Source organism: Brachypodium distachyon, chromosome 3 (assembly GCF_000005505.3).
Source record: "Brachypodium distachyon strain Bd21 chromosome 3, Brachypodium_distachyon_v3.0, whole genome shotgun sequence".
NCBI lineage: Eukaryota > Viridiplantae > Streptophyta > Magnoliopsida > Poales > Poaceae > Brachypodium > Brachypodium distachyon.
In genome coordinates this window covers 28210031-28331546 of record NC_016133.3, presented here as the reverse complement: position 1 = coordinate 28331546, position 121516 = coordinate 28210031, and the positions used below count along the sequence as shown (strand labels likewise).

The 121516-nt window shown below is 51.6% G+C and overlaps 6 protein-coding genes and 2 long non-coding RNA genes across 17 annotated transcripts; 5 read left to right on the top strand and 3 right to left on the bottom strand.

Annotated features, from left to right (window-relative positions):
• Positions 1 to 630: 630 nt before the first annotated feature.
• LOC100840947 (ras-related protein RABF1) lies at positions 631 to 5516 on the bottom strand. Of its 2 annotated transcripts, none has more exons than XM_014900774.2 (8): positions 5330 to 5516; positions 3286 to 3449; positions 3056 to 3139; positions 2823 to 2917; positions 2556 to 2661; positions 1934 to 2023; positions 1744 to 1830; positions 631 to 1090 (listed from the first exon to the last, which is right to left on the bottom strand). In XM_014900774.2, the coding sequence occupies exons 1-8, from the start codon at positions 5352 to 5354 to the stop codon at positions 1049 to 1051; spliced, it is 693 nt and encodes a 230-aa protein (XP_014756260.1). In that variant the 5' UTR covers positions 5355 to 5516; the 3' UTR covers positions 631 to 1048. The 2 variants fall into 2 exon arrangements, with proteins under 2 accessions (XP_014756260.1, XP_003573975.1); XM_003573927.3 differs by having other exon boundaries at positions 3286 to 3359; positions 5330 to 5515.
• An 8932-nt stretch (positions 5517 to 14448) lies between these two features.
• On the bottom strand, positions 14449 to 15252 carry LOC112271473. The gene is made up of 2 exons (XR_002964470.1): positions 14966 to 15252; positions 14449 to 14868 (listed from the first exon to the last, which is right to left on the bottom strand). It is a non-coding gene; the product is annotated as an uncharacterized LOC112271473 (long non-coding RNA).
• A 9627-nt stretch (positions 15253 to 24879) lies between these two features.
• LOC100840648 (heavy metal-associated isoprenylated plant protein 3) lies at positions 24880 to 26641 on the bottom strand. Its single transcript, XM_003573926.4, has 4 exons — positions 26333 to 26641; positions 25909 to 26213; positions 25709 to 25787; positions 24880 to 25595 (listed from the first exon to the last, which is right to left on the bottom strand). Exons 1-4 carry the CDS (start codon positions 26484 to 26486, stop codon positions 25108 to 25110), a joined length of 1026 nt encoding a protein of 341 aa, XP_003573974.1. The 5' UTR covers positions 26487 to 26641; the 3' UTR covers positions 24880 to 25107.
• A 16214-nt stretch (positions 26642 to 42855) lies between these two features.
• Positions 42856 to 46574, top strand: LOC100826456. 6 transcript variants are annotated; one of them, XR_002965399.1, is made up of 5 exons: positions 42862 to 43320; positions 43503 to 43554; positions 43672 to 43795; positions 44629 to 44748; positions 46075 to 46574. XR_002965399.1 is itself a non-coding variant. In XM_024462091.1 (4 exons), exons 1-4 carry the CDS (start codon positions 43203 to 43205, stop codon positions 46132 to 46134), a joined length of 357 nt encoding a protein of 118 aa, XP_024317859.1. In that variant the 5' UTR covers positions 42856 to 43202; the 3' UTR covers positions 46135 to 46574. The 6 variants fall into 6 exon arrangements, 2 of the variants coding, with proteins under 2 accessions (XP_024317859.1, XP_003571820.1); XR_002965398.1 differs by having other exon boundaries at positions 42862 to 43382; positions 43703 to 43795; XR_001406690.2 differs by having other exon boundaries at positions 42863 to 43382.
• A 3689-nt stretch (positions 46575 to 50263) lies between these two features.
• Positions 50264 to 53514, top strand: LOC112271880. The gene has a single exon (XM_024462090.1). The coding sequence runs from the start codon at positions 51464 to 51466 to the stop codon at positions 52493 to 52495; it is 1032 nt and encodes a 343-aa protein (XP_024317858.1). The 5' UTR covers positions 50264 to 51463; the 3' UTR covers positions 52496 to 53514.
• Positions 53515 to 58174: 4660 nt separating this feature from the next.
• LOC112271830 lies at positions 58175 to 59932 on the top strand. The gene is made up of 2 exons (XR_002965306.1): positions 58175 to 58982; positions 59071 to 59932. It is a non-coding gene; the product is annotated as an uncharacterized LOC112271830 (long non-coding RNA).
• Positions 59933 to 62915: 2983 nt separating this feature from the next.
• LOC100840338 lies at positions 62916 to 65527 on the top strand. Of its 4 annotated transcripts, none has more exons than XR_731539.3 (5): positions 62916 to 63382; positions 63517 to 63620; positions 63834 to 64046; positions 64122 to 64181; positions 65339 to 65527. XR_731539.3 is itself a non-coding variant. In XM_010236461.3 (5 exons), exons 2-5 carry the CDS (start codon positions 63585 to 63587, stop codon positions 65431 to 65433), a joined length of 336 nt encoding a protein of 111 aa, XP_010234763.1. In that variant the 5' UTR covers positions 62916 to 63382; positions 63517 to 63584; the 3' UTR covers positions 65434 to 65527. The 4 variants fall into 4 exon arrangements, 1 of the variants encoding a protein (XP_010234763.1); XM_010236461.3 differs by having other exon boundaries at positions 63902 to 64046; XR_002964353.1 differs by lacking the exon at positions 65339 to 65527 and adding an exon at positions 64810 to 65007 and having other exon boundaries at positions 62917 to 63382; positions 63912 to 64046.
• Positions 65528 to 71499: 5972 nt separating this feature from the next.
• On the top strand, positions 71500 to 81173 carry LOC100840033 (transcription factor-like protein DPB). The gene is made up of 9 exons (XM_003573924.4): positions 71500 to 71895; positions 72746 to 72822; positions 73066 to 73109; positions 74940 to 75017; positions 75091 to 75237; positions 75323 to 75391; positions 75908 to 76006; positions 79823 to 79893; positions 80533 to 81173. The coding sequence occupies exons 1-9, from the start codon at positions 71666 to 71668 to the stop codon at positions 80762 to 80764; spliced, it is 1047 nt and encodes a 348-aa protein (XP_003573972.1). The 5' UTR covers positions 71500 to 71665; the 3' UTR covers positions 80765 to 81173.
• Positions 81174 to 121516: the final 40343 nt, after the last annotated feature.

The following is a 121516-nucleotide window of genomic DNA, read 5'->3' as shown; positions in this document are numbered from 1 at the left end:
TGCCGCCTGAAAGTCACTGGTGGTGGGAGGCAGACGGAAGAATAGTGCACGACGAATCCGTGCAACGACCAGACCTGTCGGCTATGGCGTTGAATTCAGATGTCGATGCTTGTTTTCAACTTTTGGTCCTGGCCTACTGTGCGGTGCAATTCTCCGGTACAGCAAACTAGCAAAGGATGCTCACATGGAGTCGCGGAGGCTTCAGCTCTTCGCTCTGGGCTACTACTCCTGGCTCTTTCGGCTTGGGTGCAATCGGTTGCTAGTCAATTCAGATAATGAAGATGTATTATGGTTGATGATGTAACTGCGATAACGAGCTAATAATATCTGCTGTAAAAGAAACCGAGAAGGAACTAGCAACCCAGACAAACAAACAAAACCCAACTAGGACTGACTATTTCACGATGCCTTCTCCCTCTTGTGATCACACTTATCTCTTCGTTTGATCCTCCCTTTCAGTATCCAAGTCAAATGCATAAGTGAGTGTCTATATCTTAGGGGAGTAAGGAGCCAACTTGGTTATCCAGAACCGTGCTAATCCAAGACGATGTCTACACATAATAAAACAGCCAGGCAGCAGGATGATGTCAACTGGGTGGCCATGCTGACACAATACAGGGAAGGAACAAGGAAGGATCATGACCCATGGTCAGCATGATTTATTATTGCTGCTACTACTAAGTCGAACTACTCATCATCGGCGACATGGACACCTCTGAAACTTGAAGCCTTCTCATACCAGCCCAACTCGGCTCAACAGCAGAGTCAAACTGAAACAAAAACAGAGCAAAATCATGGAGAAGTTCAGTAGTCCAGTCCAGACCATCTTTTCAGACAGGGTGTGTTAGAGCTGATCTGCATTATCTCCACCATTCAGCCTCGTTACCACAATGGACAGGCTTTACATTTCCAAACATTGCTACTAGAGATACAAATGGCTTGACCTGGCATGTTAAAAATAGCCACGAGGTTCCAGGCTTTGTAAAACCAATATCGTACATTACATGTCGATTGTGCTGTCTAGTATGCGGATGCTGATGACGGTTAATCAGGATGGCGGTGTTGGCCTGGGAAGCCTCTTCGCGATTTCCTGTCATAGAATATATAGTCTGTTTAAAATGATTTTGTGGATATCTCTGCGCGGAACAGCAGAAAAACAACAGGAAACAACATGGAAGAAAAGGTCCTGCCATTCAAGGTGTAACAGAGCTGGCATTTTCTTTTTGGGTCAAGAATCAGTACAACAATATAACATGATGAAAGATCAAACTGCAGTGAAACTGACAGGAGATGCAAAGGTGGACCAAAATATCGATTTTTTGTGAAGACTTTTTTTGTGAGACTTAAATGTCAATTGAGTGGCATGTAAAAGTTTTTTATGGACTGAAGTGTTGGAATTTCATTTAGATGGCCCGATTCCAGCAGCCAAACCAATTTCCAGATTTCACATAGCAGAAAACTGCAATGCCATCTTTTGGAAATTCAGACCAGAAATCTGGACCTACTCCCAAGTTGGAACCAGAGGTTTCTTGGATGAAGAGAATTGCTGAACGTCGTACTAGAGAAACATGCATTGATCACATCTGTCGCCCTGCTAATTGGGTGGTAGATCTACTTTTCATCACTCGGCAAGAACTCTCATGAGCAGAACTAAGGTGATTTTAATGCTTTTGCCAGGTTTGTCGCCATATCTCCTTTTGCAAAAGCAAATAGCTCACTATAATCCTGATTTCCGTTACATACCTCGAATAGTTGGTTTATATTATCTGCTGTTTTTGCTGATGTCTCAACGAAAAACATACTGTTCCTTTCTGCATACTCCTGTGCATCCTTCAGAAACCAAAACATATGGTTATATATACTCCTCGTAGTACACTCCGCAGCAATATCTCAATTAACAAATTGATGCAATCTTTCAGAAAAATATGCACACCTGAGAAGATACAGTGCGTTTTTCATGTAGATCAGCCTTATTTCCAACCAAAGCCATGACCATATCCTGGCTACCATGTTTTTGAAGTTCCTGAAGAAAAAAATAAAGAATTACAAAGGGGAAACATCATACACTTTACTCTGGTAAGAGCAAAACTATTTTTGAAACAGTTGATCCTGAATAAACAAAAGCTGCAGAACACGTGCATAATTGAGATCATTTAGGTGCATCTGCCATAAGGCTGCTCACAGTTATCTTATGATTCTTTCGAACAAAATGCTGATGATGGTCATTTGGTCAATACATTCGTAATTATTTAGAGTTTCATATATTGTTTAGAGTTTAGACGAGCTCGCATACTAAACAAAACCTCAGAGTGCAGAGTTAAAAGAGGAACTCATATGGATAACCAAAAGTGGAGAGACATGTTTTCCGATTATACAACAAATCTAATTGATTGACTGTTTATAAGCATGCCATGGTAAAATAAAAAATTAGTATAACAAGCTAGATGCAGAGAGGCAAGGCTAACAAGAAACCCCAAAAGAATTCGCTACAAATGCTTCAGCATGAGTTCGCTAACTTGTTCGCATGGCAGAGCAGAAGGAAAAAGATGATATACCTTCACCCAATATTGAGCTTTACTAAATGACTCTGCACTTGTTATGTCATAGACAACAACTGCAGCACCAGCTCCCCTGTAGTAAAGAGGTGCTAATGCAGCATACCTGAAAATTGGGTAGGTCTAATAACTCCTTGTGTGGTAAGAAAAGCATTATAAACACTTGCATACTAAATAAATCAGGTAAAGATGGTAAATAAATTTTCTACTTCAATCAGTGGAAAGATGCACTAGAGGTAAGATTTAACCAAAGATTCTAATGTATACCTCTCCTGGCCAGCAGTGTCCCATATTTCAAACTTTACTGTTGTGGAGTCCTCAAGTGCCAATGTTTGTGACAGAAATGATGCACCAACAGTTACCTAAATCCATTGCAATTAAACAAATTGAAGTTAATAATATAAAATCGGACAAGAGAAAATATTTTACCATGGCATGCTTATAAACAGTCAATCAATGAGTATTCAGGAAGCTGAAAAAAGTTCGAGTGTTTATTTTACCTTTGATGTGGGGTCAAACTGACCACGGACAAAGCGAAGAACAATGCAGCTTTTCCCAACTCCGGAATCTCCCAATAGCACCAACTACACAACAAGGAAAACAAGACAATGGGAATAGTTTCTTATTTTGATTCAACTTGATGTCAACAAAGAAGATGGCAAATACTGATGTTATAGCACAAATATGGAACCATCTTTATAAATAAACCAGAGGGGAGTGTATAGAGAACCTTCACTTTCAAGTTCTTTGAATCAGTTGCAGAGTTCTCATTGTTGATATTGCTCAAACCTCCAGCATTGTTAGCTGAATAAAAAGGCCATTTGTATGCATTAGTGTGAGAACAGAATAGCTTGCTTCCCAGCAGCCGTCCAATGGAGAGAAAAATGCTGAATTCTGGACACACGTGACAAATCAAAGAATAAAACAACCGAAAAAAACTATAGGAACCAAAACTAAAGGGACTACTGAATGTGGATACTACATTCAAGCAGCAATAGCAGTTTTGTTATAGCAAATTAATTGAGATACCAGGTGGGATTTAACAGAAACATACGAGAAAAGTCTATTACATACCATACACAACTCCATAACAGTTAGTTTCATATGGTTACAGCTTACATGCAACTCACAGAGGTAAAATTACTAGCATCAGCATCTTTCTTCACACTGATCTCCTACTCCCAACCATGAGCCTAAACCACCAGACCTACTACATGTAGTATTTAGATTTTGAACATGATACTGAGTACAAGCATATCCCATTTTTTGGTATAAAGACAATTAAATTCCTTACTTTCTTTTAAGTAAATTTCAAAGAAATCTAGCTCTGGGCACTTTAAAAAATATCTAAGAATTATTTCTTACTTTAGTACTCCCTCCCATCCAAAGTTAGTGTCGTAATTTTGAACTAGTTTTGAACTAAGCCTAGTTCAAAACTGCGATACTTATTTTGGATCGGAGGTAGTACTAGTGAGTTGATGTTGTTTGTTCAATGCACAGCAGGGAACTGAATACCAGTTCCCTGGATGAAGCCAATTTCTGTGCTCATACTTTAATACTACTACGATCCAATGAATCAGGTTTTAGAGCTTGTCATCCAAGTACCCAATCAAGCAATATACCTTACAAGGTATGTTATGGGTGCCTGTTAGACCTTGCCATACAGGTGCATTTGGTGCAATTCTTGATGCCTAGCTCTCCAAAGGCAAACAACCAGGCTAAGGTCTTTACCTCAGAGAAAAAGGAGGCCAAGGACCAATCCTGGACAAGCATCAAATGATCTCAGAAGCTGTACTAAGAGGGGCCTGACTAGGTGCCTCTCCGTCATTGACTTGTAGATATTTTTACCCTTGAGGCCTTGATTTATTCTGTTTGGGGGTATATTCATTTTTCGTGTGAGAGAAGCACTGTCATTACCACCTTTCCACTCCTCATTTTTTGAGGGAATTTCTACTCCTCATTTGTATTACTTACCATATCATACAAGTGCCATGCACCAAATTTGGTGTGCCTTGGTCTTTTGGAGAATCCATAGCCCTTGAGGGTTTTCTCACGCGTATACCCTGGGGTAGGCGCATCAACAAGACTAAGGTGCCAATTTGTAACCCCAACCTATACATGACCAGATAAACCCTTCTCTACACATGCCTGCAAACAGGCAGATGTCTATCATTATACGTTATTGTTCCCGCAATAGCAATAACATGATCGCTCAACCAATACAACTAGTATTTGATGGAGTACTACATAATTTTGGGGAGCAATTTTACAGAACCAACATTCCAAAAAACAGTTGGCATCGGTACATATGCCCCATATCTAACTTCAATTACCTGTGAGAAAATTCACAATTTGAGATCTGACCAATCTAAAAAAGATTGAACACTCCCCAACATAACAACCTCGACGATCACAAATCCAGTCCGTTAGGTTCTATGGAACAAATCATTCGACTCCAAGAAATCCTAAACACCTGCGCACTAAATACGGATAAAAACCTCATCAATTCAACAAACTTGCTGCCCGGTCACTGTCGCCATTTGCGGGCGGAAGATTTACCCCCAAACTACACCAGCATTGACCTGCCTCCTGGTTCCTAATCGAAGCCCAAATCACAACATCCAATCCAACCCTACAGAAACTTCCTACCGACCTCAGATTTCGGGACCTAAAAGCTTTCCATATGCGGAGGAACAGAAGGAATACAAAAGATCCAAAGGCCAAGAAGGGAAAGTACAAGATTGTCTCGGCCCGTTGATGAGAAGGAGGCCGACCTGGCAGAGACGAGGAGCAACCCATGACCACCGAAGGGGCACCGGTTGCGGATCAAGGCGACGGGGCGACGGCACGGCGGCGGTAAGCGGCGGCCGGCGGTGGAAGTGGGGATTCCCTTTTGGCTCGCTTGCAACTACTGTACTACTCCGTAGTTGGCTGTGTGCGTCGGCCGCTGGACACGTAACGTAAGGCTCCAATGCACAACGATTAAACGGTTAAAAGCAGGAGGGTATATTCAAAAGGTTTCTTTCGAAAGAGTATTCAAAATGTACGGTATTATCTATTACATCTGTCTACAGCTATCTATCTACTACACCTAATAATAAAAGAACAGTGTTTTCTTCGTCGGTAATCGTGTGTCAAGTCATTTGAGCTTCGGCGTGGGCCCAGCCCAAATGGGGGGTTCGGTTTGTTCGGCCCACCGAACCACGAGTCCGAAAGAATAAAAATCACTTCCTCCGTCCCTGACGCGCGCGAGATGCTGAGCCCAACCTCAAATCCGCATGCGCGCCGCCAAATCCGCTGCTGCACTACCTCCCGCGCCTCCGGTGGCTCCCACGAGCCTCCGAATCGGTATTGTTCTCTTTTCTACTAATTAGTTGGAGCCCGACCTCAAATCCACACGCGCGTCGCCAAATCCGCTGCTGCATTGCCTCCCGCGCCTCCGGTGGCCCCCATGAGCCTCCGAATCGGTACTGTTCTCTTTTCTACTAATTAGCTGGAATAGCAAGATGTTTTCATGATCTCTTTGTTACTGTAGGACGTTTATGTTTAAGAGTCTGTGACAACGCACGGGCACTATACTTGTCCTCTCTAATTTTAGATACATTGAAAATCTGACTGAGTCATTTGATAAGTCTGGATTAAAAGACCTCTAGCAAATATCAAAAAGAGTCCCAATCCGAGAAATAACCGACAGTTTTTGGTTTTGGGCACAAAAAACGACCCGAATAGATACCGAAAATTTGCGGAATCCGTAAAAAAAGATCGGATCAACCAAATACCACCCCCTGAGCCTGGGGATCATCGGTGTCCCACACGACCCGAACAAGCCACCTGAACTTCAGAACAAAAACGGTTGGTGGCAATTATTCCTTCCCGCATCGTCTTCCTCCTCTCGTGCCGCCGCTCGCCAGCGCTGCTGCCGCCGGCCCATCCTCGACCCTGGCCACCGGCGGTCGGTCCCTCGCCCTTGGCCACCGCCTCCCTCGTCCCTGGCCGCCCCCGACCTCGCCCCTGCAAACCTCCCTCGTCCCTGGACGCACCCGACCTCGCCCCTGCCTGCCTCCCTCGTCCCTGGCCGCCACCCCCGACCTCGATCCTGTCCGCCTCCCTCGCCTCTGGCTGCCTCCATCGTCCATGGTTGCCCCTGACCTTGCCCGTCCACAGCTCCATCCGGGCAATCGTTTCCCTGAATCGGCTCGTGGATTGATGAGGATTGAATCTCAGGCTTTAGTTTGAGGAAAAACGGTTTGGAATTTGAAGATTGGATGGAGATTTAGTGAGGCATACGTGTAGTGTTCTTGCCTGTTCTTGTCGTGAGCGAGGAGAAAGATGAACATGAGCTGGGTTGGGCTGGGCTAGATGGGCCATGTGTAGAGATTCGGTTTTACGGATTCGCTATTCGGGATCTGGTCCACGTGGATCAAGTTGGAACCGAAAAACACGAAATCGGTAGACCGAATACGCGTTATAAGGTACTCACCCTGTCCCATATTAAGTGTAGTAATATTACATGTATTTAGACATATTTTAGTGTAAAAATACGTCCATATTTAGATAAATTTGAGTCACTTAATATGAGACGGGGGAGTATAATTTCAAAATATTCTCCTCAAAACACCTCAATTTTTTTGTCAATTTCAAACGCTCCACACACTCCACCAATCAAGTGTTTTATGGTGAATAGGGATTTGACAGTCTTGGCTCATGGCCGGGTCCTGTAGGCTTCAAGCCAAGATGAAGTTGCGCGGCCGTTTCTCAATCTTCCTCTTTGGCGAGTCTGAAAGTTTCGAAATGCATGCACCTTCAAGGGAGCCATTCCGATTGTCACTCGACTCGTTGATGACATCTTTACTCAGGCTAACTTGTGGCATTGCCGCCAGCGCTCGTGCTCTCAGCGCAAGCCTGGACCTAGCTCTCTCTTTGTGCATTTGTCTTTGGCTTTTTTCTTTCTTTCTTTTCTTTTTCTTTTCTCTGAGCCCTCTTTGGGTTTCATTTTCTGTTACCTTTGTTTGTACTTGAACTTTTAGTTTTCCAATGTTCTTTATTTCTCCTCTTTATAATTAAATCCTCCAATTGCAAAATTGTTAGGATCTATGCTCATTGTACTTTCCACTCTTCCAATGTTCTTTGTCTGTCCCTTTTAAATTAAATCCTTTCTTCGTCCTTGGTAGCTCATACCCTAGCTATAGCCGGACAGGCAGTTGGGTCTCAATGTATTGATCGGCTTGTGGATGTTTGAACTTTATTTATGTTTGTTGGCTGAAGATGTTAGATTGTTCAAAATAAACAGAGATGTAAAACAAAAGAAAAAACACCGAAATGTCTGCTGTTAGGCGGGCCGGTGTTCAAAAAGGACAGTAGGCCTCAGATGAGAAACCTACGTCATGGGCGTGGTAATGCTTCTCCCAATTGTGATCTCTAGGCACAACACCCAATTGTGATCTTTTGGGAAAATATCTTAGACATTTTGCTGACATGTCATGCTAATTAATGAAGAAATAGAGAAAGATTTGTTGGACGTGGACACAGGAAAAAATATTAATTTCCTGAATCACATAAAAAGCATAACTCCTAAATTCATTCTTGCAGCTTTGCTTATTGACAACAATTACGAGACAATGCGTTGTGAAGTTTGTCTTATAAAATATAACAGCATATATAGCTTGCTAAGAGACAATGTATTGCGAAAGTTTATTTTGATATGCATTATGAAGTTCATCTCATAAAATATCACCATCTAAAATAGTAGCATGCTAAGAGACAACGTAGGTCGTTTTCTTTTTCGGACAGGGAGTAAAGGTTCGGGTTTTTACTGCGTGTTTACTCGCTGCGTAGGATTCTTGGGCCGGTGTTAACAGTGGGCCGGAAGGGCGAAGTGTTGCACGCTGGCCATAAGTTCCCTTCGGGCTCGAGGTCTGCATGGGCCCACGTAATGCTGACCGTCTGTAATACGTAGTACACGACTACCCGAGATGCACGACCCATTGAGCCCTAAACCTAGCAGCCCACATGCGGAAACGCGCGGATCGCGTAGTGTGAGCTCGTCTCGAATTCTCGACGCTCCAGGAGCTGATCATACGCGCACTCCATTTGTCCTAAAAAAAAAACGTTCACTCCATTTTGTTTTTCGTCTCAGGCACGCGACGCGACTGTCCTTGACGCTACGTGCTAGCCTTGCCATGCCCCACGATCATGACGGCGTGGCCCAGTCCATCGATCCACGGCAGATTCAGATAAGCTGGCAAAGTAAGTACGGGTGCATCGCGCCGAGGCACGCCTGCGTCAGTGCATCATCAATGTCAAACAACCACACTAGCTCCGGACGACCATTCGTGGCAAGCGGCAGCCACCAGCCGGTCTCGCGCGCGCGCAGACAGGTCCGAAACCACCACCAAACGGCGGCGGCGGCGGAAGCCAGCCACGGAATCCGTCCGATCGGGCTAACGGGATCGGGCGTGCAGGCGAACGCGTACCAGCAGCGCGCCCGGTTTGTGGAAAGGCTTTTGCGGTGACGCCTCCAACTCTGAGCCTGGGACCTGTCAAAATCAGGGGAAAAGGACGCACGGACGGGGCCGAGCTGGGCCAGTCCAACGAAACGAAACGAGCGAGCCTGCTGCCACCCACGGCAGCGCCCACGTTGGATTGGGATTTGGGAGGTTTCCTGCTTTTCTCCGGTGCCTGCTCCAGATTTCAAAGACCGGACTTTTCTTCAGAGAGAGATATCCAAGACCGGACGTCTCGCCGGCCGTAAAGGAGTAAACACGAAAACATATGGCGTAATTGTTTTTCTCCATAGTTTCGATCTATCCGTAAATAAACCCTGTGGAGTCGGACGGCGTCGGAATTCCTTTCTTTTAATCGTCCGTCATTCACGCTCGACGACAGAATCATTTCGAGACTCCCGCGCTTAGAGGATGCACGTGTGCTGAGCCCGAGTGATTCATGGCGTGACTCGCATTCAATTCAGCCACCTGAAGATGCATGCTCTGAACTCTGAAGGGTGTACACATGCATACGCCACGATCTGTCTATCAGTAGTCTATGCGTGATGGTTTGGTCACCAAACGCCATTTACTGAACTTGCAAGTAATTGAAGCTAAAACCGGGAGAAAGTCAAACCAGCTAAGCTGCGCGCGGGACGATACGGATTGCGACGGGCCACGGCCATATCGTCCTATGAACCCCTTTTTATTGGGACAAAGTTGTAAAATATAGGTGTGATTCGGGTATTTGGTTGGATAACGTGACGTTCGCCACAAAGAAACAAGAAAAAGGAACAATTGAATTAAATAAGTTGGCGATAATAAAATATCGTCGTGTGGCGTGTTTCAGACCTTCCGCCCATTTTCCACATAAAAAAAGTAGATCGACGGAGGCAGACGCTTTGTAATTAAGGAAGAAAACAGATGACATATGCAACCACGTCGATAATTAAGTCTGAAGAAGGTTCTAATTAACAAAAGAGAAATAACGAAAACTCTGAAGACGATTATGATCGACTCCGGTGTACGTCTCGTTCTTCCGACCTCCGTGAGATAGCAGGAACCGATCGATCGGGCTAACTGTGTATATGTACAAGTGGAGACGCCCGTCGAGTTAATTGGTCCATCCACTGTTCCGTAGTACGTGACCGCTCCGTGCTCGATCCGAATAGTTCCCGTCGCTGCCGGCTGGTCGCGATGTTAAATGCGTCGTCGATCGACGCGACGGCGCACCGGACAAGGCTTGCATCGATCGGAGACTGAGAGCGCGGTGCACAATCGCAGCTCTGTTGAGAGGGCACACACGTAGCGCTGATGGACCGGACGAATCTGGGCTGCACCGAATACGACGCGCTGGCTAACACCCGGGGGGATCAATCGTACGTACTGTGTACATGTCAGGGCTCAGGAGGAGGTGTCGTCTCCGTTGCCTCCAATGCTTTTTTCTCGAAATGCTGGGACGGCTTTGCTCTTGTTGGTATCTCGGGAGAGGCCTTCCAGGTGTGAGCGTTGCTTTCGTTCCGGCTCTTGCTACCCCTGCCTCCGCGAGAGGTTGCCGCTTGTCTCGTAGTCTAGCCAGCCGCTCTAGCTTTTTTTTCTTTTTCAAAAGGAATCAGATGGCTCTGCAAGTCCAGTTTATTCGTGTGTCCAGTTTATTCGTGTGTGGCTGGCCAAATCGACTTCTTTAACTGATTTCCCTCTCGAAAAATCGACGTCTCCATTGGTGCAATATATATGCATACGTACGCCCGTATATATGTTAGTCAAATAAACATGACATTCGGCTTAAATTTACACGGTTGGGAGGGGTGTTGCTATTGGAGTTAACAGGAGGCCAACAGGAGTTATGTATTATACATAGGCCGGTTATGCCTTTTCAAAGCTCATATAGCCGCGATCATATGCGTGTAACCACGTGTGCTTAACTGCTTATGCATAATGCATTTGCTTATGTTAGTTCAATGATTCGTTACGTGAAAGGGCACATACGTACATGACATGATTTTGAGCCGGGGCACGTGGGCTGAAAGAATGCATGCCGGCCGGATATGCTAACCAGCTACGGAAACTTAATTTCATCACAGTTTATGCGTGCTTAGACGACAGAGATTTTTTTAGGGTAAAAACAGCCAATTAACTGGAAATAGTGCCGGGATTACAAAGCAAAAGATCTAAGTCCCGGACAGGCCTAGAATGGATCCGACAAGCAAATCAGAAGTTCCAGTGGTTCTAGCGAAACTAGCCAGGTCATGGGCCATCCGGTTACCATCACACCCAATCTAGCCAATCTTAAAGTCAGTGCAGTTACGAAGCCTGCCCTTTAGCTCCTCTAAGAGGAAGCAGATCGCCGACCGGTCCCCCTTGTCCGAGGACAGTCCAGCCAGATGCTCTTTACAGTCCGTTTCAATGCACAGCTTCTCAATAGGGTTGCAGAGCAGCACTTTGATTCCCCGTTGGCAGGCAACCGCTTCAGTCTCCAGGGCAGAATTGCACACGTCAATGCGACCCCAGGCAGATGCCACAATACTGCCGAGCGAGTCCCTTAGCACCCCGCCCCACCAAGCCTCCCTCGTCTGCTCAATGTAGCTCGCATCGGAGTTAAGCTTCAGCCAGCTAGGCTCCGGTGGTGTCCAGAGGGAGTGAGGGCCAGGAAAGGCACCAGCAGCAGACGACTGAGAAGGCCTGGGCTCAACTGACGAGAATCCTTCGAGCCATCCGAGCTGTCGAAGCAATCTATAAGATCTGCATCACTGCTTTTGAGGTTTTCCACGGACGGGGAGTAGCTTCTAATGAACTGTGCCGACTCTTCAATCTTGGCATTACCCAGACTGAAAACAACATCATTCGTTAGGTGCCATGCTCGCCACGAGGAACAAGAGACGCTGTCTCGTAATTGCGTCGACTGCATCCAGAATAACCAGAACCCAATCGTCTCCACTTCGCAAAAGATCAGATTCCGGGGGGAGATTCCAATCCAGTCGCATTCGCCGGCGCAGGCACCTCACCTTAGGACAAGACATGACAGCGTGGAAACTGGTCTCCTTCTCCAAACCACAGATGGTGCACATAGGGCTGGTTTTCTTCAGTCTGTGCGCAAGATGTACCTGCACACCGAGGGAATCATTAGCCAACTTCCAGGCAAAAACACGAATTTTCGGGGGCACATTTGTCTTCCATAGAATTTCCCAGAATTTCCGACAGCCATTCGGACTTCCGCTCGAACTACCACAGTCTGCACTAGTCCTCTCATCCAGAGCGAGCCGGTAAGCAGATTTCACAGAGAAAAAGCCCAACTTTTCGGGGAACCAGGCAAGGACATCATCGACACCACCAGAAGGGATCTTGAGCTGAATAATAGCATCAGCGTCATGAGGGTAGAAGATGCGGCGAATGAGCTGTTCGTCCCAACTATTCTGTCCGGCTATCATGAGATCTGAGACTTTCCTAATCCTCGTATGTGTGGCTCTCCCACTGACTCGTAGGTTTCCCCTCGAGAGCCAATTATGCCGCCAAATGTCCACAGAGATGCCATTCCCAATGCGCCAAACATAGCCTTTCTTGAGGAGATCGAGGCCATGCACAATTCCTTGCCAAACTGGAGAAGCCGACTGGATGAAGGCTGTATCAAGCAGGTTGCCATGCGTGTAACCACGTATGCTTATGCATAATGCATTTGCTTATGTTAGTTCAATGATTCGTCACGTGAAAGGGCACATACGTACATGACATGATTTTGAGCCGGGGCACGTGGGCTGAAAGAATGCATGCCGGCCGGATATGCTAACCAGCTACGGAAACTTAATTTCATCACAGTTTATGCGTGCTTAGACGACAGAGATTTTTTTAGGGTAAAAACAGCCAATTAACTGGAAATAGTGCCGGGATTACAAAGCAAAAGATCTAAGTCCCGGACAGGCCTAGAATGGATCCGACAAGCAAATCAGAAGTTCCAGTGGTTCTAGCGAAACTAGCCAGGTCATGGGCCATCCGGTTACCATCACACCCAATCTAGCCAATCTTAAAGTCAGTGCAGTTACGAAGCCTGCCCTTTAGCTCCTCTAAGAGGAAGCAGATCGCCGACCGGTCCCCCTTGTCCGAGGACAGTCCAGCCAGATGCTCTTTACAGTCCGTTTCAATGCACAGCTTCTCAATAGGGTTGCAGAGCAGCACTTTGATTCCCCGTTGGCAGGCAACCGCTTCAGTCTCCAGGGCAGAATTGCACACGTCAATGCGACCCCAGGCAGATGCCACAATACTGCCGAGCGAGTCCCTTAGCACCCCGCCCCACCAAGCCTCCCTCGTCTGCTCAATGTAGCTCGCATCGGAGTTAAGCTTCAGCCAGCTAGGCTCCGGTGGTGTCCAGAGGGAGTGAGGGCCAGGAAAGGCACCAGCAGCAGACGACTGAGAAGGCCTGGGCTCAACTGACGAGAATCCTTCGAGCCATCCGAGCTGTCGAAGCAATCTATAAGATCTGCATCACTGCTTTTGAGGTTTTCCACGGACGGGGAGTAGCTTCTAATGAACTGTGCCGACTCTTCAATCTTGGCATTACCCAGACTGAAAACAACATCATTCGTTAGGTGCCATGCTCGCCACGAGGAACAAGAGACGCTGTCTCGTAATTGCGTCGACTGCATCCAGAATAACCAGAACCCAATCGTCTCCACTTCGCAAAAGATCAGATTCCGGGGGGAGATTCCAATCCAGTCGCATTCGCCGGCGCAGGCACCTCACCTTAGGACAAGACATGACAGCGTGGAAACTGGTCTCCTTCTCCAAACCACAGATGGTGCACATAGGGCTGGTTTTCTTCAGTCTGTGCGCAAGATGTACCTGCACACCGAGGGAATCATTAGCCAACTTCCAGGCAAAAACACGAATTTTCGGGGGCACATTTGTCTTCCATAGAATTTCCCAGAATTTCCGACAGCCATTCGGACTTCCGCTCGAACTACCACAGTCTGCACTAGTCCTCTCATCCAGAGCGAGCCGGTAAGCAGATTTCACAGAGAAAAAGCCCAACTTTTCGGGGAACCAGGCAAGGACATCATCGACACCACCAGAAGGGATCTTGAGCTGAATAATAGCATCAGCGTCATGAGGGTAGAAGATGCGGCGAATGAGCTGTTCGTCCCAACTATTCTGTCCGGCTATCATGAGATCTGAGACTTTCCTAATCCTCGTATGTGTGGCTCTCCCACTGACTCGTAGGTTTCCCCTCGAGAGCCAATTATGCCGCCAAATGTCCACAGAGATGCCATTCCCAATGCGCCAAACATAGCCTTTCTTGAGGAGATCGAGGCCATGCACAATTCCTTGCCAAACTGGAGAAGCCGACTGGATGAAGGCTGTATCAAGCAGGTTGCCATGCGTGTAACCACGTATGCTTATGCATAATGCATTTGCTTATGTTAGTTCAATGATTCGTCACGTGAAAGGGCACATACGTACATGACATGATTTTGAGCCGGGGCACGTGGGCTGAAAGAATGCATGCCGGCCGGATATGCTAACCAGCTACGGAAACTTAATTTCATCACAGTTTATGCGTGCTTAGACGAGAGAGAATAGTGAGTGTGAACTGGAGTAGCTAGTCGTAGTACTGGAGTACTACTTATTTTGGAGTGAGTATGAAGCTAGTGTTCTGACATTATTCGGCGCAGTTTGGGCTGATCTTCTAGCAACACCCCAACACTGCGAATACCTTGGCACTCACTCCACCCACCAATCGAGGCCGGGTTCGAGCAGATCGAAGATTCCGTTCCAGCACGTAAGAAAAGAAAAAGGCTTTGTTGCCGTGCCGTGGTGGTGCAAACACACGCCAAAATCATCTGTAGCAATGCAATCCTGGGTTACAAACCAGCTACAGCCTTTGAGGGTAACTGTAGTTACACTGGCAGATAAGAAAAGGCACGGTGCCGTACGTACCTGCGCAAAGACTGCAGGCGGATCATGCGCAGCCGAAGCACGGCCGTCTACTGCTCTCCTGCCAAGCTGCCATCATACGTACCACCGGCGACGACGATGGGGATCGCATGCAATCAAAGGTACTGTGCAGAAATATATGGCTCCAGAGGCCGGGGGAAAGGGCTGGCACAGGCATGTACAGAGGTCGCCGCTCGCTCGGAAGCACCGGAAAGGGAGGAGGGAATAATGGAAAGGCTGATGCTCCTTGTCTCCATCCGCCCAGGCTGGCTGGCTCACGCGCGGAGGAGGTTTCCTTGAAGTGGCAACAACTAAAGATATGCGCGCATGTGATAAAAGTCCGCTGCCCTGCCCCCGTCGCACGAGCAGCGACAGTCTCCCAGGGGCCCCAAAGGAGGGGTGAAGCTGTGTTGTCCGCTTCCCCCGTGTCCGGCCTTTTGGTAGATTCCCTCGTCAGTGTAGGCGTAGGTAGGGGATCCCCATGCTTTCGTGATGATGATGAGACGAGAAAGGGCTGGTTGTGCAGTAGGGTTAAAGGGAAAGAGAAAAGGGAAAGCATAAAAGGAAAGGATTTTTGCAAAGGGAATTGAGGACGGGAATCAAAGGACGACCGTCTTTCTTTTCTTTTTCTGCGTAAAGGAGCGAGTGATGTCCTCCTGCTTCTTTTCGGGGGAATTTCCATGGTTGCATGCATGATCTCTGACCCTCCAACTTGCGCGCCAATCTTGCACTCAAAATCCTTTGGTTAAAAGACCGTGGCAGCTCGTAAATCTGTGGCCAAGATGATCGCAGTGGAAGAAAATGCTCTCTCGACGTAACTGACATCTGAAATGTGCATGCATGGCCGCGAAAGCTCTTTTCTGCGCTTTTCATTCCTCTCTCGTCTCTTCCTAGCCCGTAGTTTCCTCTCGATCGCTTGTCCAAAGTGAAGACGGGTACAAATTGCAATCGTGTAATTTCCATTTCTTCTCTCTCCTTTTCTCTCTGTTGCGAGAAGTCATTTCGTTTCCCGACCTTCGCTTCACTTCACTTGTCAATGTTGTCATCGTGTGGTGCGTGCCACTGTAGATCAGCAGAAAACACACTAGCCGGCTGCGGTACAATGCAGTACTGGCCGGCCGGCTGTCACGCGCATTCAGTAGCCAGCCCAAGTAGGTACGTGGTGTTCACGGTTGGAACTTGTGTTGGACCTTTTCCTCCTTGTCCTTCCTGCTGCTGCATTGGTTGCACTTGCACCTTTTGGTATACGGCAAGTTCATCAAAGGTCCCCTAGCTCGTTCGTCATGAGCCACTGCGTAGCGAGTCCTCCTATTTAACACGGTGATTTAATTAATTAGTTGGCTCGCTAACGGCGTGCATGAGATGAGCCGGCCACGCGCACCGGATGAGCTCACAGTCCTGGGCGGACGGCACGATTAGCTAGCTTTGCACCAATGGATATATGGATGGATGGGGTCCATAAATGACGAGACGAGTCAAACGCATGCAGCGATGATCATGGATTAGGTTCGGAGATGATGAACTTATATAGCGCGACATGTGTGTTTCAGTACTACGCCTCGATCGATGATGTTGATTGCGGGCATCTCGATCGATAATGATTCACACGGTGTGCTGGTCGGCAGAACTTCTTGTGTGCAAAACAAAGTATTGTTCCGAAATTCCTGCTAAGATCGTTCAACTCCTCCATGATTGAACACGGTTGGCTAATATCCACCGGATATACATAACAACGTGACAACCTGACAGGCATGGGTGTTTTGAGACGAAACAACTCTCTCTGGCTCGGGACATGTGCTGGAAGCCACCTTTTTGTGTAATTATTATAAGTGTGTGGGAAAGCTTGTCAACAAGAGAGAAAAAAACACACTTTTTTCTTCTAGATTGAGAATGAAAAAAAAACATTTGTAAAAGAAACAAAACATCGATATTGTCTATATATCTAAACAGAAAACCCTTGCTACCTGATTTCTTGCAACATGAAAATATGCTACTTCCTCCGACTTATATTACTTGTGGTTAAGTTAGTACAACTTTGTACTAAATCTGCGACAAGTAATAGGTGTCGGAGGGAGTAACTCAATTCCGGATGGCACCCGGCCTTGTCGGGTATGGGTAGAGCTCAACCATATCTGTATCCAACTCTCAACCGCAACACGTACCCGTACCCGTGGTCGGGTATGTAATTTTACCATACCCGCACACACCACGGATACACGCACTCGCGTGTATTTATACCTTACCTGCTGGAACTCAAAACAATCATCAAAGGATATTGGGTTGCGCTTGGGCATCCGGAGTTGGGCCTTAGGAAGGGGTTAATGGGCCTCCTGTACTGGGCCGACAACTGTAGGTGCGGGTACACGGGCAGGCGGGTTTGGGTTGAGTCTTCCAATACCATACACGTACCCGCCAAACCCGTCGGGTACAAGATTTTACCGTTTACGTACCCATGGGTATTTTTTTTACCAAATCCATATCTTTTAAAGGGTAAAAACCCATTGGGTATGTGGGTATCAGGTACCCATTGCCATCCATCACAAGAAGTTATGCATGTTTTTTTGTTCTTCTACATTTTTGAATTAATTAGTGCATTCAAACTATAACATCTCATCAATTCAATAATATTTTTTTTCTTTGGAATGTAAAACTTTTTATACATCTCGTCACATATTCGTTTGTTTTATTGTTTTCAAATGTAAAACAAGAACAATTTTACATATTTTTCTCATTAGTTTTAGTTATTTTTAATCATCTATTTATGCATTTGTTTTAACAGGATTCCGCAGCAATGCACAGGGCATCATCTAGTGTTATATGAAGACGAAACCTGCTATGCAGATTTTTGAGGAAATATAAGAAGGATTCTGTTATGGGGGAAAAGATAGCAGAGAGGAGGATTGTTGTTGTCAATATGAAGCTTTATTTATGAGGAAAAACAGTACGGATAGTCTATCTTGTCGCAACACATCTGTTTTGGCTGCGAACGACAAATTGAGTAAATAATACAGAACCACACATATTGCGCGGCGTATCTGGTGATAACAACTTTATGCTGAAAGCTCCGTGAAAACCTTTGTAAAAGGTTTAAGAATTCTAAAAAATAACATAAGTTAGAAATTGATATTATATATGCATAAAATTTCAAGTCCAAACTCAATCTCATTCAGCGGCAGTGAAAAAAAATACAGGAATTACATAAAGAGATAATACTAGAATACAGAAACCAGGGAAAAGGTAGAGCAGGACATCAACGTTCCAGCAAAATAAAATAAAAAGGGACTCGACAATGTACATCCAACTCAAAGCCACATCCTGCATGCAAGGGAAGACGTCGAAAACGCGAACTTTCCGTCCCTTAGGTGACGGTCTGTACACGTGTAGGGCGACCCACAGGCGATTCGGCTCGGCTCGCTCTCTCACCGCCGATTTACTATTCTGGGGGGCCGTCTCTGCTCGGGCTTCTTCTTTCCCGTTCAGCTCCCTCTGTCCAGCTCCTCTGCCGGTTCTTGTCCTCCCCTGTTCTCCTCAGCTCGTCCCCCGGGCAGGGTCCTCTGGCTGCAGATCCAGATCCAGATTCTGGTTTAGGTAGCCACTCTCCTCTGCCTTCAGCGCGTTGCTCAGGCGTGCGGTCATAATACACCTGGTTTTCGAGTCTCCCATAGTGAATAATGGAGGTGGAAGGGGTCGAGGGGCTGCTGCGCTCGCTGAAGCTGTCGGAGGTGGAGACGAAAAGCGTGAAGATTGTTATCAGCCGGCCCACTGAGAAGGTTGATTCTGCCCCTTAGCGGTGGGGAAGTTGTTCTCCGAGCACCCGGCCTTGGCGGAAGCGCTGGAACAAACTGTGGGATGGATTTGGTGCCCAGGGAAAGGAGTGACTTGCAAGGCCCCTGGGGACAACACGTTCCTGTTCACTTTCTCTCAGGCAGCAGGGAAGAGAAAGCCACTGGAAGGGGGGCCATGGAACTTCAACAATGACTTGCTGGTCCTAGAAGATTTTGTTCCGACGAAGACCATTAAGGAGTATTGGTTTGAGAAATTCCCGATTTGGGTGAGAGTTTTTGATGTGCCTTTAGGGATGATGGACAGGGAAGCTGGTGTTGCTATAGGAGGCTTAATTAGGGAAGTGCAGGAAATTGGCAGGGACGAGTCTGGTTCAGCTATTGGCGGTTTTTCTGAGAATTAAGGTGAAGATCAACAGGTCTGTCCCCCTAATGCGTGGAGTCTCTTTGGAAGTGGAGGAGAAGGTGAGGGAGGAGAAAGATGAGTTGGCCGATGCTACGAGAGGTGACCAGGTGCTAACTGAGGAGAAGAAGAAAAAGAAGAAGGATCGCTTTTGTCGCATTGAATATGAACACCTTCTGGATTTCTGCTACTCTTGCGGTATTCTGGGCCACAACAATCGAGAATGCAGCATCAAGGTGAATGATGGGGAGGAAATAGGCTGGGGGAGATGGCTGAGAGTGGAGGCGTTGAAAAAGAAGGGGGGGAGAGCAGGCGAGATCACGATCAGGCGATGCGCGAAAATAGTTTTTGGAGTGGTTCCCTATCTGGCAGCCGCTCAGGTTCTTGGAGGAAACAGCCAGAGATAGGAGGTCTTGGGAGTAAGGAGAAAGCAAGAGAGGAAAAGGAAGTCACTAGTCCGCTGAAATTACTGCCGCCTAATCACAACCTGAGGCTAGCGAAGAACACTGAAATGCAATTTGAGGTGTCGGCGTCAGGAGGGACACTTGCGGGTAGCTCTAAATTAGCAGGCTATGAAGATAAAAAAAAAGAAGAAAACATCTCTTACTGAGACTTCAAAGGTTGTGGCTCAGGCAGAACAAAAACAAGTCCAGAACGGAATAAAGGTGAAAAGAAAGCTAGCGACGAAGAGGGCCTCAACAAGTGGAGTTGTCCCTGTGCTAGGGGGAAAGAGGGGCCTAGATTCTATGGAGGTGGACGAAGGAGAACTGAAAGAGGCCCGTCTGGAACTAGAGACGATCATCTCACCAGGCAACAACTTAAACATCTCTGTGGGGCTGTCGGGACAACCCCGCCTTGACCAATGAAGATTGTGAGCTGGAACTGCCGGGGATTGGGCAATCGCCCGGCAGTTCGTAGACTTCTGGAGCTCCAGAAGTCGGAGAATCCGGACATGGTGTTCTTGAGCGAAACTAGATTGGTGAAGAGCAAGCTTGAGAGAATTCGTTGGATGCTCGGGCTACCAAATCTCTTGGCCCGAGATTGCGACGAGACAGGGGGAAGGGGTGTAGCCCTGTTCTGGCGTAGTGATGTTGATGTGGTGCTACATAATTATTCTAGGTACCACATCAACGTTGAGGTGACTGAATCTAGTGGTTTTGTGTGGCGTTTCACAGGTGTGTATGGAGAATCCAACTCTGATAAGAAGCATGTGACTTGGAGGTTGATGAGGCTGATAATTGCGCCAGCGGTTTCAATGAAATTTTGTTCTCGCATGAGAAGGAGGGTGGGAGACCGAAGAGTCAACAAAAGATGGAACAATTCAAGGTCGCCCTGGAGCAGTGTGTGGGTTGCATGACTTGGGCTTTGAGGGGGACCGATTTACATGGCGCAACAACAGAAAAACAAAGGAAGATTATATCAGACAACGGCTAGACCGTGCGGTGGCCAATAGTTGATGGTGTGCCCATTTTCCTAACTCCGCTGTCCATAATGGGGATCCTCGCCACTCCTATCACAGACCGGTGATCATCAATACTGAAGTGGGAGTTAAGAGAGAAAGGTGGAAGGGCGTGTCGGGCAATTTCAAATTTGAAGCAAGATGGCTTGCGGAGAATGACTGTAGGGGGATTGTGGAGGAGGCATGGGAAGATGCAGCCGTGATGAGTGGGTCCTCAGTTTTGACGACTCTTAGAAAGGTGGCAAGAGATTTAAGGTCCTGGGATCGAGATGTCCTTGGTGACCTTGAGAAAAGGCTGAACAAGGCTAAAGCTGACTTAGAGAAATGTCGCAGAAGAAACTTAAATGCTTATAATGTGAGCCAAGAGGCGCTGTTAAGACGTAAGGTCGATAAGCTGGAAGAAGAGACGGACACTTTTTTGGAGACAGATATCTCACACTGATTGGCTTAAAATGGGGGACCGAAACACGGCGTACTTCCATGCAAGAGTCAAAGAGAGGTGCAGAAATAATACTATCGGCAAGCTTCAGAAAGAGGGAGGGGGCAGGGCTGTCAAGGAGGAGGAGAAGAAGGAGGTCGTGGTTAGCTATTTCAACAATCTGTTTCGCTCCATAAATAATGGCCAAGCGGAAGCGATTTTGGAGACAGTTGAGACTAGAGTTATTGTTGAGATGAACTCTTTTTTGAGTACCCCATATACTGAGAAGGATGTGAGAGATGCGATTTTCTCTATTGGGGACATGAAGGCTCCCAGCCCTGACGGGATGTGTGCCATTTTCTACAAGAACTTCTGGGATATTGTGGAGGAAAAATTTACTTGTGAGGTGTCGAGTGTTATGAATGGTGGTCAAATCCCCGAGGGTTGTAATGATACTATCATTGCGCTTATCCCAAAAGTGAAGAAGCCGAGCAATATCAAAGATCTGCGGCCGATCAGCCTTTGCAATGTCATCTACAAGATCATCGCCAAGATGACAGCGAAGCGCTTGAAGCTCATCCTTCCGGACATTATTTCTGAAACCCAAAGCGCCTTTGTTCCTGGAAGGCTCAGAATGGATAACGTCCTGATTGCTTATGAAATGTCCCATTTCTTGAGAAAATGGAGGAAAGGTAAAGAGGGCTATGTAGCTATCAAGCTCGATATGAGTAAATCATATGACTGGGTTGAATGGAGATTCCTAAGGGCAATGATGCTGAAAGTTGGCTTTTGTGACACATTTGTGAAATTGATAATGGAGTTTGTGGGCTCGGTCAGCTATCGCGTGAAAGTTAATGGAGATCTCACTAGTGAAGTTGTCCCTGGGAGGGGTTTGAGGCAGGGAGATCCTATCTCCCCCTACCTCTTTCTCTTCTGTGCGGAAGGACTCTCGGTGCTGCTGTTCAAGGCTGAGAGTGATGGTCTTATTCAGGGCGTCAAAATATGCGCCGCTGCCTCGCGTATCTCACATATGTTTTTTGCAGACGACTCCCTTATATTGTGTCAAGCGAAGGAAGGGGATGCAAGGGCCTTAAAAGCAGCGCTTCAGGTGTATGAGTGCTTCTCAGGCCAAGTGATTAACAATGATAAATCGGCTATCATGTTTAGTCCTAATACCAATGCTGCAGATAAGGGGGCTGTTATGAACACCCTTTCCATCCATCATGAGGCTACAAGCGACCGCTACCTAGGCATGCCTGTTCATGTGGGGAAGTCGAAGACCAAGGTGTTTAATTTCCTTAAGGACAGGGTTTGGGCTAAAATTCAGGGATGGAAAGAAAAATTGCTCTCTAGGGCTGGGAAAGAGATCATGATCAAGGCAGTGGCACAGACGATCCCAACTTATACTATGAGCTGTTTTGACATCTCCAAAGGCATGTGCGATCAAATCTCAACTATGATATGCTGCTACTGGTGGAACCAACAGGACAAGGACAATTCCATGCACTGGCTAAGCTGGAAGAAGCTGAAGAAATGCAAGATGGAAGGTGGGCTCGGGTTCAGAGATGTTCATGCTTTTAACCTGAGCATGCTCGCGAAACAGGGTTGGCGCCTTGTCCAGAATCTCTATTCCCTTTGTGCTAGAATCCTCAAAGCCATATATTTCCCTAGATGCGATGTTTTGGAGGCGATACCAACTGCGGGCATTTCATATACTTGGAGAAGCATTTTGAAAGGGATTCATACTCTGAAATTGGGCCTGATTTGGCGCGTGGGAGATGGTCAAACTATAAAAATCTGGGAGGACCCATGGATTCCGAGAGACAGCACTAGGAAACCAATTACGCCGAGAGGTAATTCTAATTATCCGTCCTTGGTGTCTGATCTGATTGACCCGTTGTGTTGAGTTTGGGATGAACATCTCATCAGGCATGTTTTTTGGGAGGAGGATGCTGACTTGATTCTTAAAATTCCAATCCACCTTGCCTTCAGTGATGTAGTGGCATGGCATTCTGATCCAAAAGGGCTCTTTTCTGTAAAATCCGCTTACCACTTAACTGCTGCCAACGAAGAAAAAGAGAGCACTAATGGGGGCGGCGGCTCTGCTGGAATAAGCTCTGGAATTCTTGCGTCCCTAACAAGATCAAACATTTTCTCTGGAGGCTGGCCCATAACACGATTGCAGTGAGAATGAACCTGAGATATAGAGGCATGGACATCGATTCTAATTGTTTGTTCTGTAGTTGCAAGTTTGAAGACACAGGCCATCTGCTGTTCAAGTGTAAGCAAGTGAGACAGTTGTGAAGTGGTCTTGGTCTAGAGGAAGAGAGGCTTGTGTTCAGTACGAAAACCAATGCCCATGATGTTTTTGAGATCCTTCTGAATATGAATTATGGTAAGCTTGTCCTGGTTGCCTTCCTGTTGTGGAACTGGTGGCTGCAAAGAAATAAAGTGCGGGATGGCGAGTCCTTGCGCCCTGTCGAAGACCTTATTTTATCTGTCAGAAATCAAACCAGCTCCTTTTTGGAAACTTCTGAGAAAACCAACAGCAGAAGCAGCAGACTCTTAACAATGTGGCAGAAACCTAAGATGGGGTGGATTAAAATTAACTCTGATGGATTCTTTATTACGGATTCTAACGGTGGAGGCTGGGGTGCTGTTCTGCGAGATTGCAATGGATATGTGGTGGCGTGCGGGGCTGGGAATCGAACTCATTTGCTGAGTGCTCTTCAGTCTGAAGCTCTGGCTGCTAATCAAGGCGTGAAGATGGCAATCGAGCTGGGCATCCAAAGAATTGTGCTGGAAACTGACTCTTTGATCCTCAAGGCAGCTCTGCTCTCATCGACCATTGACAAGTCTCTTATTTCTATGGTGATTGAAGAAACCAACGAGCTCCTGGCCTCTTTTTTTTCTTCTGATTTTCAAGTTGTTAATTGTGGCAGGAGCTGTAACTCTGTAGCACACAGTTTGGGTTCCGTTGGCCGTAACCTTTCTGCGGGCACCGGCTTGCGTGTCGATGGCCCTCATGCTACTGTAATTTCTCTTGTGGCGAGCGATCAAGTTTCGTCCACCAGTTAATGCATCTTTGCATTCAAAAAAAAGAAAAACTCAAAGCCACATCCCACCTCTCAATCTCTCAAAAAAAAATACCCCTCAAAAGCCACAAACCTTCCTTGGCTGGTTTCAGATCGAGCTGCATGCTCAACATGCCTTGAGAATACCATGCGGTTGTCTGTCCCATACCGGTTTTGTACGCATCTCAGAAGCTCCTGAGCACAAGTTTGTTTCGAAAACCAGCGGACAGATAACACCATGCACAACTTAAGAAATCGCCTTCAGACAATGGGATACTCCACCATCAGATGGAACAAACAAAGGCAGTTAATAATACTCCTTTGATATCCCCGTCACCGAGCTCCGCAGAAGAGACCAATGTTGCCCCTGCGTCGTCTGACACCGACGTTTTTCTATCTTCAGCACCAAGAACGGGGACAGGACGAGGCGAAAGAATTATTTAGCACTAAACAAAGGTCTAGAGATATGCTTAATTAACAACTACACTTAACAACACTACGTGCCGCCGCATATAAGACACGTCGTAACCAAGACGCAAGCAAAACCATCGACGTCGTCGTCCCACGGTAATCACCCGATGCTTCCAGATAATACCAAGCCCCGGCCTGCGTTTGAACGGAGAAGAGAAAAGAAAGAAAACCGCGAAAGCAAAGGGCCGCCGTCTCGAACCATCCCGAGGGCGAAAACGGCAGGCCACCGACCGACGTCGCTGACCTCACCGTCGACGGCGACGAGTCACCAATTAATTGATGGAACCGTTAATTTGACACCAGTGACGACTAGCATAATTTAACGATGATGGTAGTACAGTACTTAATTAACAAGAGCAGGACAAAAATTTATCGGGTGGACGGACGAGCATTACATGGATGGAACCGTACGTTCTCACTATCGTCATTTACATCTCTGCTAAAATCTCAAGCTACAGTACTTAACTAGTAGCTAGCTAGCTAATGGTGAACTAGGATCCGCCATGTTCTGGCACACCGGGTGCAGGAACGGCTCATCTCACATGACAGAGCAGGCGTTGGGGTTCTCGTCGCTGAACATCTGGGGCGCGTGGGCAGGGTACGCCGGGTAGGGCGGCGGGTAATGGGCGCCGGCGTTGGGGAAGAAGGCGGGGTTGGGCGGCGGCGGGGCGGCGCCGTAGTAGCCGCCGCCGGGGTGCTGATACGGCATGTAGCCGAACTGCGGGGGCATCTGGTACATGCTCGCGTCGCCCATGGGCATCGGCGCCAGCGACGCGGAGGCGGCCGCGGACTTGTCCTTCTTGTCCTCGCCGCCATCCTTCTTCTTCTCGCCGTCCCCAGCGCCCTTGTCCTTCTTCTTGTCCCCGTCGGCGCCTTCCTTCTTGTCACCGTCTTTCTTGCCGGGCGCGACGACCTCCACCGGCCGACTGAGCTTGTCCCGGAGGTAGCCCGGCAGGGCAGCGGCGTCCATGGTGCCGGTCACCTTCACCAGATCCTTGGCGGCGTCTACGGCCACATCCTTCACTCCTGGAAATTTACAAAAGAAGGAAGTGTCAGTTCTGGCAAAAAGTTCAAACTAATCGTTATTAATGGTTTTTGATTCCAGATGGGGGAATCTGCTCCGCCGCAAAGAAACTCACCTTTGATCTTGTAGACGCGGCGCTTGATGCGGTCGATGCAGCCGTCGCAGTGCAGCCGGATCTTGAGCGTCACCGTCTCCTGATGGAATTAAAAACAAAAGCAGAGGAATATGAGACCATGCTTTTTTTTTTCCATTCTTGAATATTCATGGCTAGACCGCTAGAGCAGATAAATTCCAGTCGTCGGGTGGGTCACAGACCTCTTTGGGTTCCTTGGGCTTCTTCTCCTCCTTAGGCTTGTCAACGTTCTTCTCACCGCCGCCGCCGCCGCCCTTCTCCTTGTCGGCCTTGCCCTTCTCTTTCTCCGGCTTCTTCTCGCCGCCTTCCGCCTTCTTTTCCTTGTCCTTTTCCTTCTCCTTCTTGGGCGGCGGGCCGGAGCCTGCGGAGACGATCTGCACGGGCTTCTTGGCCCTCGCCTCGATGCGCTCCTTGAGGTCCGTCGCGTCGGCGGCGCCGGTCACCACCACCTTGTTGGCCGCGGTGTCCGTCTTCACCTTCTCAACCCCTGCACACAGACAGAGCACAGAGCAAACGGTCAAAAACTAAAAATCAAACAAACCAACCGCACGGCGCGGCACGGCACGGATGGCTGATTCAAAAAGCAAGGGCTGGCGCGGCACGTACCAGGGGCGTTCTTGATGGCCCGCCGGACCTTGCTGGCGCAGCCGGAGCAATGCAAGTCGACCTTGAGCACGATGTCCTGCGCCACCGCGTCCTTCTTCTTGTCGCCGCCGTCAGCCTTGCCGCCGCCGGCCTTCTCCTTCTTCTCCTCTCCCATGGCTTAACTCTCGATCGTCTCACCGAACTCCCGGGGAGCGGCAGCAGTTAGTGCTGGAGTGGGCGCGTGGTTCGAGGAGCAGGCTGTGTTGTGCGTGGGGCGTTGTCCTCTGTCTGTGTCTGGTCTTTGGAATGGAGAGGTGGGGTGGGGGGCAAAGTTAAATAGGCAGGGGTGTGTGTACCTGTGCGCGGTGGGTGGGTGCAGTGAAGGAGAGGGCGGAGTTTTGAGTGGCAACGGCGGCCCGGGTCTGGATCGGGCCGGCCGATCAAAGGCGGGTCAGACCCGGAACGGGAAAGGCTGATTGATGGCTGCGCTGACCGGCTGGGCTGATCAAAGGTTGCCGTCAATACGTGCGTGCCGTTCACTGTTCTTCCGCTTCCTCGTTGTTTCCCACAGCGAGCGAGCTCGTGTCAGCGGTGCTATTCGACTAGACGAATGAGTCCAGTCCAGTAGTACGAGCACGACAGCACGCACGCGATGCAAGTTGCAACGGCGCTCCTTTGCTTGCTTCTGCACTCCGTTGCTTCCCGGAATCGAGGGCTTCAGTTCTCTTTCTGAACACTTCTATTCCAAGAACAGCGGCAACGTGGCTCCATCGCGGAGGTGGTTCGCCACAGCTAGCGTCCTCACGTCGTCGGCAAGGGTGGTGCACGTACGTACAGTCCCAAAATTCAAACTCAAACGTTGTTGCGTTGGTTCCCCAGGAGCTTGCCTTGGGCTGGATGGGCCCGCGTTAATTGTTCCTGGCACGGGTGCATCCTGGGTCGGTGGCCTTCCTCGCTGCTTTGACCAGATGATGGGCTGGTCAGGTGGTCGCTGAAATGTTAAGGTTGGTTGGTACGGATTCATGCTGTGTGCATGATTCCAGCATCAGCGTCGTTAAATGGCCCCGTGCTTTTGTGGGCCCGATTATCCTTTTTCGTACTCGGGCTGTCGGGAACGATGGGCCGAACTAGATTGAGCCTTCGGTTTCCAAAGAGAAAGAGGCTGGAGCGAACCATAATCTGGTCACATTAGTCGCATATTTCCTCCTCAATTGACTCAAATTTGTCAAAATATAGATGTACTTATGGTAAAAAACGTCTACATACATGTAATAAAAAGTCACTTAATAAGGGACGGAGAGAGTATTCATGAAGTAATTTGTCAACTGAATCATAATATTACCTCTATTGTTAGACGGAGGGAGCAGTAGTCGTAGCTGGCTGCTAGTCTATGGCTCAAGGATTTCATTATCTCCGGGTAGAAGTATGGCACCTAACGATGAAGCAATCAGTTCAACATAAATAAAAAACGATGAAGTGGTCTAATATGTAATCACTTTTAATTTAAATGGAGATAGCCAAGTAATGTTGTCTTCTCTCGGAGTGACTGAAAACAAAATAGTAATTGGCATTGTTTCAAAACCGTGTTTTGGTAAGGGCAACAACTGATTGCAACATTGTTTAGCTATAGTAGGCATACGACTTGAGGTAAGGCATACTCCAAAGTCATACGTAGAAGCATTATAATTCCAGAAGAGTACCTAAATATTACAAGACGTACGTTCTATTTTCTCCGTCCCATAATTTTTGTCGAAATATTACATGTATCTAGACGTCTTTTAGAAATAGATACATCTATTTTTTTTAGCAAATTTGAGACAAGAATTATGAAACGGAGGGAGTATCTTTTTTCTATGTACCACAATACAAGACTCTGGCTACTCTTTTGCTACTACCTCCGTTCCTAGTTCAACTTTTTTCTAAAGTCAAATTTTCTAATTAATATAAAAGTATAATAACATCTAAAATATCAATGAGTATATCATGACGGATTTGATAAAACTAATTAGAACGGTAGATATTTTCGTATAAATTTGGTCAAATTTATTGAACTTGCGATGAAGATAGAAACAATTTAAAAAAGTACAAATATTATAGTACCATGAGATAAGCTAGTAGCTAACGTTAAAGTAATTTTTCGGCAAATTTCTACACTTGACAAAGAAGACGATCTCTATGCTAGAGATGAAGTTTCAACCTAAATTCATGAAATTGATGAATTCTACTAAAGCGATGTTGATTGGTTTGATTTTATTTTCTGATATAGTAATTAGTTTTCCAATAACTGTGAAGTAGTCTCTAGCGTAATAGGTGGAGCCGTTAGTAGCAACATTTGGTCCTCCCAAAGGGAGCGAATTTCAAAATGGAGGGTTAAAAAAAGTCCCCTCGCGTGTCCCATGCTAAAGCACATGTCTAAGACCAGCTTTGTTCTGAAGTGGGTTGTGGTGCCGCTGTGTATGGGTAGGACATGAGGTTTCGTGATTTTCTAGGCATACGTGAGAAAGGTGTTCTTCAGTCAACGATCTCGGGGATTTCTTTCTTCAGTCAACGATCTCGGGGATTTCTTTCTTCAGTCAACGATCTCGGGGATTTCTTCCACCGCAGGCCTAGCTTATTTTCTAAAGTTTTTCAATAACCAATAACTAATATAGTAACCGTAGCGCAGCAGAACCTGCACCGCGTGGTCAGGATAAGACCGTTGAGGGATCTCGGCTACTACCGAGACCAATCGTGCTCATCCTCATCCTCCAAACTCATAAAGCAAGTTAGCCGTGCCGGCATACATCGGGTATGCCGGCTTAGCATTAGTTGTACTTTGTGATGCTGGCATACGTAACTACGCCAGCCTTGCCTCCATTATCTCGGCTAGAGTTGCATCGTCATGACCCTATCCGGGGTCATTCCCCCGACACTAGTCCCCGAAGCTGTTGTGGTCCGGCATAGAAAGATGTTGGTCTGCGACAGTTTCTCATAGACAGACCACCAACGCTCACTCGAGTCCAGCTAAAAGGACGCCGAGATATCCCCAGGTTCTCCTAGCCGAGATCAATTTAATCCGGGAGTGTGGGTTGGCATACTTATCCAGTTTTTGCCCAGATTTTTTCCTCTCCATGACCGACAATTTAAAGTCACTTCTGCTGACATAACCGCCACCAACGGGAGGATAAGGCTCGAGTTACTGCCATCGCGCTTTTTGAGGCGAGCGTGCCGTCGCGTCGGGCAGTAAAGCTGACAGAGTCTTTAAAGATAGAACTTCGGTTCCCACGCGAACACTTATCCTCCGGATCTCGCGGGATTCTCGGCGGCACGCCGCGCAGTAACCGAGCGCACGCCTTGATGAGCATAATTGCACAAATCGTGTGCAATCTTCCCGTTAGCCACTAAGCCGATGGCACGGGAAAAGCACAGCCCATTACTACGGCTCGGGTATAAAAGGAGGAGGAGGGCGTGGGTGGAAAACCCTTCGCACTCGTCGCTCTCTTCGCCCCTTCGCTCTCCTCTGCTCCTCGCGCACTTCGCTGCCGCCTACTAGCTCCGAGCATCTCCGCCGCCGCGGTTTCTTGCCTCCGAGCTTGCAACCGTCGCTTCACCCGCAACCACCTAGGCCTTCGCCGCGCTTAGCCTGCTAGCTCGGACCTCACGCAAGCACTTCCTCCTCCGAAGCTCCAAACCCTAGATTTGCTCTTTCCTCAATGGCTTCTTCTTCTCGCCAACCGGCCGTCGACCCTGCTGCTCAGGCGGAGGAGAGGGCCAGCTCCGAGCGCGCTGCCTGGGAGGGCTCCGACGTGACCTCGGCGGATATCGAGTGGCTCCGCTGCTCCCGACGCGTCCCGGAGGAGGTCCAGTCCCGGGTTCCCAGCGGAGAAATTGTTCCGACTCCAGAAGCCGGTGAGTGCGTTGTCTTCCTCTCGCATTTCGAGCGTGGTTTTGCTCTCCCCGCTAGCGATTTCTTTAGAACCTTCTTAGATTTCTTCGGCCTCGAGCCGCACCATCTCCCAGAGAACGCCATTCTTACCCTCAGCATTCGTCACCTGCTGTGAGGGTTATCTCGGCCTCTGGCCATCCATTGATCTGTGGTCCCGGTACTTTATGTTCCGGCCACAGGTTCTCCCAGACAAAGATAATCCCGGCGCCGCAAAGCCGATGACCCAATGCAGCGCCGCCACCATCGTCCCTCGCTGTAACTCGGCTTTCCCAAAGATCCAGGGTCTTGAGTCATGTAAAAAATGGCTCATGACCTTTTTCTATGTCAAAAACTCCTCTTCGGCCGACAAGATCAACCTGCCGGGGCTCGAAGTCGGCCCCCCGAAAGAGAAGAGGAACTGGTCCTTCGACCCTAAGGAGACCAATCCGGAAGTCAACAAGATCCATACTTCGAGCTCAAGGAGGAGGGGATGACGGCCGATGATCTCCTGGCGACTTTTGTGTACCAGCGGCTGTGCCCGCTCCAGTGCCGGTTACACAAAATGTGCTTCTACAGCGGTCAGCTCGACCCAGACCGAGTGTCTACAGTCCGGCTTAACCAGGGCGAAGTCCGGTGCCGGGTCAAAGCGATTGCAAAGACTAGCCTGCCGGAGCAGTGGAGCTGGGGTATGCCGGCGTACAGCCGGAAGCACCGAGCGCCCCCGGTAAATTTTTCGTTTATATGCAACTTCTGCTCTTGTCCGATATAAGATTATACCGGCCTTGCTTTGAATTAACTCGGCGGCACCTGAATTTTCTCTGCAGAGGTTCGCCCGTCATGAGAATGAAGACGAGAGATCCTCGGACAAACGCTTTGCGGCCCCATGCCTGACCATCGACCATGAAGATCCGGACTCGGAGGACATCATGCCGATTTCTTATGTCGGCCCTCGCCGTACGGAACGTAAGAGTCTCTACCATCTTCTTGTAACCTTTATAATTCTCATAACCAAAACGCTTATCCCTGCCTTATCCCTGAAATAGCCGACTCGGGTGAGCGTGCCGCTGAGGCGCCGGAACCGGCTGTTGCTGCGGCTCCGGTTCGGGAGAAACGCGCGGTTGCAAAGCGCCCCGCCGAGAAAAATCTTCCGCAGAACGTGAAGCGAAAGAAAACTGCGGCACATGGTCCTAAGCCGAAACTCCTGATCGTCGGGTAAGGCTCTTATTACCTCAACCTCTGATGCCGGCTTCCTTCTTCAAAATCATGTGAATGACTAAGCTTTTTATTTTTGCAGGGAGGCTTTAACGGCCACGCAATCTCGGACGTGTATCGCGTCCGAGATCCCGGCGGCTCCCACTTCCTACGCCGAGGTTTCAAACCCAGCTGTGGGCAGGACTGAGACTGCTGGGGATCCGACATCTCCCGCCAGGGATGTCGGCCCAAGTGCCGACGCCGCGGTCGTTGGCGAGACCGAGACTCCTGCGGCCGGGGTCTCGGCAAGCGAGGCCGCTACCGGGACCGCTCCTACCTCAGCTGCAGTCGAGACGTCGACGGAGACGCCGCAGCGGCCGGCTGCGGGTCCTCAAGGACCTCAGGGGCCGCAGCCGACCCCGACGCCGCCTCCGTCTCCATCGCGGCCGGCGGATGCCTAACCTGCTGCCGCGCAGGCCGAGAAAGCCAAAGGCCCTGCTGCTGCTGTAGGGTTGGCAGCTCAGGGCTCCGTTGCCCCGCGGCCTTCTGTCAGGCCGCAGGAGGTGCCCCTTCGGATGACCAGCGGGCACAGCTGGGGGTCGTTGGGCCAGTCCGTCATGGACTGGAACAGTGCCGACCATCACGAGGTGACTTCCAACTCCTTGTAGTTGGCTCAGCAAAGCCCACTGGTGGGTCCTTCGCCTGCAGCAACTCCGGAGTCAATCTCGACCCGGATGTATCAAGTCCGGGTGGCTTTATTTGAGGCCGGCCAAACCACGGAGGTATGAACAATCCTTCAGAAAACTTTACCTTTTAAATTTAGCATAGTATCTATATTCCTAGTCCTCGAGGTTTAGGGCGAGTTAGAGATAGTCGGCTTGAAGCTTGTCCCGAAGAACTTCAAACACCTGTCCCGAAGAACTGTTGGAGATATGCCCTAGAGGCAATCATGTGATGATGTTATTTCCTATGTATTCATGAGTTATTGTTATTGTCCTTAAACATCATCACTGATATGTATCAATAAATACGTGATTTGTTTGTGAGACTATGTATTCTATGATGTTGTTCTAATGGTCCCTGGTCATTGAGGTTATGCGGACACATAACCTAGACTAGCAATGTGAATCAGTATGATGACTATGTTTCATAAGTCATAGGGCAAGGTGTTGCCGACTGATAGCATGGACTCGACAATGAGATTGTTGAGTCGGACAGACCCGCACTGAGACACAACGAGATGATTGTCATTTGTTAGTCTCAAGTACGATGTATATGCCAGTCCTAGACCTGAGGTCATCGCATGAGCTTGGGATGTGAATCGGCCTACTTAGGGGTTGCCAAACGCTACTCCGTAACGGGGTGGTTATAAAAGTAGCTTTCGGGTTTGCTGAGAGGCATGCTGCGAGTCATGGTTGATCAAGATGGGATTTGCTCCTCCTGTTTGGAGAGATATCTCTGGGCCCTCTCGAGTGATCAGATTCGGAAAGCATGGCCATGCGACTTGGGTTAAGTGTTAACCCGTTCGGGAATCTGTATCACAGGAACGAAAAGAGAGTCGAGCTATCCACAAGGATGACAAGCACTCGCCTTGAGCTCGACACACATATCGTGAGGCAAAAGGAATGTTGCATATGACACATTGTATGGTTCGTCAATATACCTTGTGGTTACTCGGGAGTTGGCATGTGCTGCTAGGCGCCGCTACCAACTATCGACTTGAGTCGGTGTCAGTGGACGAGTAAGGTGTTACTCGGGCCCGCAGTCCGAGCTCGTAGTTGTGTCCAACTGACCACGAACCTGAAGGGTCACACGCTTAAGGGGTGGAAACCGAGTTGGATCGGATCCAACTCGTATCGGGCTTAGACTTCTAACGGGCCTCAAGTGTTGAGCCCACTAGGGACGTCTATATAAGTGGAGGAGACCAACCCGTCTAGGGTTACACCGGTACAGACGCGAGTTAGACTCGGCCGTCACACCTCCACGCCCAAAGCCTTGCGATCGGATCTAGCAGTCCGCCGCACGGAGTTCCTCCCTGTACGTGTGGATACCTCGGACGCACTGCACCTGCGGTGCTTGGACGAACTGTTCGTGGGATCGGCGAGGAGGAGCAGGCTGTTCGACTACTCGGCATCGACGTGCTACATTGACTCTACTTCCGCTACGGATCTGCGCGTCTAGTGGTAATCTCGTGATCCATTATCTACAGCATTGATCCGGGTGGAAGCGGTAGAAATTTTTATTTTGTGCTAGCGTAGCATATCGCGTTCCCCAACACCAACACCTGCCCTTGTTCACAGCCGGGGACAGCGCCCAAGTAGCGGAGCTATTGAAGCGCATCGCTGAAGCCCAAGGTAACTCATCGTCCGTATCCCGGGTTCCATCCATATTAAATATCAATCTTGTAATATATGTCTGTTAAACAGATGAGAAGACTCGGCAGGCCGAACTGCACCGGGAAGAGGTGACCCGGCTGCAGGCGCAGATCGCGACGCAGGCCGAAGCGCACCAAACCGAGGTGAATCAACTCACCTCGGCCCTCTCTTCCCAAGCCGATGAGAAGATTCGGCTGGAAGGCGAGGTGAAGAAGGGCAAAGAGTTAGCTGCCCAGCTCGAGACCCGTGCTACTGCCGCGGAATTGGAGGACGCTGAAAAGACCGCGCAGTTCAAGGTCGTCTAGCGTGAACTCGTCAAGATCGACATCATGCTGACGAGTAAGTTATCTCGACTTAAATTCCTCATCCAACTCCTTGTCTGAGTAGCAGCGACAATGTGCCGAGACTCACTACTATTTTTGTCTCTGCCAGAGTTCTTCCCCACATCTCTCGAGCATGCTCCAGAGGCCGTGAAAATCGCCCGCCGAAAGAGGGATTCGGCAGCAGCGGCAGGGGAGCCGTTCGAGTATGACCTGGGGGATTACCAGGTGAGCATCGCGAGCCGGGTTAGACCGCTCAGGTCGTTCGGCATCGACCTGCTGAACGCCGTCATCCGATCCTTCTGCGCGCTGTGGCCGGGAGAAGAAGCTCCTGCGGACATCCCGACTCTGGTGAAATGCTTGCTGGAGACGGAGTCCCGGCTAAGCGACTGGCAGGAGTCGGCCGCACGCATCGGTGCCGACGCGGCGTTGTCGTTCGTACTATCATGGTATGACGGCATCAACCTTAACGTGCTGCAATCGATGCGCGCCGACTCTCCCTACCTCACGAATCCGGAGCTGGTGGCGAAGTGCAAGGAGCGGGCCTACTCCTTCATCCAGTATGCCGACGTGCATGCGTTTGTGGAGGGCCCAACCTCTGAAGCTGACGCCAAGATGACCGACGGCGAAGAGGAAGAGGCTGCAGCTGAGGAAGATGTTGTGGAGTTGGCCTCCACCGGGAATGCTGTGCCGAGTTCCGGCGCCAACCCATCCGTCTCCTCTTAGCTTAGTCCTTTAAAAACCTTAGAAATATTAGATCCCCGGAATGCCAGGCGCATATGTAATCCGGATAATTCTGGTTGTAAGACATCTTGATTTTAATTGAATTAAGTCTTTTGCTTGTCGAATTCCGGACCGAGTCCCCGAGTTCAGTTTTTCTTTTAGTGAAATTTTACAACTTTGGTTCTTTTGTCTGCCTTGCCGGCGTTCAACGTATGAATCACAAAGTCGTAAAATCACTCTCTCAAAAAAAAGTAACTTGAAGAATTTGCTCGGCAATAACCGAGTTAAAAAGAAATGCCGAATTAAGACAACATGTATCTCGGATCGCCTCTTTGCTTGTTTCCGTAGTCATCTTTCATGTGCTCGGTTATTTATACCCATCTCTACCTTGCCATGAAGCCGGGTTGCGGACAGCAGCGAAGTCATAAAGGGGTTTTGTCAGTGCCGACACACTACTAGATTGACGTAAGATTACGCAATTAAGCCATGCCGACATACAAAAGAGAATTGCAACAAAGCAGTTAAACTTAAGTCCCCGAGTTTCTTTTAAGAACCCGGCGGATAATTTCATTTCTTAATTAGAACATTCAACATAATGATTAAAATGATACAAATACTCAGCTCTCAAGTATAGAATGGACGAAGCAACGCTACATTCCATGGCCGCTTGGTCTCTTCGCCTGACCGGTCTATCCAGTTCGCCTTAGGATCTTGTGCATCTATAAGATAGTAGGAATCATTATGGAGTGCTTTGCTCACAATGAAGAGTCCTTCCCATGGAGGTGACAATTTGTGCATGCCAGCCGTGCGTTGCACAAGTCGGAGGACAAGATCTCCTTCCCAAAAAACTCACGGGCTGACCTTTCGGCTGTGATAACGCCTTAGGTGCTGTTGGTAGATGGCCGACCGAGATAGAGCCAATTCCCGTGCTTCTTCGAGCAGGTCGACATCGTTTTCTCGGGCCTCTTTTACCTCGGCCTCCGTATACATGGTTACTCATGGAGAGTCATGTTCAATATTGGCTGGTAGGACAGCTTCCGCCCCGTATACGAGGAAAAATGGCGTTTAGCTCATAGAGCGATTTGGAGTCGTCCTGAGACTCCATAGCACGGCTAGGAGTTCATCCAGCCGGCATCCCGGAGTACGCTCCAATGGTTCGATTAGCCGGGGTTTTATGCCGGCCAATACCATGCCGTTCGCCCTTTCAACTTGCCCATTGGACCGAGGATGCGCCACGGAAGCAACATCCAGCCGGATTTTCTTTTCAGCACAGAATCGCCCGAAAGGTCCTTCCACGAAGTTCGTTCCATTATCCGTGATGATACTGTGCGGGTACTCATATCTCAAGATGATATCCTTCAGAAATGACACTGCAGTTTTGCTGTCACACTTCTTTATCGACTTGACCTCACTCCATTTGGTGAATTTGTCGATCATGACCAGGATATGCGTCATGCCTCCTCGCGCCCGCTTGAATGGTCCTACCATATCCAAACACCAGACGGCGAAAGGCCAAGTAATTGAAATAGTCTTGAGCTCAGAGGCCGACATATGAATCTTGCTGGCATATCTCTGGCAGCCGTTGCACTTCCTGACTTGTGCCGCCTGCACCATCGCCACAGCTTCTTGTAATTTCTTTTTCTCGCTAGCGATGACCAACGACTCGGCCAAAGCAGATCTGGCCGCCGCGCATTCCATTGAGCGTTTGTAGCTGCCCGTGATAGTTATGGTACCATTTGGTCCCGGCATCTTCATCTTTAGATAACCAATGTGAGTAGTAGCCATGAACTTGGCGAGTGCCGTCCTACCCAACAGTGCATGGTACGGGCTGCTAAGGTCCACCACCTCAAACACTAGGTTTTCGGTCCGACAGTTCTCCCTGGTGCTGAATAAGACGTCCACCCGGATCTTGCCTACCGGGGCACAAGACACTCCTGGCACAATACCATGAAAGGTAGTCCGGCTAGGCTCAAGCATGTTATCTGTAATGCCGAGCTTGAGCATCGTGTCCCGATATATGATATTGATGCTGCTCCAATTGTTAATGAGAACCCAAGTGGACTTGACGTTAATGTCGGGCCCAATGAGCGTCGGATCGACCACCAGGGCATATCCACCAGGGTTGGGCATAACTTTGGGATGGTCTGCCCGGTTCCAGTTGACCTCCTGCTCTGATCAATACATGAACTTTGGAACCGCCGGCATAACATCATTGACTTCCATTTCTCGCCTGCGCTGACCTTGCTTGTTAGTGGGCTCAGTGATGAAAATCATGTAGCTCTGGTGAGGCTCCTTGTACTCGTTTCTCCTGGCATACCCTGGGATTTACTGTCCCTCCACCTGGTTGACTGCATTGTTTGCCTGAGGGGGTCCATGGAACTGTGCGTTTGCGCCTGTGAGGGGTGGAGGTGGGAGTAAACGGCTTGCCTCACCCTTCTCGGCCCGCTGCATCCAGCTGCTTTGCCGGGTTGTGTGATTTGCCGACTTGTTGGGGTTAGTCGTGTGAAAATGACAAGGCTGATCCAACATTACTTCGAAGGTATACTTCGGCTTATCTTGCTAGGGTTTTTTTATTCTCCCTTCTTGACCCACTGCTGATTTCCCGTCTTCTCACGCTGACTAGAGCCAGCATCAGACTGATCCTGAATTGCGGCGACATGGGCTGGCCCATACCGATAATCCGGCCTATCATCCCTTCTCTTGTTGCGATGATCTTGATGATCGTTCCTCCGGAACACCCCAACAGGATTGTACACCGGCTACTCCCTTTGTGGTTCTGCCGGCATCAGTGATGGCTGAGTTGGATTGCCAAGCGCGTACATGTCAGCTATCCTGATCATTTCAGATAAAGTGGCCGGCATCTCTCTTTGCAGCTTCTGCCACAGCATGCTGCCATGCCGACATCCCTGAGCAAACCATGCTCTAGCTTGCGATTCCACTATTCCTTCACAGGAGTTGCGGAGATTGTTCCACCTGGTCATGTAATCCCGGTCAGTCTCGTTGTCTCTTTGCTTGCACATGGACAACTGCTGAGGACGATTCGGCCTCTTGTAAGTGCTGGTGAAGTTGCTGACAAAGGCTTCCTCGAAGTCAATCCAGTAGTTGATGCTGCTCTCCGGCAAGTTGTTCAACCATATCCTTGCCGGTCCTACAAGCATCTGGGGTACGTAACGCACTGCCCGTCTGCGATTGCCGCCTGCCACGCTTACCGCCGTGACATAATCTTCCAGCCAATCTTCCGGCTTAGTACTGCCGTCATATGTTCTCGTACCCCTGGGCAGCTGGAAACCCGGGGTTGGTCTCTCCCTCATGATTCGGTTCGCAAAGCAACGTGGTCCCGGAGGGCCTTGCTCTTCCAGGAGTTCGGACAGATAGATTCGATCAAGTCGAAGCTGAGCGTCCAAGGGCGATACTTGCCTGTTGCCGACTCTGCCTCCGAGCGGGCCGAGGTTGTCGCTTTCTCGCCTGATACAGCCAAGGCCGAGTCTCCGTCATCATGACGATCATACCGGTGATCTTCATCTCCGTATAGGGGGTTGCGCTCGACACCCTGCTGTCTTGTAGCAGTATTGGGTGCCGGACCCTGAGGTCGGTGTCCGTGATCGAACGAGTAACGCTCCTGCTGATCTCGGCGATTACCGCCGGGCCGCAGGCCGCTTTGGCTATCACCAACCCTGCTGACCATTTGCCTCTCGGCCAAAGCTGGATCACAACGTTCAAGCTGCTTATTCCGGCCTGAGTTGACACTTTTGTCCCGTTTGCCACAAGGCGAGGATGCTTGTTTGTGAACCCGGCCACCAGCATCTGCAGCCGAGTGAATGACCTGTGATGCACCGGGTTTGCCGTGCATTCTCATGTATGCCTCATTCTGCTCGTTAGCCATTTGGAGCAGCTCTTTCACGCACAGTTGCTGCTGCCGCAACGCCTCTCCCATGAGATTCGGCAACTCCTCAGCCACAGCCTCGGCAGCCCGGAGGTTTTTGACAGGGGTATTGTATTTCAGCTTTAGCGCCGAGGCAAAACTTGCCGACACGGTTGGCACAACCCTGCCACCTCTTGTCATCTCGGCATTCAAGTTCTTGCCACGGTTGCGCACCTCCCCAACCTTGCTAGGGTTAGTAAACGCAGTAGAACTAAGACCATGGGTTTTGTTATCCTCACGGAGCGAGATCTCGAGCTGTTGTCGGGCGTTGGCGACGTCGACTGCTTCTTTTAGTAGCTTCTGCCTCTCCAACTCCAATTCCGCCTGCAGCTGAGCTGGATTAACGTTCGATGCTACCGGCGTGGTCAGCCGCTCGATGGAGGCCTGGATCTGAGTCGGCTTCGGCGGCAAAGCCGACGCGCCGGCCTGAGTAGCGACGTTCTCCGGCTTTTCCAAGGGGAGTTTCGCCGTTCTGCCGGACTTGGCTGGGACCGTGCCACTTCCCGCGGCGTCCCTTCCCGTATCAGCACCGTGAGTGGTCACCAGAACCTCCACACGGTCAGCGGGGGCAGTCGGTGTGCCGGCCGCGAACCGTGCAGACGGCGGGTGGATCTTTGGCCATCACCACCTGCTTTGGGTACCTGCAAGGGCGGTCAGTAGCCACATAAACCTCGTGCATGCCGAAGTTGATGAAGCGGCCGGCGCAGGGAATCAGCGCGCCGTTGAAGCAGCCCGCGTTGTTGTCGATGAAGCCTAGAGAGCCGAATCTCTGGACCAAACCGGAGACCACACGCTCTCCGGTGACGAGGAAGCTTCCCGTCCGGATGAAAACTCCAGCCAGCGCCGTTGCTGGCCCCACGGTGAGCGCCAACTGTCGTGGTGGTGTCACGGCAGATGCCATAGGATGACTTAACTTGGGGCCGATGGACGATGGAGGAACCGGAAGAGGGAGGACGTGAAGAAGAAGACGCACAACTCACCTGAGAACACACCGATTTACCCAGTTTCGGAGCCCTCTTGGCGAGGTAAGACTCGTACTCCTGCTTTTTTGTATTTGCCGAGATAAACAAGCTCTACAATGGCGCTCCTTGAGCCGTATTCTTGAGGAAGAAGAAGGAGAAAAGGGTAACCCTAGAATGCTCCCGTCTCTCTCTTCCCTACGGAGGGGTAAGGTTCTATTTATAAGCCACACATGTTACACTGTCATGTGGGCCGAGTCTAACGTCATCTTCCCTGAGCTCCGCCAGGCACGCGGCTTGGTACCCTCCAGGCAGCACCGCAGGGGACAAGGCAACTCTACGTTTTCTGCCTGTCGGCAGCGGGTACAGCTATCCTCTGCTGGCTTCCGTCATAGATTCCCTTTCGGTGCTTCTTTAGCGTGGTCATCTGGCACCGGCGTGCAGGCGATGACCGTTTTTCCTGGAGTGATGATGGCACTGCTTTAATTTGCACCGTGTGGTCAGGATAAGACCGTTGAGGGATCTCGGCTACTGCCGAGACCAATCGTGTTCATCCTCATCCTGCAAACTCATAAAGCAAGTTAGCCGTGCCGGCATACATCGGGTATGCCGGCTTAGCGTTAGTTGTACTTTGTGATGCCGGCATACGTAACTACGCCGGCTTTGTATCCGTTATCTCGATTAGAGTTGCGTCGTCATGACCCTATCCGGAGTCATTCCCCCGACAGGCACCAACTTTTCTTTTTATAAAACTACCCACAAAACGTACATGACCAATTTGATGTCACCATTAGGCCAACTGCACACCACCTAACAACTGACATTAGTTTATTAACGACCCAATCTGTATACGTTTAGCAATTAATTAAACCGGACAATCATCAACCCTGCGCCCGCACGGACGGAACATCAGGAAGAGCCCTGATCCATGATCCATCGACCAAATAGCCATACAAGCTGCCCCAAGCCGACGCTCTGATCCTGCCGCGCGAGACCTGCCGCCGCCGCTACGGCCGCTTGGCGGCCTCGCATGCCCTCACGCACCCTGTCAGGGTCACTGACATACCAGACCCACAAGACAGTGGTATGAAGAAGGGAGCTCACTTGTCAGCACCCAGGACATTCCAGAAGTGTAGCGTCGGTCATCTCGAGTGCGCCAGCCAAGCAGAAGATTCGGTGGGCGAGAGTGGGTGCTCCAGATCGAAGCGAGGAACCATGCGGCTACTTATTCCCATCCCATCCCCAACTGAAGAGGACATCTAGAGGATCACAGCAACGGCAAAGACATCGGCATAGGCTGCTTCCGCATTTTTTTTCTAGGGAAAGTAGTAGATCAAAAGATCTACTACAAATTTTATTGCCAAATAATTACAGAGGTAAAATGTGTACCGAGACTTCTTCGTCACATTTCCTCTAGTTCATCTCCTGCTTGTAATCGCTATATTCTTGCCAATACTAAGAGAGATGGATCTGGTACCATAACACACCCTGCCCTCCCACACGCCGCTGCCTCACGGACCCTTGCCGCTGCTGCCGTGTCCGGATTCTTGATTGGGAGGCTGCGGGCTGCGGCTACGATCTAGCGTGAGACCTCTGTCATGGTTTCTTCATCGCCGGAGCAGAGGAGCAGGCCGTGGGGTTTGTGCGTTTATCGCCGGAGCAGAGATATGAATTGCTTGCGGGCACCATTAATGAGAGAAGCGTCCTTCACGGCCGGACCCGATTTCCATTGTGGCGCCACCCCGCGCGATGGTGCCAGGCAGCCCTACGGTTTGTATGGCCGTAGCAGGGCGAGGAAGATGAAGGACATTGTTCGGACGCTCACCGAGGAGGGCGTGGGCGGCCTCTCGCGCTTGGACGCCCTCGATGAAGCCCTCCCCGTTAGGTAAGCTGGATATATTGATTATTTGATTTAGTTTGTTGCATGTGTAGGTTCATTCAATCTATTGTGACTCAGTGAAGGTTGTTTACTTGACACTCTTGACTATGATACTGATCATCTCATCTCGATATGTTATTCTGTTGCATAGACTATTTTTAAGATTTTGTTTGCTTGTGGATGGTTGTGCTTGAGAGCTTGCGGGGGCCCCCTAGACTATTTCTTAAGGTTTTGTTTGCTTGTGGATGGTTGTGCTTGAGAGCTTGCGGTGCTCGCTTGCTCTTTTACTCCCTTCGATCCCTAATAAGTATCAGGGGTTAGTACAAAGTGAGTACTAATTAGGCATTCTAATATGCTTCATGGATGTGCTCTTATGACATGTTTAAATCTTGAAGGCCGAGAGGGTTGGAACAGTGGCAGAGTGTCGTTGTTATGTTCTGATCCAAGTGATAACGAGTTGTCATATATTGCTAATGTTTTTCATTCTTGATTATCTATTTACGTTGGGAATCTATCACTTCATAAAATCCAAGTGATAACGAGTTGTCACATATCTCTCATACATCGTCTCTATATGTATTTCGGACTAATTATAATACTTCCTCCGTCCCATATTAAGTGTCTCAAATTTGTCCAAATATGAATGTATCTATACCTAAAAAGCATCTAGATACATGTAGCATTTCGACACTTAGGACCTCTTTGGATCACAGGAAATGTAAAACACAAGAATAGGAAAAATATAGGAATAGGATGCCATGGCATATTGAATCCTATATTGGTTGCATCACAGGAAAAATGGAGGAATCTTGTACTCCCTCCGTCCAATAAAAGATGTATCAAGTTTTTCAAAATTTGGATGTATCTAGACATGACTTAGTGTATAGATGCATTTAAATTTAGTCAAAGTTGAGGCATCTTTTGTTGGACGGAGGAAGCCATACTTGTCGTAGGACATAGGAATTTTTTTTCCCTCGTCACTACACGATGGACCAAACACAGGGGCAATTAACTACCGGGAAAAATTCACTTGAGGTGGCAATGCAACTGCCGGGAAAACTGAACTGCCAGCAAATCAATTTGGAGGCACTTTCACTGCCGGCCAAAATAAACAAAGCAAAGCAGACGAACCGCCGGGAAATCTCATAATATTTGACGGCAGACAAACTGCCGGCATAACTGTAGGATGCAGTTTATCTGCCGGCACAACTACAATGACAGGTGGGGCCAATACAATGTGCGCATCTTCGGATCCATACACGGGGACACGACCCACACGCGCCAAACAGCTTTCTCTTCCACGCCATTCCCCTTCGCCCATTTCCAAAAAAACAATCCCCTTCGCCCACCTTAGGGTTTCAGCCAGTAGAGGGCATAGCGCCGCCGCCGCCGCCCGTAGCTCTTCCCTAGTCGTCGCCGGCCCTAGAACAACGCCAGCCCGGAGCTCCGCCCATGCTGCCGCAGAGAAGCTCCTCCCTCGTTGCCGCTGCCCCAAAGCTCCGCCGCCGCCGCCGCCCTTAGCCCAAGGCCACCCGAAGCTCCGCCCTCGTTGCCGTCGCTGTTGACTCAACGATCCGCCCTCCTGCAGCTGTAACCCGGACCACTACTCCGTAGATCCATGGCCGACGTCAACGCCCCCGATCTGCCACCAACTTCAGAAATCGTCCGCCGCCGCACCCCTCCGCTGCCGCTTTCTCACTGCCATCTCTTGCCGCCGTGCCACGCTCCTCCACCAGGTCAGTCCCTTCAACCGCGCCAACTACCTACAACGCCGGTCACCGAGCAAGGCTACTGCGAGGTGCGCTCTGTAGCTACTGCTATTTCTCTCTTCCTCCTTGCGCTGTCAATTGTTTTTTATTTCTTCAGATCACGCAAGTTGTGATTCTCGTGTTCTGAACTTTATGTATTTTTGCTGCAGCGACTGAGCCACTACATGCCCGGGTTTGCATCGATCTGTCTCTTCCTCCAAGGTAACCTTGATTCTTTTCCTCCTTCCCGTCATGAATGTGGTCACTTCTGTGTGACAGTAGTAGAACAAATCAAGAAGTTATGTATCTTTTATAAAGTAAATTTGTATTGGGTTTCAGGGCTTTTTCTTTGTGTTCTTGTTCAATTTAGAAGCTTAAGGGAGAATTTCTGAGTCAACATGCTATCCAGTTCATACCAGTTTGAGAGTGTTCAAAGGGGAATGAAGATTGATGGGGATTAAAGGTGAAGTATTAGTACAGAGAGATTGCTCAATGATTGCCTAAATAATGTGTACAGATAACTGATAGCTAAAATTCAGTTGTTAAGCAGTGTTACATGTTTAGTTAGTCATCATTTGCTGAGTAGAGGCTGAGCTTTCGTCTTTCTGTTCATTAATGGTATTTTTGCCCATCAGGTTGTTTTGTAAGCTGTCAGGTTCAAGAAAATCAACTGGCATCTTCAGTTTATAAATCAGTACATTTACACTCAATCGGCCAACTTTTTGGTTAAACCTGGTGAAGCGGTGTATAAGAATTTAATCTAAGTGTCCTTACGCAGGGCCTGTATAAGAATTTAATTGCCACAAGGGTCATGACTATTTAGACTAGCTTATTCATAAATCATATATTCAGAGTATAGTTCTTGGCTTTATAAATCGGGACCCTAGCATTTTACTAACCCTGCCAAGAAATAAATATTTTTGGAGTCCCAGGTAGCACACTGTTTTCAGTGGAGAATATATAAGCTGGACATTCGTATGTCTTTAGGTGATTAATAGGGTAGTTGTGTCTAGGTATATATAGGTGAAGCTATCTTCATGGAGGTAATTTACATCGGAGGCTGACATCAAAACCAATCATTAAACACACTTTCAGGTGCTTTAATTTTCAGTCAATGCAAATGAACAGAAGCGATACCTAAATAAGGGAGTTAATTAAACTGAAATGCTATGGAAATCCATCACATTTCAGAGTTTTATCTTTGCTCTATCACATGGTGTTGTGGAAATGTAGACCATGCGCACAAGGAATGAATCACACTAACATGATGCTTTTCTTGTTCAATTCACAATTCAGGATGTGCCCAAGGATGAGGACAGGAAGTCACGGCTTCTCAACACTCTGCTGGCCTCTACTCCACCACCATAACCATTCTTCTCCACAACCACTTCCAGTGACGCTGCAGCCTAAGGAGAGGTACTTTGTGTTTCGTGCATGATATTCCAATTTTGGGAGTCTTGGTGATTAGCATGAGGGCTTGTTCATTGCTACTAACTTATGTGGGTGTGAAACATAAGAGGTGACCTGCCTTGTGCCTTACTGGAATTAGGCTTTGCTGTTTGATTTCATTCTTCTAGAAAGAACAATCAGCATGCATACTTAAAATAAAAATACAAAAGGCCAATAAAATTTCATTGTTGTTACTGCAGTGTGGCATTGAACTAATTAAGAGAATAATCTGGCATGTTATTAGAGGTTGCACATCAAGTCCATCTTCTTCTCCTTTTTTTATGCACGTACACTTCAAAAGAGAAGCTTCACTTTTGCATTTTGGCATGCTAGACATTTAAATGGACGTTTAAAATTACGACACTTCGTAAGCTCCTAGATACCAATCCCACCATGTATAACACAACAGAGAAGAAAATAATACTATAATTAATATTAGTGAGAGGCAGGAGGTAAAAATGCTTTGTCAATTTTCTCAAAGGAAAACTTTGCTTCGTGAGCTCAGTAGTGTTTCGGGCTATTGTCGGTTTCAGTTTTATCAAGCTATCTGTATGCTTTTCTCTTGGAAGTTTCAACCTTTATTACCATGCATGAACAGAGCTGTAGTACTTTGGTTTTGGTTTTAATGAGAAATGGAGTTCTGGAGGTTCTCCTCTCCCAGATCATCTAATAACTATGAAGAATGAACTGAATTGTAGTACTTTGGTTTTGTTTTTCAATGAGGAATGAAGTTCTTCTCTCCAATATCATCTTATAACTATGAAAACTGAACTGACTTGTAGTACTTTGGTTTTGTTTCTTAATGAGAAATGGAGTTCTGGAGGTTCACCCCTCTCCCAGATTATCTTATGACCATGAAATCTCTTGTCCAGTAGTGGAAGTAGTGTAGTAGTGACAAATCTTCCTAGGTAGCAAAACCATTGCTTCACAAATATAATTTAAATGATATCTGACCTGAAAGCCCTCCGAATTTAAGGAAGTACAACTTGAATTGCTTGTGAAATAGTTACGTGAGGTTTGTTTCATATTTACCATAAGACTATAGTCCACAAAACCTTTGCTTCACGAATCTAATTTAAATGATAGCGACATCTCGCTTTGGTAGTTTGATGATATTCTGGAAACTGCAGCTTGCAAGGACAAGGAGGGAGCTGAGGGTGCTCTTGCTCTAGTATCCCTTTAACATTTCCTGCATATTTTTGTTTTCTGTGAACACTTTGGTATGAGCAGTACAATAATTAGCCACATTATCTCAAGGTTCTGACTATCTTATCTTATCTTATGAGTTTGCAGGGTAAGGACGAGCCCCTTGATCTCGGCCATCACCGAGATCCCACAACGGTCTTATCCTGACCACGCGGCGCAAAGTAAAGCTGCGTTATCATTACCACGGGAAAAGCAGTCGCCGCTTATGTAGAGGTGCCAGGCGACTACATAAAAGAAGCACCGAAAGAGAATCTCTGACGGGAGCCGACAGAGGGCAGCAGTACTTGTTGCAGGGTGCCAGCAAAAGTAAAGTTGTGTTGTCCCTTGCGGTGCCACCCGGAGGGAACCAAGCTGCGTGCCCGGCGGGGCCCTAGGAAGGTGACGTTAGTACTCAGCCCGCATGTCAGTGTGACATTGGCGGCCTATAAATAGAGCACTACCCCTCTGTGGAGAAGAAGCACTTAGGCATTTAGGGTTTCCCCCTTCTTCTTCTTCTTCCTCAAGAATATAGCTCAAGGAGCGCCATTGTAGAGCTTGCTTATCTTGGCTAATACAACAAAGCAGGAGTAGGAGTCTTACCTCGGCAAGAGTGTTTCGAACCTGGGTAAATCTGTGTGTGCTTGTGTATTGGTGTGTGTTTCCCTTCACGTCCTCCCTCCTTCGGTTCCTCTTTCGTCCATCGGCCCCAAGTTAAGCCATCCCATGGCATCTGCCATGACACCACCATGACAGTTGGCGCCCACCGTGGGGTCAGCAGCGGCGCTGGCTGGAGTTTTCATCCAGACGGGAAGCTTTCTTGCCACCGGAGAGCGCGTGGTCTCCAGTTTGGTCCAGAGATTCGACTCTCTGGGCTTCATCGACAACAACGCGGGCTGCTTCAACGACGCACCGCTTCCTTGTGCGGGCCGCTTCATCAACTTCGGCATGCATGAAGTTTAGGTCGCTACTGACCATCCCTGCAGGTACCCAGAGCGGGTGGTGATGGCCGAAGATCCTCCCGCCATCTGCACGGTTCACGGCCGGCATGCCGACTGCCCCGCGGAACGTGTGAAGGTCATGGTGACGGTGCATGGCGTTGATGCTGGAAGGGGCGCTAAAGAAAGTGGCGCGGTCCCAACCAAATCCGGCAGAACGGCGAAGCTCCCCTTGGAGAAGTCGGAAAACATTGTTGCTCAAGCCGGCACGTCGGCCCTGCTACCGAAGCTGACTCAGCTCCAGGCCTCCATCGAACGGCTGACCGCGCTAGTGGCGTCGAATGCTAACCTGGCCCAGCTGCAGGCGGAGTTGGAGTTGGAGCGACAAAAATTGCTAAAGGAAGCTGTCGACGCCGCTCATGCTCGGCAAAAACTTGATATTTCACACCGTGAGTATAACAAAGCCCATGGTCTCAGTTCTACCGCGTTGACTAACCCTAACAGAGTTGGAGAAGTGCATAACCGTGGCAAGAACTGGAACGCTGAGATGGCTAGAGATGGCAGGAGTGTGCCCGCAGTGTCGGCAAGTTTTGCCTCGGCACTGAAGCCAAAATGCAATATCCCTGTCAAGAATCTCAGAGCTGTTGAGGCTGCGGCCGAAGAGTTGCCGAATCTTTCAGGAGAAGCACTCCGGCAGCAGCAGCTGCGCGTGAAAGAGCTGCTCCGCAGAGCTAATGAGCAGAATGAGGCATACATGCGAGTTCATGGCAAGCCCGGTGCATCTCAGGTTATTCACTCGGCAGCAGATGCTGGTGGCCGAGTTGACAGACAAGCGTCTTCGCCTGGTGGCAAGCAAGACAAGAGTGTCAACTCTGGCCGAGATAAGCAACTAGAGCGTTATGACCCGGCCCTGGCCGAGAAACAGATGGTCAGAAAGTGGCTACGTCCCGGCGACAATCACCGAGAACAGCAAGAACGTTACTCATTTGATCATGGACACCGACCTCAGGGTCCGGCACCCAATATTGTTGCAGGTCAGCAGGGTGTCGGGTGCAACCCCCGTATCGAGGTGAAGATCGCCGGTATGACCGTTACGATGATGGATACTCGGCCATGGGTGACGAGTGTTATATCAGGCGAGAACGTGATAATCTCGGCCCGCTCGGAGCCCGAGTTGGGAACAGGCAAGTATCGCCCCTAAATGCCCGACATCGACTTGACAGAATTCATCTGTCCGAGCTTTTGGAGGAACAAGGCCCTCCGGGACTGTGTTGTTTCGCGCACCGGATCATGAGGGAGAGACCGGCCTCGGGTTTCCAGCTGCCCAGGGGTACTAGAACATATGATGGCAGTACTAAGCCGGAAGATTGGCCGGAAGATTATGTCACTGCAGTAAGCGTGGCAGGCGGCAACCACAGATGGGCGGTACGCTATGTACCCCTGATGCTGGTGGAACCGGCAAGGATCTGGTTGAACAATCTGCCGGAAGGCAGCATCAATTGCTGGATAGACTTTGAAGAAGCTTTTGTCAGCAATTTCACCAGCACTTACAAGAGGCCAAATCGCCCTCAGCAGTTGTCCATGTGCAAGCAAAGAGACAACGAGACTGACCGGGATTACCTGACAAGATGGAACAATCTCCGCAATTCCTGTGAAGGGATAGTGGAATCGCAAGCCATAGCGTGGTTTGCCCGGGGATGCCGGCACGGCAGCATGTTGTGGCAAAAGCTGCAAAGAGAGATGTCGGCTACTCTATCTGAGATGATCAGGATCGCCGACATGTATGCACTTGGCGATCCGACTCAGCCATCACTGATGCCAGCAGAATCACCAAGGGAGCAGCTGACATATAATCCTGACGGGGCATTCCGGAGGAATGATCATCAAGATCACCGCAACAAGAGAAGGGATGACAGGCCGGATTACCGATTTGGGCCAGCCCATGTCGCCGCTATTCAGGATCAACCTGATGCCAGCTCTAGTCAGCGTCAGAAAATAGGAAATCAGCAATGGGTCAAGAAGGGAGAACAAAAGAAGCCCTGGCAAGATAAGCCGAAGTATACGTTCGAGGTGATGTTGGATCAGCCTTGTTGTTTTCACACGACTAACCCCAACAAGCCGGCGAATCACACAACGCGGCAATGCAGCTGGATGCAGCGGGCCGAGAAGGGTGAGGCAAGTCGGTTACCCCCTCCTCCCCCGCTCACAGGTGCTAACGCACAAATCCAAGGACCCTCTCAGGCAAACAATGCTGTCAACCAGGTGGAAGACCAAGATATCCCGGGATATGCTGGAAGAAATGAGTACAAGGAGCATCACCAAAGCTACATGATCTTCATCACTGAGCCGACTGACAAGCAAAGTCAGCGCAGGCGAGAGATGGAGGTCAATGATGTAATGCTGGTTGTTCCAAAATTCATGTACTGGTCGGAGCAGGAGATCAATTGGAACTGGGCCGATCATCCCAAGGTTATGCCCAACCCTGATGGATATGCTCTAGTGGTTGACCCGACACTCATCGGGTCCGACATTAACGTTAAGTTCACTCGGGTTCTCATTGATAATGGGAGCAGCATAAACATCATGTACTGGGACACGATGCTTAAGCTCGGCATCACTGATAACATGCTTGAGCCTAGCCGGACTACCTTTCATGGTATTGTGCCGGGAGTGTCTTGTGCCCCGGTGGGCAAAATCCGAGTCGACGTCCTATTCGGTACCCGGGAGAACTGTCGGACCGAGAATGTAGTGTTCGAAGTGGTGGACCTTAGCAGTCTGTACCATGCCCTCCTTGGCAGACCGGCATTGGCCAAATTCATGGCGACAACCCACATAGGCTATCTGAATATGAAGATGCCGGGGCCGAACGGCACTATAACCGTTACCGGCGACTACAAACGCTCCATGGAGTGCTCAGCGGCCGGGTCTGCTTTGGCCAAGTCACTGGTCATCGCTGGCGAGAAGAAGTTACAAGAAGCTGTTGCGATGGCTCAGACGGCACAAATTGGCCTGCCGGCTATGACCAATCCCCATGGAAGTGTGGCTTTTCAGGCAGCCAAAGAGACAAAGAAGGTACAGGTCGACAGTGAGTTCCTGGACCGCACATCATCATCGGTGCCGGGCTGGGTGAAAAATAGGAAGGCGAGCTCACCAGCTTCCTCCGTGAGAATCGGGACATCTTCGCATGGTCAAATCAAGACCCGCCGGGTGTGACGAGGGAGTTGGCTAAGCACTCATTACATGTTAGACCAGACGCAAGACCGGTGAAGCAGCCCCTTCGACGCATCGCCGACAATAGAAGGAAAATCATATCGAAAGAGATATCCCGGCTTCTAGCTCCCGGCTTTATCATGGAAGTGTTGCATCCCGACTGGCTGGCAAACCTGGTCATGGTCGAGAAGAACAAAGACGACCCAACTGCTACCAAGGTGTGGCGCATGTGTATCGATTACACCAGCCTGAACAAGGCATGTCCCAAAGATCCTTTTCCATTAATGTCTTTTGTAAACGCGTACTCTGGTTTTCACTAGATACCGCTGAACCCTAATGATCAAATAAAGACATCATTTATCACCCCGTTCGGGGCTTATTGCTATCGTACTATGTCGTTTGGTTTGAGAAATGCAGGGGCTACTTATCAAAGATGCATGCAGAAATCCTTGCACGATCAACTCGGCAAAAATGTGCAGGTATATGTCGATGGTGTCGTTATAAAAACCAAGGAGAGCGCCACGCTCCTGGATGATATCCGGGAAACATTCACGAATCTGAGGAGGTTCCGAATGAAATTAAACCCGGCCAAATGCACATTCGGTGTGCTGGCGGGAAAGTTGCTTGGGTTCCTCGTATCAAGCCGGGGTATAGAAACGAACCACGTGAAGATTGCCACGATAGAAAGAATGAAACTGCCGAAATGCCTCAAGGATGTGCAAAAATTCACTAGATGCCTAGCATCATTAAGTCGTTTCGTTAGTCGGCTGGGTGAAGGCAATGCCCTTATACTAGCTGATGAAAAAAACCGACAAATTTGTGTGGACGCAATAGGCAGACGTAGCTTTTCAAGAGTTGAAGAAGATGATCGCTACAGCACCGATATTAGCCTCGCCAATGGAGAAGGAGCCGATGTTGTTATACATAGCAGCAACAAACCGAGTCGTGAGTGCCGTCATAGTGGTGGAAAGAGATGAAGACGGCAAATCGGTGCAAAGGCCGGCATATTACTTGAGCAAGGTGCGATCGTCGTCTAAGCAGAATTATCCCCACTACCAAAAAATGGCATACGGCGTCTACATGGAGGCAAAGAAACTGAAGCATTGCTTTGATGCACATCAAATCCGAGTTATATGTGAGACGCCCGTCTCGGAAATCATGAATAACAAAGACGCGAGCGGCCGTATAGCAAAATGGGCTTTCGAGTTAGCACCCTATGCGTTGCAATACGATAGAGGGATGCCGTGAAATCTCAGGCTCTGGCGGATTTCTTGGTGGATTGGGCTGAGATGGAGTATGAGCCGCCACCGCCAGAAACTAGCTACTAGAAGACGCACTTTGACGGTTCCAAGATGAAAAGCGGGCTTGGTGCCGGCATAGTTCTGACCTCGCCAAAATGCGACCAACTTAAATACGTGTTGCAAATTCACTTCGCAGCATCCAACAATGTTGCCAAGTATGAGGCGCTTGTGAACGGACTGAAAATGGCAAAGGAAATTGGAGTCCGTCAAATTCAATGCTTTGATGATTCCGATCTGGTAGTCCAGCAAGCCTCCGGCAACTGGGATGCGTTGGATGCCAATATGGCGCTATACCGGTTCCATGTTCAGAAAATCAGTGGCCACTTCGAAGGGTGCGAGTTTCACAATATACCGCGGGCGGAGAACGAGGCAGCCGACACATTGTCAAAACTCGGCTCGACACGACAGGCCATTCCAGCTGGCGTGGCATTGGAGCATTTACGCAAACCATCCATTAAGCCATCACCAGAATCGGAGTCGATATTTATCCCGGCGAGCTCAGAAGCCGACGTCGTCCCCATGGACATTGATAGTGGCAGCGGTTCCGGTAACCCGGGGACTGAGCGCCTTAACTCGGCAGAAGCAATGGCGGTTGAGCCAATGGAGATAGACATACCAGATGAGTCGATTTTTACCACTCATCCCATGCCGGCTTGGGCGCAACCAATAATGTCCTACCTCAAAGACAGGAGTCTCCCGGAAGAGGAAGTGTCGGCAAGGCAAATTCAGAGAAGGGCGAAGGCGTACACCATCATCAATGGCGAGCTATACAAGAGGAGTGTCACTAATGTCCTCCAGCGATGCGTCGAGCCGGAAGAAGGGCAAGAGATACTCCTGGATATTCATCAGGGAGAGTGCGGCGATCATGCATCTTCAAGAACGCTAGTGGGCAAGGCATTCCGACATGGTTTCTACTGGCCGAGTGCACTACAGGAAGCAGAAGACATAGTCATGAAGTGTAACGGCTACCAGAGATATGCCAGCAAGATTCATATGCCGGCATCCGAGCTCAAGACTATTCCAATCACTTGGTCATTTGCTATTTGGTGTTTAGATATGGTGGGACCTTTCAAGTGGGCGTGAGAAGGCATGACGCATATCTTGGTCATGGTCGACAAGTTCACCAAATAGATTGAGCTAAAGCCGATACGAAAATGTGACGGCAAGACCGCGGTGTCATTCCTGAAGGACATCATCTTGAGATATGGGTACCCGCACAGTGTTATCACGGATAATGAAACGAATTTCGCGGAGGGACCTTTCGCACGATTTTGTGCGGAACAGAAGTTCCGGCTGGATATCGCTTCTGTAGCACACCCTCAGTCCAATGGACAAGTTGAAAGGGCAAACGGTACGGTTTTAGCCGGCATAAAAACTCGGTTGATTGAACCATTGGAACGTACTCTGGGATGCTGGCTGGACGAACTCCCGGCTGTGCTATGGAGTCTCAGGACGACTCCCAATCGCTCCACAGGCTATACGTCATTCTTCCTCGTATACGGGGCGGAAGCTGTCGTACCAGCCGACATTAAACATGACTCCCCGCGAGTGACCATGTATACCGAAGCCGAGGTAAAAGAGGCCCGAGAAAATGATGTCGACCTGCTCGAAGAAGCACGGGAGTTAGCTCTATCTCGGTCGGCCATGTATCAACAGCACCTAAGGCGTTATCACAGCCGAAAGGTCAACCCACAGGTATTCCGGGAAGGAGACCTCGTCGTCCGACTTGTGCAGCGCACAGCCGGCATGCATAAACTATCACCCCCATGGGAAGGACTCTTCATTGTGAGCAGAGCACTTCACAACGATTCCTACTATCTTATAGATGCGCAAGATCACAAGGCGAACAGGATGGACCGATCAGGCGAGGAGACCAAAAGGCCATGGAACGTAGCTTTGCTTCGTCCGTTCTATACTTGAGAGATGAGTATTAGTATCATTTTCTCCTTATGTTGAATGTCTTGGGACAATGAAATTATCCGCCGAGTTCTTAAAAGGAAATCGGGGACTTCCATGTTATTTAAGTATTGCAATCAATTATCTTTTGTATGTCGGCATGGCTTAGTTGTGTAATCTTATGTCGGTTTAGTAGTGTGTCGTTATTGAAAATCCCCTCTATGACTTCGCTACTGTCCGCAACCCGGCTTCATGGCAAGCTAGAGATGGGTACGAGATAACCGAACACATGAAAAGCGATTGCGGAAACAAACAGAAAAGTGATCCGAGATGCGCGTTGTTTCACTTAACTCGTCATTTCTTTCCTGGCTCGAGTATTGCCAAGCGAATTTTTCGAGTTTAACTTTTCGAAAGGGTTGTTCTATGACTTCGCCATTCATACATCGAACGCCGACAAGGTAGACAAAAGAACCGAAGTCATAAACTTCGCCAACAGAAAAAATAGACTCGGGGACTCGGTTGGGAACTTGATATTTAAAAGACTTAAGCAAATTAAATTAAAAACATTGTGCTTCACAACTAATTGTATCTCGGACTATTTATATGTGCACCCGGCATCTCGGGGATCTAATAATTTTAAAGTTCGTTTTGCCGACATGACTAAGAAGAAACAGAGGGATTATGTCCGCCGGAACTCGGAGCATCTGTGGCGGTGGAGGCTGACTCGATGACAATCTCCTCGTCGACTGCTTCTTCTTCGTCTTCGTCGGCCACCTCGGCCTCTGCTTTGGATACCGGGCCCTCCACAAACTTATGCACATCGGCATATTGAATGAAGGAGTAAGCCCGCTCCTGGAGCTTGGCGATCAGCTCCGGGTCCGAGAGGTAGGGGGAGCCGGCACACATCGACTGCAACACGTCGAGGTTGATGCCGTCATACCAAGACAGTACGAACGACAAGGCCTCGTCGGCGCCGACACGCGTGGCTTATTCCCGCCACTCGTTGAGGCGATCCTCCACCTCCAGCAGGCGCGTTGCCAGTTCCGGGATGCCAGTTGGAGCTTCTTCTCCCGGCCACAAAGCTCGGAAGGCCCGGATGCCGGCATTCAGCATGTTCACTCCGAATGACTTCAGAGGCTTTACCCGGCTAGCAATGCTGACCAGATAATCCACTAAGTCGTATTCGAAGGGGGTTGTTCGGCCGGATCCCTCTTCCTGCGCGCCTTGATCACGGCAGCTTGGGCGGTCTCGATCAATTGGGGAAAAAATTCTGACAAAAGCACAAAAGATAGTAATGAGTCTCGGCATCCTATTGCTATTACTTGGACAAATGATCAGATGAAGAAATTTGTGTCAGGGCAGCTTACTAGTCAACATGGTGTCGATCTTGACGAGCTCATGCCGGACAACCTTAAGCAGCCGGGTCTTTTCAGCATCCTCCTTCTCGGCGGCAGTGGCGCGGGTCTCAATCTCGGCGACCAGACCTTTGCATTTCTGCACCTCGCTCTCCAGACAGATCTTCTCATCGGCCTGGGTAGAGAGGGCCGAGGTGAGTTGACCCACCTCGGTCTTATGCGCCTCCGCTTGCGCTGCGACTTGGGCTTGCAGCCGAGCCACTTCCTCCCGGTGCTGTTCTGCTAGCCGAGTCTTCTCATCTGTGTAGCAGATATATATTACAGAAGCTGGAGTTTACGATGGATGGAACCCGAATAAGGATAAGTTGATACCTTGGACTTTGGCGACGCGCTTCAGGAGCTCCGCCACTTGAGTGTTGTCCCCGGCTATGAACAAGAGCACGTATTAGCTTTCGCAATACATTGATACTCGAAAAAAGGTTTTACGACAGTAAGATATACTTACTCTGGCTCTGGCGATCGGCTATCAAAGCCTCGTGCTCCACCTCCAACTTCTTGTACTTTGCTAGCAAAGTCTTGAAAGTGGCGGAGCGCTTATTCATGCAGGCCTGCAAAACGATAATTCATTGGTAAGTTTGTTGCAGTAAGAAGTCAACAGCTATTAGCTTCAGGCCGATTGTTCTAAACCCGACCCGAATCTCGGGGAATAAGTGTTTGAAGTTTCTAAGCTTCAGGCCGACTATTCTAAACCCGACCCGAATCTCGGGGAATAAGTGTTTGAAGTTTCTAAGCTTCAGGCCGATTCTTCTAAACCCGACCCGAATCTCGGGGAATAAGTGTTTGAAGTTTCTAAGCTTCAGGCCGACTATTCTAAACCCGACCCGAATCTCGGGGAGTTTCTAATCTTCAGGCCGACTATTCTAAACCCGACCCGAATCTCGGAGAATAAGTGTTTGAAGTTTCTAAGCTTCAGGCCGACTATTCTAAACCCGACCCGAATCTCGGGGAATAAGTGTTTGAAGTTTCTAAGCTTCAGGCCGACTATTCTAAACCCGACCCGAATCTCGGGGAATAGGTGTCTAAAGTTTCTAAGCTTCAGGCCGACTATTCTAAACCCGACCCGAATCTCGGGGAGTAAGTGTTTGAAGTTTCTAAAACTTCAGGCCGACTATTCTAAACCCGGCCTGAATCTCGGGGAATAAGTATTTGAAGTTTCTAAGTGTTGCAGAGCATTTGAAGTTCTGTGAGATAAGCTTCAGGCCGACTAATTCTTACTCACCCTAAACCTCGGGGACTAGGAGTACGGATACTATACTTGAATTAAAAGTAAAATCTTTAAAGGAGTTCTTCATACCTCTGCAGCTCGGCTAGACTCGTCTAACATCCCAATTTTCTAAACCCTTCATATGCATTGCATATCATAAGCATCATGTCACCCTTGGATTTGATCACTTTCAAAACCCTAAAATTTGCCCAGAAAAGCCTTTTGCAAAAATGCTTTTATTTGATTTTGGGCTTTGATCTTGCTCTTGAGTATTTGCATTTTAACCCATGAGGGTTTTGTGGTAAAAAGGGATTTAATGCATATATAGAGCTATCCCATAAATTGGCTTTTGAAAGTATTTTGAAAAATAATTTGTTTCGATAGCCTAAGGGCCCTAAAAGCTATTTTATAGGCAAATGTATTTTTAAATATTTTATTTTGAGAAAATTCTTGTTCCAAAAGTTAGATCATATGAAAATATGATTTTACAAATTTTGTTGCATTTTATTTGGAGTGATTTGGAGCTTCGAATCAATTTTGAGGTTCAAAAACAGAAAATAGATAAAAGAAAAAGAAAAACCGAGGAAAACTGGCCGAACCGGACCGACCGGCTCCGCCCAGCCCAGCCGCCCGCTCCCACTGACCGGTGGGCCCCACCACCCTTCTTCCCCAAACCGCCTGCCCGAGAAGCCCGGCCACGCACGACTCCGAGTCGCTCACGATTCCATTCCGATTTCTTCGCGCACGAACCATCAAATCAGAAACCCCGCACGTCATATCGAAGACCCCGGACTCCTCTACCACTTCCCCCAAATCCCACAGTTCAATTTCGCACCGGTTAGAGATTAATTGCTCGCCGGAGTTCGTTGCTGCTGCCGCCGTTCTTCGCATTTCTTCGCCGCTCCAGTGAGGTTCTCCCCACGCCAACCCCCTAGCCTCTCTCCTCTCCTCGTTCCGAACGCCATGACGCGCTCCTTTTTGAGTTTGGCTGCCGCTGTCTGCCTTCTTCCCCCGCGCCGGCGCCGCCCGCTGCCCGCGGTCCGCCCCGCACCCACGCCCGCGAGCCCACTACCCGCGCCGCGCCCGGTTGCCGCACCGCCCGCCGCCCGCGGTCCGCCCCGCGCCCGCGCCCGCCGCCCGCGCCCGTGCGCCTCCGCTCGCGCCCTGCGCCGCCGCCGCCTGCGCTCGGCCGCCCGCGCGCGCCGCTTGCCGCGCCGCCCCAGCCCCTCGGCCGCGTCGCCAGCGCCGCCGCCGTCCAGCGAGCTAGCCCGGCCGGCCGGAAACCCTAGGCTCCGGCCACTCTTGTTCTGCCACGTGGCAGTGCCCTTTTTATTTTATTTTATTTTATTTTCGGCCGTAGTAGATAATGCATTTTTGGAGAAAAGCCCCTGTAACTTCAATGCCTCATATCTTTCAAACCGTTTGTCCAAAAATTTTGTTCCACACCTTTCTGGAATCGTCACAACGTGTAGAATATTTTGGCATTGTTTAAATTCAGTTTTGGACAACTTAGACAGTAGTTATTTACAGAATGGTGGTTTATGGTTCAAATTTCAAATGAATTGTTTCAAAATAGTTTTGAGCATGTTATCTTGCTGTAAAATTATTTAAACTTGTTCCCTGTCCATTAGGACCAGAAAAGAAATTGTTTTGTGAATAAAAATGGATTACAAGTTTAAATCTTACTCTATGTTGCAAAAGCCGCACAATTTTTTGTTTTAAACCCTATCCAGGTATTATGCATATTAATTACCACTTTGGTGTTGTATAATCTGTCCAAATCATTTGAAAAACTTTTCAAAACAGAAACAAAACTTTTTACTTTAGAAGTAACCTTCGTTGTGCATCATCATAGCATATGCATCATGGCATGATTTTGTATTGAGTGGAGTGTAATCATTGTTGTGGCGAAGAGTGCGAGAACTACCACAACCTTGGACAAGGCAAGTTCACTTTGATCATATCCCATTATTATTGTTGTTTTAAAATACTTATGCATTAGTGTTGTTGGTAGAGATGCATTGATAGGACTATTACTCGTACCTCTATGCTAGCTATAAATCCCAGGTAGTATAGTTTACCCTCGCCATTACCTTGCCACCAAATTGCCATCGATTTTAGTTAAATGCTAGGCTATGGTAGTATCGTGGGGGAAATAACTACATTATGATATTGTTATGCCTTTGGCTATGTGAAATGTTTTTGTTAGATGTAAGGCAAAACAACTAATTCAATGAACCATCCTGGGTGGGTTGCTTTGAAGATTTTGAGGATTAGCGGCGTCAGGTCCATTTCTATGGGTCCCTCTGAGTCGAGTTCCTGTGGATTCAGGAATGGATCGTCCATGGACGTCTCTCCCGTCAGGTCCATTTTGCGGCCTTTGCCCAAAACACACCGTTCGATTGTAAATTTGCCTAGTACCATTACAATTCTCGGGTCATTTGCTGAAACACCCCGCCCGTCCAAAAAGAAAAAGTGAGTCGACATTTGGCGCGCTACCTCGAACCGTGTACTCTGTATACAAAACAGAGTTTGCCCAACTGAAAAAGGATACAGTTACGTATACCACGTCGACATGGGTATATTGTACAACAGTAATACTGACTTTTACTAGTTACTACATGGTGTGCGCCCACATTCCACAGTCAGAGTTTTTTCCCTTGGCACTGCATTTGGAGCAATAATCCATAATCCAGCAAGTAAAAACCTTGATCATATATGCACGCATGCTTGGTTCGATTCAGTCTTCAGAATTTCAGATGGCACATCTCGGCAACGAGAAAACTTTGCTGTAACTAGTGCTGAATAGGGACATATAGTGCTGAACTTTTATACCGTCTGGTGTCAAGCTGAAGCCTCCAGAGGAGTGTGGGAGAGAGCAAACGGCAATTAGATCTAGATTCTGCAGCTATAAATGTAATGTGCACACTAACTAACTTGCTTGTACTTTTTTTTTCGAAAAGGGGAAGCGATCCCGGCATCTGCATCAATTGATGCACGCAGCCAACTTGCTTGTATTGTCGATAGCAATAGCCCTATGACATATGACAAGAAGGTAATCAAAGTATTTCTTCGCCTGTTTAGAAAATATTTTACATGATAATTGGTGCCCAATGTGATTTACATGCTTGTCATTATTGCAGCCGCAAGATACAATACTTGTGATTATTTTCATTAGAGAAAAAAAACTACTCAAAACATCCATCCCAAGCAAAAAAAAACGTTATGAGCACACAAAAATGTTAGCTTTTCCTTTTTGGACGGGCGGTGTGTTTTAGCAAATGGCCCGAGTATTGTAATGGTACTGGGCAAATCCACAATCGGGCGGTGTGTTTGGACAAAGCCCGCAAAATAATGGTATCCTGTGACCAATTTCCCCTATTTAAATTGGAAAGGTAATTTTTGCTCTGATTATTTTACTGATTTGAAGTGTTTGTAATATGTCAGCAACTTTGAAAGAAAGAGCAGCAATGATCCATTCCCAGTTAAGGAGGCCATACCTGCAAGCAGCAGCGAAATCAATCAATAAAAAGGTGGTAGATCAATCAATAAAAATGTGGTAGAGTAATTTAGCATCAAATCTTCAAAATTGTAGTATAGGCCTGGGCCTCCTTTAGCAGAATAAAAATGCCATTTTCTTATTTACTCTAGCCATCCTGTTATGCACAGCTTTTATTAGGATAAGAATTCTGAACCACAAATTTGTCCTAGAGATTGTCCTCGGAGATGCCTCTTCAGCTAGCCTCAGATACACTCTTACGAATGCTGAGAGAGCGGGTGCACCGTCATCGCCAAGGGCAGGCAAACATATTTAATTCGTGGGCTTAACTTGACTTTTTTTTATCAAACTTTGGATTTAGGTGAGATATGAGATTCTGACATGCCGATTCCATTCCTCTATTTTTCTTCGTGTGTGGTAGTTCATAATTTATCTCATGAAACAAAACTTGGTGCACGATTGACGAGATTGGAGGAGAAATCAAGGCTCGTGACAGTTTTGGTGTTCAGCTTGCTCTTTGCGTGAAAGTTGCACTAGGTTTGACTTGCTGCGATTGTTCTCTGCTGTGCTATCGAAATCAAGGTGATTCTGTATCGGGACGAGGCCGTGACTTCAGGAAAGATGCTAATCGCAGCCATCCGATGAAAATTTCTTTATTCATCGAATCTACACCAATCTTACACGAATCTCAATGATTGAATCAAAAGGTTCGTGATCATCGACTAAGAAATAGTTATTTCTCGGTCACCTAAGAAATAGCAAAACCGTATATTTAAAGGCCGTATCTAGGAATTCGGGGTCCCGGTGCGAAATGTTAAATGTAGCCTCAAAATAAAGAAAAAACGTTGCATAACCAAAGTTTGCAATATTATTTTTTCAAAAGAAGAATGACATCTGGTCTCTGCAACGATGCACGCATACATCAATTATTAAAAACCATTCGAAGCACATTTTTCAGATTTACAGCCTAAAAAAGGAAAAAAGAGAGTACATCAATCGCCTTCAAGCCTAAGATTGACGCACCATCTAAACCGGCTGAAAAACACCCGTGCTACCGTCTCCGAATGGTTACACCCAGAATCCATAAATCCTTGTATCTCCGTCTAAATAGAACAATATCAAATCTTTATGCTAAAATAATAAAGGTTGTGAATTTGTGCAAAAATAAAACTAAAAACTAAAAGTTGTAACAAAGCAAATAAGCTGAACTCTGGACTCAAGTTCTACCGAAAAAGCTACAACTCGTGGCCGAACTTCTCTGCTTCTCCTCTACTCAGAGAATCCGGCCATCTTCCCTTTGCCCCTCTTCACATGGGGCATTTTCTTTTTCTATTTAATGAGTCCCAAAATTTAATGTTAATTAAGCATAGCTAATTATTAGTAGTAGGATCAAACTTGGAGGCCCCTAATTTTTGGTGGCCCTGAACAGGTAACACCTTGCACCTGCCACTATATGGCCAAAGTTGGCTTGTGTGTAGATAGCAAAGGTAGACCAACAGAACTCCTTCAGATAACGATAGTGGTCAATGGCAAATGCCGTTGCAGTTCAAGTTACATTCTGCGAAATCACCTTGCTTCCTTGGTTCCTCTGAAATGTATAACATTTACCAGGGGACTTCCGAATTTCCGATGCATTGTCATCTATTCATGGCGCAAAGGGTCAGTAAGGGTCAGCGATGGCCTTAGAAGTTGTTGGTACTCTTGAAATGCAGAATATGTTGAGAAGCTTGGATGGTTTGTTCAATTTGTTTTCCCCAGCACGTTGACACACGGGATGTAACTTGCACGGATAGTTTCTTAGTGGTGCACACTGTAAAGAAAAATAAATATGAGCCTTCTGGTAATGGTGATTGTATTGCTAAGTGGCTAGATAAGAACAATTGATTAAGATAACACATACAAAAAATTGAATAGCAGTACTCGATACTGGAATTTGGTATTGCCTTCTTTTCACATCTGCTTGTCCATACATCAATTGAAAGGCCCAATTGCAGCCACTTGCTGATATCCATGCTGTAATAATACCCACCATGACAGTAAAAAGAGAAAGAGATTTGTATGCATCTATAGTGAAAATATCTGTCCAAGTGATTGTATGTATCAATCAAATTCTTGTTGCTGCAAAGCATGCAAACAACACCATCCAACAAACAAAGACCATAGATACACATAAAAGGAATTACGATATTTTCATTGATGTTTTTATGTATATAAGTTCGTCGATCTATAACAACCAAGGACACACGTGAAAGTGAAAGGAATTAAAGACCGTGGCACGGGCATTGTACCAGTAACGACTAAACGACAAACTGGACGCTTCGGTGCAACCATGCATGCAGATCGGCATCGGTCGTCTCTCTGCATGCTGGCTGATGAGTCTTCTTCAATGGATGGAGCAGGCGTTGGGGTTCTCATCGCTGAACATGTACGGCGCGTCGTTTCACACGTGGTGAGGCCCCAACGGGTGGGGTTGGTAGTTGTGGTACCCGTACGTACGACCCGCCGTCCGGAGTCGAGTACGAGTCGTAGTACTGCGGCAGCGGGGGCGTCTCGTACTGTGGATGATTATACGGCGGCTGCTGGTAGTACTGCGGAGGCGGCGGCTCTGGGTAGTACTGTGTAGGAGGATCCGAGGGCCTCGTCGGCAACAGCGGCGGCGGGCGGTTGGGAGGGCCGGGCGTCAGCGGGATCGACGGTCTTGCCGGCGGAGGATTGGAAGAGCTCGGAGCAGCCGCCGCCGCCGCGGCTTCGGGCACGTTGGTGACGGCCGTCCCTTGCATCGAGCTTGGCCTCGAGCCGCACCCTGAGCGTCTCCGCGTCGACCGAGCGCCACAGAGCGTCCACCACGGCATCACGTTCTCTACTCTTGCAAAAAGATATAGACTAGCTATAAACCACGTGTATAATACTCTATTGTACATATAGTCAACACGGATTAAAATGCATGCAAATTTGCATGGTATACAATGCGCATGCACGGGTTGATCTAGCTAGCAAGAACGGCTGACGACCACGTAATTAAGTTTGCATGCGTACGTACATACCAGGGACCTTCTTGAGGGTCTTCGGGATTTCTTGGAGCAGCTAGCGGTGGCTCTGCACGCACATCTCGAGGATTCGGACGTGTTATTGCGGTGTTTATATAGGCAGTAAATGTGTACAGTACGTGTTTATCCAATGAACATGAGATCGGGAAAATTAGGTAGCCGATCGGACAAGTGACGGAAGGATATCGCTATATCCCTGGATTAGCGATCTCGTCGGATCATCTTCTATACCTAAATAAGAACACCTTCATGGTTTCTTATGCTGCCACATCAGCTCATTTCTTTCGCGAGTGCACTATGGCACGCACCCGCTGTTCCCGTGATACACTTCCTTTTCCTCCCTGCGACCCTGCCGACCAGCGCACCCTCTTTTCTTTTTCTATTTTCCTCCTGGGCCGCAGCCCACTTTGTCCCTTCTCTTTCCCTTTTTCTTTTCTTCTGGCCCAACTGCTGCGCTAGCACCTGCTCAGCCCAGGCACGTTCGTCTTCTACCTCCGTTCGTTGCCTTAGCACGCACGCACGCACTCCTCGTGGCCGGCGGCGGCTTGACTTCCACCAAACCGAGTATTCCTCTTCGAATTGATGCTGTGTAATTAATCTGTCGAGATTCAGGCCATAATAGAAGTACCTCACTGCCTGATTTTTCCTTTTTTTCCACGTCGCCTGCCTTTTATTTTGCCTGCTCGACTGTTCGTCCGCCGCACCATCTGTTCCGTCGTCACGCACCATCCTCTCTCGACCACAAATGAAGCCACTAATGCTCAAAAAACAGCATTCATCCACCATTATTACTTGGCACAGAAACTGCTCGGGTTAACTTAGTCGTGACCTTCTTCATCGTTTTAACCACTGCCCTTACCACCTGCTCGTCTGCTATAATCACCCTTTCTGGTACCGGCCTTCTTCCTGGTAGGAGATCTCTCATTTTCTTTGTTTGCCCTTTCGATTTTTTGTCCCCCCAGCTTATGTGTATTGATCTCAAGTTTCTCAATTTCTGATATTGGCTCCCTGCCTAAAACCTATTTGATGTTTTGCTTGCCCAGGATTTGCTTCATTTCTCTGTGTTGCTCGCTCAAATTAGGAAAGGCAGCTATCACAGCGAAGATTTTGCATGCTGCATGCTCGACAGCTCGATCTGCTTGCATCGGTACACAAAACTCCCGCCTCTATTTTTTGCTGTTACTCTTGCTACTGTTATCCTGTTAATTCTGTACCATCTTGCCATGGATGAGCATATGCATTGTTTTTTGTTGTTGTTTATATTGTGCAACGAGTTTGTTGAAATTAATGGCTCTCGATTATGTTCCGCATCGCGTTTGTTGACTAAAAATTGAAACACATGTACTTGCTTCCTTTGAAGGCAATCTGCGTGCTTTTACGAATACGGATAGCACTGAGAATTCTTTGAGGGATCCTAACATCATTCAGTCCTACGCAGACACGGACGGCCACGCGGTCAGCCACAACCTATTCTCACCCTTGAAACCAATTGTCAGTGCACAAGATGACTCCAACAATAATAGACCTCCCTTCCCCCAACCTACAGCTATTGACAACAGGGAAATAAACTCGGGTAAAAAAAAGAACCCTCTGTATACACTAATATTCAGAGTTAACATGAATTACAAATAACTATTTTTCTACACAGCAAGTCTGGAGCAAAACGAAGCCTTCAGTGTATGGGACATGGTACGACCAACGGAGGAAGGTATGAAATCATGACAAAGTTTCCTGTTCAGCTTGCAAATTTTTCTTATAAAGGTTAACTACTGAGCAAGACGAGGTAGGTGCGAAACATCTCATGCTATTGGCCAGATAAAAGATGCATTTCTGCAAAGGTCATATTTAGTACGAGTACATTGTTTGCATGTTATGTGTAAAGAGAAGGCAGTGAGAAGGCAGCTGGATTTTTGGCTCCCGAGATCCAGTGCTCCCTATAGTTCAAACATCATGAAAATCATAGAACTATAGCACGTCATATTTAGTCATAGCCTGTGACAGTTTGCTTGATAAATCAACCAATTGTTGGCACGATGAAAATGAGGTGCAACGTACAGATGCTCATATCTCAAAATAAAATATGTGAACCATAGTCCTCATTTTTTATCCTCAATAGCATTGCATATTCCTCCCTGATGTGTGATGGGTCTATTTAAATTTAAATGCGGATCATATTTTCTTTTCATTGGTTGCGATTATAGATTTCACATTGGAACTCTGTATGACACCTTATTACCGGAAACTTGAAAGTATTCATTTCTAATGTTTTGTCAGTGCAGATCTGTAAGAGCAGTACATAATCAAGAGTTTTTTATGACATTTTCCCAAACATGCAGGACATAATCTACCATGTAGGAAGCACAACCTTCTACCAAAAATTAGTTAAAATTGTTGCTTGAATCAAAATTACCGGTCACTATATTGACCACCTTTAATTGTAATCCATCAGACCTCTTATTAATACTACTTCATGTTGGTCCAACGCGTGCACATGCATCTATCTGAGTGAATAAAACTTCTGCACGTTCTTCTCAGTTTTGCCGATTAATTCAAGTTATCTCTTATAATTCTGGGACACATCCTTTGATATAATATTCTGCCCTCATCAGCTTGATATTGATATGCCTATACTTGGTTGCATAACCCCCTGTGCACTTACTTCTCAGTATAGGCTGTTTCAGTGATTGTCAGTGCAGGGGGGTATTGATATTCAGTGCAGCCTCGCATGGTTATCCATCATCTTGATATGATTCACATAATTGAATGGCTAATCTTGGTCTGTTATATGACCCAGCTAAGTGATTGTCAGTGCAGGGGGTTATGCAGATGTGCTTACAACTGGTTTATTTTGGTTCATTATTGCAGTGTCACTGCTCTTTGCTGTCGAGGGTGGCTCCATGGAGCTACTGGCTATATGTGCTCTTGTGTTCTATAAGTTTAAGTTGCTCCTGTGTGCCTAAAACTAAAAGGGATACACGCAACACAATCAAATGAATGTTGGTTAATTTACTAGCAGTGATATTGTTCTCTTAATAAATTATGAAGGTTCTAAACTGTCCACTGTCCGATTTCTTTAATTAGCTGCTGGTGCCTTGATTGTCATACATCTAAAAAATATAACTGTTACGTACACAAATCGTATCTTGCACCCACTAAAGCCTTCCTATGTGTGAGGAGAGTTCACCCCAAAATTAGATAAGTTACACGTTTCAGGATTTTGGGGGTTCGAAGTTCTGGACTTGAGACCAGTAGTACCGGACCCCGGTAGTACTGACCCCAAGTACCGGACCACCTTCGGATTGGCAAAAATGCTTCTGTTTTTTTTATGCCTCCGGAGCGGTACCACCCTGGTAGTTCTAGGCCCTGGTAGTACCAGGGGTAAGCCCGGTAGTTCTACCCCCCCGATTTCCTGTGTGTAACGGTTGGATTTTGAGAGTTCCTATTTAAGGCCTTCTTCCCCAAGGAGATGTGCCCGACCCCAACTCTCTCCCCACCTTTTTCAAGAGCTAAAATCTCATACATCTCCCTTCATAGAGCATCCCCCTGTTGATTCTTTGAGAATTGGAGAAGAAGGTCCCGATCTAGGGTTTCACCAAAGCAAATATTGATTCCCTCTTGTTTTCGGATTTCATTTCTCTTGGGTTTGTTGGAAACCCTAAACGGAAGCTGTCGCCTCGTGCTCATTCTTGGTGTTGTTGAGCTCGAGGATTGGATTGGAAGCCTCCGGTTGAGTCGTGGAGTGGTGTCTTGGTCAAGTTTGTAAGGGTTCGGCGTTCGCCCTCAAGGAAGCCATTTGTGGAGCTCACCTCACTTTTGTGGTGTTGTGAGAGGAGAATAGAGTGAGTTTTTGTAGCGTCTCTAACTTTGTGGTATAGCACTCCTCCAAACAGAGACGTACACCTCCCAAAAGGTGGAACTCCGGAGTCAAATCTTCGTCTCCCGTGTGGTATCATTTTCACCCCCTTTACATTCTTGCAAGTTGCTTTAGTAATTGCACTTCATACTAAGGCTGCATTCACCTTGAAAATTTAGTAAACCCTATGATTAAGTGTTTGTATCTTTAAAGAAAAGAAAGAAAAAATGTTAAAATTTGTTAGTCGCCTATTCACCACCCCCTCTACGACCATACCGATCTTTCAACTCCCATATCCTCTCTCTCACAGATCGAGGGGGATGCAAAGAAGGAGCTAGGAAGAGGGGGGAGAGCAGGGGGCAACAAGAGAGGGGGCCGGCTGCGCAGCTAGAGAGAGATCGAGGGCCCCAGTCGCCGCCGCCGGCCGCCGCACCATTGCCAATGAAATTGACCAAATTGAAGAAGAATAGGAGGATGAAGAAAGGTAAGGGAAGAAGAAGGAGAAGGGGAAGCCATCGAATTTTGGCAGGGCTTCGTTGCCGTACAGTAGGAGAGCCGCAGCTGGTCGAGATGGACACGCGAGCTCGACCAGCCGGCGGCCTCACTGTACTGTTATATATGCATGAGATTGCAGTGGCGGTTCGTCTAGGAACTGGCCACCGGTGGCTGTTGTGGGATTCCCCGAAGATCATGAGTAGCCGTGCAAAAGGACCTCCACTGGTGATATGCGTGGATGCCCCAAATGGCCTCTAGTGACGGTGGTGTTTTTGGCCTGACTGAACCGCCACTTTCAGAAAAGGGGTTTCTGTAGTAGTGCGTGGAGCTTATTGTGCAGTCAACGTTGGCGTTGCAACAAAATATTCTCTCGAGACAACAAAAATGCCTGGTGCTCATTCGCGGCAGAAAGAAGATGGTCACAGTAATGAAACAACAAGTGACTGACACAACGTATTCTTGTGGTACTAACAAAATAACTCAGTGCAGCAGAAAAAAGAAGTATTCCTATGCAGCATCATATTCCATTGATTTAGTTTGAAGCCTTGCTCAGTCAACACTACAAGCGCGATGACGCGAACTTTCGGCTATGCCATCTTTCAGGCATCTTGCTTAGTGCCACCATGTCAAGGCGTGAGGAAGGTGACTCCTATGGGGGTCGACAATGAGGCGTGTGAGAAGAACATGGAGCTTGGGATGCAAACATATTACATCGCGGAGCTTGGGAGCAAGATAGACGACATTATGTGCATCGAGAGAATCAGATATGGAATCGCCTTAGAGCACCACTTAATTTCGTACATGAGATAATTTTTAAGAAGAGATTGATTGTGGATGCGTTTGGTACGTGCAAGAGGAAAGGAGAAAGGGGTGAAGGAGAAGATAAGGCTGTTGACCCACTATCAAAGAAAAGGTAAAGCAGGATAAGGTGGCCAACCATTTGAGTCAAATGGTCAAGCAAACATCAATATTTTTCTTGCAACGATGATGCTTCGATCTGGTGCACATTTTGATTGAAATTTCAGTAAGTTTCACAATCCTTGCATCTTTGTCCAAAGGATATAACTTTTCTCGTCTTCCACTCGCTCACTTAAACCTACCACTTGACTTCCAACTGCTACGACCATGTCTGTCTCAAAATCATCGTCACTTCCACAAACCTTGTCGCATAGCTGGCCATTCGGAAAAGCAGGCATGCATTCTCCTTTGAAAAATTTGACAAAATCCCACACGTTTCCTCAGACACTGCCCCAAACACACACATTTACTTGTTTTTTTCTTCAGAACACCAATGATTGCCTCGTAGATAAAACTAGGTGATTCCCGACGCGCTGCCGCGGAAAATTCTATATGCATGGCTGATATGATTTTAGAAACAAATGATAATAATATGATTTAATATAAAAAAAATATGAATATTGTAGGACAAAACGACTTTATCATTCATAATCCCTATGCAACAAAACAATAGGTGTAATTTCGATGTGCATGAACATGAACAATTTCAAAGAAACCGAAAAGTGAAGTTTCGTCAACCTGAATTCTTAGAACGATTGTCATACATATCTTAAAAATATGTCTGTTTGGTGAAATATTTATATGCAAATTGAAGATGAAAAATCTTAGACATCAAAATATTAAATTTCGAAGGGACTAGTGTCGGGGGATGGCCCCGGGTAGAGTCATAACGGCACTACTCTAGCCGAGGTAACGAAGGCAAGGCTGGCATAGACAAGTACGCCGGCATCGCGGAGTGCGACTAACGCTAAGTTGGCATACCCGATGTATGCCGGTGCAGCTACTTTGTTTTATGAGTTTGCAAGACAACGATGGGCACGTGGGTCTTGGCAGTAGCCGAGATCCCTCAACGGTCTTATCCTGGCCACGCGGTGCGATGTAAAGCAGGGCCATCATCACTCCAGGAAAAGTGGTCAGCGCCTGTACGCCGGTGCTAGGCGACCACGCAAAAAAAGCACCGAAAGGGAATCTATGACGGAAGCCGGCAGAGGATAGCTGTACCCGCTGCCGGCTGGCAGAAAAAGTAAAGTTGCTTTGTCCCCTGCGGTGCTGCCTGTAGCGAACCAAGCCGCGTGCCCGGTGGAGCCCAAGGAAGATGACGTGAGACTCGGCTTACATGGCAGTGTACCATGTGCGGCCTATAAATAGAACCTTACCCCTCTGTGGAAAAAGGGGAGGAGAGCATCTTAGGGTTTTTTCCCCTTCTTCTTCTTCTTCCCCAAGAATACAGCTCAAGGAGCACCATTGTAGAGCTTCACTATCTCGGCTAATACAAAAAAACAGAAGTAGGGGTCTTACCTCTACAAGAGGGCTCCGAACCTGGGTAGATCTGGGTCTTCTTGCGTGTTCTCTGCGTGTTCTTCTTCACGTCCTCCCTCCTCCAGATCCACCGTCGTCCATCGACCCCAAGTTAAACCATCCTATGGCATCTGCCGTGACACCGCTACGACAATCGTCAAAATGGATTCTTAGTGTACTACAACACATGATGTGGATGGTGATGTGGAGACTTTGAATGCCCATGATGTGGATGAGGATGTGGACACCTTGCATGTGAAGCTTGCAAACATTGATTGCACATAAAAATAAAAATTCTAGGTATCAAAATATTGAATTTGAAAGTAGCACCAAAATGGATTCCCGGTGTAGTACAAAACATGATGTAGATGGTTATGTGGAGATTTTGAATGCTCATGATGTACATGATTTGGATGATGATGTGGACACCTTACATGTAAAGCTTGCAAACATTAATTGTACTTAGTCGGGATCAACTTTATAGGTTATTATATAGATACCATATTTTGATTATTTAACCTTTTGTTTTCATGACAGAATTTTTAGACCAAAATATAATCCGGGCATTTTCCCTGGGCTGTTTGGTTCGGTTGTACCGATCAATTGATTTACAGAGACATTGTTCTTCTCATATTCATCTCAAACAAAAACAAATTACATGATCAACTACAAGAGAAATCACAAGAATAACACATAGCAGCATCTTGCAACAAGTGATACTTACAACAGGATGGTCAAGTAGCAGCTACGGTACAACACCTGCATTTTTTACCGTAAGCAGTGCGCAACATAGTAAACAAAAACTAAAATGAGCAGAGGAAACATGAGTACAATCGATCACAACAAAGCTTTGGTTACCTCAACCAACGTGTGCCGTTAGTTTTGCCCACACGGCCGCTCCACAGTGATGAGCTGTAGCCCCCGTATTAAGGCCCACCTAGCCTGATTGCTCCTTCAACACAATAACAAGCTGATTTGCGCTGCCTCCTCTATTTAACTGAGAGCATCTCCAACAGATGATGTAAAGTAAAATTTGTGTCTCAAAAATCATTTTTTAGGACATGGACAACAAAAAAACACTCTGCAACAGATGATGCAAACATATCTTGTGCCATATATAATATTAGGGCTTGCCCCAAAATTTCAACCCAGGTGAACAGGGCATGCCCTAAATTCCAACCGTCGTTCCTCTTCCCCCCGCGCGCTATTTCTCCTTCCCGCTCGTTCCGGCTCGTCCGCCGCCGGCCATGGACGGGGCTGCCCCGACTCCACCGCCCCCGCCTGCCTTGACCAGCCTCTCCGCCGCCGCCGCACCGGCCCTGACCTCCACGCCCCTGCCCCCGACCTCCATCGGCCCGCCCCCAACCTCCACTGCCGCCGCGAGCGCGCACCGGGCTGGTGGGCGCCGCCATGCACGGCCTGTGCAGCTACCGGCGGCCGCGCCGGCGTCGTCCGAGTCCTTCGCCGCCGCCGCCCCGCCCCCGAGCACCACTGGCCCGCCCCCCGACCTCCCCGACCGCCGGCGGCTCTCCTCCTCGACGAGCTTCCCGCTGCGGAGAGGCTTGCTCGTTGGATTTGTGGTGGAAGAAGACAGAGTTGTGTTTCTGACCGGTGGCCCCGTGTGTCATTGTGAAATATTGCCAGATGTGGTGTCTTGTTTTATATCATCTGGATTTTTGCTATGACTTATTTGAAATGGCTTTTCTATTTTAGGACACGAAAAACTGTAAAAATGATGCCTATCTTACGTCCATGCCTTATTTTGCATCATCTGTTTTGAAAATCCGTGCTCTATTTTGCATCATCCGTTTTGAAAATGCTATGACCGCCGATCACTTTGCCTTCCTCCTTCTACCTCCCGCCGCTACTGCTAGCCTAGAGTTCCTTCAGATCAGAGAGACTCTGTTCTTAACTCCTCTTGCCCAGTTTCTATGTAAATGGATCGATTGATTGATAGGTACTTGGAGGGTATTTTGTTCCAAATAATCTAACACTGGTAAATGACCTAAATAATTGTCATGTGGTATTTTTGCAAGTGACAATTGAATATATACTCCCTCCGCTCCATAATTCTTGTCAAAATACTACATGTATCTAGACGCATTTTAGAAATAGATACATCCAGTTTTGCACAAATTTGAGACAAAATTATAGAATGGAGGGAGCAGTATTTTAGCGAAGAAAAAAAAGACATATGTTTGGACTTTGGAGCAATGTCGTAGAAAAAATGTGACATTTTATTGGGGAAAACATGACATTTTGTGAAATTTTTGGATCGGTGCACCACTTCAAGTCTTCAACTGATGAATCTCTGAGTGGGATTTGCCTATCGCACGAAAATTCGTGGCGACCCCGCCTCAGCGAAGGCGTAAAGATAAAAAAAAAAATCAAAAACTTCTGCCCGTTTCTCCGCCTCCGCGCTCTCCCGTCGGTTGCTGTTTCTCCCTCCATTTTCCGCTTCGTTTCTTAGGGTTTTCTCCTCCTCCTCTTCCCAATTCCACGCGCCCGCCCGCGCGATCCCCTCCGCCATGGTCCCGGGAGCCCGAAGTACCGGCGGCGTGGCTCACTCGGCTTCCAACAGCGCCGCAAACGCCGGTTCCCCCTCCGGCCGCTCTAGACCCGGGAAGGGGGCTGCGGCGGCGGCCGCCACGACCTCGGCCTCAACATCAACGCCGGCAAGAGGGAGCACCGTCGCCCGCCGCCTCAGTGATCTCGAAATCAAGGGGGATGGCGCGCCATCGCCGCAGACCGCCGCGAGGTCCGTGAAATATGCTGTTGCGTTGCTGTTTAATATGAGTTGTACTTGCAAACCTCCAGCTTTGTCCCCCAGGGAAGTGTGTACTCCCGTCTGAGCTCTTCGGGATTTGCTGCGTGGTAGACGTACAATTTCCTTTCCGTGATCTAAGATTGTTCTCTGGTTTACTATGTGGGGTTGCATTTGTCTGCACACTAGATTCAGTTGATGCATAGTTTTGTAGCTTGTGTTGGTTTGATTTGGTGCGCATTGACCATGGAAGAGGTGTTAGGACATGCAGAACTTGTGATTGCTATGCATTAGAATGTTGAACCTGCTATTGGTAACTGTTTCGGTCACAATATGCTTGCTTGCTGAAGTTCGTTGTTTCAAAAAGTTTAACATGTGAGTGTTCATGTATTGCTTGGGACTTATCTTCAAGCTATTGGATGCAACACTCATATCTTGTATTTGTTACATCAGTTTCTTCCTCTGTGGAGTAGATAAGTAGGGTGATAACAAGCTCTGCTAATCCCTTATATGGGTACTCATGCTGTAAATTGAATATGTTGATAGATAATGATAGAATCATTTCGTAACTGCGTCGATGGAAGGTTTTGCTACTTTTGATTTGTCTATGATCAAAGCTACTCGCCTGTTCACTTGGTTCTTAACTTATTTTATTTCTTCCTGAGATTCAGTTTTTCTTATTCCTGATTGATTAAAAAAGCTAGCAGTGTTAAAGATTTTAAAGTGATTATGCTTTATCGTTGCAAAACTTATATTTTGGATGTTCTCTTACTTATATTTTCCTGGCAATTTACAAGTAGAAGAGCACTTTTGAGACTTAGTTGTATTGGTTTTTGTGATGCAGCAAGAAGAAAAAGAAAGGAGCACATGTAGTAGGTCCTGACAAAGGTAACCGTGGTCTGCGCCAATTCAGTATGAAAGGTGATTTGAATACTTCTCTTCCACTAGTACCTTTGTGATTCTCTTCTATTCACTGTGATATAATCATGCTGGTTCATAAGAGACATAAGCAGAATGTGCTGGCATACTCTTTACTCAATTTTCTGATGTGGACACATAATTGATATCTTCTCTATGTTGCTCATTGTTTTTAAGGTAGTCAGGCTTTTGAGTTGTATTTAACAAAATACAATGTTCTGAAGTGTTTCATTTTGTCCTTTTCAGTCTGTGAAAAAGTTGAAAGCAAAGGGAGAACAACCTACAATGAGGTATTTTTTTTGTTTCTTTCTTTGCTACAGTTTCTCTTGTTTTGATGTAGTTGAATCGTAGAAGTATATCACACACAAATGTACACCTGCAAATTTAAAAGTGCAACAGAAGAATTAGTGCATCTAGATGGATTATGGATCTTTTCATGCTATGGGCTTGTGTTAGTTTGTTCACCAAGGTTCATTGTCATTAATTATCATTTTCGCCATTACTGCATCTTTTCTTGATCCAATGGGTTTCCTCATTGATTTCCATTAGAGAAACCGCAAGTTTTACAGTGTCCAAACATGTCTCAAAATATAAGCAAAACAGAGGAACAACAAAGTACAACGTACAACACCAGAGCAGAAGACTGTCTTCTGTGCCAAGCTGCTCTAAAATTGTGTCGCCCAGAATTATGGTAGATCCATCCTCCTGGGGAAAGCCTCCTAACTCTTATTCCTCCTCACTGCTGGCGCCCATCCATATCTTCTGTTATAGGCTTCTGCAGCCACCATCTTGTGCATCCACAGTTCCACACTCCTTCAAGCATTCCTCGGTTTTGCTTGCTCTGCAGGATCGTCCAAGAATTAAGACATTCACATAAACCGAAGATCATTGGTAGTTAGGTCTTGAGGGAACTGAAGCTTGAAACAAGCCAAGTATCTAGATTACCAGATCGTCCGGCAGACAGCTGGGCATCAGGTAAGAGCTAGTTTGCGCTATCCCAAATAGAACATGTGGAGCCATCCACCCGCCATATAATCAGTGCTATCAGGAGGTATATCAAGACCAAAACCATACCATGCCACCTGCCCAACAAATTTAGCTAAAGAGCAGCTGAACAGCAGGTGATTGAAACCGATTCCAGCTGGCTTATTACACATAATAAAAGGGTACAACCGGGTCTGCTGAACTAATCAGCATGGAAAGAAGCCTTGCTAGATGTTTAATCATTAAGCTGACATATTGTGTTGTCTAGTAAAAGAAACAAATGTGCATCTTTTCTCTAAACCAAATTTTGTTTAGTGTCAACACGGAAAAACTTTGTAGTTTAACACAATGAACCTGATTGGTTTTGCTCATATGCGTTGAGACTACTACGCTGACTTATCCCAAAATTTGAAAATTCCATCACGCTGTGCTGGCCGATCTGTTCCTTTTACTTTGAAAGTTCAAAGCCAGATTGAAGGACATTCCCCTGCTCATCTTGGTTTGATGATATCAAATCTATCTATTTTCTTCCTTTTTGTTTTGGTTGCTTCATTGCTTGTGAAGTCTGATGGTCATACATCATCCCTCATTCGTTTCAAGGCCTGCCTGTTACACATGTGTATACTTGATCGGAAAACACCCTCATGATATTGCTTGAAGAAATAGTTTCCGTGATAGCTTGGTCTGCATCACGCTGTGTACTTTTAGTCCTTGAAAAACTCCCACATATTTCAATCATTAACTAATGACAATGCACGAGCTTCCTTTCGCTCAATGTTCCATCCAATGGTGCATGATCCTGCCGTTTGTAATGGTTCATTAAATGGTACTCCCTCCGTCCCATATTAAGTGCCGAAATATTACATGTATCTAGACGCCTTTTAGGTATAGATACATCTATATTTGGGCAAATTTGAGTCACTTAATATGGGAGTGGGACGGATGGAGTATAATTGTATTTTCATTCTTGAGTTCTTGTAAGATTTTGTCAACACTGGAGGAATTACGGCCCTGTTTCCTTAATGTTCATTCACAATTTGTGTGAACTGCAAAATATCCATTAGTAACTTTTTACCTGTTTATCAGAAAAAACTCTTGGCTAATGTGGCGTGATTCTCTGACTGCAATATCTTCAGGTGGCAGACGAACTTGTAGCTGAGTTTTCAGATCCAAATAGTAATATTGGGTCACCGGATCCTGATAATCCCAATACAGTTAAGAAATATGGCTACTCCCTTTGGTCAGTTATTTGTAAAGTGCAATGTGCTAATTGTGTCCAAAATGCAGCAACAATATGATGAGAAAAATATAAGAAGAAGGGTTTATGATGCACTGAATGTCCTGATGGCTATGGATATTATATATAAAGATAAAAAGGAAATTCAGTGGAAGGGCTTGCCTCGTACGAGTATGAGTGATATTGATAAATTGAAGGTAAGTCTGTCGCTAATCACATGTTTAACAACAGTTTCTACCTATCATTTTGTTGTTTCTTCATAAGTTCATCTGCACTTTACAGATCAAGCTCATTGGACAGAAAGGTAGAATTGACAAGAAAAGTGCATATTTGCAGGAGCTACAAGACCAAGTAAGCATACCTGATCCACTTTTATTTGTTATGTGAGTTGATAATTCACATTATTTATAACCCCCAATCTTGTAAGTTATGACAGGGGGCTTGTCTTTCATACACCTAGTTTACCTAGCACCGTATGCATTGGAGTTTAGGTTGTTCTGTGATGGTAAAGTTTCAGTTGTTTTACTCCACCTTGGATAGTGAAAGTTCCATCCATATAAATTCGGAATCCTTGGATGCAGAATTAGGACAACAGCTAATCTTCTATTCAGCCTTTATGGTACATGTTGTGTTGGAGGCAAAAGCAACATTTTTAATCGCTTGAAACAATGTTAGTTCAACTGCTTATGGATGCTAGAATGAAGAATCGTCATAGTGCCAGAATTAAACTGACTTATATAAGGTTATGGAAGGCCAGAAGTTTGTCTTTCTTGTCTGATCTCAGAATAAGATACAAGTATATGATAAAAAATTATGATTAATATCTAGCTTTCAGCCATTTCATTTCTTTTATTTTTTGTTTTTAAGTATGTAGGCCTCCAAAATTTGGTAGAGCGAAACGAGCAGCTATACTCTTCAGGAGATGCTCCTTCTGGCGGAGTGGCCCTGCCATTTATATTGGTTCAGGTAAAGAAAATCGTTTCTTATTTTTCATGTATGGGCTTAAGTAAAGTAAATGAATAGTTATATATTCCAATCCAGTGCTGATGGTCTAGCTAACCTGTGTTACCATTTCAAATATCAATATAAGCCTCTGTCAAGCTTTATTGTGGGAAGCACAATATTGATTATCTTTGAGCGTGAACAAGAAAGTTTCCAATTTCATTGGAGCCATGGGTGTGTTTTCTAAATTGCTACAGTTTGTGAAACTCAAGTAGGCACATTTGACCTTTTATGGCATCTGTTTGGTTCTCTACCATAATAATGCCATGGCACACTTTCGTACCTCTAGGCACTTGCATATACTATTTTTAGCCATAGTTGGCCTAAGGTGTGGCGAATAATATTTTAGTTTCAGTACATGATTCAATTCCAAGGAGCATCCATTTTTTTTCAAGATCGGAATATGGATTCTCTTAGAGCATCTCCAGCAACAGCAAGTTCCCAAAACTGGTTATTCAAAATGTGCACTTCTCCAGCAGGTTCCCCAAAACTGATTCCCTATATTTCTTTGTAGATCACACTGACATGTGGAGTCCATTTGTTATTGACTAAAAGAATGCCTTTTTTCTTTTCTCCAATCCAGCCTCCTCTGTCGATCTCCCGTACAGCACTGCCGCTCCCACACGACCGTGCCGCCTCTGCCGGTGGCCGCCGTGCCGCTCCTGCCCCTAACCGCTGCCGCTTCCCTGCTCCTGCTCCATGCCGCCAATGTCCCCAACCGCCTCTGCTCCAACAGACTGCGCTGCTCCCGCTCCTGTGGCCCGCCACGATTTCGGGCGGAAATTGCATTGGGAAGGTCATGTGGGTGGTCCGGGAGGCCGTGGTGGAGCTCCTTGACGCGGCGGCGCAGGGAATCGACGGTGGCATTGGGGTTACGTAGGAGGCGTTGCCGACCCCAGTTCAGCCCGGGAATGCGGTCGGGGAACCTCACAGCGGTGCGGGGTGGTCGCGGACGTAGCTGGACATGGCCGGCGGTGGTGGAGGACGGCAGCACACCTCAGGAGGCCCGGGTCAGGGTAGGCTGGTCAGGGTGGAAAGGGATGAAACCAGGACATTTTTCTTTCCCGTGGGGGCCTTTTCACGTTTAGGAAGTGGGAGGTTGGTTCCCTAGATTGAGGGATGAGGAGAGAGAATTTAGGGAATTCCCTAAAATATTTACGGATTGAGAATGGGATAAGGAACCTCCTGGAGATAGGCCTGGCAATAGTTTAGGTTTAACCGGTTGGAATAGTTTGGTTTTTCATTTGGCTGACTTGGTTCGGGTGCAAACGGGGCTGGGCCACCGAATGGATTAGTTTGGTTTGGTTGTGAAGCAGGAATAGATTGGAACAGTTTGGTTCCAGTTTTAAAATGGACCAGTTAAAAATGGTTTAGCCCATGGGTATTATCCGGTTCCTGGAAACAGTCAGTACTGGCAGTTCTCGATTCGCTAAAGAAAAGGGCAGTTCTTGATGTGGCCGCCGAGAAGGGGAGGCGGGAGACGAGGCTGACGACGCTTCTCGCACTCGAGGGCTCGAGGCCAGTGCTGACCACCTCCTCGGAAGTCTGATCTTTCTGCGCTCCGCCGATTTGCTGTCGAGGATTAGAGCGCTCTCATGGTTCGTCGGATTGCTGGACGGAGGAGGCAGCAGGGGTTTCGTTGGCGAGCTGCGGACGCGGTGGCGGCAGTGCAAGGAGAGGAGAGGAGCAGGCGCGTGGGAGATCCAACCGTGGGCGGACCGCGAGCTCGTCGCGCTCCTCGTGGCCGCACCGCGAGGAGACATGGATGCGGGCCGGGCGCGCAGCGAGGAGATGGGGACGCAGGCCGGTGGCCCACATGTGCTGATGTCGGAGCCCGAGGCGCGGCTGCTATGGCGGACCAGCTGCTCGAACGTCTTCGCCGCCGTCGAGGCGCGGCTCCGGGATCCCGGCGGCGCGGGCGACGGCTGCACGGATCTCCGCCGCGTCGTCCGGCTCGCCGGCGGCGATGCCCACACTGAAGGGTGCTGGTGGCGAGAGGAAGATGATCACACCAACTCACCAAGGAGGTGTTGCAGTGGCGGCGGTCGTTGGTGAGCACGGGGGCGAGGTTTGCAGTGTAGGTGGAGATCGGTTCAGGTCAGACGGCCGAGATCCACATCTCATGCGGGAGAACTGGTCTGCACCCATAACGAAGAATGGGTTGTAACTGAAGTTCCTGTGTTCGGTTTGGTTCGGTTCAGTTTGAGATAACATCATAGTTGGGTTTGGTTTGGTTGGAAGCTATGCACGGTGGGTTTGGTTGAACTTGGCTGGCAAAAAATATCCGGATGGATTTGGTTTGGGTTCAGTTCAGTTATCGAACCATTGCCAGGCCTACCTGGAGAGGGTTTTTACCTTGTTTTAGGGAACGGTAGCATTTTTTAGGAATTGGGAACCACTTTCGGGAAGCTGCTGGAGATGCTCTTAATTGAGGAGCCTGCAGCAAAGGAGATGAAGGTTTCTGAGTGCTGTACTGAGTTCCTGTTTTGCATGAACTGAATGTATATTAATAAAGCAAGGTGGAGCAAACTTCTTATCTCTAGAACAAACAAGTAAAAAGAAAGAGGCAATAACACCCGCAGTACATAAACTTGAAGCGCCGCGAGCAATTTCATACAAGAACTTGAAAAATGGGGCCAAGTGGTCCAGAACTTGTTTAGGTGGTTGATTAGTGCCCAGATTAGTCCAAATTAGCCACGCTGGTTGTTTAGGAGGTTTGCTTTTTTCATTTTAGCCGTGCGAGCGTAATACAATTTCTTTCTCATCCCCACACGATGCAAAGGCAACTGGAATTTTCAAAAACGTTCCTGTTTTCTTCCTATTTTCCATTCCAGCTCGTATCTTTTCATATATGGAAATCTTCTTTCCGATCGTGGCGCCGGTTCGTCTCCTTTCGAAACCTCCACAAAGGAATACTAACCTTCACAGACGACCGCGGCGGCGCCCAATTAACTTCTGCGGTCACCGTCGCCCACTCCTCGTCGGTGACCGTTCTGCGGTTGAGACCACTGCATGCGTGAGCAGCCCGTCGGCTCGACCCAGCCTCACCAATGTCGACCATGACGTCGCCCTCCTCCCTTGCCGCCCTATACCTCGCCGAGTCGGTGATTTGTCGATTTAGGGTTAAGCCGTAGGGGATTTCATGGGAGAAAAAAGAGCGTAGGGTAAACGAGGTGTTTTTTTGTAAAAAATACCAAGCCCTCACGCGTGACTTTGCCGTGCTGGCAAGATACGTGGAGGCTCTGGAGCGCATCTGACCAAAAGTGAATCCTCAATACAAGTTTTGGACCTCTTGGCCCCATTGTTCAAGTTCTTGTATGAAATTGCCCGCGCGCTTCAAGTTCTTGTACTGCGGGTGTTATTACCTCAAAAAGAAAAACAAATCGCTTAGACTGGGCATTCACTGCGCAGCTTCCTGTCAAGGTCTGCGAATTTCACCCAATCAAGTTTTGGTGCTCTTATTACGTGACATTTGGACAATAGCTTCAGGTTTGGTTATCAAAATCCTGTTATGATTTTTAGGCCTTGCCGAAATGGACCTTTGAGCAACAGAACTACATATTCATAATTGTACGAGCAGTATTGCATTGTATGCGTACATTCTTTGGTGGCTATGAAAAGTGTGCATGAACTGTCAGTATTAACCCTTGTTCTCTGCCTTTGTCTTTTTCAACCAATTGTATGCCCACAAAATGCTTTCCTAACTTCAGCATGTATACACTATCAGCATTTATTTCATGGTGGTCTGAGTGACAAGAACCTTTTTTTGTGTGCAATCAGACACGTCCTCATGCAACTGTAGAAGTGGAGATATCAGAAGATATGCAGCTGGTGCATCTTGACTTCAATAGGTAAAATTCTAAGGGTTAAATACTGAATCACATATTTCTTCCAAATATTTTATTTGGCCTAAGTTTTCTAGATTTAACACATCCAGTTACCCAGTTAATTGGTATATCCGTTACTAAACATGATTCTGATCTTATTTTGCATTCCTTCTGTTGGAAGATTTCATAAATTTCATTGGATAACTTTTCTGCTGGGCATGAATCTCTAATGATGGTTTCTGTATGATAACCTGGCTAAAACCTTGAAATTAGCCCCCCTCATTTTCTAAACAGCAGGAGCTGATTTTTCTCTTATATGATTATCCTATGGCCAATTCCTTTTGAAAGAAATCGTCTGTTGATTATACCACTTGAGACCCTTACGGTGTCCAATCTGATAGCAAACCAAATATCTGGTGGTACAGCATTTAGTGAAGACCAGCCTGTACCTAGCTTGTTGGAGGCCCTTTTTCGAAGGCAGGCTTGCTGCTTTCATGGAATTCTGAACGCACCTTCCTACTTTATTGGCATGATATAGTTAAATCTCGTGCTTAGCTCTATGAAAGATGCAGAATCAGTCTAGATTATCAAATCTTCTGAACTTAACTGAGCAAAAAATATTCTTTTGAAACCATGGCTGACATGCATGTCTCTGAAATGTAGCACTCCGTTTGAGTTGCACGATGATTCCTTTGTATTGAAAGCTATGGGGCTCTCTGGTAAAGAAGAAACTGATGGCACCTTGGCTCTGGTTGCAAACGGAATTGAACGCTCAAGCACACCAAATGTTTATCCGCATCGTTCACCGCAACCTGCAAGGCGGAGTGGACTTAGATTACAGACCTCACCTCCTATTCCTGGGATACTGAAAGGGCGTGTCAAGCATGAACATTAGAGTTAATGTTGTGTGAGCTTCTTGGTTTTTGTACTCCCTGGTCTTCTGTAACTTAAGATGTACAGAAGGTGGAAACGCACTCTAATTTAGTTTGCTGATCGGTACGAATTCTTTGGGGACGAACTACTTGGTGTTCGATCTTGGTGCGGCCAGCCGACCAGCGCAGGAGAAGGCAGTTGATGGTAGATTGATTGGCATGGTGATGCACCAGGCACCTAACTGATTTTTCGGTTCTAGTTTCTTTTTTGTTCCTTTGCTGGTTTAGAAAAGCAAACTTTGTTTGGTCCAATGTACCTATGTGGCGCTATATATCTTGTCAAACCAGTCCATGTCAATTACTCCTTTTTGTATATTCGAGCATATTGTTTGTTTTGACAGTTGTAGTTGAATGCACATTGTTTGTTATGTACTTTCTCTGATCCATAATAAGTGTCGAAAATTTAGTATAAAGTTTTTTCTCTGTCACAAGAGAAGAAAAGATGACCCCTCTGGCCTATGCGCCCTCTTTCCTGTTATTTTCTGAGTAAATACGACACAACTACAAATATTTGCGTACTAACGAAAACAATGTGTTTTTCATGCCCCAAACTATCAACTCGAAAAGTGCCAAGCCATCATTGTAAATGTATATAAATTTTAAGTTTCAAGCCAAAAAAATTATAAATGTAAATTATTATTTTTTGAAATCAAGAAAATAATAAAGTCAAAGTAAGAAAAAACTACAGTATAATTCTTACCGAAAGAACCATAGCCAAGAGACCTATTGAATGCAAGGGCAGTCCCTGTACAAACCTAACATGTGAAATATTTGAAATACACGCCAAGGTGTTGATCCTGGACAGAGATCCATTGCCTTGCCTCTTGCAAGGCACCGCGTGCCTTGCCCCCTCTTATCCACCGCTCATTTCAATCTAACGGCCAGTGGCTATTCAAACCATGAATGTCCCGGTCAACAACCGTAGGCAAAACTGAAACTCCACGGGTTCTCTCGTCGCCGCCGCCACTGTGTCCTCCGCCCCGCACCGATGACATCCTCGGTGACATCCTCGTCCACTCCGTCTCCTACGCCTTGCTCCGACAGGCTCGTCCGCCTCCACGCGCGTAGTCGACACGGTGATTGTGCCTGTGTTGGGCGGCTCTTCATGGCATTGACCATGGCAGTCGCGTTGCTCGTGGAAAGGAAGCGCTTCAACAGTGCTTCACGTAACGAGCAGATCAGCATCGCGTAGCAGCTGCTGCAGTACTTCTTCCTGGCCGGCGGGGAGATTCGGCGGTGGCCGGCGCCCTTTCCAGTGGAAGCAGCAGTCCCTCCTTTTATTTTAGAGTAATAGGAGCCAGGCTCTCAGTTTCATTAATGAAACCAGCAGTGTACTTAGAGGTTCATACAAAATATAAAAGGACAGTTCAAAAATCTAGAAATACATCCAACGGGGTCATGACCAGCAACAGTACATGCCCGACAAAAGAAACAGTAAACCAGATAGGCATGGGACGCCCGACAAACTGAAGACCTACACACTACCATTGTCGATCCTCTTTGTTGTTGGCCTCCACCCATGCCTGACCTACACCCTGCTTGCTTTAGCCTTCCTTTACTAGACCCCTTTTGTAAGGAATTCGAGAACACCATCCAATGACAAGTAGAAAAGATTACGTTAATAGTGTGATCTAATAGCTTCTTATCAAAAAAAGACTGATTCCTAGCTTTCCATATGCTCCAGCATATAGCAGCTGTGCCACAAGCTTTTAATTTCCTAACAGAGTTGTTCTGGCCACATAATACATCATCAACTAGCTCCTTCATGGATTGTGGTACTTTGTTGAGACCATATGCACAACCCACCACACCAACCAACAGAAATGAGCTACAGGACATTGAAAAAATAAGTGATCAACACTTTCCTTGGATCCACAGAATTCACATGTTGTGGATCCATACCATCCTCTTCTACTAAGATTATCTCTAGTTAAAATCCTATTCTTAACAGTTAGCCATAAGAAAATCTTGATCTTAAGCGGCAGTTTGAGTTTCCACAGGTGACAACAATCCTGTACCACCTGTTTAGTTTTAAGCATTTTATAAAGAGAACTAACTGAGAAACCACCAGATTTTGTGAGTTTCCAAACACATCTATCCTCACCTTCATTTAACTGAATATCTCCACACAAATTTATAAGCTCTATCCACATCTCCCTTGTCTCATCCCTAAGAATCCTTCTGAAGTGAATACACCGCCAATCAGTTTTCACAACCTCTGCTATAGAATAAAACTTTTTACTGGCTAAGCCATACAATCTGAGGAATTTGATACATAACGACATTTCTCCTATCCAGTGCTCCTCCCAAAAACAAGTGCGTTCCCCATTACCTGGAATCTTTCTACAGCAGGTAACAAAGATACTCTTAACCTGCATCATTCCTTGCCAACAGTGAGATTGCCCACTCTTTCGGCTACACGGGGCTAACAAATTATTCTTAATATATTTAGCTCGAATCATATCCTGCCAATCCCCCTCTTCATTCTCTAATCTCCATAACCATTTACACAACAGGCTAATGTTTTTAATGTCTAGATCAGTAAGCCCTAGACCTCCTTGGTCTTTAGGTTGACAGATCTCAGGCCAATTAACTAAATGATATCTCTTTGTTCCTGGGCTTTCTTGCCACAGCAACCTTGCTCTAAAAAAATCTAATTTCTTCTTGGCTCCCTTTGGGATCCTGAATAGAGACATCATATAACTAGGAGCATTACTTAAACAAGATTCTACTAAAATCAACCTGCCCCCCATGGAAAGTAATTTACCTTTCCAACCACTCATTTTCTTTTCTACCCTGTCTTCAATATATTTCCAATCTCCATTACACAACCGTTTATCTTTAATTGGAACACCTAAGTATCTAAAAGGGATAGCCCCTTTCTGACATGTAAAGATCATGGCATATTCATCCTGTTTCTGAGCAGCATTGCCAAAACCATAACATTCACTTTTGTGAAAATTAATCTTCAACCCAGATAAGTGTTCGAAGATGCAAAGAATAAATTTAAGGTTTCTAGCATATTCAAAATTATCTTCTATCAGAAAAATGGTATCATCAACATACTGTAAAATGGAGACACCTTCATCTAATAAATCCACAGCTAGCCGCTGAATGATACCTTGTTCTTGTGCCCTCTGGACCAGAACTGTAAGTGCATCAGTAGCTAAATTAAAAAGGAAAGGGGACAAAGGACCCCCCTGCCTTAAACCTTTTTGTGTTTTGAAGTAAGGTCCTAACTGGTCATTTACCATGATACTTACTTTACCATCAGAAATTATTTTCATTATCCAGTCGTTAAACTTACGAGGGAACCCTTTCATTTGCAACACAGCTAACAAAGGACCAATTTATTTTATCATATGTTTTTTCAAAGTCTATTTTAAACCAAACTCCAGATTTCTTGTCATGGTGTAAATTATCTAAAATTTCATGCAATAAAACTACATTGTCCAAAATAATCCTACCTTTGATAAAAGCAGCTTGTAAATGAGAAATACTTTTATCAGCCACTAAAGCCCCTCTATTGTTAACAGCCTTAGTAAAGATTTTAAAAAGCACATTGGATAAACAGATAGGTCTATACATTTGTATTTTATCAGCACCCTCTCCTTTAGGCAGTAATGTTATTGTCGTAGCACGGGGCTTTGACACCGGGGATGCGTGGGCACCCCCTTTTAGGTTCGGCAGTGGGCTGCGGGGATCTCTCCGGCGATCGTCGGCGGGACCAATGCAAAGCGTATGGGCACGATGAACACGGAAACGCTTTTTACCCAGGTTCGGGCCACCCTGAGGTGTAAAACCCTACGTCCTGCTTCTGAGTTTTTATTAGCCAAAGAACTGGGGTTTACAGGTTTCCGGGGGGAGTCCCCGGGTGCTCTCTCTTTTCGGCTAAGTGCCGCTTGCTATTTCGGGCTATCGCTAGAAGTGAACTATGTGCTGGTCCAACCCCTTTGACCATTGGCGGGGGTCCTCCTTTTATACTGAAGGGGATGCCACAGGTGCCACGGTGCATGGGTGACAAATGGCGAGCAGGAAGCTAGGACAACTCCCCCTCGGTGCGCTGGCTTGCATGCAAACTAGGTAGCCCTGCAGCTAGGGGTTTAGGCGCCTGAAATTTACCCCAGGCGGGTCACTGTTGGCTGACAAGACAGGAAATCCCCTTTTGGTCGGAGCATTAAATGCTGGCATGTGCTTCACTCCTCGTCCTGACGAAACCTACGCGCGGTGTGCCCACTGAGGCGCCACGTGGCGCCGCTGTGGCTCCCACTCGATCCTGCCTTTGTAACGGTTGCTTGCGCTCGGGAACACCCTCCCGGCAAGTGACCTTCCCGGGAAGTGCCCAGGCGGGATTCCCCCTGTTGCCCCACAAGGCAAATCCCCGCAACCCGGCTAGCCCTGCCGGGCTGCAACTTGTCGGGCATCTCGCGTGGAGCTGCCGGGGCGCGATCCTTCCGGGGACCAAGCGAGGTGGCCCACGCATCACGCAGCGGTGGCGCCCCGGGTGCCACTAGTGCGACAGTAGCCCCCGGGCGTGGGCCGGCAATGCTTGTTCCCGGGTAGGATCTTTCCAGGTTGGTTGCCGGGCTACGCCCTTAACCGACGCGTGGGCCCCGTGCTGCTTCGGGGCCCTGCTGTTACGCGCAGAGTAATGGGCCTGAGATATCCGCCCTAACCTCCCCATTAAACACGGGTGGTTAAGGCCACGTCCTGAATTATCCCTTCCTAGGGCGTAATTATCCCAGCGCACTCGTAGGGTGCGGATACGACCGTTGCTCGGCACCGGGCCACTATAAGACCCCGCAGCTGTGGTAGGGGACAAACACTTAGCTCCCCTACTTTTCCCCTTCGTCTCCAATCTTCCTCGCATCCCTGCCTCCGGCCAGCTTTCGCCCACACTCCTCATGGCCCCCCCGCTCCCACGAAAGGAAAAGGCTCCAAGAGGCCTGCAGCCGGCAAGAGCGAGGCGGCTTCCCAGAAGCCCGCCTCGGACAAGGATCAGAAGAGGAGGGAGCTGAGGGCCTCCTGCGCCTTCTTCCGGCCTGGCTACAACGGCGAGGCACTGGACAAGGTCCAACATGCCATCGCCTCGCGCTTCAACGAGTACGGGGAAACCCTCATTTTCCCCGCCGGTGCCGACCACCAGGATAACGACTTCTGGGTGTTTGCACGCTTCATCCTTGCCGGGCTGGTACCCCCGTACTCCCTGTTCCTCCATGCGCTCATGGAGGCGTACCAGCTCTGGGTGGCGCAGCTCCACCCCACTTCCCTCTTTCTCCTCGCAGTTTTCCAGTTCCTCTGCGAGGCATTCGTCGGAGTAAGGCTGTCCGTGGCGTTATTCCGGCACTACTTCTACCCTCGCATCGAGCAAGCAGGGTCGATGTCATCAGGGGTGGTGTTCCGCGCCCGCGACCGGATGAAATCGGAATTCATCGTCCAGTCGGAGAAGAAGATAGAGAGGGCGGGCGGACAGGTGTTGGGTCCGTGTGGAGGAACCCGAAGAGTTCATCTTCACGCCCATCGAGATGCCGGTGCCCAACGACACCTGGCGGAACCGCTACCACCGCGATGCCGAGCTCCTCCCCATCGTCGCGAAGATCAAGGCCCTGCGGCTAGCAGGGCTCACTGATCTCGACGTGGCGTGCGCCTACATCAGCCGGCGCATCGCGCCTCTGCAGCTTCGCTCCCTCCCCACGTGGATGTACACGGGGTCCGGGGACAGGACACGCCTTCACCAAGGGAGCGTGGATCCGGAGGCCATCCAGGCGAGGGTGACGGGGATCACCGGCGAGGATGCCCCTGTGACGGAGTTGCCGTCGGGGGTTTTCTCCCTTCACGCCGATGTTTCGGAGTTGCATGACATCATCGCCGCCTACCCGCTCCCCCGCTCGAACCCCGCATCCTCCTCCGCCAGCACCCCGCGGGAAGCAGGTGCTCGAGGAGAGCGGGGAAGAGTCGGAGGTCAGCTGGCCCGACATCGCATCCTCCGACGACGAGGCGGGCCGAGTTGCCGAGACCCGGGCGGTCATCCCTGTGGCGGACGAGGATGACGAAGACGACGACGTGCCCCTGATCTTACGAAGGTCAAGGAAGCCTACGGCGGCGGCCACCTCCGCGGGGGCCACGGACGCCGCGGCGGCCTCGGTGGTGCCCCGGGCTGCGGCAACCCCCCGGGCGCCCCCAGCCCCGCCGAAGCGGGGGCTCTTCCGGGGGTTCGACTTCAAGCTCAATCCCCCGAAGGACGGAACCCTGTCGGGAGTCGGCAAGCGTGGGAGAGCCGACTCGCCGCCTGCCGCGCCGAGCAAGAGGACGCACCTCCGGGCCGGCGCCGCCATTGCGCCTACCGCCGACTCAATTCCGGTGGAGGAGGAGCTGGCAGCAGGTACCGATCCCCTCCTTGATCCCGTGGCACAAGTTAATCCCGTTCGCTTACCTGCAGCAGCGTCACCTTCTAAACTCGCAGGCGAAGTCCAGCCCGCGGTAGGCGGCCCAGCGACAGGGGCCGGAGTTGCAGGGGAGGATGCTCCTCTCGCAAGTTCCTCGGACCCGCAAGGTACTTGCTTGGAGCCCCCTTGCGTCCATTGTTGGGCAACCTCCCTTTTGTTGAACTCTAACCCCTATCTTTGTCGCAGTCCCGACGGCGCCCGCAGCGGGGGCAGGCGCAATGGTGGTTGATCTCGGCTTTGAAGCTGAGGACGCGGGGACGAGGGAGGAGCCGGAAGGGGCTCCTGCGAACAGCTCCCCTGCGGCGGTCACGACGGTGGCGGCGCCCGCCGTCGCTACGGGGGTGCAGCCCGGTAGCGCGCCCCAGGCCACGCAGCCCGGGGACGCGGATCCTGCAATCACCCCGTAGGAGGCGCCTCCTGCCGGGGAAACGGCAGCTCCTCCATCCCTGCAACCCGTGGGCGCGGGTGTGGAGGAGGTTGCAGCGGGGGAGCGATAGGCTCCGCCGCAAGCGGATGACGCCCTCCCCGGCCAAACGGTGGCGGCGGGGGCCTCATCGTCATCGGCAGCTGCTCTCATTCCGGACTCCGGCGTACTCGCTAGGCCGACTTGGGACCCAATCACCTGGGACCCGAGCGTCTACGACCAAGGGCACCAGCTTCTTGACACGATCAAGGAGCAGCAGCTGGCGTTCGTCACCTCCTTCAACCAGGTGAGGGAGCGCCACGAACTCGCGAAGGGCCAACTTGGCGAGGTGCGGCAGGCCGTCGAGAGGGAGCGGCAGGAACTCTCCTAGCTGCGGGAGGAGGTGCGCCTGGCCCAGCAGGCCAAGGACGAAGCCGCAGCGCCGGTCATCCCGGAGGCGGAGCTCCACCGGCAGCTGGAGGCCTCCGGGGAGAAGCTCGTCAAGGCCAGCGAGGACAATGTGGCCAAGGCCAAGGAGATCACGTGGCAGGCGGACCTCGTGGGCAAGGGCAGGCACGCCGTGACGCGGGCGCGCACCAACCATGCCACGCGGGCGGAGCAGCGCCGGAAGGAGACCCTGTAGCTGCTCGAAATCGCCAAGGCGGTGCGCGACCGGCTGCCGCGATTCGAGCTGCAGGCCGCGCAGTTGGATGGCACGGATGTCAGCACGCTGATCCCGTTCTTCTCCGACCTGGTGGGGAAGCTCGGGGCGCTCGATGTGTGGATCTCCAAGTTCTATGACCAGGAGATCGCCACGTGTGCCAGGGACATCGCCGGTACGATCCTCCCCTGGGTACACCTCCACCACCCGGACTTCCACTTCGAGACGCTGCTGGACGCCTGGTCCGATAGCGAGGACGGCCCTACCCATTGCCAGGCAGTGCGCAGGTTCATCGACGAGGTGGTAGATCGGATGCAGAGGAAGCCGGAGCCCGAACCAGAGCCCCCAGCGGGAGATGCCGGCAACTAGTCGCCGCAGCTCCCTGCCGGTCCTTGTTTTACCTTTACGTTTTTGTCTTTAATTCCTGCCAGTGTGGCGCTTGGCGCCATTCAAACATTTAAAGTTCCGTTAGTTCATGTAATCGCTTGCTGTTTTTAAGAATTTCGTTCTTCGGTTCCACTTAGTGCTCATTTCTCGTTCCCGGGGTTGGCTCGCAGGGTGGATCTCCCAGCCTTCGTGTTTTATGCCTTGTGTTGCCGGGGACCCGCGCGCCACACACTTAGCCGGACCAGGGACCCGGGACGGACCCGCAGTGCCGACCTGGGGCCAGGCGGCAGCGCCGAGCCACTCCGCTTGCGAGACAGCCTCCCCCAAGCATGCGCTTATGGGACGGACCCGCAAGCCGTACGAGGGGCGCACTACCCCCGCAAGCGTCCTTCTAGCACCCCGGCCACACGGGAGGCCCGAGCCACACCAACGAGCCAACGTTCAGTGTCAGGAAGTTTGGCATCCAAAATTAGGTACTTAACTTTCCGTTTGTTCCATTCTTGGAATGCTTGTCGGAGGGGTGCGGCAAGTATGCTATGGCAGTGCATCCATCGGCGCAAGGCATGGATGGCATGCATCGCCGCGGCAGCCCTCGCCTTTGAATCCGCCTGCTTGAGGGATGCAGCAGGAACGCTGTGGCGGGGCCGCCGCCGGTGCCAAGCACCAGTGGCGGCGCCACCACAGTGTCTCCGCGGCAACCTTCGCCTCGGAAACACCTGTCGGAGGAGTGCGGCAAGGGCACGGTGGCTGTGCACCCATCAGCGCGGGGATGCACCACCACCGTGCCTCCGCGGCAACCCTCGCCGAGCACCGGTGTCGACACCACCATAGCGTCTCCACGTCAACCCTCGCCTCGGGGTAGCCTGGTGGAGGGGTGCGACAAGGACGCGATGGTAGTGCACCCGTCGGCGCCGAGCGCCGATGGCATGCACCACCATCCCGTCTCTGTTGCCTCCCTTGCCTCTGCGGCCGACTTCTGGCTTCGCTCTGAGCTGCTCCATGGCCATCGCTCCCTTTTATAGGCGCGGTGAAGAATCTTGCCACCACGCGCGCCTAGTCACCATGGCACCCGTGGCGCTACACCCCTTGCAGCGCGGTACGGGCCCTGCCACCGCGCGTGCCAAGTCGCCGCGGCATACGTGGCGGCTCCCTCCGGCTGCAGGGTCCTCGAAGTGCGCTGCGAGCCTCGAAGTGCGGTTGCCACGCACAACCAGGCACCGCTAACTGACGCCCCCCATGAGCGACCCACGGGCATCACAGTGTGCACAACTCTGTCCTTGCCCTGCATGAAAGATTCTTACCGAGCCCAGGATGCTGCAAAAAATTTCGAGATACATGGAAAAAAGGCGCAACAGATTAAGCACGGGTAACCCTCCTGCCTCCCAGCCCCCGGGCACAGAAGGGTCGATACCAAACTTGGGTGTGAGCACTTTTCTTTCCCAGGACGCAGCTCCTGCGTGATGCGCGTTGCGGGGAGCCCGGCAACGGCATGGCCCCGTGCCAGAGTATTCCGGCAGTGGGTTTTTGTTTTTGAGGCTCCGGCAGTCCCCTGCTCACAACCAAGGATGGAAAGAGACTTCTGTGCACCTAGAGCAGGAGACAGAAGGAGGAAAAGCACACGAATAACCGAGGCAACTTGAAAATGAAGGGAAAATACGTATCTTTATTCATAGAAACTAGCGGTTTACAATCGGGGGTTGCCCGGCTACACTAGTTCGAGAGGTATGCTACCGGAGCATCACCTGTGGGTCGTGCTCCACCGCTTCACGGGTAGAACTTGCGCAGGGGCTCAAGGTTCCAACCATTCTGCACTGGCAAGCCTTCTTCGGTTTCCAGCCGGACAGCCCCCGGCCTGGTCACCTGCACTACCCGGAAGGGCCCCTCCCATTTCAGAGTCAGCTTGTTCCCGGCCTTCGTTGCTTGTATCCGGCGCAGGACAAGGTCTCCTATCTCGAGCTCCCGAGGACGGACCCGCCTGTCATGGTAACGGCGGAGTCCCTACTGGTAGCGTGCAGCTCGCACAGCAGCCTGACATCGAAGTTCTTCGATGAAGTTTAGATCGTCAACCCTCTGCTCGTGTTGGCTTTGGTTGCCGTACGTGCCTACCCGAGGGGATCCATGCTTGAGCTCGAGGGGCAGCACCGCTTCTGCCCCGTAGACAAGGGCGAAAGGAGTTTCGCCCGTTGCCCGGCTAGGTGTGGTCCTGATCGACCACAGCACGGGCTGGAGTTCTTCGACCCAGTGCTTCCCGTGGCCTTTGAGCTTGTCAAAGGTTCTCGTCTTGAGCCCCTGCAACACTTCTGTGTTGGCTCACTCCGCCTGCCCGTTGCTCCTCGGGTGAGCGACAGAAGCGAAGTGGATCTTGGTGCCCATGTCCTCGCAGTAAGCTTGGAACACGACGCTCATGAATTGTGTGCCATTGTCAGTGAGGATGCCGTTGGGCACACTGAACCGGCACACAATGCCCTTAAAGAATTTGATAGCTGCTTGCGCAGTCACCCTCCGCACTGGCTCCACTTCCACTCACTTGGAGAACTTGTCGATGGCCACGAGCAAGTACTCGTAGCCGCCAACCGCTCTCGGCAACTTGCCAACGATGTCAAGCCCCCAGACCGCGAATGGCCAGGAGGATGGAATGACCTGCAGGGCCTGCGTTGGCTGGTTACTCTTCTTCACATGGAATTGGAATGCTTCGCACATCCTGACCAGTTGCTCGACGTCAGCCAACGCCGTAAGCCAGTAGAAGCCATGCTGGAATGCCTTGCCGGCCAGAGCCTGGGAGGCCACATGGTGCGAGCAGGTGCCTTGGTGTATCTCCTCTAGAAGCGCGCGCCCCTCGTCTTGGGGCACGCAGAGGAGCTTCACCCCGTTGGCACGCCTCCTGTAGAGGTTCCCATCCACCAGGCGTACATCTTGGTTTGCCGGGCTAGGCGCTCTGCGGCAACGTCATCTTCCGGGAGGGCTTCTCTCTTCAGGTAGCGGGCGATATCCACCGCCCAAGGCGGGGTTCCTCTGCTCACGCATGCCTCTACCTCGTCGGCATGGACCTCCACTGTCACAGGGTTTCCTTCGGTTGCCGGGAGGGCTTCCCCGGCAGCCGGCTTGGGGGCAACTGAAGGCGCAATCTGTCTGTGCCAGAACACCCCCGCCGGAACCTTTCGTGGACAGCTCGTCAGCCGTGAAGTTATCCTTGCGCTTGACGTGCTCGAATCACAAACCCTTGAACTTGCGTTCCAGCTTACGGACTTCGTCCACGTACGCTACCATCTGCGAGCAGTCGTAGTCCTTGTTAACCTGATTGATCACCAGTTGGGAGTCCCCGCGAACAACCAGGCGCTTGATGTTCAGAGCGATCGCCGCCCGCAACCCGGCAAGCAATCCTTCATACTCGGCCGTGTTGTTTGTGGAGTTGGGGAAGTCGAGCTGGATGGCGAACTTCAGCTGATCGCCCGTAGGCGACTCGATGACGATCCCGGCGCCAGCCCCTTGCAGGCTGAACGCTCCGTTGAAGTACAAAACCCAGTGGTCTTCGTCCAGCTTGCCGGGCAGGCTGGTCTCTGGCTCCTCTTCTTCCACGCCGGTCGAAGTCCATTCCGCGACAAAATCCGCTAGGTCCGCGCTCTTGATGCTCTTGGTGGTGGTAAAGTGCAGATCGAACTCCGACAGCTCCATCCTCCACTCGGCCACCCTTCCGGTGGCTTCACGATTGGTGAGGGCTCGCTTGAGGCAAAACCTGGACACAACCGTGACGCGGTGCGCCTGGAAATAGTCGGACTCGGGTCCGAAACTGACTCGAACTCTTTCTCTTTTTTTTTCGTTTTTTTTTCTTTATTTCTTTCCTTTTTTTTCTTTCCTTTCTTTTTTTTTCAACTTTCCAAACAACTTGATCTCTAAACAAAATTCGATCTATGATGAAACACTTTCCAAAAGCACTCCTTATAGGACTCGGACTCGAACTCGCGGCTGAAAACTATTACTTGCCGACTCGATGTAGAACTCGAAGAGGGACACGGTGTAGGACTGGACGAGGTACTCGGTGTAGGACTCGAAGAGGGACTCGGTGTAGGACTCGATGAGGGACTCGGTGTAGGACTCAAATAGGGACTCGGTGTAGGACTCGATGAGGGACTCGGTGTAGGACTCAAATAGGGACTCGGTGTAGGACTCGAAGAGGGATTCGGGGGAAGATATGGTGGCGGCGGGAGATTATGGCGGTGGTGTGGCAGGAAGTTTGACGGCGGAAGATTGATGAAGGAAACCTGCGTCACACGAAGAACAAGAAAACCAAAAGCAAGTTCGATCTAGTAGAAAAAATCTGAAAAACGATCCAATCTAATCCAGCAACTCGACACGATTAATGCAACAAAGATTCAACAATGCAAATACTAAAGTGAAAATTGCAAGGCTCAGATTGGTTCTAGGACAAGGTAACTAATTCTAATTTTTGTTTGGCTTTTTCTGGACGATAGGTAAAAACAGATCTAAACTACGGATAAAGTGGAAAAATCTCACCGAGCGACCTTAAGCTCTGATACCACGTGATTTGGGACGGGTGGCCCGATCTTTCGATGAGATTGGTAACTCTCGATTTGGGTAGGAGGTGACGTTGACGATCCGACTACGGCCTAGGAGGCAGCGCCTTAGCAATCGATACACCAACTCCAAAGGGTTATTGATCACGCGGGGGCACGATCAACCTGACCACGAAGGTCTTTGTTCCTGCAAGCAATCGAAGAACAAGCAAGAACAAGATAAATAGCGGATGCAATCTAAAATTGTGAATATACTATATCAAACCAATGTCTCAACGAGACGATAAGTTGGGGTTCCGAAAGCGGTAAAACAGGTGGTCTAACCGACACACGCGATTACACGAAGTAGTAGCGATGGCTAACTTTTAACTAAACAAAACCCAAGGCTCCTTAGGGGGGCTCATGGGGGATATAAAGTAGGAGGGAGAGATATTTTCGTCCACCTTGAATAAGGAGTCCGAAATCCAACTCTATCTCTAACTTTCCTAACAAACTACAAATCTTTAGGAAAAAGAAAAACAGATCCGTCAGCTTGTTTTGTCCGCCACGGTCAGCACGAGTCGAATCTCTTGATGGGGACAGATCCGTTCGAAAGGTCTTGTAATTACCTTTCCAACAAGTACTTGTTTGCTTGATTTGGACTCCGGATGCGGCCTGGGTGATTAAAACAAATTCGGGTCTCCTGACAGATCGGACCGAATCGGATTCAACTTTAATTCGTGATATCTTTCTCTAGCAAGCTCCGAATCATGTGCCGTTTGATTTGTTGGAAAGTAGACTTGATAGGTTTCACTTTGAATCTCCTTTGCAGGCTATAACACTTCATCTTCACTTTGGACTTGTAAAGTTCAATAAGATGCCTACATAATAAGATTACACAAGATAGTAGCTCCGCCTCTTTGCAAGTAACATATTGAAAACATTTTGTAATTGAATTCACCTGATTATAATTATTAGAGACACCAACAATTAGGGTTCTAATGGTCGTATCCATGGTTAGCATGTCCATATCATCCTCCCTTTCTTGAAAGGAAAGCCGTCCTCGGCGTCGTTTATGCTGAAAATATGCTAACGAAAGAGACAAGGTATGCGCATGGTATATGTATATATCGTTATTTTTAACTCCACTCCCATGTTGCACAATTAATGTTTTATAACACAATCTCATGAGATAATTAGTCACACAATCATCATGAATATCATTCCAGCAAGAAGATTGACAATATGTTTTGCATATATAAGTGAAACAATATCTTGTATTCGGTTTGCACCGCTCACCATTATACCATCCCAACACTGGAGAATAATAATTAATAATGTTACCCAAATTAGTTACTACAAGATGCTGAAATTTAGAGCATGTCAAAGCACTAATATTCGAACAATCGTGTAAAAAACTAATTGGCAAATAATCAACACCAATATTGGAGGTCATATCAAAATGGTTAAGCATATGCAACATATTATTTTCTCTCAAATCAAGAAAGGTATCACAAGCAATGCAAATCTGATGCACCCAAAATTTATTGTTCACGTCATGTTCTTAATTAATTGAATAGTGTATCCATGGGCATTAGCAAAAGATTTTGAAATTGTTAACTCAGAACCTTTATCCATTGCATGTGACAAATATATAGGTGCATCAAGTTTAATAGAACACAAAGAATTATTAGGCGGAACCATAGGAAACACTTCTTCATGTTTAATTAATTCAATGCAACATAAATCAAATTTAATCATCGCGTCACAAGTCTGTTCCAAAACAGCAGGTCACTCATCACATAAATCATTATCATTTGAATCAATGGGTGCACTCAAATCGGCAAGTAAATCAACAGTTCTTCGATGAAGTTTAGATAATGGCTTCAGCCGCTCCAGTGGCAGCTGAAGTTTCTCCATTAACCTGGCGGACAGGAGGTTCAGCCCCGCTCCGTTGTCCACCAGCACTTTGGTCACCATTACGTTGTTGATGATCGGTGAGACCACGGGCTGGGTGATCGTCGGCACTGAAGGTGATCGGCACGTGCGACCACTTCAGCGGCTGCTGTGCCTCTGCGTCCGGCAACAGCGCACACACCTCCCGGCTGAGGCGCTTCACAACAGCGTGTGATGAGAGAGTGTAAGCTCCCCCATGGATGCAGGCAACGCCGCGAGGCTCCTGGAAACCGTGCTTGTCGCCCGCGTTGCAATCAGACTCACGCTGCTCCTCAACGCGAGCCTTGTCTCATTCCCGGGGAGGGCGCTCCCTGCCGGCACGGGCCTGGCCGTGTCCCCCCCGGGCTTCCTCCCTGCCGGCGCCCCCACCGGCAGGTTTCGGCCCCGCCCTGGGGTCGTTCGGGCAATCCCGGGAGAGGTGCCCGATGTTGCCGCAATTGAAGCACGCCGACAGCTCGGCGCTCCTCGTGGTGCTGCTCGCGCCTCTGCTTGATGCCCTGCAGGATGCGGCAATCCTGCGCATCGTGGGTGGCATTGGCATGGACGGGGCAACGGGGCGCATCGCCTGGCTTGCCGCTAGACCCGCCACCGCATGAGGCCTTTTTCGCAAGCCTCGCAGTAGCCCCTGACTCTGCGGCGAGACCTTGCTTCCCGCTACGCTTCTGGGAGCTCTTCTTCTGCGAGCCCTCAGTTGGGCTTGCGGCAGCTTTAGCTGCGAGCTTGGGCGCCAAGCGCCCCTCCTCGGCCATGGCACACTTGTGCGCCAGGGCGTAGAGATCCTGTGTTGTCCGGATCCGATGCGTGCTCGGCTTCTCCCGCATCTTGGGATCACGGCCGTTGATGGCGAAGGTGTTGACGATGGCAGCAGCCTCCACCTCCGGGATGGAGTAGCAGAGGCTGGAGAAGCGGTTGATGAAGCTCCGCAGCGTCTCTCCCGGCTTCTGCACCACAGTGTGCAGCTCCGCCATGGTTCCCGGGCGCTTGTAGCCGCCCTGGAACGCGCTCACGAACTGCTCGCGCAGGTCCACCCAAGTGGCTATGGACCCGGCAGGCAGGTTGATCAGTCACGTTCTCGCTGATCCCTTGAGGACCATCGGGAACCAGTTAGCCCTGACCTTAATGTCGGCACCGATGGGGTGCATCCCCAACGTGTAGGTCAGGAGGAAATCCTTCGGGTTCACGGTCCCGTCGTACGTCCCCAGTGCCGGCGCTCCGAACTTGCGGGGCCATGTCACCCGGCGCAGCTCGCGGGTGAACGCGGTGCAGCCATCCTCGGGACCCATGGGAGCATCCTCTTGCTCTTCCGGGCGCTGCGCTCTACTTAGCGCCAATGCCGGCGCTCTAGGCGCGAGCAAAGATCCTCCTGCTGGCGGGCGTTCAGGACGGCGTGCGTGCCATCCCCGTGTGACAGTCATCTGCAGCTACGTTCCCGGCCAGCGTGGATGTACACGGGCTCCGGGGACAGGACACGCCTCCAGGCGGACGGCATGGACTTGGAGTCCCTCAGGATGTGGGTGAGGGGGATCTCCGGCCAGATCTTCCAATCGACAGAGTTCCTGCCGGGGGTTTCCGCTCTCCACGCTGGCGTTAGGGCGCTCAGTGACATTGTCGGCGCCTTCCCACCCTGCAACGAGTGGGGGCATATGGATGACACCCCCACCCGGGTCCCGCACGCTCCCCCGCAGGCATCCCGCGGGAAGCGGGTGCTCGAGGAGAGCGAGGGCGGGTCCAAGCCCAGCTGGCCCTCCCTCCGGTCGCTGGACGACGAGGCGCGCCAGGTGGCCGCGTCCCCGGAAGTCGTCGCCGTGGAGGACGACGACGAAGAAAGCGGCGACAGCGCGCCCTTGATCGTAAGAAGATCGAGGGCATTCGCAGCGGCCGCAGCCATCTCCTCAACGACGACGTCCGCTCCGGTAGCGGCCACCGACTTGGTGGTGGCGGCAGCTCTCGGGGTGCCCGTTGGTACCCCGACGGCATCCGCGGCAACAGAGGCCGCGAGTGCCTCGGCGGCGGCCCCTGCCTTGGCGGCGGCGGCCAGCTCCACGGCGGGAACCGGTCCCGAGGTGCCCGTCGGTACCCCGGCAACGCCAGCACCTGCGCGGGTCACCAGCGCCCCGGCGACGGCCTTCGACACTCGGAGCTATTCAGGTCACGACGACACCGCGGGCACCCACGGCGCCGCCCGCTCGGGGGGTCTTCCGGGGCTTCGCGCTTCGGCGCAACCCCCCGAAGTCCTCCTCGCCGGCGGGCGCCCGCAAGAGGGTGAGGAGCGATTCCCCGCCCGGCACGCCAAGCAAGAGGACGTGTGCCGACACTGGCGGCGCTGCCGAGCTCACGGCCGCGGGGGTTAGCAGCGACGCGGGCGTGTCCTTTGGCGACCTAGCCCCGACAGATGCAGGGCCGACACCGGGTACGTCTTCGTTGATTCCCTGCAACTGCAATTCCTGTTAGCCAAACTCACAAACATACCTTCTCTTTCTGCAGCAAGCAGCAGCTCGCCCGCGGCAAGACCCTTGGACGCTCCCGCTGGCGCAGGCGAGGTAGGGGAGGCCGCACAAGGTAACCGCTCCGGTCGCCCTTGTTTGCCTTCGATAGCACCAGCCATCGCCGACCCTAATGCTTCTTCATGGTTGCAGGCACAAGTGCGCCCGCGCCCAGAACAGGCGCGGCCGTGGTCGACCCTGACTCGATCGTCGAGGTCGCGGGGGCGGAGGTGGAGGTGGAACCGGCTCCCACGTCCGGCCCCGCTGCGACGGACGCTGCGGTAGCAAAGGATGCCGTCGGCGCCGTGACGGCTCCTAGAGATGCGCCCGAAGCCGCGGACATGGGAGGCACGGGCTCACCTGTCGTCCAACAGGAGGCAACGCTTGCCGGGAACAGGGAGCCCTCTCCAACCCCGGTATCCCCGAGCGCAGGCGCGGGGGAAGTTGCCGGGGAAGGACGGCAAGACCCCCAGGAGCAAGTTAGCGACCCCGCGTCCCGTCCCACTTCGGCAGTAGGGGCTTCTTCATCCTCGGGGGCTCTCCCCGGCACCGACCTCGGCACCCTCGCCGGGGTCGCTTGGAACCCCCTTATGTGGGATCCAAGTGTCTTTGAGTGGGGGCACCGGTTCCTGGACACTGTCTGGGACCAGCAGTTCGCCTTCGTCACCTCCTACAACGAGGTGAGGCAGCGCCACACCGCCGCCAAGAATCAACTCGGCGAGATGCGGGAGGCCGTGGAGAGAGAGCGGCGCGAACTCTCCCGGCTGCGCGAGGAGGCGCGCCTCGCCGAAGAGGAGGCGCGGCTGGCCCGGCAAGCCCTGGAGGCTGCACATCCTGGAGCATGCCGAGGTGCTCGCGACGGCCCAAGCGCGGCTGGACGAGAAGAGCGAGCTGATCGCTAACTACCGCGGCGAAATCCAAGGCCTCCACGTCCTGCTGGAGGTGCAGGTCAAGGCTACCGAGGATGCGGTGAGAGCGGCGGCTCAACACGAGGCCGAGCTCAACTCCGCCAAGGCAGAGCGGCCGGGCTTGAGTACGAGTTGGCCGCCGTCCGGGAAGAGCTTGCCAAGGCCGGCGAGGCCAACGCGACCTAGGCCTTAGAGCTTGCGAAGCTGGAGGGCCACGTCAGCAAGGCCAGGAAGGCCGCGCAAGATGCCCGACTCCATCATGGCACGCTGATCGGGCAGCGGCAGCTCGAGACGGAGAAGCTGGCGAAGCTCGCCCAGTCGCTGCGCGACCTGCTGCCCAAGTTCGAGCTGCAGGCGGGGGAGTTGGACGGCACGGATGTCACGACGTTGATCCCCTTCTTCTCCGACTTGGTGGGGAACCTCGGGGCGCTCGATGTCTGGATCGCCAAGTATGGCGCCAACGAAGTCGCCAACTGCGCTCGGGAGGTTGCCGGGACAGTCCTCCCGCGGATTCATCTCCGGGACCCAGAATTCCCCTTCGAGTCCCTGCTGGACGCTTGGTCCGACAGCGAGGACGAGCCCACGCACACCCAAGCAGTGCGCGAGTTTTTCGACGAGGTCATCGAGCGGATGCAGATGAAGCCGGAGCCTGATCCCCCCGTCGACCCCTCGGCCGAAGACGGCGACAACTAGTTGCCGCAGCCCCCAGCCGTGCTCGTTGCTTCCACTGTAACTTCTTCTGTTTGTTTCCCCTGCAAGTATGGCGCTTAGCGCCATTTGAACAATGACCTTTTGATCAGTCCATGTAATCGTTCGGTACTTAATCAATCAAGCTTGTTAATTTGCTCAATTTTTGTCCCTTATTCCCGAGGCTGCCTCGCTTAGCCTTCGCGTGTTGGCCTTGTGTTGCCGGGGACTCGCGCGCTCCATCCTTGACCAGACCAGGGACCCGGGACGGACCCGCAGTGCCGACCTGGGGCCAAGTGGTAGGCGGCGAGTCACTCCGCTTGCGGGGTAACCACTCCAAGCCGTGTCCTCCCGGGGCGGACCCGGGAGCCACACGGGGAGCGCACTCCCCCCGCAAGCGTCCTCCTCACACCCCGGCCACGTGCAGGTTCCGGGACCACACTTCGGCAAAGCAGCGTTAACTCTTAGTTAAGTAAACTTTTTCGACAAGTTCGTTGTTCCCGATGCTGTCTAGTGGGGTGGCCCCTTTTAGCCTTTGCGTATTTTGCCTTGTGTTGCGGGGGACTCGCGCACGGCTCACCCTTGACCAGACCAGGGACCCGGGACGGACCTGCGGTGCCGACCTGAGGCCAAGCGGTAGCGGGGAGCCACTCCACTTGCGGGGTAACTACTCCAAGCCGTGCCCCTCCGGGACGGACCCGCGAAGCCACACGGGGAGCGCACTCCCCCCGCAAGCGTCCCTTTTAACACTCTGGATACGCGCGGGACCTGGGGCCGCACCCAGCGGGACAGTGCTCAGTTTCGTTCAGCTCTTAGCGAATTCAGCGTTCATGTTCAGATACTTAGCTTTTCCGTTCGGTCCAATGTCTCGTGACGCTCGGCGGTAGAGTGTAGACGGGGCACTGCCTTGGTAGGAAACCACATTGTGTACCTGCTCAAGGGAAACGATCTCTGAGGGATGCGGCGGGAGCGCGGGGGCAGGATCGCCGCCAGCGGCAACCGCCGCCGATGATGCTACCAACACGCTCATGCGGCAACCCTCGCCTTCAGGGGCGGACCCTGGCTTTCAGGGAAGAACCCTTGCTTAGGAGGACTCCGCCCCGGGAGTAGCCGCAAGACGGCTATAACGTCCTCGCCGCCGGCTTCCAGCGATAGCCCCCGCAACAGGGGAGACCTGGGTTTTTTCTGGGGAACTCGTCCCAAGGGAGGTGACGGCCCTTGTTACCCAGGAGCAAAACTGCTCGAGGGCCGCGGCAGGGACGCGGTGATGGGCCGGAATGGGCGACGAGTGCCGGCACCGGCGCCATCACAGCGTCCTCGCAACGACCCGCACCCGAAAAAGGCCCTCTCAAAGGGAATGCGGCCGGCTCTCTATGATAGTGCACCCGTCAGCGCGAGGCACGGCTGGCACGCACTACCATAGAGTCTCTGCGGCAGCCCCTGCTCCTTGTGGAGGTGTCCTATGGAGGGGGACGACAAGGGCACTGTGGCAATGCACCCCGTTGGCGCCGGACGCTGAGGGGATGCACCGCCACAGTGCCTCTGCGGTGACCCTCGCCCAGGAGCCGCCCCCTTGAGGAAGCGCAGCAGGGGCACAACGGCAGTGCACCCGTCGGCCCGGGACGCGGATGGCATGCACTCCCATCGTGCCTCTGTAGCGTCCCTCGGGGCTGGCTCGATGGGGTGATGCAGCAGGGGCGCGATGGCAGCGAACCCGCCGGCGCTAGGCGCAGGCGGGAAGCACCACCTCCGTGCCTCCGTGGCACCACCCGCCCTAACGGCCCCGAACCCGGCTTCACTTTGAGCCGTTCCACGGTTGGGGCGCGCCTTTTATAGGCGTGGGAGGGAGGTTTGCCACCGTGTGCGACGGACCCACGCAGCACCGTGGCGCCCTTCCCTCGAACGCGGCGCAATTTCCGCCGCCATGCTTACCGGGTAACCGCGGCACACGTGGCGGCAACCTGTCAACTCAGAAGCCTCGGAGTGCGGTGAACCCCTTGTGTTGCGGTCCTCTCGCACCACAAGGCACCGGTGTATGGTACGACCCGTGGGCAGCTCACGGGCACCACAGCGTACAAGATTCCACCCTTTCCTGCAGGTCAGAGTCTTACTAGGCCCCACAGCGTACAAGATCCCGGGGTTCACCCCCCGGAACGGTTCGGTGGGCTTCAGCTGCTCCATCGGCAGCTGGAGCTTTTCCACCAGCCTGGCGGACAGGAGGTTAAGCCCCGCTCCGTTGTCCCCCAGCACCTTGGTCACCGTCATATTGCTAATGATCGGCGAGACGACGAAGGGTATTACCCCGGAACCCAACTGTCGCGCTGGGTGATCGTCGACGCTGAAGGTGCTCGGCACGTGCGACCATCTCAGTGGCTGTCGCGGCTCCGCATCCAGCAACAGCGCGCACACGTCACGGGTGAGGCGCTTCACCACGGCGTGGGATGGGAGAGCGTAAGCTCCCCCATGAATGCAGGCGACACCACGAGGCTCCTAAAAGCCCGGTTCGTTGCCGCCGGTATAGTCGGACTCACGCTGTTCCTCGGCGCGCGCCATGTCGCGACCCCGAGGAGGGCGTTCCCACACAGCGAGGGGCTGGCCGCGCCCCCCTTGGGGTTCACTCCTGCCGGCGCCTCCGCCGGCCGGCCTCGGACCCGCTGTGGGGACGTTCGGGCACTCTCGGGAGAGATGGCCGATGTCGCCACAATCGAAGCAGGCGCCGGCGGCGCGGCGCTCCTCGTGGCGCTGCTCCCGCCGCTGCTTGATCCCTTGTAGAACGCGGCAACTCTGCGCGTCGTGGGCGGAGTTGTTGTGGATGGGGTAGCGGGGCGCGTCGTCCTGCTTCCCGCCAGACTCTCCACCCGGCGAGGTCTTCTTTGCGGGCCTCGCGGCAGGAGCCCCCGAGTCCACAGCGAGGACTTGCTTCCCGCTGCGCTTACGGGAACCCTTCTTCTGCGAGCCCTCGCTAGGGCTCGCGGCAGCCTGGGCTGCCAGCTCGGGCGCTAAGCGCCCCTCCTCGGCCATGGCGCACTTGTGCGCCACGGCGTACAAGTCCTACGTCGTCCGGATCCGATGCGTGCTCAGCTTCTCACGCATCTTGGGATCACGGACGTTGATGGCGAAGGTGTTGATGATGGCGGCCGCCTCCGCCTCCGGGATGGAATAGGAGAGGTTGGAAAAGCGGTTGACGAAGGCCCGCAACGTCTCTCCCGGTTTTTGCACGATAGTGTGCAGCTCCGCCATGGTTCCCGGGCGCTTATAGCCGCCCTGGAACGCGCTCACGAACTGCTCGCGCAGGTCTGCCCAAGTGGCGACGGACCCGGCGGGCAGGTTGAGCAACCAGGTTCGCGCTGATCCCTTCAGGACCATCGGCGGGCGGGCGGCGCATCTCCGCGCTCCAGGTTCTGCCCGTGGCCAGAGCCTACCGGGGCGCCCTCGCCTTGCGGCTGCTGGGCGGCCGGAGCGCGAAGCGCTTCCAACTCCTCGCCCCACGTCTCGTGCGCCGGCGTGCCCTGCTGCGGCTCGTACCGCACCATGACGCGCGTGGCGACGTTGGCTTCAGCCGGGGTTCGCACGGGGGGCAACTGGTTTCCTGAACGGCTGCTTCCCACCCTGGCCCCGGACACCCCCGGGTGTGGAGGGTGCGAACCTCCAGGGGTCGCCCGTGACGCGGCTTGCTCCGGGTGTCGCTGCTGCGGGGCGTCCTCGGGCCGCGACTCAACCCGTTGGCTGGCCCGGGCGACGCCATGCGTGCTCGCCCGACTGCCCCCGGCACTGGCGGCAGCCGGTCCCCTCGGCCGATTGTTGGTCGACGGTCGGGGAGGCGGCGGGGGTAGCTGCGTTTGCTACACCCTCGAGGGCTCGGGATTCTCTTGAGCTCCCGACTCGAGTCGCACGTCGTGCGACCGCGTGTGCGCCGCTGGGGCCTCACGCGGGTCTATGCGGGAGTCACCAGCCCACTTGGGGGGCATGGCGACTAGGCTTGTCGACGAAGAAGAGCGAAGCCGATGCCGGTGGAATCTTCTGCTGCCGGCGATCTCCGACGTTGTCCGCTCCCGCGCCCCCTACCTGGCGCACCAGATGTCATCGCTCGGTGCTTCGACACCGAGGGCGTGCGGCCACGTCCCCCTTTTAGGTTCGGTAGGGGCGTCTGGGGCGGAGACCCGGTGATCGCCGGCACGGCCGATGAGGCCCTACGGGGCCGGTGAGACAGATTGCTAAGGGTGCGTGCGGGTACAAGAACAAGTGCACACACGTTTTTTACCCAGGTTCGGGCCACCCGGACGTGTAAAACCCTACGTCCTGCCTGTCCGAACTGATATTGGTTGCGGGTGAAACGTTTACAAGTAGCCGGGCCAGTTCCCGGGCTTCCTCTCCATGTCTAAGTACCCCTTACTGCTCTCTGCTGGCTGTGTACTGGAACCAACTGTCCAACCTCCTCACCGTCTAACCCCTTTGACCGTTGGCATGGGTCCTCCTTTTATACACAAGGGGATGCCACATGTGCCACGGTGCATGGGCTACAAGTGTCCAACGGGGAGGCATGCAACTCGCCCCGGTGAGCTGGTGGCATGCATGGGTGCCACCTCCACTGCTAGGGGCTTAAGACCCTAGGGTAGGATTGGACAACCACTGTTCCTTGGATCGGACGGGTAACTACCCGTCGGTCGGCTCGTTTACTGAGCCGCGCGCCTTACTCCTTGCCTTGGTGGGACCGCGCGTCCCCTGCCCGCCACGCGCCCGCGTGGCGCTGTCCACTGGGCCCCACGACCTGAGGCGGGGGCACGCGCCCGGGAACCTCCAGTCCCCGCAAGTCGACCCCGGGAAGCACCCGGGCCCAGCGCACCCGGGAAACTCCTCCCGGGAAGCAGCTTCCCCGGAGGTGCCCGAGCGGGAATATTCCCCGAAGCCCCGCTAGCCCCTTTCGGGCTGGTAGCTTGCCGGGGAGCTCATAGACGCTCCCCGGGATGAGACCTTCCCGGGAACCCGGGATACGGGGCCCACGCGTCGCACAGCGATGGTACCCTGGGTGCCACAGGTGCGACAGGCCTGCTTAGGAGGCATGGTGGCTAGCTCCGCTGTTGGGGTAGACGAGGCCGAGGTCGGTGTTGACGACGGCGCCGGCGGTCACCGGCGAGCTCTCCTCACGCGCCCCCTACCTGGCACGCCAGATGTCGTAGCACGGGGCTTTGACACCGGGGATGCGTGGGCACCCCCTTTTAGGTTGGGCAGTGGGCTGCGGGGATCGCTGCGGGGATCGCCGGCGGGACCAATGCAAAGCGTATGGGCACGATGAACACGGGAACGCTTTTTACCCAGGTTAAGGCCACCCTGAGGTGTAAAACCCTACGTCTTGCTTCTGAGTTTTTATTAGCCAAAGAACTGGGATTTACAGGTTGCCGGGGGGAGTCCCCGAGTGCTCTCTCTTTTCGGCTAAGTGCCGCTTGCTATTTCGGGCTATCGCTAGTAGTGAACTTTGTGCTGGTCCAATCCCTTTGACCGTTGACGGGGGTCCTCTTTTGATACTGAAGGGGATGCCACAGGTGCTACGGTGCATGGGTGACAAATGGCGAGCAGGGAGCTAGGGCAGCTCCCCCTCGGTGCGCTGGCTTGCATGAAAACTAGGTAGCCCTGTAGCTAGGGGTTTAGATGCCTGAAATTTACCCCAGGCGGGTAACTGTTGGCTGAAAAGACAGGGAATCTCCTTTTGGTCGGAGCATTAAATGCTGGCGTGTGCTTCACTCCTCGTCTTGACGAAACCCGCACGCGGTGTGCTCGCTGAGGCGCCACGTGGCGCCGCTGTGGCTGCCGCTCGGCCCTGCCTTTGTAACGGCTGCTTGCGCCCGAGAACACCCTCCCGGCAAGTGATCTTCCCGGGAAGTGCCCAGGCGGGATTCCCCCTGTTGCCCCACAAGGCAAACCCCCGCAACCCGGCTAGCCCTGTCGGGCTGGCGACTTGCCGGGCATCACGTGTGGAGCTGCCCGGGGCGCGATCCTTGCGGGGACCAAGCGAGGTGGCCCACGCGTCGTGCAGCGGTGGCGCCCCGGGTGCCATTGGTGCGACAGTTATAATCCCATAATTAAGTCTAGCAGTATTCATCTTACCATCACTAAAGTCTTTGAACAACAATAATAGATCATGACATATGATAGGCCTAAACTTTTGATAAAATTCTATTGGAAAACCATCAGGGCCACAAGCTTTGTTATGAGCCATTGTAAAAACTGCCTCTTTAATTTCCAGAAGAGTAAAATCACTACTTAGTTTCTCCCTATCATCATCATCCAGAACCTTTTCCAGAGCATGAGAGAAGGTAATGTTCAACATTTCTACAGGACCAAACAAAGATTTGTAAAAGTTAGTAGCATAAACCAAAATGTTTTCGTCCCCCTGAATAATTCCTTCTTCCTGATTTAATTGAAAAATCTTGTTTCTCCGTTTTCTACCACTAGCTCTAGCTAGCCATGAAGTAGGAAGTATTATTAATTTCCTCTTCTCTAACAATGTGGTTATACTGCTGCTGTAGCCGATTCCTAAGCTCATAAGTTTCTATACATAAACCCATCACTTCAGTGTTTCTATCAATGACATCTAATTGATCACCTGTTTTGGATTTATTCTTTCGAAAGGAACTCTTATAGTTAATATTCCAGCCTTTCAAGACCTGTCTAGATTTACTAAGTTTACTATGCACTATATCAAGACTATCCTTTCCTTTGTAATGTGCCTTCCACACCTTTTCTACCACCTCATACAGATCAGGTCTAGTAAACCAACATAATTCAAAACGAAAAAGCTTAGTAGGCACCTTTACTTTCTCACCACTATGCAAGATCAAGGGTGCATGGTCTGAGATACTTCTGACCAAAGTTCTAACAATAGGTAAAGGGAATATTCTTTCCCATTCGATACTGACTAAGATCCTAACTAACTTTTGAAAAAGGGGGTCACTATGATTATTGGACCAAGTAAACCTTCCCTGTACCCCGTAGGTTCCGAGCGCCCGCGCTCGGTTTGTACGACGGGACCACCAACCCCAAGGATTTCCTCCTGACCTATACGTTGGGCATGCATGCTATCGGCAACGACGACAAGGTCAGGGCAAACTGGTTCCCGATGGTCCTGAAAGGATCAGCGCGATCCTGGCTGCTCAACCTGCCCGCCAGGTCCACCGCCACTTGGGCGGACCTGCACGAGCAGTTCGTGAGCGCGTTCCAGGACGGCTATAAGTGCCCGAGAACCATGGCGGAGCTGCACACTATCGTGCAGAAGCCGGGAGAGACGTTGCGGGCCTTCGTCAACCGCTTCTCTAACCTCTCCTATTCCATCCCAGAGGCAGAGGCAGCCGCCATCATCAACACCTTCGCCATCAACGTCCGCGATCCCAAGATGCACGAGAAGCGGAGCACGCACCGGATCCGGACGACGCAGGACCTGTACGCCTTGGCGCACAAATTCGCCCTGGCCGAGGAAGGGCGCCTAGCGCCCGAGCTAGCAGCTAAGGCTGCCGCGAGCCCTGGCGAGGGCTCACAGAAGAAGGGTTCCCGCAAGCGCAGTGGGAAGCAAGTTCTCGCTGCGGACACGGGGGCTTCTGCCACGAGGCCCACGAAGAAGGCATCGTCGGGTGGCGGGTCTGGCGGGAAGCCGGGCGACGCGCCCCGCTGCCCCATCCACAGCAACTCCACCCACGACGCCTGCTTCAACTGTGGCGACATCGGGCATCTCTCCCGAGACTGCCCGAACGACCCCAGGACGGGGCCAAGGCCTGCCGGCGGCGAGGCCGGCAGGAATGAACCCCAAGGGGAGCGCGGTCAACCCCGCGCTGGGCGGGAACGCCCACCCCCGGGACATGACAGGGCACGCGCTCAGGAGCAGCGCGAGTCCGACTGTACTGGCGGCGACGAGCCAAGCTTCCAGTAGCCTCGCGGCGTCGCCTGCATCCATGGGGGAGCTTACGCTCTCTCATCCCACGCCGCGATGAAGCGCCTCACCCGCGACATGTGCGCGTTGTTGCCGGATGCGGAGCCGCAACAGCCGCTGAGGTGGTCGCACGTGCCGATCACCTTCAGAGCCGACGATCACCCAGCACGACAGTTGGGTTCAGGGGTAATATCCTTCGTTGTCTCGCCGATCATTAGCAATATGACGGTGACCAGGGTGCTGGTGGATAACGCAGCGGGGCTTAACCTCCTGTCCGCCAGGCTGGTGGAAAAGCTCCAGCTGCCGGTGGAGCAGCTGAAGCACACCGACCCGTTCCGAGGGGTGAACCTCGAGATCGTGCGCTCGCTGGGACGCATCACGCTGCCGGTTACCTTCGGGTCCAGGGAAGCGTTCAGGACCGAACACATAGTGTTCGACGTGGCGCATACCCCGTTGCCCTACAATGGGATCCTTGGTCGGCCGGCGCTGATCAAGTTCATGGCGGCCACGCACTGCGCCTATGGCGTGATGAAGATGCCGTCCGTCTATGGAGTCCTCTCCATCAGGTGCGACCTCAAGGACGCGGCCTGGTGTGTTGGCGAAGTCGTCCGGGCCGCCGCCGCAACTGACATCGGCGACGAGGATGCTGTCGGGGACGACAGCTTGCCGGGCGATGCCCCGGCAACGAAGAAGGCCCGCTCTACCCTGCAAGAGCTTGCCGGGGGAGGCACAGGCTTGAGCTCGCACCTCGTCAAGGGGCGGGGGCTCCGGGAGGAGGCCGCCAAGGTGAAGAAACTGCCCCTCCAAGCCGGCGGCAAGGGGCGCACTGTTACCGTCGGTGCAAACCTTACTGCTGAATAGGAAAGTGCCCTCATCACCTTCCTCCGGGATAATGCCGACGTGTTCGCTTGGGAGCCGTCGGATCTTCCCGGAGTCCCCAGGGAGGTGATTGAGCATCGGCTCACGGTGCGCCCGCATGCGCACCCCGTCAAGCAGAAGATTCGGCGGCAAGCACAGGAACGTAAAGATTTCATCAAGCAAGAGGTGGACAAGCTGAAGGCTGCCGGAGCAATCAGGCAAGTTCTGTACCCTACTTGGCTGGCCAACCTTGTAGTAGTGCCTAAAGCAGGGAATAAGCTTCGCATGTGTGTAGATTTTACTGATCTAAATAGTTGATTCTACCGCTGGTTGTGACTTGCTGAGTTTTCTGGATGCTTTCTCCGGCTACCATCAAATCAAGATGGCGGTCGAGGATGAGGAAAAGACAGCGTTTATCGCCCCGGTTGGCTGTTATTGTTATACATGCATGCCTTTCGGGTTGAAGAAAGCGGGCGACACATTTCAGCGCGCCCTGCGCGAATGTTTGGGGCCCCAGCTAGGCTGCAACGCGGAAGCCTACATGGACGACATCATCATCAAATCTTAGCGTGGGGACTCGCTGATTGATGACCTGCGGGAGACATTTGACAACCTCCGCAGGATCAAGCTCAAGCTGAACCCCGATAAGTGCACCTTCGGTGTCAACTCCGGGCAGCTTCTGGGCTTCTTGGTTTCACACAAGGGGATACGGGCCAACCCGACCAAGATAGAAGCCATCGAGCAGATGTAGGCCCCCCGCAAGGTGAAGGACGTCCAGCGCCTCAACGGCTGTGTTGCCGCACTGGGACGTTTCATCTCCAGGCTGGGCGAGCGTGCCCTACCTTTCTTTAGGGTGATGCAGAAGAAGGGTCCAGTCGACTGGACCCCCGAGGCCGAGGCAGCGTTCCAGGAACTCAAGCGGTACCTGAGGTCGCCGCCCATCCTCGTCGCCCCCAAGCCGGGCGAGCCGCTGCTACTGTACCTAGCGGCGACTGACCAGGTGGTCAACTCGGTGCTGGTTGCCGAGAGGGAGGAAGACGTCCCGGGGACTGGGGCGGCGGGGCAGGGGGCTGAGCGGCCCCCGGCAACCGCCTCGGACCTGGGGACCACCCCCGAGTCGGCAACCTCGGCACTGCGGAAGCGGTTGGTGCAGCGCCCTGTGTACTTCATTAGTACGGTGCTGTGCGACGCGCGGACGAGGTACCCGCAAGTGCAGAAGCTCCTTCTGAGGATTCTCCTTGCGTCACGCAAGCTGCGCCACTACTTTCAGGCGCACCGCGTCACGATGGTGTCCGGGTTCTGTCTTGAGCGGGCCTTCACCAACCGTGAAGCCACCGGGAGAGTGGCCGAATGGAGGATGGACTTGTCGGAGTTCGATCTCCATTTCGCCAACTCTAAAAGCATTAAGAGCGCGGCCTTGGCGGACTTCGTCGCGGAATGGACGTCCACAGGCGTAGAAGAAAGTGAACCGAAGACCAGCCTGCCCGGCAAACTCGATGAGGGCCACTGGGTCCTCTACTTCGATGGTGCGTTCAGTCTCCAAGGAGCGGGCGCTGGAGTCGTCATCGAGTCACCGACAGGGGACCAGTTGAGGTTCGCTGTCCAACTCGACTTCGCGAACTCCACCAACAACACGGCGGAGTACGAGGGCCTGCTTGCCGGGTTGCGGGCAGCGGTCGCCCTCGACATTAAGCGCCTGGTTGTTCGCGGCGATTCCCAGCTCGTGCTCAACCAGGTGAACAAGGACTACGGCTGCCCTCAAATGACGCTGTATGTGGAGGAGGTCCGCAAGCTAGAACGAAAGTTCAAAGGTTTGCGCTTCGAGCACGTCAAGCGGAAGGATAACTTCGCTGCTGACGGGCTGGCCACGATGGCAGCAGAGCGCCGGAAGCCTCCGGCGGGGGTGTTCTGTCAGAAGCAAGCGGCTCCTTCAGTCACCCCCCAGCCGGCTGCCGGGGACGCCCCTCCGGCAACCGAAGGAACCCCTGCAGCAGCGGGGGTCCATGCCGCCGATACAGCGGCATGCGTTGGCAGGGAGATTCCCCCCTGGGCGGAAGAGATCACCCGCTACTTGAAAGGGGAAGCTCTCCCGGAAGATGACGTCGCCGCGGAGCGAGTAGCGCGGCAAGCCAAGATGTACACTGTGGTGGATGGGAACCTCTACTGCAGGCGTGCGAATGGTGTCAAGCTTATATGCGTGCCGCAGGATGAAGGGCGCGCACTATTGGAGGAAATACACCGAGGCGCATGTTCACACCATGTGGCCTCCCAGGCTTTAGCCGGCAAGGCGTTCTGGCATGGCTTCTACTGGCCCACAGCCCTGGCTGATGCGGAGCGGCTGGTCAGGACGTGCGAAGCGTGCCAGTTCCATTCGAAAAAGAGTAACCAACCGGCGCAGGCCCTACATGTCATTCCGTCCTCATGGCCGTTCGTGGTCTGGGGGCTCGACATCGTCGGCAAGCGACCAAGGGCGGTTGGCGGTTACGAATATTTGTTCGTGGCCATCGACAAGTTCTCCAAGTGGGTGGAGGAGGAACTAGTGCGGAAGGTGACCGCCCAAGCGGCCATCAAGTTCTTCAGAGGCATTGTGTGCCGGTTTGGTGTGCCTAACAGCATCATCACCGACAACGGCACGCAGTTCATGAGCGCGGCGTTTCAGGCCTATTGCAAAGACATGGGCACTAAGCTGCGCTTTGCGTCCGTTGCTCACCCAAGGAGTAACGGACAGGCGAAGCGAGCCAACGCACAGGTGCTGCGGGGGCTCAAGACGAGATCCTTTGACAAGCTCAAAGGCCACGGGAAACACTAGGTCGAAGAACTCCAGCCCGTGTTGTGGTCCATCTGGACCACACCTAGTCGGGCAACGGGCGAAACTCCTTTCGCCCTTGTCTACGGGGCAGAAGCGGTGCTGCCCCTCGAGCTCAAGCACGGATCTCCCCAAGTACGCGCGTACGGCGACACCAGCCAACATGAGCAAAGGGTTGACGATCTAAACTTCATCGAAGAGCTTCGATGCGAGGCTGCTGTGCGAGCTACGCACTACCAGCAGTGACTCCGTCGTTATCACGACAGGCGAGTCCGTCCCCGGGGGCTCGAGAACGGAGACCTTGTCCTGCGCCGGATACAAGGAACGAAGGCCGGGAACAAGTTGACTCCGAAATGGGAGAGGCCCTTCCGGGTAGTGAGATGACCAGGCCGGGGGCCGTCCGGCTGGAAACCGAAGACGGCTTGCCGGTGCCCAATAGTTGGAATATTGAGCACTTGCGCAAGTTCTACCCGTGAAGCAGCGGAGCCCGACCCTCAGGTGATGCCGCCGATGCATACCTCTCGAACTAGTGTAGCCGGGCAGCCCCCGTGTGTAAACCACTAGTTATTTTGAATAAAGATAAGTGTTTCGCCCCTGAGCTTTGAATTTGCCTTGTTTATTCGCATGTTCCTTCCTCTTCTGTCTCCTGCTTCAAGTGCACAAAGGTGTCTTTCCATACTTGGTTGTGAGCAGGGGGGCTGTTGGAGCCTCAAAAATATAAACCCGTTTCCGGATCGTTCCGGCATGGGGCATGTAGTTGCCGGGCTCCCCGCAACGCCCATCACGGGACATGCGGTTGTCGGGCTTCCCGCGACGTGCATCACTGGACGTGCGGTTGCCGGGCTGCCCGCGACGCGCATCACTGGACGTGCCGTTGCCGGGCTGCCCGCAACGCGCATCACTGAACGTGCCTTTGCCGGCCTCCCCGCAACGTGCACCGCGCAGTCGCTGCGCCAGGGAAATGAAATGCTCACATCCAAGTTTGGCATCAACCCCTTTGTGCCCAGGGGCTGGGAGGCAGGAGGAGTTTGTCTGTGTTGCTTTGTGTATTTTCGTGAATTTCGAAAATTTTGCAGCACCTTGGGCCTGGTAAGAATCTAACCTGCAGGAAAGGGTGGAATCTTGTGCACTGTGATGCCCGTGGGCTGCCACCATGCACCAGTGCCTTGCGGTGCAGGATGACCGCAACACAAGAGGTTCACCGCACTCCGAGGCTTCTGACTCGGGAGGGCGCCGCCACCTGTACTGCAGTCACTTGGCATGCGTTGTGGCGGAGACTGTACCGCGTTTTGAGGGAGGGGTGCCACGGATGCTGCGCGGGTCCGTCGCACACGGAGGCAAACCCCCCTCCCGCGCCTTTTATAGGCGCGCCACAGCCACGGAACAGCTCAGAGCGAAGCCGGGCGAGGGGCCGTTAAGGCGGGTGGTGCCACGGAGGCGCGATGGTGGTGCATTCCATCAACGCTTAGCGCCGACAGGTGCGCTGCCTTCGCGCCCCTGCCGCATCACCCCATCGACCCCGCCACGAGGGGCGCCGCAGAGGCACGGTGGTAGTGCATGCCATCAGCGTTCTGTGCCGACGGGTGCACTGCCGCCATGCTCCTGCCGCGCCTCCTCAAGCGGGTGGCTCCTGGGCGAGGGTCGCCGTGGAGGCACTGTGGTGGTGCATCCCATCAGCGTCCGGCGCCGACGGGGTGCATTGCCGTAGTGCCCTTGCCGTGCCCCTCCATAAGACACCTCCGCAAGGAGCAGGGGCTGCCGCGGAGACTCGATGGTAGTGCCTTGTGCCGACGGGTGCACTATCATAGAGACCCGGCCGCATTACCCTTGAGGGAGCCTTTTTCGGGTTGCCGCATGAGCGTGGTGGTAGCATCGTCGGCGGCGGTTGCCACTGGCGGCGATCCTGCCCCAGCGCTCCTGCCGCATCCCTCAGGAACAGTTTTCCTTGAACAGGTACCCGAGGTGGGTCCCTACCATGGCAGTGCTCCAGCTGCACTTTACCGCCAAGCGTCGTGAAGCATTGGATTGAACGGAAAAGCTAAGTGTCTGAACATGAATGCCGAATTCGCTAAGAACTGAACGAAACTAAGCACTGTCTCGTTGGGTGAGGCCCCAGATCCTGCGCGTAGCCGGAGTGCGCTCCCCGTGTGGCTTCGCGGGTCCGTCCCGGGGGGGCACGGCTTGGAGTAGTTACCCCGCAAGTGGAGTGGCTCCCTGCTACCGCTTGGCCCCACCCCAGGTCGGCACCGCGGGTCCGTCTCGGGTCCCTGGTCTGGTCAAGGGTGAGGCGCGTGAGTCCCCCGCAACACAAGGCAAAACACGCAAAGGCTAAAAGGGCCACCCCACTAGACAGCACCGGGAACAATGAACATGTCGAAAAACCTAATTGAAATATGATTGTTCAAACGGCGCTAAGCACCAGACTTGCAGGGAAAGCAAACTAAAGAAAATACATTGGGGAGCAACAAGCACGGCTGGGGGCTGCAGCAACTAGTTGCCGCCGTCCTCGGCCGGGGGGTCGGCGGGGAGATCGGGCTCCGGCTTCATCTGCATCAGCTCGACGACCTCGTCGACGAACTCGCGCACTGCTTGGGTGTGCGTGGGCTCGTCCTCGCTGTCGGACCAAGCGTTCAGCAGGAACTCGAAGGGAAACTCCGAGTCCCGGAGATGGATCCGCGGGAGGATTGTCCCGGCAACCTCCCGGGCGCAGTTGGCGATTTCATTGGCGCCGTACCGGGCGATCCAGACGTCGAGCGCCCCAAGCTTTCCCACCAGGTCGGAGAAGAAGGGGATGAGTGTCGTAACATCTGTCCCGTCCACTTCCGCCGCCTGCAGCTCAAACTTGGGCAGCAGGTCGCGCAACGACTGGGCGATCTTCAACAGCTTCTCCGTCTCGATCTGCCGCTGCCCAATCAGCGTGCCGTGATGGAGTCGGGCGTCATGCGCGGCCTTCTTAGCCTTGCGGACGTTGCCTTCCATTGCTGCGAGCTCTGCGGTCTTCGCTGGGATCTCGTTGCCGGCCTTGGCAAGCTCCTCCCAGACGGCGGCCAGCTCGGTCTCAAGCCTGGCCGCTCTGTCCTTCGCGGAGTTGAGCTCGGTCTCGTGCCAGGCCGCAGCTCCCACCGCGTCTTCGGTGGCCTTGACTTGCACCTCCAGCATAACGCGAAGGCCTTGGATTTCGCCGCGGTAGTTGGCGACCAAGACGCTTTTCTCGTCCAGCCGGGCTTGGGCCGCCGCGACCACCTCGGCTTGCTCCTTCCTGGTCGCCTCAAGGGTGGCTGCCATTGAGTCAAGCTTCCCTTGAAGCTCCATGTGCTGGGCCTCCAGTTGCCGGTGGAGCTTGGCCTTCGGGACCACCTCGCCGAGTTGATTCTTGGCGGCAGTGTGGTGCTCCCTCACCTCGTTGAAGGAGATGACGAAGGCTAGTTGCTAGTCCCTAACGGCGTCCAAGAACCGGTACCCCCGCTCGAAGATGCTCGGATCCCAGGTGAGGGGGTTCCAAGTGACCCCGGCGAGGGTGCCGAGGACGATGAAGCCCCTGCTGCCGATGTTGGACTGTGCGCGGGGTCGCCAGCCTGCTCCCAGGGGTCTTGCTGTACTTCCCCGGCAACTTCCCCTGCGCCTGCGCCCAGGGACCTAGGGGCTGGAGAAGCCTCCCTTCTCCCAGCAGGGGCTGCCCCCTGCTGGGCGGCAGGTGAGCCTGCGCCAGCCGCGTCCGCAGCTGCGGGCGCGTCGCCGGGCGCTGTCACGACGGCGGCAGTGCCCACCGCCGCCGCTGTCCCCGCCGGTTCCGGCTCCACCTCCGCCCCCACAACCTCGGCGACCGGATCAAGATCGACCGCGGTCGCGCCTGTCCCAGGTATGGGCGCACTTGTGCCTGCTACAACGAGAAGCATGAGGATCGGCGAGTGACGAAGCTATCAAAGACATACAAGGGTGACCAGGATGGTTACCTTGCGAGGCCGTCGGGCTTGCCGGGGGAGCCTCGCCTGCGCCGGCGGGAGCGTCCAAGAGGCTTGCCGCGGGCGAGCTGCCGCTCACTGCAGAAAAAAGGTACGTTCATGAGTTTGGCTAAAAGAAATTGCAGTTGCAGAGGAGTAACGAAGACGTACCGGCTACCGGCCCTGCCTCCGTGGGGGTTGGGTCGTTAAGGGGCGCGCCCGCGTCGCAGCTGACCCCTGCGGCGGGGGGGTCGGCAGCGCCGCTGGCCTCGGCGCGCGTCCTCTTGTTTCATGTGCCGGGCGGGGAATCGCTCCTCGCCCTCTTGCTGGCACCCGCCGGCGAGTTGGACTTCGGGGGGTTACGCCGGAGCACAAAGCTCCGGAAGACCCCCCCCCCCCCCCCGAGTAGGTGGTGCTGTAGGCGCCCGCGGGGTCGTCGTGACCCGGAGAACCCCAGGTGTCGACGGTGATGCCGCCGCGGAGCCGAGAGCCGAACGTGCGGAGGCCCCCGCTACCGGGGCGAAGGCCGTTGCCGGGGCCCCGGTGACCCCCGCAGGTGCGGGTGCTGTCGGAGTACCGACGGGCGCCCCGGGACCGGCTGCCACCACGGTGCGGGCGGCTGCTGCTGAGGCGGAGGCCGCCGCAGAGACACCCGCGGCCCCTGTTGCCGCGGGCGCCGTCAAGGTGCCGACGGGAGCCCCTACAGCGGCCGCCGCCGCAAGGTTGGTGGCGGCTGCCGGGGCGGACGTTTCCGTCGAGGAGAGGGCTGCGGCCGCTGCAAACGCCCTCGATCTCCTCACGATTAGGGGCGCCCTGTCACTGCTTTTGTCGTCGTCGTCCACGGCGACGACCTCCGGGACGCAGCCGCCTGGCCCGCCTCGTCGTCCAGCGACTGGAGGGAGGGCTAGCTGGGCTCGGATCCAACCCCGCTCTCCTAGAGCACCTGCTTCTCGCGGGGTGCTTGCGGGGGAGCGTGCGGGACCCGGGTGGGGGTGTCGTCCATCAACCCCCACTTGTTGCAGGGCGGGAAGAGCCGATGATGTCGCTGAGCGCCTTGACGCCGGCGTGAAGAGAGGAAACCCCCGGCGGGCACTCCGTTTATTGGAAGATCTCGCCGGAGATCCCCCTCACCCATGTCCTGAAGGTCTACAAGTCCACGTCGTCCTGCTGGAGGCGTGTCCTTTCCCCGGGACCCGTGTACATCCACGCGGGCCAGGAGCGTAGCTGCAGCGGGGCTATGCGCCGATGGACAAAAGTGCGTGCCACGTCCATGCGGGCCGGGAGCGTAGCTGCAGCACCTTGATCTTCTCCACGATGGGGAGGAGGTCGGTGTCGCGGTGGTACCTATCCTGCCAGCCGTTCTGGGGTTGCGGCAGCTCCGTCGGCAACTGGATGAACGCCTGGGGGCCTCCACTCGGACCCAGCACCAATCGCTCCGTCACTCCTTTTCGATCTTCTTCCCCGACCGGACGATGAACTCGGACTTCATCTGGTCACGGGCGCGGAATACCACCCCCGACGACATCGCCTTTGCGTTGTCAATGCGGGGGTAGAAGTAGTGGCGGAAGAGCCCCACCGACGGCATCACCCCCACGAACGCCTCGCAGAGGAACTGGAAGGTGGCGATGAGGAATAGCGACGTGGGGTGGAGCTGCGCCACCCGCAACTGGTAGGACTCCATCAGTGCATGGAGGAATAGGGAGAAGGGCGGCACCAGGCCGCAGAGGAGGAAGCGCGCGAACACCCAGAAGTCGTTATCCTGGTGCTCGACGCCCGCCAGGAAGATCCGCGTCTCCCCATGCTCGTTGAAGTTGGAGGCGACGGCGTGCCGGAGCTTCCCCAGCGCCTCGCCGTTGTAGCCGGGGCGGAAGAAGGCGACTGTGGCCCTCATCTCCCGCCTCTTCTGGGCGACCGCCGCCTCGCTCTTGCTTGTCGTGGCCTTCTTCGAGACCTGGACCTCTTCCCCTTTCTGGTGGTGGGGGGCGCCATGGAAAGCGACGGCTAAAGCTGGCAGGAGCGCAGGGATGCGAGATGCGGAAGCGGATGGAGACGAAAGCTATGGGGGCAGAGTGTTGTTCCCCTTTTGGCAACAGTGATAGCTTTATAACGCCCGGCCGTTTGGTAACGGCCGGTTCCGTACCCTACGGGTACGCGGGGATAACTCCTAATCATTGGAAGTAATGCACGGAGTGGCCTTAACTTTCCTATTTAGGAGGGGAGTTAGGGCGGAAATCACGCGCCCACTACTCCATTTGTAACGGCGCCATACACGGGGCAGCGAAGGGACGCGGGCCCGCGGCAGATCGGGGCCCACATGTCGGTTAAGGGCGTAGCCCGGCAACCGACCAGGGGGAAGACTCTTCCGGGAACAGGTGGTGCCGGCCCACGCCCGGGAGCTACTGTCGCACCAGTGGCACCCGGGGTAACACCGCTGCGCGACGCGTGGGCCCTGGTCCCGAGTTCCCGGGAAGGTTTCATCCCGGGCAGCGTCTATCAGCAGCCCGGCAAGCTACCAGCCCGGAAGGGGCTAGCGGGGCTTCGGGGAATATTCCCACCTGGGCACCTCCCGGGAAGTGGCTTCCCGGGGGAGGTTCCCGAGTGCGTTGGGCCCGGGTTCTTCCCGGAGATCGACTTGCCAGGACAGGGGGTTCCCGGGCGCATGCCCCCGCCTCAAGCGTGGGGCCCAATAGCCAGATCAACCGCGCCACGCTGGTGCGTGGCGGGCCTGGGATGAGCGGTCCCACCGGGGCAAGGAGTAAGGCACGCGGCTCATTAAATGAGCCGACCGACGGGGCGTTACCCGTCCGATCAAGGGAACAGTGGCTGTCCAATCCTACTCTAGGGTTTTAGACCCCTAGCAGCGGAGGTGGCATCCATGCACACCACCAGCTCACCAGGGGGAGTTGTATGCCTCCCCGCTCGACACTTGTAGCTCATGCACCGTGGCACCTGTGGCATCCCCTTGAGTATAAAAGGAGGACCCTTGCCAAGGGTCAAAGGGTTCCGCGAGAGTTGAGTTCGGTTCCGAGTAAGTTCGGGTTCTGGTTCGTTCGGTCCAGCTGGACTCGCTGTTGACTCCAGCAGACAGTAGGGTTCGGCTGAGTTCGACCAGCTCACAGTTAGCTACCAGCACTAGCAGAGAATAGTAAGGAGTATCTAGCCACAGAGGGAGAAAGCTCGGGAACTTACTCGGCAGCTTCTAAATGCTTGATTCTGAACCAATACCAGCTCAGACAAGCAGGATGTAGGGTTTTACACCTCCGGGTGGCCCGAACCAGGGTAAAAACATGCGCGTGTCTGTTCTTTGATTAGCGCGCACTTTCGGTACTTCATTTCACCGGCCCTGCAGGGCCTCATCGGCCGTGCCGGCGATCTCCGGGGCGAACCCCGATGCCCCTACCGAACCTAAAAGGGGGCCGTGACCGCACGCCCCTGGTGTCGGAGCACCGTGCGATGACAACCCCTGAACCCAGCTGCCGGGCTGGGTGATCATCGGTGCTGAAGGTGATCGGTACGTGCGACCACTTGAGCGGCTACTGTGCCTCTGCGTCCGGCAACAGCGCACACACCTCCCGGGTGAGGCGCTTCACCGCTGCGTGGGATGAGAGAGCGTAAGCTCCCCCAAGGATGCAGGCGACGCCATGGGGCTCCTAGAAGTCGGGCTCGTCGCCCGCACTGCAATCGGACTCACGCTGCTCCTCAGCGCGAGCCTTGTCCCGTCCCCGAGGAGGGCGCTCCCTGCCGGCATGGGCCTGGCCGCGTCCCCCCTGGGCTTCCTCCCTGCCGGAGCCCCCACCAGCAGGCTTCGGCCCCGCTCTGGGGTAGTTCGGGCAATCCCGGGAGAGGTGTCCGATGTCGCTGCAGTTGAAGCAGGCGCTCGCCGCTCGCCGCTCCTTGTGGCGCTGCTCGCACCTCTGCTTGATACCCTGCAGGATGCGGCAATCTTGCACGTCGTGGGTCGTGTTGGCGTGGATGGGGCAACGGGGCGCGTCGCCCGGCTTGCCGCCAGACCCGCCACCCGGCGAGGCCTTTTTCGCAGGCCTCGCGGTAGCCCCCGACTCCGCGGCGAGAACTTGCTTCCCATTGCGCTTCCAGGAGCCCTTCTTCGGCGAGCCCTCAGCTGGGCTCGCAGCAGCCTTAGCTACAAGCACGGGTGCCAAGTGCCCTTCCTCGGCCATGGCACACTTGTGTCGTCCGGATCCGATGCGTGCTCAACTTCTCGCGCATCTTGGGGTCGCGGACGTTGATGACGAAGGTGTTGACAATGGCGGTAGCCTCCGCCTCCAGGATGGAGGCGGAGAGGCTGGAGAACCGGTTGACGAAGCTCCGCAGCGTCTCTCCCGGCTTTTGCACCACGGTGGGGAGCTCCGCCATGGCTCCCGGGCGCTTGTAGCCGCCCTGGAACGCGCTCACGAACTGCTCATGCAGGTCCCCCCAAGTGGCTATGGACCCGGCAGGCAGGTTGAGCAGCCACGTTCTCGTTGATCCCTTGAGGAACATCGGAACCAGTTAGCCATGACCTTGTCGTCGGCGCCGATGGCGTGCATCCCCAACGTGTATGTCAGGAGAAAATCCTTCGGGTTCACGGTCCCGTCGTACGTCCCAAGCGCCGGCGCTCGGAACTTGCGAGGCCATGTCACCCGGCGCAGCTCGCGGGTGAACGCGGTGCAGCTGTCCTCGGCGCCCATTGGGGCATCCTCCTGCTCCTCCGGGCACGGGCGCTCTGCCTCGCGCCGGCGCCGGCGCTCCAGGCATTGGCGGAGATCCTCCTGTTGGCGGGCATTCAGGACGCCGCGCGCGTCACCCTATGTGACGGTTGGCGACGAATCCGAGGATCCCTCAGGATCCCCGCCTTGCTGCCCTCCCTGCGGGCGAGGGTTTTCTCCCTGCCCCGAGGCGCGGGCCCCGTCTCCGCGTCCCGGGTTTTGCCCGCGGCCTGAGCCAGCCGGCGCCTTGCTGCTATTGGGCGGCGAGTGGGAGGAGCGCGTCCAACTCCGCACTCCACGCCTCGTGTGCCGGCGTGCCCTGCTGCAGCTCGTACCGCACCATGACTCGTGCGGCAATAATGGCTTCTGCCGGGGTTTGGGCTGGGGGCAGTCGATTCTCCGACCGGCTGCCCTCCGCCCTATCCCCCGGCACACCCGGGTGAGTAGGGTGCGATCCCGTCGGCATCGCTCGCGATGCGGTGTGCTCATGGCGCAGCTGCCGCTGCGCATCTCTGGCCCGCGATTCAACTCGCTGGCCGGCGCAGGCAGCATCGTGGCCGCTCGCGCGACTGGCTCCGGCGCTGGGAGCCGCTGGCCCCCTCAGCTGGTTGTCCGCCGACGACCGAGGAGGCAGGGGTGGCAGCTGCGACTGCTGCGCCCGAGAGGGCTCAGGAGAACCCTGAGCCCGCGACGTGGGTTGCACGTCGTGCGATCGCGTGTGTGCCGTTGGGGCTTCACGCGGGTCGATCCGAGGGTCACCAGCCCGCTTGGGTGGCATAGCGACTGACTCTATTGTTGGAGTAGACGAGGCCGATGCTGCCGTAAACGACGGCGCCGGCGGTCACCAGCGAGCTCTCCTCGCGCGCCCCCTACCTAGCGCGCCAGATGTCGTAGCACGGCGCTTTGACACACCGGGGATGCACGAGCACCCCCTTTTAGGTTCGGCAGTGGGCGACAGGGATCGCTCCGGCGATCACCGGCGAGGCCAATGCGAGGCGTGAAAACACAATGAACACGAGATCGTTTACCCAGGTTCGGGTCACCCCGAGGTGTAAAATCCTACGTCCTGCTTCTGCGTTTGCTATTAACCAGTGAACAAGGGTTTACAAGTTGCCGGGAGGAGTCCCCGGGTGCTCTCTTTTTTTTTTAGCTAAGTGCTACTTGCTGTTTTTGGCCTGAGCTAGTGTGGATCCGAACGGACCAAACCCTTTGACCGTTGGCGGGGATCGTCCTTTTATACCGAAGGGATACCACAGGTGCCACGGTGCATGGGTGACAAATGGCGAGCAGGGAGCTAGTGCAGCTCCCCCTCGGTGTGTTGGCTTACATGCACAAAGAGTAGCCCTGCAACTAGGGCCTAGGCGCCTAAAAATTACACCCTGTCACTCCCGCTCGTTCTTGCTCTTGTAATGGACACCTGCACCCGGGAACACCCTTCCCGGCAAGTAACCTTCCCGGGAAGCACTCAAGCGAGATTCCTCTTGCTGCGCTACAAGGCAACCCTCGCAGCCCGGCTAACCCTGCCAGGCTGGTTACTTGCCGGGCAGCTTGTGCGGAGCTGCCCGGGGTGCGATCCTTCCGGGGAGCAAGCGAGGTGGCCCACGCGTCATGCAGCGGTGGTACCCTGGGTGCCACTGGTGCGACACCGATGGGCTGATGGGGAGGACCCAGTTCGCAACGAACGAGGTCAATCCCCAGCCAATAGGGAAGATCGCGCCTTCGAGACACGGAGCAAGCGCAAGGGTCGCACGTTCAACGAACCAACCTCGCCCGATTTTGTCGCAGCCACCTCTCAAATAGAAGGTGACCGCAGCGGCGAAATTCGCGAGCCTAAACCTCAGTGGCGACGCAAAGGAGGCCAGCTTACACTATCTCAGCAGTTGGCGGCTTCTTGCCCGTTCCATGTCTACAAAGACGAACAGGGCAACGTCAAGCCTAGCCATCCCCTGAGTGAGTGCAGGCCCTTTAAGGAGTTACATCTCGAGTTTGCTAGAGCACAGCAAACAGTCGTACAAATGGGTTATCCCTATTACCCTGGTAATGG

Excerpts from the sequence above, each read along its gene's own strand:
- LOC100840033 (XM_003573924.4), top strand. The coding sequence starts at position 71,666 with ATGGTCCCGGGAGCCCGAAGTACCGGCGGCGTGGCTCACTCGGCTTCC. Across the intron at positions 73,110-74,939 it reads GGAGAACAACCTACAATGAG|GTGGCAGACGAACTTGTAGC; the intron begins GTATTTTTTTTG and ends CAATATCTTCAG. Across the intron at positions 75,018-75,090 it reads ATCCTGATAATCCCAATACA|CAACAATATGATGAGAAAAA; the intron begins GTTAAGAAATAT and ends TCCAAAATGCAG.
- LOC100840947 (XM_014900774.2), bottom strand. The coding sequence starts at position 5,354 with ATGGGTTGCTCCTCGTCTCTGCCAG. Across the intron at positions 3,140-3,285 it reads CAAAGAACTTGAAAGTGAAG|TTGGTGCTATTGGGAGATTC; the intron begins GTTCTCTATACA and ends CTTGTTGTGTAG. Across the intron at positions 1,091-1,743 it reads ATATAAACCAACTATTCGAG|GAAATCGCGAAGAGGCTTCC; the intron begins GTATGTAACGGA and ends ATTCTATGACAG.
- LOC112271880 (XM_024462090.1), top strand. The coding sequence starts at position 51,464 with ATGAAAAGCGGGCTTGGTGCCGGCATAGTTCTGACCTCGCCAAAATGC.
- LOC100840648 (XM_003573926.4), bottom strand. The coding sequence starts at position 26,486 with ATGGGAGAGGAGAAGAAGGAGAAGGCCGGCGGCGGCAAGGCTGACGGC. Across the intron at positions 25,788-25,908 it reads AGCCCAAGGAACCCAAAGAG|GAGACGGTGACGCTCAAGAT; the intron begins GTCTGTGACCCA and ends TAATTCCATCAG. Across the intron at positions 25,596-25,708 it reads CCGCGTCTACAAGATCAAAG|GAGTGAAGGATGTGGCCGTA; the intron begins GTGAGTTTCTTT and ends GTAAATTTCCAG.
- LOC100826456 (XM_003571772.4), top strand. The coding sequence starts at position 43,203 with ATGGCCGACGTCAACGCCCCCGATCTGCCACCAACTTCAGAAATCGTC. Across the intron at positions 43,321-43,502 it reads GTGCCACGCTCCTCCACCAG|CGACTGAGCCACTACATGCC; the intron begins GTCAGTCCCTTC and ends TTTTTGCTGCAG. Across the intron at positions 43,555-44,628 it reads GATCTGTCTCTTCCTCCAAG|GATGTGCCCAAGGATGAGGA; the intron begins GTAACCTTGATT and ends TTCACAATTCAG.
- LOC100840338 (XM_010236461.3), top strand. The coding sequence starts at position 63,585 with ATGCTGCATGCTCGACAGCTCGATCTGCTTGCATCG. Across the intron at positions 63,621-63,901 it reads AGCTCGATCTGCTTGCATCG|TCCTACGCAGACACGGACGG; the intron begins GTACACAAAACT and ends AACATCATTCAG. Across the intron at positions 64,047-64,121 it reads CAACAGGGAAATAAACTCGG|CAAGTCTGGAGCAAAACGAA; the intron begins GTAAAAAAAAGA and ends TTTTCTACACAG.